The sequence below is a fragment of the Kogia breviceps genome, chromosome 1 (genome assembly GCF_026419965.1).
Source record: "Kogia breviceps isolate mKogBre1 chromosome 1, mKogBre1 haplotype 1, whole genome shotgun sequence".
Taxonomy (NCBI): Eukaryota; Metazoa; Chordata; class Mammalia; order Artiodactyla; family Physeteridae; genus Kogia; species Kogia breviceps.
This window is the reverse complement of record NC_081310.1, coordinates 188,315,606-188,457,351: the sequence shown is the minus strand read 5'-3', so window position 1 is coordinate 188,457,351 and position 141,746 is coordinate 188,315,606. Positions and strand designations below refer to the sequence as shown.

Sequence of the window (141,746 nt, the reverse complement as noted above, 5' to 3'; positions counted from 1 at the left end):
TCCCAATCTGGGCTATACTCACCTGGAAATCTGGGCCCTGCAGTGAATAAACATTTGAATGAACACTCAGGAAACTATTATTTTCCACAAAGCGTTGAATCCCAGCCACCTTTAACATACACCCCAACTCTCTGGGGTCGTCAGAGGAGGGAGTCCAAATGCTCTTCCAAACCCCAGAATTTCTCCAGGCCTCCACGATGGGGCAGCCAGTGGCTCTTGGACTCAGCCAAGGCCTCACCTTGTGACCTTGAGCAAGTCTTATCACCCCTCTGGGCCTCAGTTTCCACATTTGTGAAATGGGAGCCGGTTCCCCCTTTCCCTGCAGCCTTAGCCAAAAGAGTCTTAGCTCCGGAAACATCTCCATGCCCCCCGCCCAAGGACAGGTCACTGTGCATCCGGGGCCCTGGCTTTGGTCCCTGTGACGGCCTCACGTCCCCTCCTCCCAGGTCAGATGGAGGAGGGTTGAAGGCGGGAGGAGAGCCCCTGCCACCTGCCACCAGGAGATGCTGCTTCTGCCTCACTTCCGGTGAGCAGGTAGGCTCTGATGGACACGGCTGTGTGTGTCACGTGTCCCCAGCCCCCAGCGTAGGGCCCAGAGCGACGAAATTCCCGCTAACACTCATTAAACGCTGTCCATGCACCAAACCCCACGTAAAGCGTTCTCTGTGCATTGCCTGGTCTAATCCCCACAATCGTCTCACACCCCCGGGTGCGTCCATCACCGGATGGTTAGAGAGTTACTTGTGCGGGGCTTGTCTGCCTCCCCCACCGGGTCCCACGGGGCCTGCGGCCGCCAACCATCCTGTCTGCCCGGCTCACTGCCGTCTTCCCGGTGGGGGAACAGGCCTGGCTCAGAGCAGGTGCTCAGGACCTGGGTGGGGAGGGAACCTAGTCCCCGTTATTGCCCCCTTCTACGGGTGAGGAAACAGAGGCTTAGAGAGATAAAGTCAGTTGCCCAAGGTCCCATAGGGAGGATATTTTGAACCCCAGCAGCCCAACTCCAGAGCCCATTCGATTAAACTCCACCCCATACAGTGGGAGCACGAAGTATAATTGATGAATACATGCACTTATAAATGAATGAATGCATGCATGATTGCAGCACCCTCCTTTCTCCCCCAGTCCCCTTAGGGGCCTGTGTTGCTCCATCAGTGTGGAGCAAAGCAACCCCTTCCAATCTGGAAGCAAGCACGAGACCTAAGACCCTGACCTTGGAACATCAGCTCACGGGTCCCACTCAGAGATGGGCAGCAAAGGTCCTGCAGGCCCACGGCTCGGTGATTGGAGGCCAGACATCCCATCCTGCAGGCCCAGGCCCTGGATCCCAGCCCTGCCCCACAGCTCTGAGACCACCCTGTGCTTGGTGACAGAGCAGCGGCTGGGGGTTAAATTCCAGCCTTGCTCTTCGCTGTGTGACCTTAAGTGCATCATTGCCCTCTCTGAACCTCTCCCACTGTAAAATGGGAATACTGCTCCTGACCCCCCAGGGGCTGTTCTGAAAATTAGGAAGTGAAACCACGGACAACCAGCTCAGTCAGAGAACAGACCTCTGCTCAGCAAACCCCACCAGTCCCACCCAGCCTCTGGCCTCTGCCCCACAAGCGCTGACTGGGGCCCACCAAACCCCAGAGCCAACCTGACAACTCCGTGAAGTCTGAATCAGAGGAAAATAATTGAGGTTAATTCCTCAGCGTCTCACACATACCACCCACCTCTCCTCCCAGCAGGCCGGGGAGGATTTATGAGTTAACAGCGGCATTGTCTTGTAAAGGGCTTTGAGATCCTTGGAGAGAGAGCCCTGGGGACATGGAAAGTATGAAATAGGAGGCATAATGGTATTAGCACCCAATTACTCGAGGATCATCACTCCAGCTCCCCCGAGCTAAAACTGAAGAGCCGTCCTCTCCTTGTGACCTCCTCCATCACCCCTGCCAGGACCAGGCTGGGGCAGGTAGGTGCCATCTGCCTGCTGTGTGGCCTTAGGAAGTTCCCACACCCTCTCTGGGTGTCTAGCCTCATTAGCTGTCCTGAGGGCCCCTGCAAATCAACAGGCCAGTAACGCACCGCTCCTGCCCCTCTGCCCCTGCGTGGCCCACGGCGCTACACCAGGGCTACATCAATCATGCTTGGGTGTCCACCCAGAACGGAAGACAGGGAGCTGGCTCCCAGCCCAAGCTCCTTCCCCACCCCCACCCCCATCTTAGACATCCCCTGTGCACACATGGTCAAGTGCGTATCAGAATCTGTGACAGAATGGCTCCCACTTAACGCACTGCAGCTGAGTACCTTCCGTAGCAAGGCATTTAATCCTTACCACAGCTCTGTAACGTACCTACCAGTATCATCCCCAATCTATGGATGAGGAAACTGAGGCCAGAGGCCACGTCCTCGTCCAAGGTCCCACAGCGAGGACGCAGGCGACCCAGGATTCAGATCGAGGAAGTCTAGCTCCTTCCCCCATGTTCTCATACTCAGAACTTCCCAATGTGGGCATCTGCCAGCTTTGCATTTGCCCTTGCTTATTAAAAGTGAACAAAGCTTTATTGAGCATTTACTACACACCAGGCTCTGTGCCGGGTGCTGGTCCTTTATACCTAGCTCACCTCCCGGAAAACGGAGTGTTTCGTCCCCAGTTTACAGGTGAAGAATTTGAGGTGTGGGGAGCAGTCCTTTGCCCCGGGTCTCATGGCTGCAAGGTGGCCGCTCCACCACCTACGGCCCCACCAGATTTCATATCCTTTACAGGGCTTTCCTCTCGGTTTATCTTTCCGCGTGTTTGTGTGCAAGAAGGTGTTTATTTTGGCTGGCCCCGATTTTGCATCCTCATCCGGCCCCGCCGGTCCTATTCTTGGCTGGGTCCCCAGTGCCTGGAACCGTGACAGGTACACAGTAGGTGCTCAACAAATATTTATGAATAAAGGTTGCAAGGAAGCATTTTGTAGGCCTAGGAGCCCTCCGCACAGGGGTGGGAATCTTCGACTTAGCCTGAACGAGGGAAGGAGGCTGGGGTGGAAGCTGCTCAGAGAAGGAGAGTCAGTAAAAGCATCAGGGCAACGATCCCTCCCACCCAAAGCTGCACGACTTCTGGGACAGACGGGCGGCACGATTGGCACCCAGAGGAGGAACTCAGATCCCCTCCCCTCAGGCAGCTGGGGGTCCCGGGGTCCCAGAGCCCTTGCCATCGGCCATTCGGCTGCCCTTTCCCCGGGGGGGCACGGCCGGCCCACTGTCTTTCCTATGGACGCAACGCGTCCCTTCCGGATAAATCCAAGTCCCCCCCCCCTTCCTTCCTCGGATGCTGCCGGTGTTCCCGGTGCCTTTGCCCAGCTCCCCATCTTCCTCCTCCTGCTCCCCCACCCCCTCCCTGCCCGCCCAACCCCACACCACCTCTCCCACCCATCAGAAGTTAATTCCTCGGGAAACTTTCCTTGGGAGCAATTTCCACTTCTTATAATGCCCGCTGCGCCGGCCCAGCTCGGTGCTATCTGGCTCCCTACAGCAGGGAAGACGTCTGCCACTTGCCTGGAATAGCAGAGGTGACGGGGGGGGGGGGGGGGGGGGGGGGGGCGGCCGCCCACTGGGATTACGATAAGGGCTGGCAGCCCGTTTGGTATGCCAGCCCAGGCCACACGCTCTCTCTTCCATATTGGGGTGATAAAGATGATTTTCCATGCTGGTCCCTATCTCCTATCAAGACCAAACATTCAAATGCAGCCCTACGTTTTAAACCCTCCTTCCCCCTGTAAGATACCACCTCCTCCAAAGGAAATTGAACCTTATGACTTGAAAGGGGAAAAAAAATTAATTGAAGTAGCCAGGTCATTCCCTGCCTATGACTCTCGGATTTAATGAAAAAATGGAGATGGTTTTGAAGCTAGGTGTGCTTGTGGGGTGTTGAGGGAGAGAGAAGAGGGCTGGGAGGTAGTTACTGGGTCAGCTCTGAGGAGACTCCCCTCCATCAGGAGGGTTGGGGACAAGGGCACCGCGTCCCAACCCACTTGCCGGTGCTCTGACCTCAAAGTTGTAAAATCAGACATCAGTTCTCAGCCCAGGAGGAAGATCTTGACCCAGAAGAGAGATGCCGGGTGGAGGGGTGGGCAGGGAGGGGGTGTGACTTCACTTCCCATCTTCATAAAATTTTCCCAGAAGAGAAAGGCTTCAGGAAGGTTTGGGTTCTTTTTCTTTATTATTACTTTTTTTTTTAGAGCTTCAGAATTGTTTCCTGGGTTTGGAGTCTGTCAGCAGAATATTTATTGTACTTTATGGAACATTAGTAACGAGATTGTCTTCCCTTTCCACAGCTGACTTCAAACCCCGGTGTATCTGGAAGGAGAGTGTATTAAGTAGGCGGATTCCTTTTTTGCCAAAGTCAGCAGCTACGGCAGAGACACCCCAGCTCCCGGAACTCCGGCTGCGGTGGCATCACCCGTGGGACCTTGGAGAGCAGGGGAGGCGGCCCTGGCTGGACCTGGCAGCCACTGCTGTCCTCATTCCTCTGGGCCACCGTCCAACCCCCAGCATCGCCATCCCAAATTCTTCAGAGGGCGGCAAGGAGCCCCTGCCCCTCGGGGTCTCCCCACGCCCCCAGCAGAGCCCCACACCCCAGAATGGCCTCAGCACCAGTCACAAATTACAGCCCAGACAAGCGTGGATTACTGGCCAACAGGAAAGGGCTGGGGGGGGGGGGCGGGCGGAGGCAGGATGGGGAGGTGGCCCGTCCTCCCCTTTCCACAGGAGCAGAGGGACAAAAGGGGCCAGAACAGAGAGGCTGGCCGCCCAGCCAGCTGCCCTGCCCACAGCAGCTTCCCATACAGGTTTTACAGGTCTGCCGCAGGGAGAAACATGGCCACAAGCCATTAATTACAAATTGGTTCAGGGAAGGCAAGGCTGGAGACACTATTTACACATCCCCGCTCCAACTTCAGGTGGAAATTCCTGCTCTGGACAGGATGGGCCCCAGAGCGAGCCCTGAGCTGGGAGCAAGAGCCAGCATAACCATTTGTTCGCTGGGTGAGGTCGAGTGGGTCCAGGCCCTCTCTGGGCCTCGCTTTTCCCCATCTGGCAACCAAGCGGTTGGATTAGATCAACTCTAGAGACATTCCTGATTCTGATCATAACAATCATTAAATAGTAATAATAGCCACAGCCATAAGAACTACCACATGGTGAGAGCTGAAGGGTGGCTGGCGCCGTGCTGTCATATATATTATCTCATTGAATTCTCCCAAGAATACCGTGGGCTGGGTATTATTATCCTCACTGTGCAGATGAGGGAGCAGAAATAGCAGGTGCAGCGGCCCCAGGAGGCGGAACAAGCCTTGTCATCGGGCCGGCAGTGACAGTACCCAGACCTCTGTCCTGCCTGACTCCAAGTCCTCCTCTCATGCCTCTCCGTGTAACCACCTTGGATGGTTCTGCGGGTCTAGGATTATCCATTTATCTTCCAACTTTCCCTCATCAATTAAAAACAGAGAAAGAAATGTGTCTAGACTCTTAAGACTTCCGAGAATTTTCTGTGTTGGTAGTACTCTCCCGCGCCTATGCAAACGTCAGCTGAAAGATGGGGAAATCCAGGTCTGGATCTTGATTCTAGGAGGTGGGGAGGGTGTGGAGAAGGCCACCAAATGCAGTTGGTGGAGGCCCCACCTGCCCACGGACCCTATTATAATGCTCCCCATCTTCTCTCCAGGACCCCCCCACCCCACCCCCAGTCCCACCAGGCTCACCTCTCTCCTCCCACTGCACCAGCATCCGAGGCAGGGCTTCTCAGCTTAAGCACCGCTGACCTGTTGGGCAGGTAATGCTATGTTGTGGGAGCCTGTCCTGTGCACTGTAGGACACTGAGTAGCATCTCTGGCCTCTACCCACTAAATGCCAGTAGCTTCCCCCTCCTACCCCCAGAACTGTGACAACCACACTTGTTTTCAGGTATTGCTGAAGGTCCTTTGGGGGACAAAATTATCCCCCCCCCATTGCTCTAGTAGCTAAGAGTACAGGGACCAGGTTACCCTGGTTCAAAAGTCCGTCTGCCACTTAGAGGATAGCATTTGGTGAGCCACTCTACCTCTCTAAAGCTCAGTCTCCACATCTGTAAAATGGGGATGGAAATAATATGCAAAGACATGGTCTAAAGGGTCCATGAGATAAAGCCTGTGAGTGGCACACGAGGTGCTCAGCCCAGCACCTGGCAAACATGCTTAACCAAGGAAACGGTCCTGGGATGAGAGGAACAGGTAGTGTCACCCAGAGAAGATTAACATCAATGACAGAAGTCACCGGAGCTGGGTCTGATGTCTTCGTGGGCTGGGAACAGCACAGGCTGAAAAATGTGTGGACTTTGAGATCTAATCCTGAAGACCTTGCTGGTCCCATTGTCCAGTCCTTTATCAGAAGACCCCACATCGAGGATGGTTTCCTTTCACTAGATCATCAGTTCTCAACCAGGGCAGTTTTCAGCCTCAGAGGACATTTGGCATTGTCTGGAGACATTGTTAATCATGACAACTGAGCAGGGAAGGAGCTGGGAGATGCTTCTGGCATCTAGTGGACAGAAGCTAGGGTTGCTGCTAAACATGCCACAGGACACAGGACAGCCCTCCACAACGAAGAGTCATCCAGCCCAATATATCACTGGTAACTAGGTTGAGAGACCCTGCATCAGATTGATTAAACCACTTGCTTTCCCTTTTTGCCTTGTCCACTAGGAAGCTCAGAGCAAAGTTCTCAATTGCCATAGCTTCTCTCAGCCTAGGTTTCTGATTCAATTCCTTCCTCTCCTCCCACCTTCAATCTCCTTTTATCCTTCCTTCAATAGGCCTACAAGATTTTTGTCTCATTTAATTGTGCTTTATTGTTCTAGGGCAAAGAGGGTGTATAAACCAAGCCAAAACTAAACTCTATTAGTTTTTTAAGTGATTTTTAAAGTTGTTTATGGTTTGCAGTTTCATTTATAACATTTCATTCCCTCAACAGCTGTGTAAAGCAAGCAGGTGAGGAAACAGGCTCAGCCAGGTGACTTTATGAGTAAATGATGAAGCTGGGACTTAGACCTGCATTAAGTGAGTTGTTGGAGACTAAATCGTATTGATTTTCTTAGACAGGGAATAGTAATAACTCTTAAGGCATTATCTGACTTAACCAATTAATTTTCACAGCAACCCTTTTAAAAAAAATGACATTATTACATTATTTCCTTTTTTAAGAGGAGGAAACCCAACATACCTAAGGGCCCCGGATGATTAGTACATCTGATGCTGTCGGCCCATGTTTCAGCCAGCCCTGTCTTCACGGTGCTCCCTGCCCTCCCATCCGAGCCGCCAGGCTGCCTGATGAGAACACCAGCCTCAAAACCGCAGATATAGGTATATGCGTACAATAGAATATTATTCAGCCATAAAACGGAATGAGGAGCTGATTCCTGCTACAACACAGACAAAGCAGGAAAGAGTTATGCTGAGCAAGGGAGGCCAGACATTAAAGGACACGTATTTTATGGTTCCATTGATAGGAAATATTCACAGTAGGGAAATCTACAGAGACAGAAAGTAAATGAGTGATTGCTAAGGGCTGGGGTCAGGTGAGGAATGGGGAGTGACTACTAATGGGTATGTGGTTTCCTTTTGGAGGGGTGAGAATGTTCCAGAACTACATAGTGGTAATGGTTACACAGCACTGTGAAGGTACTAAATGCCACCATATAGTACAGTTTAAAATGGTTAAAACATGGTGTGTTTTATATATGTGTGTGTGTGTGTTTTCCCACAATTGTTTTAAATGTAAATAAAGAATAAGAGACAGAGAAGGAAAAAAAGAAAGAAAGAAAGAAAAGAAAGGAAGGAAGGAAGGAAAGAAAAAGAAAGAAAGAAAGAAAGAAAGAAAGAAAGAAAGAAAGAAAGAAAGAAAGAAAGAAAGAAAGAAAGGAAGGAAGGAAGGAAGGAAGGAAGGAAGGAAGGAAGGAAGGAAGGAAGGAAGGAAGGAAGGAGGGAAGGAGGGAAGGAAGGAAGGAGGAAAAAAGAAAGGAAGAAAAAAGGAAGGAAGGAAGGAAGGAAGAGGAAGGGAGGAAGGGAGGGAGGGAGGAAGGAAGGAGAAGAAAAAAAAGGAAACAAGGAAAAAGGAAGGGAGGAAGGAAGGAAGAGAGAGAAAGGAAGAAAAGAAGGGAGAGAGGGAGGGAGAGAAAAACCAGTTTGACTCCTCTGGGTCAGGAGTGTATGTGAATATCTTTTTCTTTCTTTTTCTTCGATCTCTCCATTTTGGAATATTGTTTGCACAACAAACCAATCAAAAAAGGAGTGGGGGCGGGGGGAGAAGGAGAAAGACGAAAAAAACAACAGCCCAAACCACTGGAACAGCTGAAGTCTCGCTGACGTTGTGGGGAATCAACAGGTCAAAAAGGTGATGCGATCGGTCTGTCAAAGGGTTATTTTGTCTACACAACACGGCACAGCTGGTTCGAAGTTTGGGGTTTTGTTTTCTTTTCCCTCGCTTTGACTGGCTGCTCTAACGTGGTGAATAAGCAATTTGAGAATGACTAAGGAAAAATAATATTTTTACTGAAGCCCAGGTTTCCAAATTGCCCAATTAATAGAAGAGGGAAAGTCCTTTCTTTGAAGGATTTGGCCTCAGGCATTTGAAGCCAGAGTGAGTTTTGGTCACACTCCAAGCGATGGGAAAATGATGCAAGGAGAGCCCATGGGGCTTCATTGTTCCCTGGGGCCAAGAGAGGAGGGTTTTATATAACAGGTGTGCCAGGGGGCTCATCACAGCATTATTTATCCTGGGGGAAGGGGAAAGCAACCACAGAAGTCTCAACTGGGATAGCTAATGACACTGCACTATATCCATACGATGGAACATGATGCAGCTATTAAATATGCTGTCTGGATTAAAACAAAGAATAAAACAACTGAGAACATGAAGATATATTTTCCTATAGATTTGAGTAAAATAGCACTTGAACCCATAGTAGGATTGCAGATGTAGGTACAGGGAAAGTATTAGAAGCAAATACATGAAAACAAGAAAAGGCAGAGAATGATTTTGTGGTAGGCAGTCTATTTCATTCTACGTACTTTGCAAAGAGCAAGTGTTGCTTTTATAATCCAAAAACATTGTTTTCAAATCTTTTCAGGGGCTATCAAGGACCAGCCTTCCCTTTGCAATGGCTTCCAGCTTGCAAATGGACTAAACTCTTTGCTCTATGCCTGTCATGGCAGCCACAGTGGGGGAAATCCAGATCACAGGCAGAGAAACCATTTAGCTGCAGGCTGCTCCTGGCCACCTCCCAAAGATGCTGCCTCAGCAGAGAACAGCAGACAAACCCAGTCCTAGAGGGCAATGGAGTTTTGGGGGGGACACATAGCCTCCCTCTGGGAGAACATGGTCCTCTCCATTCTCTGGTTCCACCCATGATGGAATTCTTTCTCAGAGAGAATCAAGACCATCCTTTTCAACCTGAGTGTAGGTGGTTCTCCACCCCCACCCCATGCCGCTTTCCATCTACTGTTTTCCACTCTTGCTTCAGCTACTCAACTGGTCGGGTGTCCTTGGGCAAGTCATTGGAATCACCACTGTTAAAAAGAAATACAGTCTGCCCTCTGTCGTCACGGATGCCGAACCCACAGATATGGACCCGCAGATACAGAGGGTGGGCTGTACTCTGTGTGCTGTGCCATTTTATATAAGGGGCTCAAGCCTCCGTGATTTTTGTACCCATAAGGGTTCCTGGAACCAATCCCCCGTGGATGCTGAAGAGGGGCAAACGTAGTTGTTCCAGTAAAGATTCAAATGAGCAAGTCCTCAGAACTCCAGTCTTGCCTGTGACTTTAACCCTGCATTCAGGCCACTCTGGTCTACTTAGTCACCTATCCGGACAACACTCTGAGGCAGGTGCACCTCTACCGACGAGAAACAGCTGCCCAAAGCCACACAGCTGGAAGATGGCAGAGCGAGATTTGAACCCAGATCCCTGGACCCAGGGCCAAAGCCCCTTTGAATTGTTTCTCAGTTTTGTGTCTACATTGTCCCTCTGGCTATGCTGTGGCTTGGCGATAAATGTCACATCTGTTTCCGTAAACATTTGTGACAAATCTTTAATAATAATAAACATTGATTAGGCAACTACTGAGTGTCAGCCACTGTGCTAAGTGCTTTTCACATATCACTTCATTTAACCTTTCATCAGTGGGCATTACCATCCCCATTTTACAGATGAAGAGATGAAGGCACAGACAGTCACCCAGTATCACACAGCTGGAGAGTCAGGGGATCTGAACCCAAGAGGGTCGGATGTGTAGAAGATTAAGATTATTAGCTCTATGGCTTGGGACTTACAGCTGGGATCTATACAGGACTGGGGGTAATGGGTTCTCAACCGACTGCCCTGGGTTGGTTCAGCCAATCAGGCCACCGGAAATCTTGATCCAAGGCTCTGGCTTACAGGTGGGCAGCAGTGCCCTGGGCCTAAAGCCGTTGGTACCCTGGGTCTCCCATCACTCAGCAGAGGTTGTAGGGGCAGGGACCACTAGCCAGGCATGGACTGGTGGACACCGTGACCCCGCTGTAGGTCAGAAGACATCACCTACCTGAAGAAGACAAGGTACGACGCTCTTTACCTTGCAGCCCGAGCACATGGCCCACCGACAAAGTGTAGGTGTTCGCTTCCCAACTTTTCACACACCGTGGCACGTACAGAAACTGATAATACTTGGGATAAATCAGACGTGCAGCTGGAGGCAACTGGCTCAGCCCCCAACTCGCACCCCAAGTTTGGGGGATCAGATCTTGGCACACCAAGTGGGAGGCTTGGTTCAGGAGCATGCCTCCACTGCCCTCTCCTACCCCTACCCTCTAGGACTTACTTTTCAGTTGAAGGAAAAATAAAGAATTTGCCTCTGGAGGGTTTTTAAAGGACTCCCAGGTCATTCCAAGGACGCTCTGCTTTCATGCAGATTCCTAGCTTTAGTGTAAAAGCTTCGGTGTCCATGAGCACTTGAAGAAATGTTTGACTTTCCAATGAACACATCTGAATAGCCCATAATTCACATCAAGCATCTTTTCCAACCACAATGCTATGAGATATAGAAATCAACTACAAGATAAAAACTGAAAAACACAAATACGTGGAGGCTGAATGGTCCATATTTCGCAACTCACAGCAACCAACCCAGGATCAGTCAACACTTTTTGGTTAACATATCTTTCAGGGAATAAAGACAACTGAAGTCCACTTCTTTTATCTGTATCCGTCTGCATCTTCTATGGATTTCAGCCCACATCAGTCTTTAGGGCACAGACATGCACAAGTGTGTACCCACACACATTCTCTCTTTACAATTCCGTGAGTCTCTTCCCTAAAATTAATCAATATATGAAACACAGCTCTGGGAACCTTCTCAATCAAACCGAGCTCCGGAAATTCAGAACAGAAGGAAATGTTCAGGTTCCAAATTACAGATGCAGGCTTAGGGACCCTCAGACCCTATAATTAAACAGAGGCGCACACTGAGGCCCAGAGGGGAACTGACTTGCCCAAGGTCATCTAGTGAATCTGTGCTGGAGCCCAAGTGGGTCCCAGGTCCCCTGGCTCCCAGTCCAGCACTGCCCAGAGAGGTACAAGAATCAAGGTCATTGTCTAAACTGCAAGGAGATGAATACACTTCTCCATCCCCGAGGAAAGCCAGTGGAGGGAATCTTCGCAGGCACAGTTGCCACAAAAAGTTTTCAAAGATTTTCCTAACCTAATATATGTAAAGAAATCTTTGGAGAGCATTCCCCAGTAATCAGCTGTCAGCAGCGTTCTAAGGGAGGGGAGGGGAGGGGAGCCTAACGCATTTCCCAGAGCCTGTCTTCCGGATTTCAAAAACGAGTTTAGCAGAGCCAGTCACTTTGGGGGCATCTGAAAAAAAATGAGAAATGCCTCTCACGCCGTCAAATACTCTAACCCAGCACCATGATCCCTCTGATTTAGTGACCCTCACCCTTTACATAAATCAGAATCATCTGGAAGGCTTGTTAAAACACAGATCACTGCCCCCCACCCACCCACCCAGAGTTTCTGATTGAGAAGGTCTGGAGTGGGTCCTGAGGAGTTGCATTTCTAACAAGGTCCCCGATGAGCTGATGCCGCCTGTCCAGGGAACCACACTTTGAGAATCAGTGTTCTCTGCCATTGAAGCCATTGGAATGGTCCAGACAAAAGAGTGAAAAAAACGACTTTATTCATCTGGGAGGTGAATAACACAGTGGTCAGGCATAAGACTCCAAGTCAAGCAGAGGTATTGGTGCCCGAGCTCGGCCATAAACTGTAGGAGTGCCAGCCCTGGGGCTGGCATATCATGGGTGTAGGGTAAAGGTGTGTTTCTGGATGCTGTCTTGGTTGTTGGGTGGAGGTAAATCACGCGTAAACTATGCCAGCGCTTCTCCACTCCCTAAGTGGAAAGGAAGGGACAAGAGTCTAGGAGAAGAACATCAAGAATGACCCCATGAATCTCATTTCTTTGCCTTGATACTGGCTTGGGGGGTAATTAGGTGCTGAGGCACCAACATGGGCCCCAAGTCTGTTTCTTTTCATTTGTAATAACTTTCATGCGGATGTCCTTATTCTTTAAAGTTATTACCCTCATTATAGAACATTTAGAAAATCCCTGGAGGCCAAAAAAAGAAAAATATCACCCGTAATCTCACCCCTTAGTTGTACTTACTCATCACTTTGGTCAACATTATTAACATTATTCTGGGGTTATTTTTCTTTATTAAAATTTATTTATTTTATTTTATTTATTTTTGGCTGTGCTGGGTCTTCATTGCCGTGCGCCGGCTTTCCCTAGCTGCGGCGGGCAGGGGCTACTCTTCGTTGCGGTGTGCAGGCTTCTCGGTGCGGTGGCTTCTCTTGTTGCGGAGCACGGGCTCTAGGTGCGCGGGCTTCAGTAGTTGTGGCACCCTGGCTCAGTAGTTGTGGCTCGAGGGCTGTAGAGCCCAGGCTCAGTAGTTGTGGCGCACAGGCTTAATTGCTCTGCGGCATGTAGGATCTTCCCAGACCAGGGCTCAGACCCATATCCCCTGCATTGGCAGGCGCATTCTTAACCACTGCGCCACCAGGGAAGTCCTGGGGTTATTTTTCTACACATAAGTTTTTTGGGTTTTTTGTTTGTTTGTTTTTTAAAGTAGGATCATGCTGTTTTGGACGCTGCTTTTTTTTCACTCAGTGTTTCATGAACATTTTGCCAAGTCATTAAAAATTCTGAGAAGTAGTATAGTTCAGTTAAGAAAACAGACCTTGGGGGAATTCCCTGGCAGTCCAGTGGTTAGGACTCAGCATTTTCACTGTTGGGGCCCGGGTTTGATCTCTGGTCCGGCAGGGAACTAAGATCCCAGCAAGCCACGCAGTGCGGCTGAAAAAAAAAAAAAAGACAGACCTTGGATCTAGACAACCTGAGTTCACACGGAGGTCTGTCATTGACTAGGTAAGAGACCAAGGAAAAGTTAACCTCTCAGTGCCTCCTATTCTTCCCCAATTGGGATGATAATGTTAGATTTTATCTCAAACAGTTGTAAGAATGAAATGAGCTAAGCATTTAGAATGGTTGCTAGCATGGAGCGAAAGAAACATTACCCAAATGTTACTTCTTTTACTACATGTCTTTGTCATGGTTCCAGAGTACTCCACTATGTGGAAGTTTCATAACATACTGGCAATATCCTCTTATTAAAGATTTTTTCCTGTTTTCCCTACAGTAAAAAAAAAAAATGTGATGAACATGCTTAGATCTTTGCCCCTATGCATGATAAATTCCTAGAAGTACAAAGTGATGGCCCGAGGATGGTTCTAAACATTTCCAGAGCTTCTGAAACATACTTTCCAAGTTGTCCTTCAGAAAGCTGATACCAATGTACTCTGCCACAAACAGTATACGAGAGTCCCAGCTTCCAGAACCCTCAGCAACCCTGGATAGTATCATTTTCCCCCTCACAACTGCCACTGTGATAGATGAGCATGGTAACTCATTAATTTCTTTTCTTAGGTACCTGGTAAGACAGACAATTCTTTATATGCTTCCAGCCCTCACATATGTCTTCAATAAATTGCCTGTCCATGTCCATTGACCAGGTGTTGTTCATCATCCTTAGTGATTTGCAAGAGCTCTTTATATAGGAAAGACATTAACCCTTTGCAGCAGAGATGTTGAAAGTATTTTCTCCAGTTTGTCATTTGCTTCTCAATTCCATTTTGGGTGGGTTTTTCCACCTTGTGTGTTACTTCATTCTGCTCAGGTCCATTTGGTAACCAATCAGGGTAGCCATAGCTTCCTCCCCCATCAGCATCTTTCCTTCCCAGTTCCATCAGCCTAGGGCCCTTTTAACTTTGTAGCCTGGGGCTGTTCCTTGGACTTACTGCCCCCTACATAATGAAAAACCCCAGATTGGAAAGTGGTCTCTCAGATCTCTCCAGAAGTCTGAGATGACCCCAAATCTGCTGGGCTCCTACCCCTGCTGCTGCACAGGTCACAGGTCATCACGCCCCAATGACCCCCAAAAAGGATAACTCAGGCCCCCTGGTGATAGCAGTTGATGCCAGCCAACTGGTTTGGCAGCTTGCATTTCTAAATTTCCCTGATAACTTTTGGTGGAATGTAGGTTATAGCCCAGGACCGCAAGAGGAAAAATACTATCCAGTTGAGGAGAGCAATGAGAGCTGCCTTTACTGACCCCCACTGAGTGTCATTCGCTGTATGTGCCTTCTCTCTCCATCAATCCCTACAAGCTAAGTGTTTCTGTGCTCATTTTTCAAACGAGAAAATGGAAGTTCAGAGAAGTTAAGTCACTTGCCCCAGGAAACCCAGCTCCTGAGGACTAAGACCAAGATTAAAATAGAGCTCCTCAGGATTTAAAGCCTGTGTCCTCTTGCAGAGCCCCACTCACTGGACCTACCTGGATTTACCCCCAGTTTGCCACCTGATTGCTCTATGACACCAGGAAAGTTGCTTCACCCCCTCATCTTCAGCTTTCCTTTATCTGGGGAGCATAATAGCCTGCCTCTGTACCACACCATACTGAGGTGAGAATCAAGTTTTTAAAACATGGACATGAAAACTCAAAAAACTGTGAAAGTGTTCAACAAAGGTGTAAATGCTAGACGAATTCCACAGAATCACTCATTCACTCACAACCTTATAATTTATATCAACTTGTATCAACTTGACTCCATCATATATAGCCGGATACTTATATTTACAGGACAGATCACCAACCCCCTTCTCACCCTCATAATCACACTCAATCATTCATTCAACAAATAATCACTGTTTTCCAGGTCCTTGGGGGAGAGGCAAACTGGGTCTGTAACTTTAGGGAACAGAACTAACGCACGCACATGCACACGTACTCATGCATACACCATACACACACGCACACGTGCACACACATTCTCATCTCCATTTGAGTTTTCCTTTTGAGTGTCTTTCTCTTCATGGCTGGGAACCTTGACTCTTCTGAGGTCTCACAGACATGGAATCCCTGAGTTCACTTGAAACCAGGTCCCCACATCCTCCCCCTCCTCCAATGAGCCCAGCCTTCCCGGCACATGGCAAATCCGTGTTCATCTGAGTCCCCATACCTGGGGGTACAGGGAGGGCAAGTGTGGCCCTGCCCTTCGAGACGTGGCGGCCAGAGGCAACTCAGCTTCTACCCAGCAGAGCATCCCACAGAGGCAAAAATGAGGCCCTTCAAGATCCAACTGTGCCTGCCCTGCAGATTAGATTCTTCTCTGCCTTTAAACCGACACGACTTGTGTCAATAAGGATAAATCTCAGAAACATTATGTGGGGCAAGAAAAGCAATTTTCAGGGTGAAACTCACAGTATACCATTACATAAAGTGTAAAACCCACATATGTCAATGTAAAAAGATAGTAAAATTATAAAAGCATGTATATTACTTTCCTGTGACTGCAGTAACAAATTACTACAAACTTGGTGGCTTAAAACAATAGGGGGTCTTCCCTGGTGGCGCAGTGGTTGACAGTCCACCTGCCGAGGCAGGGGACACGGGTTCGTGCCCCAGTCCGGGAAGATCCCACATGCCGTGGAGCGGCTGGGCCCGTGAGCCACGGCCCCTGAGCCTGCGCATCCAGAACCTGTGCTCCGCAACGGGAGAGGCCACGACAGTGAGAGGCCCGCGTACCGCAAAAGAAAAAAAAAAAAAAAAAAGGAACTTATTCTCTCACAGTTCTGGGGCTCAAACTATCACTGGGCTAAAACCAAGGAGTCACAAAGCCAAATCTATCCCTTACTTCCTTCAGTTTCTGGTGGCTGCCAGCATTCCTTGGCTTACGGCCACTTCACTCTTATCTCTGCCTCCACAGTCATAGCGCTGTGTCCTCTGTCTGTGTCAAATCTCTTTTTTCTCCTCTCTTATAAGGGTACTTGGGATAATATTTAGGACCCTCCCAGATAATCCAGGATAACTTCCCCATCTCAAGATTCTTAACTTAGTCCCATCTGCAAAAATCCTTTTTGACTTTAAGGTAACGTTGACAGGTTCCAGGGATTAGGACCTGATCCCTCTGGGGGCTGTTATTAGCCTCCTTCAGCATGTATAGAAATGATACACATCAAATTCGTGACTGTAGTTTCTTCTAGGGGAAAAGAAAGAGAATGAGGGAGCGGAGGAGAGCATGAAGACACCAACCATGTCTGTCGCTGCCAATTCTGTTTAATGTCTGTGTGAAATACTTAATCATTTTAAAAGAAGTTTTAAACCCTGCCACCTCCTAGCAGTGTGGCCCTGGGCAACTCATTTCACATTTCTGGACTTTCATCTCCTCCTCTGTAATATGAGGATACTGAAACCTACTTCGTGAGTGTGCAGGAGCATTCAATAGTATAATGTTTATAAAGTGCCTGGCAGGTGTCTGGCTCATCAGAAGTCATCATTATTATTATTGTTGTTGTTGCCTTTCTGAAATGGAGGAGAATCTTCTACAGCACACCTATGCACGCGTGTGGGCACGTGTGTGCGTGCACACGCACACGCACACGCACACACACATACTTCCTGAGTGAGAGAAATAAGTTTTTCTGCTCCAAGCTCTGGTTTCTGAAACTCAGCATTGGTAGGGAGGTGGACAGGCGAGCTGAAAACGACAATGGCGGAAGCGGGGGGTGGGGGGTGGGGGGGCTTTGCAAAGGCACTTTTTGATCTGCTCTAACTGCCGCTATAGAGAATTAGATGGAATTCATTTTTATGATGAAGGAATTAATGGTTATGGAGAGAATCGGGTTCAGGTGGAAGACTTGAATCCAAAGAAGGGAATAAAGCCTTGAAATTCAAATGAAAAATTATTATATAAGCATAAAGGAAACCTATTTTACACCTGTAAGACTAAATGTATAAATATGAACCAACTGCTCCCTCTGGGAAATGGGGATTGTGCTTTTAATTCACCTAGACAAATATGAAGTGCTCTCTCCCTTCCATCTATACATTCCAATGAAGACCTGGCACCTGCCGGGGGCTCCAGAGTACCCCACAGACTGGCCACCTCCTCCCTCAGGCTAGGCACCTTCTGACTTCCCCAGAGCCCCCAGGAGGGGGCTGGGCTCCTGAACCTGCATCCCAGGACAAGGTCACCTCAAAAGCTCCCTCCCAGCTCTGGCATGCTCTCGTCCTGCTGTCCCTGTCGCCCAACCCAACCCACCCGCATGGACTCCCATACAAGATATAATATCCTCTGGTCGTTAGGATGTTTCAGCTTCATTCATTCATTCAACAGCACCTTCTGAGCACCTGCCATGTACCGGTCTCTATGTTCAGTGCTTGTGATTACCCAGTTTACAAAAAGGGGAAACAGAGACAGCCAGAGATGAAACAGGAGCAGGAAATAAGGCAGGCTTTAGAGTCAAGGAGGCCTAAGTTAAAATCCCTTCTCTACCACCTGACAGCTCTTTGACCTTGGACCGGTCTCATTTTGACCTTGGACGTCCCTGAATCTCAGTTTCCCACTCTGTAAAACAAAGATGCTGATATCCACCCCCCCAGTGGCTTTAAGATTAAACGGGCTTGCCTGAAGGCCAGGTGCAGGGTTGCCATTCAAAAACAGTAGCTATTAACATTGGTGCCCAAGGTCAAAGAGTAATGTGACCATTCAACTTAGCCCTTTCTCGAGCACGCCTGTGTTCTAGCTCAGCCCCAGAACTACAGAGATAAATACAAAAGGAACCCAGTGGCCAACTATATAGAGGAAGCAGGAAGCAAGGGAGCCAGCACGCACTGAGTGCCAACTGCAGACCAAACCTCAGCCTAGGTGTTTGCACCCAGCTCGCCACTGCTACTCAAGATGGTACAGACTGGCATGTTTTGAGTTCCATTTGAGCATCTTTCTCTACGCATACACGGCTTTCACCCTCCTCATGCTCCAAGAGATTGCGAAAGTCTTCGCACACAGAAGGCACACCAAATGTTCAATATCCCTACAAGTCACTGGCCTCATAAGATTCAAGCCTAGGTCTCCCAGCCTCTTCCCAAGTCCAGATATCCTGCTTGAGCTAGACTCATTCATTCTTTCATTCATTCATGCATTCATCCAATGGATATTTATTGAGCATCTACTAGGGAAATTAGGTGACAGCCGTGAATACACAGAACAAGTGCTCCTGCGTCCAGGAGAAGAAAGACCCCTCCTCACTGAGTAGGCCATGACGGAGGAGGGGGCTTCCCAAGGAGAGGAGGACAGAGGAGCCCTAGGGACCAAAGGAACCCAATTCCATCAGCTTCCCCTTAGCAGAAAGCCCGTCTGAGGTGGGAACCCGGCAGTGTTTGATCTTTTCATCCTCATTCCAGTCCGACTCTACCCCCCAAAAGCCTGGAGGCCTGGAGGGAAAGTTCGCCTGGGCTTGTGGGCTTCCCTGGAATGTGTGCACAGCCACGAGCTCCGGGCCAGCCGGAGCTGGGAGCCGCCAACCCTTTTTGATTTGTTTAATGAAAATGCTTTGCCGGTTCCATAGATGCTCAGCTGTGATAAGGTAATTGTCTGAGGGCGCAGTCTACAACCCATTAACACTGGACTCAGCGCAATTGAACTTGGAGAAATGATCTAAAGGGGCCGGAGAAGGCAGCCCAGTGTGATCTAACACTTGGGCTTTTGTTCAGGCAGCTGGGAGCTTAGGAGATTTCCCTCCCCAGGCTCCTCGATGGATCCAGCAAACAGAGATTTCTGTTGCACACACACATCCTTCTCCTCAGATCTGCGTGTGCGCCTCACACACATAACACGCACACATGCCCATGTACACAGTCATTTGCTCTCATACACTCTTATATGGGTACCCACATGCTCTCAGCCTCACATGTGCCCACATACACACTCCGATACACAGTCACCTCCAACCCATTCCATTCCCCTTAGGCCACTGGGGGCCAGATTGGAAGGGCATGCTCCTGTTGCTGGGGAGGCCCTTTGTCCAAGCCAGAAATGGAAAGGAAAGAGGGGTTGATGGGCAGAGGAAAGGTGTTTGCAGATATTGGGGAACACACTGTAAAGATGGCCTTGACTACATTTCTGAAAGCCAGTGGAAAAGCAGTTAGCAAGAGAGGGGAGTCCAGAGGCGCTGAGGAGAAGGTGGGGGAAGGCTGGGGATGGGGGGAGGCCATAGCAGTCGGTCACATCAAGGTCAGTGACAGAGGCATCTTGGCACCTCTAGGCTTCAGCCTGTCTTACCTCCCAGAATTTCAGGAGGTAAGAGGTTCCCAGGACCGGCCTGAGAAGGAGGAGAAAGAAGAAGTGGCGGGAGGGGAAGGAGGAAGAGAGGGAGGAAAAGGAATAGGTGGCGAGGGAGGAGAAGGAAAGGGAGGTGGAAAAGGAGGATGGAGGGCCAGGAAGAAGAAGGGGAGGAGGAGGCGGCTGCCTGAGATCCTGATGAACTGTGGGCCCCGGGAGAAGCCTGATTATGATTCTTGTTTTTATTTACTTCGGGAACTGGAATCCAATGCATACGATTCTATTCTTCTGGGGAAAATTAAAATGTCAAGCAGGGACACATCCCAGTTTTCCATTTCTTCCTATTGGGGTTTGGGCAAATATTTCAAGGTCACTCTGAGAATAGTGCTACTTCTTAAGAGGAAGAAATAATCAAAGATGCTGGGGAGTGGGGAGAGGAAGGTGTTCTTTCTCAAGGGTGCCTCTTCCAATGCGGCCCTGAGGAATTCTGGCTTCCGGAACCTGGAGCGCCTGGAGGGAGCCTCCAGAGGGGCCTTTGTTCACGGATATCCCATTTCTCTCCCCACCCCCACCTCTCTCATTATCAAACATTTGAAGACTGAATAATTCCATTTGTCGATGTCTTTGGCCACAGCCTCTGAAAATGCAAAAGGCCCCGCCGAAATCAAAACCGCTGGTTTTCAAGGTGGATTTATCACTCTTTAAAGGAAGATTTATTGGGTAATCGCTTTCAAAAAGTGCTCACAGCACAGGGATCTGAAAGAAGGAGTGTTCTCTCCCTTGGGCGGGGGAAGGGACCACTGGCCACTGGGAGGCTGGAAAAGGAGCCCCAGTGGTGGCCCTTACTGGTCTCATGTTCCCATCACTTTACAGCCAGAGGAAGGCCAACTTCCCCAAGCTGAAGTCAACCTGGGGTCTTGCCCCGACCCTTGGGCCTATGTCTTTCTCTCCCATTTTAATTGGGGTTGGAGGGTTCCATTTGGGAACTTGGGGAAAGAATTCCTATTTTTAGCATTGTCGTGACCCTTACAAAAGAGGTGGGGGGAGATCTCAGACCAGACAGGGACAGGTGGAGGTAGGGGCCGTGGTCCAAGCCTTTAGAGCACTAGGGCGGACTGATTTCTGCAAGAAGTGGGTGGTGGTGGGGTGTGGGGTGTGTGTGCGTGCTGGAATCAGACCGGGCTGGGCCTGGACAATCTCCTCTCAAGAGCTTGAGGTAGATGCCAAACACAGCAGGGTCCCTTCCCAAAGGTCTTTGTCCAGCCCCATCTGACCAAAGGGCTCCCCAGGGATTCAGGTCTGAGTTACAGCACGGAGAGCAAGGGAGGCCCATACGTACCTCAGGAAACGATGCAGTTGGGGGATACGGCGGACAAAATGGGCAGTGGAGGAGAGGAAACCTCCGGGGAGACGTCAGAAAGGCAAGGAGGAAATGAGACAGTGGGTGACAAAATGATGGAGGAGCCCATGAAACTGACTGTAGGGGGACAGAGAGGGACAGAAAAGTGTGCGTGAGAGGCAGACAGACAGATGGAGAAAGGGAGAGAGAAGGAGAGGGAGGGGGAAAGAAACAGGGAGAGAGAGAGATTGGGGTGAGGGGATGAAGGGAAAACTTTCCCAGCCATGTCCACCCCAACACACACCCATCGCGCTTACAGCAACGATCGGAGGTCTTAGGAGTTGATTAACGTCCTGTGGGGAGTGAGATGGGGCAAGGAGGTTAGCGAAGGGAACTGAGAGGAGGGGAAAAGATCCCCCCTCCCGCTGCAGCCGCCCCAGCTCCCAGGTGAACCCCCCTTTCCCCTGCTGGATGTGAAATCGCCATTTCACTCCGACACACTTCTTAATTGTTGCAAAAATCATTTGTGAAATTGGTCTCCAACAGGCGAGAACGGCCAAGCGCATTCCGACAGACACCCCCCTTTCCCTCCCCCTCTGCCTGCCCAGCGGGAGGCCACGGAATCCCCCAGCAGCGGAAACGCAGGCTTGGTGCTGCCAGCGCGGGGTTTAGGGGAGCCTGCTGGGTGGGGGGGGGGAGTCTCCCTCACAACCGCCGCTCTGAGTCTTCTTCAGCAGCGGAGGGCGGGGACCAGGTCAAAGGTTAGGTGGCCCCCGCGCGGGTCGCCTGCGGTTCCAGTGTCCCCGGCAGCAGCCGATCGGTGGTGGCCCTGAACCGAGGGGTCCGGCTTTGCGCTAGCCCCACTGGGCTCGGCAGATGAGCCCGCGCCAGCGGCCAAGTCCTCCAGGAGGGACTGAGTCTTCAGCGGCCGCTTCCGGCACGCCCCAGAGGGCTTCTCTCAGCCCGGAGAACGGACCAAGTCACAGCTCACACCTTCCGATGGGCGCATAGAGCTTTGCTAAGGCAACAAGGAAGAGACTCCAAAATCTAAATGCAGACACAGACCGTCACTTAGAAGCACACACTTCCTCGGACTGGCACACAAGCCAACAGCAGACCTACACACACAACCCACCTTCACCTGGATACAGACAGACGTGGGCATAAACCTGTATTCACACACAAACACACTGGCCCATTCCACCCACAGATACAGAGAAGAGGTGCCTTAAATTCTTACTCGCCAAAACAGAAATTACTGATGGATGAATGAATAAATGAACAATATACATGTGTGTGTGTATATTAGACACTTAGGTTTGTGTGTGTGTATCTGTGTGTATATATATAGCCACCTCTGGAGGTCAAGACAGGCCAGACCCTCCAGCAAGATGAGATGTAAAAGGGACTCAAGGCTGACTCATCTTCCGCAGACATACACATTAGAGCTTAAATATCATCTTCCAATCTCCCTTGGGGCCAGTGGATGCAGTGGGGTAGCACCTCCCAAAAGGAAAGTGTCCCAGAAAACCTTGTAGAGTCCCTATAACTCAGGTAGCCTGGCACCCAGGTTTGGGAAAGGCACTCGGATGTCCTCCTTTCCAATTCTAAAGCGACTTGGCCTCCCCCACCTCAATTCTGGGGCCACTGGGGGCGTGAGTTTAACAGCTCTTCAGCAGGCCCCCATTTCCAGAAGGCCTCCCCCACGCCTCCATCCCCACCCCCAGCCGGAGGAGCCCCTGGTACTGGGATAGAGGGGAGAGGAGGGAGTTTGTCACATTCTGAGAGGGGCAAAGGTCACAGGTGAGGAAAATGGGAGGGGAGAGGGGCACGCAGGGGCCAGCCTGAGGAGCGCTCCCAGGCCAAGAAGAGGCTGACCCCAGCACCGGGAGAGGGCGGGCAGGGGGCAGGCTGCGGGGTTGGGGGCGAGTTTGAGGGCTGGGTCTATTTTATTGTATTTTGCCTCCAGCGCTGGGCCGGAGACACTCTTTCCCGGGGGAGACAAAAGACCTGCAGTCATGGCGTCCTGCCCCGCTGGGAGGGCGTTTCGCCCCCAGGACTCGGTATCCCCAGGCAGGGACGTCTGGTCACTCTGGCACGGGGAGAGCGAGGGGGAGAGCGGAGAACTGCAGGACGTCCCATCACCCCACTTCCACACCCCACCGATTAACTGGGGCACCCTCCCCCTCAGTCCAACAGCGGAGGAGCTCCGAATTGAGGAGCTCAGGGTGGTACCAAGTCCTGACCGCCCCGTCCCCCCAACTTCCCACCCCTCTGGACCCCCAGATCCTGGGCACCCACTTGCTGTTCCGCCTCAGGGCACCGGGCTACCTGCTGGAGAGGGGCTCTGGATGCGGGCTGGGGTCCTGAAGAGGAGCACGGGTTTAATCCCGGCTGGGGATGGGTGAGGGGAGGGGAGGAAATAAAGAAATGGGTCCCTAACACTCCGCGGACCTCTTTCTAAGCACTAGGCCCGGCCATCATTCTGGGCTTCTCAGACTGCAGGGGGCCAGGCAAGAATGGGACACCGGGGCTCAGAGGCTATTTCCCAGAGAAAGTCATAAACCTCTGCCATGAAGCCACTTAGGCCAATTCCCGGTGGGCCCCACCGGCGGAAATTTCAGAGTATGTGAGTGAGATGAGGGTGAAGACTTGAAACACAGCGGACTCTGATTCTGGGAGGCTAGAGAAGACGCGAGAATCCAAGGGAGCCACCAACGGGAGGCGGGCATTCCCATGCAGCCGGACTGCAGAGCGGAGCCGTGGGCGACCGGGGGCTGGGGACTCCGCGGACCCGGCCCATTCGTCAAAGGAAGACACTGGGACTGAGTTGGCTGGCCCCCTCCCTCCCTCCCCGCTCCCCCCTCCCCCAGCCCCCACGCCCCGCCGTTGCTCCCTCTGTTTCAACCGGCAGTTCAAATTCTCCCCCAAAAGCGAGGTGAGCCGGGGATCCGAAAAGAGGAAAAAAATATTCGTTGAAGATTTCTTTTCGTTATTGGTCCTCGGCTGCCTTCCGCCCTGGCCCCCTTCCCTCCTCATGAATAAAAGAAAAGTCCGAACCTATCAGATCTCATTCGCTGCCTCCTCCTCCTCCTCCTCCTCCTCCTCCTCCTCCTCCTCCTCCTCCTCCTCCTCCTCCTCGTACTCCAGTGAGCACTTCTGCACAACTTACCCGGCGGATCGCTCGCCCCCTCGCTTTCCCTCTTCTCCTCCCAACCTCGTCACCCGTTATCGCCTGCCCTCAAGCCCAGAAACCCGAGAGGCACCTTCTTCCCTCCCCAAGTCTTCTGTGGGGCGGGGGTGTGAAAGCTGGTGTTTAAGGGAGTAGCGAGTGTGGTCTGAGAAAGAAGGCGTGGAGAGGAGTGGGAGAGGGCAGGGAGGGAGGGGAGCGAGAGCGAGGGAATAAATATATAAATAAATACGAAAAAGAAATCCACTCCGCAGCCTCTCGGCTCAGAAACTTTGGCCCGGAGCGCGAGAGCGCGTTGCTCGACAGTGCGAGGCTGGGGGCTCTGACTCCGGCCGCGTCCCCCCCAGCCCCGCTCCGCGGCGCGGCCTCGTCTCCCGCTCCAACCCGGCGCATCCGCCTGCACAACTTCTGGCCCAGCGGAGCGGGCAGAGGAGGCCTTGGGGTTGGTGTGTTTGTTTGTTTGAACTTCGTTGTCGCCACCTTCCCTCCCCCCACACACACCCCCCCAACCTCCGCCCCTACCTCGCTCCCCTCCCCAGCTTCTGGACGCGAGCGACCGCAGCCGGGGGTGGGGGGATGGGGGTAGGGAGTGTTCGCGGAGGGGAGGGGGAAGAGGTTTAAAAAAAAAAAAAAAAAAAGAAGGAAAGAAAGAGATCGCAGCAGGGGTAAAGGGAGCGGACGGGAAGCGATTTTCGCCGACTCTGGATTCGTCCCCGGCGTGCGCAAGAATGGCGGCCCTTCCCGGCACTGTACCGAGGATGATGCGGCCGGCTCCCGGGCAGAACTATCCCCGCACGGGATTTCCTCTGGAAGGTAAGAGCGTCTGGACTTGCCTCGCTTCCTTCCTCCGCCAGGACCTCGAGGTCCTTGGAGAGGTGGCGATCTTCACGGGGTGGTGGCGGCGCCAGCGGCAGCAGGGGAGTCCCCTTCCCTTCTGGATCCAAGTCCGGGCGCAGGACCCAGGAAGTTTCTGGGACAGACACTTGTCCGTTTACGCGTGCGTTTCACCCACCGGCGGCCTTAGCTTCACAGGTCCAGGATTCTGGCCTTTACCCGCGGGGCTGAACTCCGAGTAGATTTCGGCTCCTAGTCAATTTCAAGTCCTAGTGAGTTTCAACTCTGTCCACTATTTTTAGATACTTTCCACCTAATACTTTCTCGGCTCTCTGCGTTCGCCAGCTACGTGCTTTCTACTCTTGTTTTGAATTGTTCTTTTCACCTCTGGGATGGTCTTCCATCCCCTTCTATTTCGAAATACCAACAATGTGTGATATTTCATGCCTAAACTAGGACTCTGCTTTTGGATCTGGAAACAAACTAATTTGAAACAATAAATAGTAACGATTTTCCCCCAAAAGTTTCCACTCGGGCTTGCGAACTCTGGAAATCTCTCGGGGGAGACCTCAAGACAGCGAGAGGGCAGGGAAATGTCCAGACAAGGGAAAAGTGTTAGTTTTGTAATGTGTACTCCCTAAACATCCAGCATCCGGGGTGAACCGGCTCCGGGCTCCAGCAAGGGCTGGGAGCGCACCTTTCCTGCGTTTTTGTTTTGTTTTCTTTTTAAACTAATAGAAGGCCTTCAACCTGTCAACTGAGGGATCACTTGGCTTCTGGGGGTAGGTAGCCCAGGATGTCAGAAATGGTTAGAGAGAGGTGCGACTTTTATTTTTAAATTACTCTTCTTATAATTATATGAGCCCCTTGTGCGTGAAGGAGAGAGAAGGCAAGGAGGGGACGGATGGACAGGCAGCCTGAGATCTGGGGAGGGGGGTGTCCCTCCAGCAGCTAGACGGCGCGGGTCCCTGAATTAGACAGAGGCGAGGAGAGTGGTTCCGTGATCAAGTGCGCTCGAGCAACCACGCAGGCGGGAGAGCGCACAAGCCCGGGGATTTGCCGTAGCACTCTCCTGTAGCGAATGCAAGTAAAACAGGCGGCCGAGGACGCGCAGCGGATTAGGACAATATTTGCCCAACATGACGGAGAATACTGAGGAGAGCCGAGTGCCGGTCGCTAAAGAGGCTCTTGAATATAAAGTTGTGCGCTGGAGAGCTCTCCAGCGCTAATGGCATATCCCGCCACGGAGACCGAGTGACTCTGACTTGGCGACGCACGATTTCTGATTAAATCCGAGGGTGGCTTCAGACACCTACTTTTACGAAGAGGAGTGTGGGGACCGGCAGAGCCAGGGAGGAGGCGGTAGGAACAGCTCAGCAACGGAGCCTCTTCTCGCCTCCTCCCTTCCAATTATACTGTCAGCTCCCTCCACTCGGGCGGCTGTGAAATCGTTCTAATCTGCCAGATCTCCGCAGCCGCCGAGTCCCCAAACTGGGGGGATCGAGGCCGGATTAGTGCACCGGGTGTCCTCCAACCTTCTGGGAGGAAATTGTGTGGACTTTGCATTAAAGCTTCCCAGGCATTCTCCCCTCCCTAGCCCACATCAGGCGGGTCTGTCGTCCTGGTTCCCAAAGTCACCCACACCCAGGGACTCTGATCCATCTGTGCACCAGCCTCTCTGAACCTGCAGGGACAGTTCATGGGTTTTTGAGGCCAAATGAGTATTTGATTAGAAGCTTGCCGACGATGGGGCATGTCCCCAAATCATCCCCAAACGAAATTCGAACTCTGAGAGGGGTTGGAAGGAAGGAGAGTCCCTCAAGGGACAGCCAGGTGTCCCCAGAAGAAGCAGCCAACGGCATTCTGTTGCTGGTCCCTCTGCTGTGCCTTGTCTGTTCAGTTATGGGTAGGACAATTCTGCTGCCCAAGCCAGGGCTGTAACTCCTAGTAATCAACCAACCCCTTCTGGGCCCCAGTAAAATGGATCAGACTTGACCACTTAGAGCACGGAACTGACCAGATGGGCCACATCTCACCCATTATCGGCCTCTATAAAAGGCAAGTGGACCTGCCGCCCAAGCTGTGGGTCCAGAGAACCATTGGTCCCAGAGTCCCCACGCTCCGCCAGTCTCTAGCTCTGCCCTCTCACCTCTGTCCCTCTCCCTCTCCTTCTCAGAGGCATTCGGATCCCCCAGGTGTGTCCGCATTCCCCGTAGTGTGGCAGGACTGGGGACACACAGCATCTGTGGAGACTCTAGCAGCCAACCCTGACCCCTCTCTCCATCTCTGCCAGACCTTCCCTTGGCTTCATGACAGGTTTTATTCCTGACCTCCGAACTGCCACAGCTTCAAATGTGGGGAACTGAGATCTGCTTTCAGGGGTCTTGGGGCTCAAACAAAACTGGAGTCAAAAGGGCTGTACTCAGTGTCTCCTCCCCATCCTCACCCTGTGCCTCTCTTTTTCCTCATCTTCCCCTTCCTTCTCCAGTGTCCACCCCACTTGGCCAAGGCCGGGTCAATCAGCTTGGTGGGGTCTTCATCAACGGGCGGCCCCTTCCTAACCACATCCGCCACAAGATAGTAGAGATGGCCCACCATGGCATCCGGCCCTGTGTCATCTCCCGCCAGCTGCGTGTCTCCCATGGCTGCGTCTCCAAGATTCTCTGCCGCTACCAGGAGACCGGGTCCATCCGGCCTGGGGCCATTGGTGGCAGCAAACCCAGAGTGAGTGTCTTTGCTACATAGCTGGCAGCCAGCCTTCCCGTGGTTGGGGTATCCTGGCTGTAGCCCCTCTCTCTACCCTGTGTCATCCAGTAGAACCGGGGAGGGGGTCTATATGCTTCCTATGGGAAGGACAGTGGAAGAGGGTCCCCACCCCCAGACATCCTCCATTATTTGAATTTCTCAGGGATGGGGATAACTGATGTCCAGATTGCCTGAGAGGCCAATGAGTCATTCCTGTGCTGTCCCTACATCTTCCCAGACCCCCTATCACCATCCCAGACCAGGGGAAATCTTTCTCCAGTCCTGCCTGGAACCGTGAAGGGGGACCCCAGTCCTAATTAGGTTTCTATTGTATTACCTATCACTACCCTATTCCACATCCCCCAGTCCTGGCCGCCTTCCTGGGAGCCAGTAACAGGTTTCTTGAAAGGATAAAGCCACTCTCAGAATGGAGGCATGGTGACCAGAGCCACCAGCCTGGCCTGGGGCTCTTGGGAGGTTGATATTAAAAGTATCTCCCTCCCCCTACCCCATCTTTCCACTCCTACTCTCCCACCTCCACCCCTGAAGCAGGTGGCGACTCCGGATGTGGAGAAAAAGATAGAGGAGTACAAGAGGGAAAACCCAGGCATGTTCAGCTGGGAGATCCGAGACCGGCTGCTGAAGGACGGCCACTGTGACCGCAGCACCGTGCCCTCAGGTGAGAAGGCAGCTGAGCCAGCAGAACTTGCCCGGAGTCGGGCCAGGGCTCAGGTCGTGTGGGGCCGGAAGCGGGAGAGGAGGGGAGATGATGGATCATGGGGAACTCAGAGAAAAGTGAGAAGGAAAAGAACCAGAGCGCAAAGAGGGTGAGGGCACAGGAGGGAATCAGCACTGAAAGGAAGATGGAAAGAGGGAAGAAGGAAAGAAAAGGAGTTAGGAAAGAAGGAGAGAGGAGGAGAAGGAAGGAAGGAAGGGAGAAGGAAGGGAGGGAGGGAGGAGGAAGGGAAGAAGGGAGGGAGGGAGAAAGGGAGAGAGGAGGAAGGAAGGATGGAAGGAAGGATGGAAGGAAGGAAGGAAGGAAGGGAGGGAGGGAGGGAGGGAAGGGGGAGGGAAATGGGGAAAAAGTTATCCTATAAAGTTGGGTGGTAAGGGAAGCTCCCTTGGCGCCTTCTCAGAGAAGTGGCCTAGAGAGATGAGTCCATCCTAGGAGGGTAGATTGTGATCTCCCCGGATCTCTTTTTCCAAGTCACCATTTCTATTCTGTTGCTGCCCCCAGCCACCAGTGGGTCCCAGATATGGAGGCCCTGAATCTTGCTGCCTGTGTGGGAGAAAGTGGCCCCAGGTGTCTGTGTGTGTACCTGAACATTCACGTGTGCAGGGCTGGGATGCACACCTGAGTGTGAGGACTAGAGCGTCGGGGGCTGGAGGGCCTCCGGGGAGGTCCTGGGGAGGTGGGTGTGGGTGTGAGTGCATCTAGGGTACGTGACAGTGGAAAGCAGAAGTGTGGGCAAGGATGTGATAGGAATGTTCTAGGTGGGTTCCTCTGCCACCGCCTTGCCGCCCTGTGAGTGCCCCAGGTGTGAGTCTACGTGAGTGACTGTACTTGTGCCTCCCAGTAGGTGTAAATGTTCAACGGCGGCGGGGGGGGGGGGGTGGGTGGGTCGGGAATGGGTGTGAATCCTCCTGAGTGTATCTAGGGGGGAAATGGGCTCCGCTACTTCTCCCAGGGCCCCAGGCGGCCCCGCTCCGCGGCCCCAACGACTTATACTCGCTCTTTTGCCTTTGAATTTCTGAGGTTTAGTGAGTTCGATTAGCCGCGTGCTCAGAATCAAGTTCGGGAAGAAGGAGGAGGAAGACGAAGCGGACAAGAAGGAGGACGACGGCGAGAAGAAAGCCAAGCACAGCATCGACGGCATCTTGGGCGACAAAGGTAGGGAGCCGTCCCTGGGCCGGCGACGCCCGGGGCCGGCGACGCCCGAGCCCGCGTCTCCCCGCTCACCAGGGTGCGGGCCAGTGGTGGCGCCTCCGCCACCCGGACTGGCGGACAGATGTTTAGCGGGAGGACTCGCGGCCCCCGGAGCAGCCGGGAGCCCGTCGGTGTGTGCGGAGAGCACCCCCTCCGTGCGCCCCCAGGCCGGGTTGGGTGCGGAGCCCGCGACTCAGGTGCGCGGCGGAGCGGGGCCCTGACGGCCTCTGCGTCCCCGGGGAGCCCGGCGGCGGGTTAGGGCTCCGGGGACTGCGCACCCCGTTGAAGACTCCGGGCCGTGTGTCCTTCGGGGCTGGCGTTTTGGCTGCTAGTCCCGGTGTCGGTGTCGATCTATTATTTATAGGAAACTTGGGCAAGGGGGCGGGGGGCGAGGAAAGAGGAGCCGGCCCCGCGGCTCCCTAAATGAATTTGTTAAGCAGACCCGCACACGCTCTCTAAACGGTCCCTTGAAACCCCGCCTGACAGTTGACTGACCGCTGCAATCAATAAAAATTAGCGAGGGCCGCGTGGGCCGCCGCCTAATTCTCCGTCCTGTGACGCCAGGGCTGAACCGAGACATCGCGGAGGTAGCGGGGGAGGGGGCCGAAGGGTGCACCTTTTAGGTGCTTTCCTCTTGGGCACGCGCAGGCGGGGCCCGGAGTTGAGGCCGAGTTCTCAGACGCCCAGGGTCAGGTCGGAGGATCCCAGCGCGGGAGAGAGATTCAGGCTCCCCACGCCCTCTCCCCGCTGTTAGCGTCGTTGCCGAACGGGTCTGGAGTCTGAGCCGCGCTTTTTCTGGAGATGAACTAGGGAAGGCGTTTATGTTTCAAGCGCCTGCGCGCCCAGGAAAGGGGATTGTGCTTTTGTTTATTGACAGACAGGGTAAGTTTCAAGAGAAGGGAAAGCCCTTCCTCGTTACCACTTCCCTCGCAGGTCTCTTTGAGACTTGGTAAGTGGTGCTTCAGGGGGGGACGCGGGTAAAGAAAGTAAAACGGAAGACCCAAAGTCACATAGACTGACGGGAAAAGAAGCTAAGCCTCCAAACACACACGCAGGGAGGCAGCAGGCAGACAGGAAAGGCAGTGGCCACTCTAACGTGCAAAAAACGGTGGTGGATTTGGCAAAAGTGGGGGAGAGTTCTGAACCCTGAAACTTGTGAAAGAGCACAGTTTCATTTGAGTTTCCTTCCAGGGGGTTCTCCTCTCCTCACCTCCCTGGAACTTCTAGCCTAGGTCTCCCTCCAGCTTTCAGTGGTCTCTCCCAACCTTGAAGATGAACTTCACAGACAAAGCCCGCTTCCAAAGACAACTCCCAGCGAGGCCCAGCCCTCACAGGCCTGGTCTGAGGGGGAAGGCTGGGGGGGGGGGTACGGGCAGCCCATTGTGGGAGCAGTCTGGAGCTGCGGAAGAAGCGGGCTATTGACATTCAGGGCCCCAAGTGGAGTCCAGTCCCACCGGGGACAAAAGGGCAGGGAAGAAAGTGAGCAAGCTGTCCCTGGCACCCTGCTGTTCGGGCCTGCCGAGGGCCTCGGGGCTGCAGTGGGAGGCGGCCTGGGGCTTCCAAGTAAGCCCTGGCTCGGCAGAGGCAGCCTAGAGCCCGGGGATCCCTGGCGGGGGTTGGGGGGAGACCCCCTCCTTATTTCAGTTCAGATTGGAAAGGGACTTAGTTGAACTTTTTTTTCTTGGAGGCGGGGAGAGAACTTGAATAATCTTTCCCTGCGAAATACAGCGCAGCAGACGCAGCTTCTGAGAGGTACCCCAGGAGAAGCGAAGGAAGTTTGGTTTCATTTGGAGAGGCTGTGTGTGCGTGTGTGTGCGCGCGCGTGTGGCAGAGGTATGTCCAATTCAGTCTGTAAGGAAGCACAATAGATACATTTCTTCTGAGGAAGAAGGAAAGGGAAGGGAAGGGATGGGAAGGGAAGGAAAGGAAAGGAAAAGGGTAGCAAGTTCGGTTTGGAAATCCCTTTGGCTCAAAGGAGTCCAGCGTTTTCCGGTGCTGATCTGGGCTTATACAACCAGCAGAAAGGCAACTTCGCTGGATAGAGGTTTTCCCTGCAGTAGAACCAGGAACTTCCAAGTCTCCAAGGGTTTAAGGAGGAGGCTGGAGGTTCCAGATGGGAAGGCTGAAAGTACTGGCGCTGAGTCTGGACAGGAGTTGCAGAAATGAAATGAAAGCGGTGGGCCTGATGTCCAGAAAGCCCCGTGGTTTTTGAGTGACAGAGGGCATGTTGGGCCCTGGGATTGGGAGCTGGATGGCGGTGTGAGCGCATGTCTCTCGGTGTGGCGGTCTGCCCACGGGCCTTTGGATCGGAGCCGTGGATTCTGTGGGGATATGCAGTATGATTGTAGATGGGTGTGATGGGTAGTATGACGGGGGCATGAGAGAGGGTTATCTTTTCATCTGTGGACAAATGGTATCAGCTCCGGATTTGAGTACCTTGGCCAGTGGCTGGCATCCCGGTGAACCACCCAGTTGGAAACTCTCATCTCTCTCCCAGGCCCTGGATGTCAGTTTCATGGCCAAGTTAAAGGTGAAAAGACCTCCCAGCCTCCACCCGAGTGGGCCAGATGGGGAGAGGCAGAGATACCCCTGGGCAGAGCAGGGGGAGGGGTGCACACCCACAAACTTTGTTTTGGCTTCTTGCTCTTGACAAATGCCTTCTCCGGGGGTTGCCTCTCTCAAGGCGGGGAGCCGCCGAAGAAGGGGTTTAAGAGCTCTCCTCTTTAAGCGCTAAAGAGAGATCCCTCCCTGAGTCCGTTTTTTCCTATCGTCCGCTTGGCATTTAATAATGTTAAGACTTATTAGAGCTGGTAATGAAAACTGGGACTGCTGAATAGGAAACTGTGTTGGAGAGGGGTGTAATAGCTTCCAGGCATGGTAAGAAACTATTTATCCGCAATCAGTCCTCACTCTCAGAGTTTGAAGCACAAACGTTAAGTTGAAGGGTTTTAAAGCAGATTAAATTGAGCTTTTATTTCTGTGCACTTTCATCTCTGAACAGCTCACTCCTGCTCCCCTTGGGCTGATATTCATGAGGCTGTTCATATATTTTTTTTTTTTTTTGCTCTTATCCTTGTTAAGACTGAGTTATTAGGATTGTTGGTTGTGAGAATTTTCAGACCGCTTTGGATAGGGGCTCCGGCCATGCTCTGCACACCTGGAAAGGTTCCTTGCCCTCGTCCCCGTGGACTCTCTCTCCTCACCCCTTCTCCGAGGATCAGGGGAGAGACAGGCAGGGACTCGACTGGTAAAGGATTTGAGGAGGGATGGGGAAAGAAAAAGATCTTCCCAACCTGAGTCCAGGGAGACTCTTGTGGGAAATTTGATGGGGTTTGCAAAGAGTCAAACCATTCCTCCGTGGGAGCTGAGGGAGTGAGTGTGAAGAAATAAGCAATAATTTAGAAAAGCAGTAACAACAGTACTAACGAGTAAGAGCGCCAGTGCCTCTTGCATCTGACAAGGCTCAAGTTTAGGCTGAAACTGACCAGATCAGACCACTCTGGTCTCTAGGGTAGAAGCCCAGCCAGGTCACAATTAATATGAAATAAGGTGGAAATTCACAAGATTAAAAAGAAGAGTGTGCATTTTCGGAGGGGTGGAGTGGCGACGTCAAAGTCCATCCGGGAATATGCTGACTTCCCGCTCTGAGAGACCATCCGAGGTGGAGGCCAAGGGGGTGCGTGCGTGAAAGGCAGATTTGTATTTGTTTGCATTTTCCCTTAATTTGTTTTTAAAGCAGCAGACTTACAGGTGTGGAGTGAGAAATGACGGAGAAGGATCGGAAAGGAGGGGAGAGCCCGAAGTGTCGGTTTTAGACACTTGTAAAAGGAGGTGGGAAACAATTTAATTTGGCAGAGCTGCGATAGCTGCTAATGCGGTTTTCGGTCGTTTGCTACACTGGAGGAAGCTGTTTTGATTGTGTGTACAAGGACCTGCCAAATTTAATTAGGCTCCGGGGGAGCGAATGAATAGGGGAAGGGGGGCACAGCTCCCCTCAGCCCACACCGTTTTTTTTTTCGGCTTCACACCTGGAAGGGGCATTGTTTACTGGCTGGGCGAGAACGGGAGAGGGGAGGGGAGGGGCCTCCAGGGAGAGGGGCCTTGGAAGAGGGAACGAGGGAGGGGTCGAAGATAGTCCATTTATCAAGAAACAATCTGCATTGATTTATACCAACAAGTTCCCTGCTCTGTAAATGTGTGTTTACAGAAAGGTAATTGACACTCCACCAAATCAAAGGATTACCCCGGGTTGGCAATCTAATCAAACAGAGTCCAGGCGGGATTTGAGGCTGTTCAGAGTGGGATCAGCTTCGCATAATGGGGGCTCGGAGGAAGATGGGAGGGTGTCAGGCAATTCCCCGGCTTTAGGCAGAGCTCGGCGGTGGATATTCAGTGAGACCAGAGGGGGAGAGGGAGGGGGTGAGGGCTTCGCCGCGCCAGGGTGGTGGGGGGATGGGGTGAGCGGAGAGGAGGGGTGCGGGGGTCGGAGGCAGATATCCCGGGGGAGGGGGCTCCGGGCGAGGGGGCGAACCCACACTGGGCTGACAAGACTCCCCCCTTTCTCTCCTCCATCCCTCCAACCGAAGAAGAGAGAGAGGGTTGCAGGGAGCTGGGACTAACGAAGAACAACAATGAGATAACTATTACAAAGGCGAACACTGGCGCGCGCGCGCTCGCAGCCCCAGAACCCGCGGTAAATAAACAAAGTCGGCAAACTGTTTGCCAGATAAACTCGTGCCTAAATCGAGTGTGACGGGCAAGGAGAGAAGAGACAGAAGGAGATAAGGTTGGAGGGGGAATGAACGAACATAATCTAATAGAAGACATTTAGAAAACAAACTTTAAACAAGGGAGAACAGGCGAGCGGAGGGTAATTATCCGCCCCAGAGAGCGAGGGACGCCTTCGGAGGGCTGCGGGTGGGGTCTCGGAGACCGGAGCCGCGGAAGAGCTGCGCGTTAGGGAGGGGGGATGCCTTTGGGACTCCGCGGGGGACCAGGAGAGGGTGTCCGGGGCGCGCAAAGGAAGGGCTCAGCTCCCAGATTGAGGTGCCCGCGCAGCCCCAGTCTCCCAAACGCATTTCTAAACAGGGTGGGGTCCCCCGCTGCGAGGGCATGCGGGTTTTCTGTTCACCTCCGGGCACGCACTGCCACACACCGGCTGTTTCCAGGCGTCTAAAAGACTCGTGTGCACGGCACAGCCGTTAAAGGAATTAGATATTTACCAGTTTGAAATAAGCCTGGCTAAGAAGAGAGAAGAGAGAGGGACATTGAAAAGATGAGGCTGGGGGAAGACTTCAAACGAATTCATCATTTGGAATGGTGGAGGGGAGATTTACCAGACAGTATTGGGAAGTTATTTAGATATTAATAACACATTTTCCTGAGGCGCGACCACGGCAGCCATCTGCGCTGCTCTCCGAGCTATTTGGCTGGGTGAAATATGGGCGTCTCAAATGTTGGGAAGAGATAACGCAATCAGGCTAACCCTGGTCCTAAGACGGCATCGCAGCGTTAAACCCGGATTAACCTCCCCCCTCCTACCCCCGCGGCCCCCTCCCCTGTCACAGCTTTCCAAATTTTTCAGTGGAATTTACATGGAGGGATTTAAAAGCACATATAACACTAGCCTTAAAGCAGTATGGTGATTATTGGGGCTTTTTTTTTTTTTTAAAGAATGTCTTTCTGAAAATGATAGTTGTCACACACTACATTTTATATAAATAATCTATACAAACATTTTTTTTAATATAGGGAAAGAGGACTGAGCAAATGAGATTTCCTTCTAGGTTGCTTCTTTGGAGTTTCTATTTACCATCATCCGCAAAGTTGATGAGGCTTCATTCGTAATGGGCACCTAAGGATATAAGCATGAAATGTCCAAGACCCCTGGCTCTGTCCTGGAAGCGCATAGTCTAAAGGCAGATAGAACTCACACCACATAATAGACAGTGCCAGGTGAGGGGGAGCCTTCCTGCTACCAAGAAGAACACAGAAGAGACACCCCAAAGGGGAGGTTCTCCAGGGGCTTTGGGGCCTTGAAGGCCATGACTAAGGGGGGGCACATTCCAGGAATTCCAGAAAAATAGCTCGTCTTCCTCTCCCACTCCAGACTAATGAGGTAATTAGGAAACCCAGTTGGGGATGGGGATGAGAGAGGGACTGGAAGGTTGGGACACCCACCCCCCAATTTTTTGCTGTCGTTGGCCTTTCTTCTCCTTTCCCCCTTCCCCCAACTCTGGCTGAAAGAGGAAAGGTGGAAATGGGGTCAGCGCTTTCTGACCTGCTCTGGAGCGATTGGCCCCGGCTGGGGTCGGGCGGGGGAGGGAGGGACCTTGCCTTCCCAAATCGAATCAAGGCAGAACGGTGACCTAAGGGGGAAACTTCCCCATTAGTAGATAGATCTCTCCAGAACTTCAAACAAAGTGGGGGGAAGGGAGAGGCGAGGCAGGGAGGGAGTCTGGAGAGAGCGCAGGGGGGACCTAGGAGCGAGCAAAGGGGAGGGGCCTGAAGAAGGAAGAGAAGGGGTCGAGGGCAAAGGGGAGGTGAGGGCCAAAGGAAGGGGTATAGGGAAGGGGATGCCAAAGAGGGGTGGGCTGCACTTGGAACTTCAGCCCCGGGGGAGAGGAAAAGCGTCGCGAGCCGCAGCAGCCTCTAGAGGGATGAGGGGAAGTTGTGTGCCCCCCAAGTCTCGCTCCAAAGAGGCCCCGAGGGCAGGCCAGGGCGCCTTGGGCCCTCGTGCCCAGCCCTCTATTCGGCAGCTGAGTGAGCGTGGGTTGCCTGGGCCGGGGAGCCCTGCGAGCCTGCTGAGGATGAACTGGTTCGACTTTCTGAGACCGCGGGTCAGCTCGTGAACCCTTCCAAGATTCGGTTGCCCGGGCTCTGGAGGTGTGCTGGGCCCGAGCCCGGGTCGAGGGCAAGGCAGGGATGGGCAGAGGCCTGGGAGACCCAGAGCCACGGAGGAGGGACGAGAGAGAGAGTCAGAAAGGAGGAGGAGAGCTTCAGGAGAGAGAGCGCGCGCGTGCACGAGAAAATTCAGAGAAAGACCCCGTGCGGGACGCGAGAGCCTTGCCTAGAGCGTTTGAGGACGCTGAGAAACGCGCCGGGGCCGAGGGAGGCGCAGAGCAGCAGGAAAGACAAAGAGACGCAGAGGCACCGAAAGGCTGGCCTGGGACGGGGAGGTCAGGAGAGACCTCGGGACCTCGAGACGGCCCGCGGGAGAGCGCGAGCGGAGAGGGCGAGCGCGCAGAGCCGGGTGGCGGCGGGAGGCGGGCGAGCCGCTGTCGTGCTTTTGATCCTCCGCTGCTTTTCCCCTTATCAGAAGCGCTTTCGGTGACACCGTCACAAAGGCAGTTCATCATATTACAGCGCGGCCGGGCGGCTCGCTGCGATCCCGCCGCTTAATTAGAGGAGAGCCAGTCGGGCCGGCGGGACGGGCGGGAGGCCGAGCCCGAGGCGGAGACCCGGGGTCCGCGCTCCGACCGGGGTGCTGGAAAGGGGCCGGCCTGTGAGCCTGGCCCCGTCGGGACTAGCGGCGAGAGGGGCGGAGAACCCTTACTCAGAGCGCCGCTAAATAAATATCCCAGTCCGGGTTTCACTGCCGGGAGAGTGAGGCTCACCGCCCTCCGGTTTGTAGCAGCCGCCCCTTCTAAGTTCCCAGTTTGGAGAAGGGGTGGCGCGCAGGCCACCATCCCCACTCCCCAGCTTCGGGACGCTGCAGACTGGAGGGCAAGGAGGTTACAACACTGGAGGAGCTGACGCTTCATGCTGCTCTGGATCCAGTTCCTGGCTGAGTGTTCGATCCCTGCCTCTGATGGCCTGCTCTCCCAATCTCCAGCTGAGCCCAACAGGACGAATCCGGGAGGGGCAAAGTGCACTGCGCTGGGCCCCCGGAAGGAAGTATACCATCCGTCCTGCCCCCAACTCACTAACAATGCAATCTTGAACAACTCTCTTAGCCCCTCTGGGTCTCAGTTTCCTTCCACGAAAAACCAGAGAATTGCACTAAGACAAAGATTCTTATCCTTTGGGGGGAACCTGGACCCCTTTGAGAATGGGATAAAACCTAAGAAATTGGCTATTCACAGAGGTTCATACAGGAGGAATTTTACAGACCGTACAAAGGGGTGTGTGGGCTTCTAGAGGCCACACCCCATTAAGAACTTCACATACACATGTTTTCTGGTTACTCTGGTATCCTTGAGGGAGCATCTGAGTCCAGGAGCAGGAATCCGAGCCCAGGAGGCGGAGATAGATGGTGGATGGGGTGGGGTGGGGTGGGGTGGGAGAAGAGGTGAGGCCGAGAGCCTGACCTCTGTCTGGCCCTTGCTGCTTCCTTCTCTTTCCAAAACAGAGGCAGTGAATCCCACCCTCCCATCCCCATTTGGTTGTTGGAGGGGTCCCTTATGAGGTTGTTATATGCAGAGATAAGCACAAATGCTATGCTCCCCTTTTGTATGTCCGAAAGAAAGAGATGGAGAGAGAAAAGAAAAGGGAAAAGAAGAAGAAAAAAAGACATTTTCTCAGGGGGTCAATTCCTTCATTCATTCTGTAGAAATATCGTTGAGCACCTACTATGTACACGGGCATTGGGTTAAGTGCCCAGGAACACCTGAGACATCAAGAAGGTCCCTGCCTTCGTGGCGCTCTGAGCCAGGTGGTGGAGACAGAAAATAAACAGACTGTGCTTCAGTGCATGTGTTTGTGTGTGTTAACCCATTATGTGCCCCTGTGCGCCTGCCTCCTTGCCAGACTACCTGTGTGTGTCTGGGTGTTTGTGAATGTTGGGGAAGGGGAAAATGAAGTGTCCGAGTGTGTGTGTTTGGGTAAATCTCCGAGTGAGCACAACAGCAGGATGTGTTTGGGAGCCCTTGCTGAGTTTGGCAGGCAGCCTCCAACCTGATCTCGGGAATCTCAGGCGTCAACCAGGGCCTCGAAGCGCCGCGGGTTCCAGCGGGAGGAGGAGGGAGGGGCAGCCGGGCCGCGGGGCTCCGGAGCCTCTGGCCTTCACTGCGCTCTTTGTCTGACCAAAGATCAAAGAGGCCCCGGGATCGGACAGAAAAGGGGGTGGGGCGTCCGCACGAGAAGTAGCTTGGAAAACCATCCCCTGAACTTTTCTGGGGTCCTTTCCGTGGGACCCAGACCCGACAGAGCCCCGGACGAGTGGGCGGCCACCTTTCCTCGGGCCCCTCTCCACGGTCGCGCGGGGTGACAGGTGAAGAGGGTGTTATGGCTTCGGGTTCGAATTCAGACCGCGGGTCTCTAGGTGACTGAGGAAGGTGAAGAGAGGGCAACATTAGGCCGAGGTTTTGTGGGGTGGGCATGTGTTTGCCCGGTGTGTTGTTTATACTTTTGCGTGGAGATGGAATCAAACCCTCCTGTTGCCTGGAAACTCGTCCAGGAAGTCCGCAGCGAATTTATCTGGGCTGTGTAGACAAGAGCGTCTGATTGAAGCTCGAGTTTCTCTGCAGAGCGACGACTTTGGGGTTGGGAGGGGTCAGGGGGTGTCTTAAGGAACCTTCTGGAACTGTCTCGTTCCCAGTGAAAGGCTGCAGAAGAGCCTCTATCTCCCGGAGCTCTCTTGTAACCCGGAGTTGTAACCACGGATACAACCGACAAAGCTGGTCCAGCCGCAGGACCAGAATCTGACCCCCGAATTTGCACTAAGTCCCACCCCTGCCCCGCCCCGCCCCGCCCCGCCCTGCCCTGCCCTTGCGATCCTCTTCTTCACAGTTTACCTCCACGTCTGGACTCTTTGAGCTCGGATCCACCCTTCGGAGGGTTAAAAAGTACGACAGAAAAAAAGAAATTCCAATGTACGCGTACGGGAGAAGGGGCGCAGCTAGGAGAGACCCTCTTCTGGTGCTGCTTGTTGCACCGCACCCACCCCCCCCCCCCGTACCCCTTCCTCTCCAGCTGCCTGCAAATGCCGAAATTCAAAATCTCTTCTCTCTCCCTCCCATCTTTGGCGGTGGGAGAAGATTCTGAATTATTGCGCCGGCATTTCTGGGATTTACTGGAGGTGTTGAGAGTGAACCCTAAGAAAAGGGGCTCTGGGACTTTCTTTAATAAGTGGGGCTAAACTTCCCTCCCTCGGGGCGTCGAATCGTGTTCGGGTTGGACGTTCCTCTCGATGGTCTGTACAGGCAGGCGACAACAAGAGGTTTAGCTGGTGCGCTCAGAGCTGTGCACCGTGGGCGATTAACGCGATCAATGCCCCTTGGCGTCTCCCCCTAAGAAAACCCCAAAAACAAAACCCAAAGCCCCTTCCCCCTTCTGGCTGCGCGGTGGGTTTGCATCCCGGGAGCCCATCTTCTAGTGTGGAGCCTGGCATCAGTGCCGGAGCCTCAGTTTCCCGATCTGATTAGTGGGGATAAGAGCCTCTCCCCACCTCCCAGGGCGGGAGGAAATCAGGGCCTGGAGAGGCTCTTTGGAAACCGGTCAGCGGGTCCGAGGAGGGGGAGAGGGAGGCTCCGAGAGTTTCTCCTCCGCTGGGGCCGCCCCCTCCTCTCGACGCCCTCCCGGCACTGTCCCCGCTCGCGCCTCAATGGCCACTTTAGAAATACAAACAACTTTAGAAATAAAGTAACCAAACCCCCGAAAGGGGCTTTGAAGGGGCGAATGCCTGGTGGCGCTTTCCTATGGTGTGGGCCGAGGCCCCGGCCTAATCCCGCTTTCATTTTCACCGACGGCCGCGGGGGAAGCGCTCCCGGCCTCCCGGCCCCTCAGGAGGCCGATTAGGCCACAAAGAGCCCCCATTATCCCGAGAAGAAAACCGGGGGGCGGCGCGGGGCGGGGGAGCGGGGGGAGCGGCCCGCCCGCGCCCGGGCTATTGACTTAGTGGATGAAGTCAAGAGCGGGCACGCTGGGAGCCCGGGAGGGGGACGGGGAGGGGACAGGGACGGGGAGGGGACGGGGTGGGGACTGGCCCCGCGCGGGAAGGGGCGGGGAGACCGAACAAAACAGGATGCACAAAACCCCACAACAAAACCGAGCCCCGGGCCGGGGGGAAGCCAGAGCCCGGTGGGCTGCGGAGCCTCTGCTGGGTCAGCTGTCCCCCGGCGGGCCCCCCGGAGACGGGAGTGTCGCAAAACAGCCTGGAGTCGCTGGCTCTCTTGGGAGTGGGTGGTGCAGGGAGCGAGAAAGGTGTCCGTCGCAAAGTGCTGCGTGGCCAGGGCACGCGCCTCTGGCTCTCAGGCCTTGCTTTCCTCCTCCTGAACCCGCGGAGTCGGGTCCAGAGGCCTCCAAAAGTCACCCCCAGCTGCGTCCACCTGCGGGCCTGTGATCAGTGAGGTCTGATGGGCAGAGGCCACCCCTGTGGCCTGTGAGATGCTCTAGAGGAGGTACCTGAGTGGGAGGTGGGGAGGGGGAAGAATGAAGGAGAAGGGGAAGTCCTGGAGCCTGAAAGATCTGGGTATCTTTGAGTGACAGTCCCCTGAGAGCCTCCGTGCTCCCATCTGCAAAACTGTCCCATGCATGACAACTTCACAGTGCATTGGGAAGGGCCGACAGTAGAACTCCATAAAACACGGGACCGATCGGGAGACTGAATAAATATTCCTCCGCAATCCCTTCCACCTCCTCTTCTCCAAGGCCTCTTTCGATCTAGAACCCACCCCCCTATGGCTTCAGAAACAATAGGGGATGGAAATCTGTAAGTGACCACCATATCTGGACCGGGGTGGGGCAGTGGGGGAGGGGGGTGAGGGCAGGTGCTCAGCCGGTGGCGATAAATAGTGTTCTTCCTTAACGAGAAGAAATCAGTGGGCCCTGTGGGCAGCTCCTCATTCAACAGAGGCCAAGGGAAGAAGGCAGAAACAGAGCCCAACAGATGTGTTAGGTGCATGGAGGAACTTTCCTCACCTAATGAGTTCTGCCCCACCCTCACTCCCAGATAAAGGCTGGGCAGCTTTGGCGGGCAGGTTGGGAAGGTGGGCACCGTGTGCTGATTGAGGGCACGGTGGAAGCATCCTCCAGGTGTAAAGGAGGCAGGTGCGGGTATGTGACACAGGCCCCCAATCACATCCCGTCTCCCATCATAGCTGCCTCTTTCCCAAATAGGCTAGGTCCAGGCCCTGACCCAAATGACTTGGAAACGCCTCGAAGGCTGTTCATCCGTTCATCTCAGAAGTATTGATGAAACCCGTCTTTCTGTGAGCTGTTCTGGGGATGATACCACCAGAGCCTCAGCTGTGGACTTCTCAAGGCTGAGTGAAGGAGTTAGGACTTATTCCAAGGGTAGTGGGAAGCCAAGGCAGGGAAGCGATGGACTGAGGAGAGAATGTACTGGAAGGTGTGGAGAGACCATCTAGAAGGTTAATGAGAGAGAGAGAGAGATACAGAGGGGATGGAGAGCAGAGGATGAGTGGAGAGACTTTAGAAGAGGGCGGGCGGCCCCAGCCTGAGATGGAGAGGAAAGGAGAGAAGCAGTTGTTTCCAGATTTTTCCACCTGATGCCCAGGTGTACTGAGCCCATGGCTGGCTAGGTCAGTTAAAGGGACCTTGGGATTCCTCTCTACGCTGAGATCCCAAAGAGGAAGACAGAGTTGTATAGGCCTTAGAGGTCATCGGGGCATTTTACAGATTGAAAAGCTGAGGTCCAGAGAGTGTGGCCTGAGTGAGCCCAAAGGAGGGAGAAGTAACCCCTGTCTGCTGGCAGTTGCACTGGTAAAGGAGAAAAATAAGCTGGTGGACGTCTTGTTTCTAGGAATTTGAAGGCTTGGGGTGAGGGCGAATGCAACCCTTTCCCATCTCTACAGTACGTCATTCTTTGTGTATAATATGATACACGCTTTCAAGTTCTATTTCAGAGGGCAAAACTGAGGCACAGAGAAATTAGCCCAAGGAAGGAGGGAGAGGGGCGTTCTTCCCTAACAGGGTCTTCAGGACCCTGATGCCTTTACCCTAAGAAGCCTGAAGGGCACAGATCCAGCTGTGCTTCTTGCCCCACCTGAACAATGCAGCCCCCAGCACCCTCGCCGTCCTTCAGGAACCCTAGATCCTCAGGCCCCAGGGAGACTATAGCTTAAGTCAGTACTCCCCACTGCCACCCATGAGCGCCTACTGGGATCTGGAGACTTGGCAGATGCTGAAGATTTGGTCCTCTGAGGGTCTATTCATCTTCCTGAGAAGAGTCCTTTTAGCAGCAAGAGAAAACAAAGCCCCCAAGGAAAAGTAACCACAGTATCTTGACTAGGGTTAGAATTCAGATCCTCCCATGAAGAGGCCCTGGCTTCAACACTTAACTGCTGTGTAACTCTGGACACCATTTCTCTGGTCTTTGCTCTGTTGTCTGAACAACGGCAAGACGCAATCAGCCTAGTGGTTTTCAGACTGTGTTCCATGGAGCCTTGGGGTTCCAAACAAGAGCTTCAGGCATGACGCGGCCCGTGAGGATCCTTCAGGCTCTGATGCTCTGGGCATGATTGCGTTGGAGGGGAAGAAGTCAAAACCAGCGTTGCTTCCCATTGATAGAGGAAACTCTGGTGAGACGGGGCTTTGTCCTAGGGAGGAGCTGAGACTGCTATCCTCAGCTACTCTGGCGGGGAGGAGGGACAAGCTCTGTTTATGCCTGGAATCGGAGCCCGGGGGCTGTGGTTATTGGTCTTCAGAGATAAGCTGATATTGCTTATCTGGTGACAAATGGTTCCCCTCCTCTTCCATCCCCCCGATTAGAGAACTTTCTCTCCTGGCTGGGAGGTCTCTCTGGGAGAACAGGCAGAGCTGGACCGGTCTCCAGACAGTGGGGTTTACCTCTTGAGTCCCTGACCAACTTGCCGCTGGGTCAGGGGGAGGCAGTTACCCTCTCTGTGCTTGATGGGCAGTTACCCTCTCTGTACTGGTGGTGTGGCTGGGTTGCAGTGTCATCTTGGCTTGGTCCTGGCAGGATTCAATGCAGGGTGGGAGAGATGGAAAGACCCGTGAGCCGGGAGGGCAGAAGGGTGTGCCCCAGAGTCTCCCAGGTGTTTTTGCCAAGCCTATGCACCTGGGCGCTTTCTCGATTTGGGACATCTGAGGGAAGTGGCTTTTGGGTAAGCTGCCCAGGTCACTCTGTTGGCCACCCCACCTGAGAGCCACTGGTCTAGTGCAACGCCCTGTATACAGATGGAGAAATTGAGGCCCAGAGAAGGGAAGAGACTTGTTCCTTGTTGCACAGCAAATCGAGAACACAGTCAGAACAGGGACCCAGTCTCCACACTGTTAGACCAGGCACCATGAGTGGAGCATCTTCCAAAGTCTCTGGGTCCCTCACCTTTTATTAGGGTCACCTGCCCCGATTGAGGGTATAATCTGCCAGGGCACCATGCTAGGAACCGTGGGGCTGACAGGGAAAGCCCCCTGCCTGTCCTGCTCTCCCCAACTCCTGCCCACACCATAGGGATGGCCTTCAGACACGCACTTTCATCTCAGCTCTGGGCCCTCAGCCCTTACATCCAAAGACAGACGCTGCTGGGCCACAAAAAGAACACTGGACATGGAATCAGTGAGACTCAGGTGCTGCCTCCCTGCTGTGTCCCCTGAGCAATTTACTTCACATCTTTGAACCTTAGTTTTCCCATCCGTCCAATGGACATTAAAAATTACAGAAGGAGTGAAGGAGTTAAAACACAGAAAAGATGGCTGGCACATAGGGAGAATGTGATTAAAATGAGATAAAAGACCTGAAAGTAATTTGTGTGCAATAGGGGATCCATAAAGTTTGCTGAGAGTTTCCCAAGCCAAACACACATTGTTTTATCAGAGGCTCTAAAATAGATATGCATATATTTTTTCATGTGAATTTGAAAGATATATTATAAACGTAATATATACTTGTAAAATTTCAAATCAGAAAAAAAAGTATATAAAATAAAAACTGAGAATCCTCTCCTTCCCCAGAGATAATCTTGTTGAGATAGGGGGTATAGCTGTCTCATATATATATATATCTAGATTATATCAGTATCCATCTCTCCATCCATCTAGATACAGATATATATTTAAAGGAAAGTGGCGTTGTGTCAACTTAACCCAGGCATTATAGAGGCTTCAGGGGTGACCATGAAGCCCCAGAATTGAATTCTCAGTCGTGGGTATGTGTATGTATGTATGTATGTATGTATGCATTTCCCTAGGGAGGAATCCTTAGTTTTCCTGGGTCTCCTAGGGCTCAGGGTCCTCAAAAGGTTAAGCATCCCGAGTTAGGAGATTTGCAGGTGTCTGTCCTCTCTGAGATGGGGCAGGCAGAAGTCCCCCCTCCCCCCAGGCCCCTCAGTGCCTCCCCCTCCCCTTCATGCACCTGCCTGGGCTTCCGGCCTTCTCTGCTTCAAAGCGGCAGGCTGGGCTTTACCTGACTCACCTCGGAGAAAAGCAGCCTGGCTTGAAAGGGGGACGTGGCATTTCAGGCACTTAATTAGACCCAGGACAAGAATGGAGGCTGGCTCTCGGGTCAGGCCAGGGGGGATTGTTGGGGGATTAACACCCAGGTAAACCCATCAAGGCGCACCGGCCCCTTGGCAGCAGGCAGCAGAAAGGCTGGGCCAGCAGCCTGGAATCACATTCCCCGGGGGGGGGGGAGGAGAAGGAGGGCCCCTCCACCTGCAACCTCCACCATCCTTCTTCCCCTCCCCCACCACCAGTGCCCCAGGAGAGTGGAGCTGGAACTACCACTTTATTCTCACAGTGATGTACTGAGCACCCACTATGTGCCAGACATTGTTCCATGGTCTGGGAGAACAGCCTGGAACACACAAGGCCCTGGTTTCCCGGGGCTGGCACCTGGGGGAAGGGAGGCAATGAGCATGTCCTCAAGTAAGGAAATACTTTCAGAAGGTGGACAAGGGTTTGAAGAAGATAAAGCAGAGTGCTAATAGAAAGTGGCTGACCAGGGAAGTGATGGTAGGTGGGTTATCAGGGAGGCCTGCCTGGAGGAGGTGATATTTGACCTGAGACCTGGGTGGCAGGAAAGAGGCAGCCATTTATTGAGTATCTACTTAGGAGAATAGCCCACAGAGAGCTAACTGTGGGTCAGGTATTGGGTTAAGCTCTTTACAGGAATGAATGCATGAAACCCTCCCAAGAGCACCTTGAAGGAGGGATTATTAAGATGCTCATTTATAGATACAGAAATTGAGGCACAAGGAGGTGCTCAGCTCTTTGGGCACAAACAGGCAGGGATGTCTCATTGGAAGATTGGATGCCTGTGCTCTCAGCCCGTCCACGTCTTGACACTGTGTCAGGTGTCTCATCTCACCTAACCCCCAGCCCTGCCCCGTAGGTGTTTGTTATCCCAATTTTGCAGTTGAAAGAAGAGCTCAGAGAGGTTTGCTCAATTCCCTAGAGTCACACAGCCAGCAAATGGCAGAGACAGAAATAGAATCCGGGCACCACAAACTCTTCCTGCCATGATGCACCGACTTTTGGCAGGCATCTGACGTTGGAATGCCTTCCACTGACTCACGGGATCCTGTGTCCCTGGGGAGTGGCTTCCCCTGTCTCTAGAGCAAAGAGCTTGTCATTAACAGAAGATTCACCAGGAGGGCTTGATGATTTTTTTTTCATGGGCTACCGTGCCCACATGTCTGATTTGCATTTGGGATTATGAACTGAGAAATCCCCAGTGGCCTTGGGAGTGTGTTGGAAGGTAGATGCTGGGATTGCTGTTAAGGGAGTGTTTTTTCTTGTGTGTATTTTGTACTGTGTACACTGTGTACAGTGTACTGTGTTTACATGGTTGCTGATGGATCGTATTTTGGGAGTCAGGGCAGAGGTAGAGTGGGTCCTGGTTAGATTGGGTGGGGGGCTTTGTCTTGGGTTATTGGTATGTGTGGGTATGTCCTTGTGATATGAAGTGTAAGGACCAAGTGCGAACGTGTTCAGGGCTGTGTGGTTGTGGAGATACGGGTGTGCGTCTGTTGGCACTGGGTGTTTATGTGGGGCCACACCATTTCCACCGTGCGCGGGCGCAGGTCAGTGCGTTTCTCTGTGGTCCGAATGCACTTGCCCCCATTTTACAGACAGCAACCGAGGCTAAGGGAGCCCAAGTCATCTGCCTGAAATCACCTAGCTAGTAAGTGGCTGAGCCAGGAAGGAAAACCAGGGCCGCCTTGAGTTCCAGCCTCTTTCCTCTGCTCCCCAGGAAGGGTTTAAGTGACAACATAAAGGTTCACATGCCAGCGAGCATAGATGCTGCCTTCTGTCCCGGGGCCTGGCGGATGGACGTGTGTGCGGTCACATGCGTGTCCCCCTCTTCACTCTGGCGTCGCGGCCTCTGCCCAGTCCCTGGGCCCCCAGCCCAGCCCTGTTGCACGCAGGGCCTTTCTTTCCTGGGACTGCAAATACGCCAGAGCTTAACGCCCGCAGCTGGCTGTAGCACTGAACAATGGCAAGACCTAGGAAGTGAAGAAATCGCCAGAGAGGCACCACAGCCGCTGTCCAGAGAGGCGGTTCACAGCGTCTGCCCACTTGACGTGGAGTGACCCATCCCCCCTCCCCTCCCTCCTCTCCCCGCTCCCCTCCTTCCACCCCCCAACCCAGCCCAGCGCCATGCTCCCAGCTGGAAAGGGAAAACAGTCTGTAAAGAAATTCTCACTGGAAAGAACACTTCTCACAAGTTCACAGCCTTAGACCAGAGATTAGGGGACAGTTAAAGAAGGGGAGGGGCATCCCCTTCCCAGAGGGAAATATCCAATAAATAATCACATGTTGGGGAGAGAGAGAGAGCGAGCTGGATGAGGGCGGGGCGGGGTGGGTCTGGAATCCCAGCTGGACGCTGTGACCCAGCCTGGGATGTACATGTCAGCTCCAACTCTGTTCTCCTCAACGGACGACAAAACACAGTATAATAAAGCAAAACCAACACACAGGGATGCAAAGCCTTTCTCCTTCCTGAATCTCCGCTCACCCACTTCTTCTTGGAGAGCAATGAGGGTGACAGATGCCCCCTGAGAATTTCAGGGGCTACTGGGGCTAGTGGAGGGTGGGGGGAGAAAAAAAACATTGGATAGGCTGGAAGTGAGCCTGTGCTAATTTGCAAGGCTGTGATCATTCGAGATGAACAGATCATGGTCATTTCTAGCTGGGATGCAGCTCTGGAAAGCAAACTTGGGATGGTGGAGGACCTACTGTGTGCTGGGGGCAATAGCCCCCTTTAAGCCCACAACGCTGAGAACATCACAGGCTTTATTAAACCCATTTTACGGATGAGGAAACTGAGAGTCAGAGAGGTAAAGTCACTTGCCCAAGATCAGATCTAGAGAAAGATGCAGAAGGAGTTTGGATCCTGGTCTCTGTGGCTTTGGGTCCAGGACTCAGGTCAGCGCCCCCCGTGGCTCAGGAGGGGCTAGCGAAAGGGAGAACTGATCTTGCTTTGCACGTGACTGTCATGACACAGTGACATCAGAAGCACATATGTATTCCTTTCTTTGTGGCATAATTATGATTTCATTTTAACTCTGCTCTTTCATCTGCAGCTGGTCAGGTTTGTGCAAGCTCCTTCCCAATTCATCTCCACACCACAACAAATGAAACAATACTATTTTAAAGGACAACGAAAGTCCCTTCTAGCAGCCAGAAGCCGGTCTCCCTGGATTCCGGTTTGCGCGCGGTCAGACACAAGGGCTGCGCCCTGTCCCGGCCCATGACTGGGAAGCTTAGAAATGCAGGTGGCGCACCCCCTCCTCAGATGAAGCCATTTAATTACCACGCAATCAATATGCAAACAAGTGCCAAACTGGGTTTGAATCACATTTCTCGTTGGGGACGCAGTGCGGGAGGAGAGTCCAGCAGAAAGGTGGCCCACCGGGGTGGGCTGGCAGGGAGGGGGGCTGCGGGATGAAGACGTGGGCTTTGACTGGGACCCAGGCACCCGTGGACCGCTCCGAGGCCCCCGGAGCCCACAGTGTCTCTGGCATGGGGCCCTGCTCCCATTGAGGGGGCCGGGGTCCGTGGCTCAAGGCTGCAGTTGGCAGGAGGGTTTCCAGGCCTGTCAGCTGAAGTCTGGCGGCCTCCACTAATTCATTTGACTCGGAAATCTCAGTTTGACCAGGTCCCCCCTCCCCTCTTTAAAACAAACTCATTAAACTTGTCAACACTCATTAGGCCTGTAAAACATTGAACTAGAGCCACTGGGGAGACTTGGAGGGTTTGTGTGTATGTGTGTGTGTGTGTGTGTGTGTGTGTGTGTGTGTGTGTGTGTGTGTGTGTGTGTGTCTGGGAGCCTGCACTGCAAAGCTGAACCAGGACCTGGGAGACCCACTTCCAGGCTTGTTGGGGTAGAAGTCAGATTTGTTTGTTCATCTGTTTCCCTCCTGCTGCGTTTGCCTTTCATGGAAAGCAGAGCAGAGTAGGGACCGAGGCAGAGCCCCAGAGTCAGAACAGACTTGAGTTCGAATCTGCCTTTGCCCATCTGGCTGTCTGACAGTTCCTTCTCCTCCGTGCCTCAGTCGCCCCATCTGTATTATGGGTGTTATCATAATAGGACCCATATCACTGGGCTCTTGGGAAAACAGTGTCCATAAAGTCTTATGACAATGTCCGGCACATTTTAAAAGCACGACTTTGGTGGCTATTACGACTATTAATAATACCTTAAAATGTGAGAGGCAGCTTAGTTTAGAACTTGAAAACATGGATTTGATAAGACTTGAGTTTGGACCTCAGCTTCCTGTTATGGGACTCGGGATCAGGGATCATTTCTCTGAGCCTTGGTTTCCCCAAGTAAAATGAGAAAATGTGAGGAAAAAAATGTGTGTTAGAAAATAGGATAGTGGTGAGAAGTGAGTTAACACATATAGAGTCAAAACTAGTACAGTGTCTGGCACGGTAGGAATATGAGGAATATTCTTTCCTTCTTGCCCACCCCCAATTCAACCCACTCCCCCCGACCTCACCATGCAGCGTGGAATGGGGGGGTGGATTTCTAGGTACTAGAAATCTAGGGTACTTCCTACAACCTAAAGCAGAGCTTTTCAGGGGGCGGGGGCTGGGGCTGGGGATTGAAACCGCAGGAGGAAAAACTGCTTAGAGGAGAAAAAGCTGCCCACCCACCTTGCCCCGCCACCCCCTTGACTGAAAAAACATCACCTCCAGCTTTTAAAAACTGCCTGATGGGAAGGAAACCAGGTGACCCCAGATCTAACCCAGAAACTGGACGGAAGGCTCCTGCCTGCTGTCCCTTCTAAGCCACACTTCCCTTATAAGAAATTTCTTCTCTCACCCCGACGCCCTACCAGCGACGAACTCAGCCTTTCTTGCCTCCACCAAGGGGACCCAGGGCCAGCGGCCCGGAGACGCTCAGAGGAGGCAGACCTGGGGCCCCATGAATAGCGGTTTTGTCTGGGCTCCCGTCTAGGATTTGTGGCTGTAGTTGTGATGTGTTCTTTTTCCCTTTAAAGTGGGGTGTCTGCGGGCTTTCTCCTTTTCTCTCTCTTTCCCATTCCCCTTCTTATTGAGAATGCCTCCTTAAAAAAAAAAAAAAAAAAAAAAAGCCACACCAGCCTTCTGCTATTTTTCTTCTCTCTCTGAAAATGAGAACATCAGCTATTGAAGCGGATTGATGAACTCTTCCCAAAAGTTTATTAAGAGAAGGTTAGACAAAGGCCCCAAGGCCCGCAGGCAACTGAGCAGTCAGTATATATACTGGGCCCTTTTGTCCCCCCAGGGCCGACGCATGAATACCCCTCAATGGCCCTCTTTAGAGTGACAAGATCAAGCCAGACAACGGCTTGTTAAAAGGAACTGTTTCTCTTTCCCCGGCCCAGAGCTCCGTCCCCGCTTCTCCTGCATTAATGTACATCTGCAGCAGGAGAAATAATCGGCTGGAATTCTGTCGTTTTTGTGTGGGTTTTTCTTTTTTCCTAAGTACACCCTTCCTCCTCCTCTTCCCTGCCCCCACCTGCCCCTCCTCCCCCAACCTTCCAGCCCCTCCCCCCGGCCATATGTTGCCCAGCACAGCCTGCTGGAGTCTTCGAGGGACCCCAGGGTGGGTGTTTCTGGAGAAGAGCGAGAGACTGGGGTCTCTTCCCGTCTGTCCCCATCATCCTAACCACTTTTATTGAGCACTTACTATGTCCCGGTGGCTGGAGGGGGGATGGATGTGTGTCATCACTCAGGTGAGCTTTCACGTCGATGACGGTATTATTTCCCCCAAGTTGTGGACGGGAAAGTGAGGCAAGAGAGAAGGAAGAATCCAGCTGGGGGTGCGCTCCAGGCCTGACTGATGCCTGAGGCCTTGCCCTGTTTTTCAGGGGCTGCACTCAGGACAGGGGTTGAGGCCCCAAGCAAATCTTAGTCCCAGTGAGACGGCAGCGGGCTTGCGAACAGGAGGCTATAGCTCAGCTCAGAGAGAATCAGTGTGTTTTGAGAGAGCAGTTGTCTGGAAGAGGCCCGAGCCCCAGGACACAGGGCTGTGGGAGAAGATCTGGCGGGGGTGCTGGGCCGGAAGTGGCCTCGGGAGAATCCTTTCCTGATTATCACTCAGATAAGCCACTGTAAGGGAAAAATTCCAGATTCCCTCTAACTAGGATGGGGAGTGTGTATGCGTGTATGTGTCTGTGTATGGGTCTGGCTGTGTGTGCATGTGTGTATATATGCGGGTACACGTGTGCAGTAGTGTGTGTGCCTTTGTGCGTATGTGTGTGTGCATGTGTATGTGTGTACGTCCCGCAGAGTCGCTGTCCTAGTGGGTTTCGTTCCATGCTTCTGTCTCCTGTGCCAGATTAGAACTTTCTTGGGCGACAAGGACTGGTTAACTGTGTGTTATTCTGTTTTGATACCCTCTGGTCGGTACAATACTGTAGACGGAGTAAGTGCTCCATACATGCTTCCTAAATCTGGAACTTTCCTCAGACACGTGAGCAGTCGGAGGGGAAAGGGGCAACCAGGCCTCTGCTGAGGGTGAGGCCCGCCCCTCCCTCTCCTCCCCCTGCCCTTCTCCTCCTCCCTTTCTCCCCATCCCACACCTGTCCTAATTGGCAGTACTGAGAGGCCTGAAAAGGGAGCATCCCTTACGATCATAGGCTAGAGAACTGGACCTGGATTATTTGCCTTTCCTTTCTGAACAGCTTCCCTTGCAGCAATGCCAGTGACGGTGTTTGCAGTCATCCTCTCTGATGGTTTTTCCCCGGAGAAGGGGATAGACAGGGGAAGGGAAGGGGGCTTAGGCAAGTAGCAGGTGGAAGGAAACTACTGTTGCCTGGGAGCTAGGAGCCTGGCCTCTGCATCGGGCCTTTCCTCCCTGGTGCGGTGACAGCCTGCCCTGGTTTGCCTGGGACTGTCCTGGTCTTAGCACTGAGAGTCCCATATTCCCAGGAAACCCTCAGTCCTAAGCAAATTGGGTTGGTTGCTCGCCCTGCTTCCTGGGGTGCAGGGGACGAGTCGCTTTGGCCTTGAGGCTCAGATATGTCACCATCAAGTAGGTTATCTCAGCCTCATCCCAGCTTTGAGAAAGGGCTGGGCGGGAAGAGACGAGGAACCGCAGAGGGACCCGGAAAAGCATGGAGAGCTGTGCGCTCGTGAGGCTGTATCTCAAGTGTGCTTCTCGGGCATGAGCCCTTGTGCTGGGTGGCTGAGGGGCGTCCTAGGTGCGTGGAAGTGGAGCTTGGGGCTAGAGCCTGGGCGGGGGGAGCCTCTTCCCGGGGAGGGGCCCCCGGGGTGGGCCTGACTCTTATTTGGTGATTTGGCCCTTAGCTTCCGACTGCGTTCCAGTCCGGGCTCTGCCACTTGCCACCTGGATGGTTTCAGCCGAGCCATCACCCAGCCTGTGCAGGGGCGGTGAGAAGCCCTCAAGTCCCAGTTTGCTCAGAACAAAGCAGGCCTCCAATGAATGTTAACCCCTCCCCTTCACTGCTGCTCCGCATGTCCCCCCAGACCCCTTATTTTTTTCTGGCTTAAGGACAGAATTAGAGGGAAGAAAACGGGAAATCCAGATGCCGAATCTATCCAGAGACCAAAGCGGGTGGGGTTGACTGAGGCATGGTGGGGGTGGGGTGGGGAAACTGTTGAAGTATCATCATATTTAAGAAATCTGCCTCTCCTACCCCCCCCCGCCCCAAGATAAGAGTCACTATTCCATGGATGGTTCAAGTCAAACTTCCACCAAGGAAGGGCCATGACCCCCTGACCCCTGTAACCTGTATTTAGCACGTTCAAAAGTCCCTACTAGCCCCAGAGAGCTGACCTGGGCTGGGACCCAGGCAACGGGGCAGGCAGGGCTATAAACAAGCACGGGCTCCTTGGGCTCAGGAATCCTGAGTGAAAAAACAGAAGGGAGCTCAGAGGTGGGGCAGGACCCAGGCTGTGAGCACGTGGTGGCCGAGGGAGCGGGTGTGGGGATGGAGAGGTGAGGGTGGAGGGGTGGGAGGATAATCGGGAGGTGGAGAGAGTTAGGGAAGGAGTAGTGGGCAGCCGACTCCCCAGATGGGAAGGTATTTCTTCTCTCTGACCCTCAGTTTTCTCACCTGTAAAATGGGGCTGAAAATATTGTCCTCATAGGGTTTTTGTAAGGATTCGGTGAAATAACGTGGGTGAAAGGAGCTTGCATGAGCCTGGAGCACAATAGGGACTCAAGAGTGCTAGAAGGGAAAGATGAAAAGAAAAATGTGATAAAGCAGGAGCACAGAATGGGGGTGGGGGATGACTGAGGATTGAAGTAGTTGACACTCGGTTGTCAGTCCATCAATTAGTCTTTGTTGAGCTCTAACTAAATGCCAGGAGCTGGGCTGAAGCAGGGAACAACTTGGGAACATCCGTGCCCTCAGGGGCCCCTTGTTTGGTGTGGGGGACAGGCAGACATACAGATATGCCCCCCCCATTCAGTGTGAGAGGTGCTTGGGGTGGGGCACTGGGGCCGTGAGAGATTCAGGCTTTGAGTTTCATGAGGTGGAAATGAACTTATTGGCAAAGCAGAAATAGAGTCACAGGTGTAGAGAACAAACTTATGGTTACCAAGGGGGGAAGGGGGAGGGACAAATGGGGAGATTGGGATTGACATACGTACAGTACTAGGATAAAATAGATAACTAATGAGAACCTACTGTTCCGCACAGGGACCTCTACTCAATGATCTATGGTGACCTAAATGGGAAGGAAATCTTAAAAAGAGGGGATATATGTATACATATAACTGATTCACTTTGCTGTACTGCAAAAATGAATGCAACGTTGTAAAGCAACTATACTCCAATAAAAGTTAATTTTAAAAAACGGTAGGGCTTCCCTGGTGGCGCAGTGGTTGAGAGTCCGCCTGCCGATGCAGGGGACACGGGTTCGTGGCCCAGTCAAGGAGGGTCCCACATGCCACAGAGCGGCTGGGCCCGTGAGCCATGGCCGCTGAGCCTGCACGTCCGGAGCCTGTGCTCCGCAACAGTGAGAGGCCCGCGTACTGCAAAAAAAAAAAAACAAACAAACAAAAAAAACAAAACGGTAGACTAAGAAAAAAAGAGGTGCAAGTGAATTTGTTTTTCTTTTTTCACATTTCCTGTGCATCTTTCTGAAACTTTCTGAGTCTCAGTCTTCTCATCTGTAAAATAGGGTGAATGACACCCGAAGTACAGTGTTGGAAAAAGCCAAGTGCCTGGTGCCAGGCCTGCACACAGTGGGTCCTCAGGGTGCAGGTGCAGAGGTGGGCCTGGAGCCCAAGCTGCCTACCAGCTGCACACAGGAGCCAGGGCTCCCGCTCCCGTGGCCGGGCCAGCCTTTGAAGCTCAGTGCAGCTCCTTATTACCGCAATTAATTACCCAGGACAATGGCGCTGAGACCTGCCCTCTGCCCCAGCCTTCCAGTGGCAGGGGGTAGGCGGAGGGCTACGCTACGGGAGGGGGTGGTTAAGCGCTGCCTGTTTGTTTATGGGCACAGGAAGCTTTATTGGTTTTACACTCCAGCCTGTTTTGAAATCAAAGGACGTTTCCAGGGAGGGGGTAGAAGCCAGCCTCCCGGAGCCCAGAGAGTGGTGTTATTTATTTTTTGGTCCCCGGTTGAGCACAGCCTGGTCTCGGCCTGCACCGGTGTCCTCAGAGGCTGCTCTGGGGCTGGACAACAGGGGTGGGTGTTTGCCAGGGACAGGGTGGGCACTCAAGGGCCAGGGGGGCAACCTCTCTTCCGTGAGCTGCTGGCAGGCTGGGGAGGACACTGAGTCGGGCGTGGGGGGCAGGAGCCTTGGCTTCCCAGAGCCTGAAGTAAGCATTTCTGAATCGTGTGACCGGGGCCCTGGCCAAGTCATTCATTCTCTCTGAGCTTCAGTGACCTTGTCCTCAAAACTGCCCTAAACGTGATGCCCCTGCCCCAGCACCCTCGCAGGACGGGCTGCGCGCTGCTCAGTGACGGGAAAAAATTAGGTAATCTTTATGAAGTCGTGGAGTTTGTAGTGGCTTCTTTGTTCTTTCTTTAGTTCAATCATTCATTCACTTATTCTCTTGCCCTGTAAGAGAGGCTACAGCTGCAGGTCAGACTTCTGCTTAGAATTAGAAAAAAGAAAGCTGTTTCTAACATCCTATTAGTTCTTTATTATAGAAGAACTAACATACTTCATGTGAATACAAAAGTCAAACACCGGAAAAGAATATAGAAAGTAAAGAAAATTGTCTTCCCTTTCTTTCTTTCCTATAGAGTTAAATACTGTGAATAATTTGGGAGTCAGATCTTCTAGATGTTTCTCTGCAGGGAAATGGGCACACCCATACATATATATATATATTTTTTTTTTTTTTTTTTTTTTTTTTTCGGTATGCAGGCCTCTCACTGTTGTGGCCTCTCCCGTTGCGGAGCACAGGCTCCGGACGCGCAGGCCTAGCGGCCATGGCTCACGGGCTTAGTTGCTCCGCGGCATGTGGGATCTTCCCGGATCGGGGCACGAACCCGTGTCTCCTGCATCGGCAGGCGGATTCTCAACCACTGCGCCACCAGGGAAGCCCACATATATTTATTTTGACGAAGTGGGCAATAGGCACCGTTCTAGGCTTAAACAGTTCGGGTGTCAAGAAAATGTCAAACATCATTTTCTGGAGACTGGTACAAGAAGCTGCTTCCTCTGTGATGCCTCACGAGCCATGGGCTTTGTCAGTTGTTTTGTCACTGTTGATCTGACAAGTGAGAACTGATGTACTTTTGGCCCTGTGCCTGTCATTCTCACCTGTTAACTCCAGGAGCCATTGCTGCCCCTATTTTACAGATGGTCGAGACTGAGGACCAGAGAACTAGAATGTTCCTTCAAGCCCCTTTGCTAGAATGCAGCTGAGCTGGAATTTGAATTTGGGTTTTCTGATTCTAAGTCCTCTGGAATATTCTGGGGTGTGCGGAGGAGTTGGTCCCATCCTAAAACACAACTGCCAAGTTCTGAGGACAGACTCCAGATAAGAACTGCCTGGCCCCATGGCAAAAGATAAGGAGTACTGACATTCACCTGACAGGCCAGGAACTGTTACGAGACTTTAACGTGGCCTTGAAGTTAAGGCCGGCTGGTACCAGCCCATCCAAGATGGCTCACTAATGCCACAGCCTTCCCTTCTCCCTCTTATTAAGAGAGAGCAGGGAGAAAACAAGATGTCAACCCACATCTCATCCATTGGCATTAAGAACGTGGGATCGTGGGGCCACAATTCCCTTTCCCATCTAGGATCGTGAAACTCACAGTCCCCCCAGATCCTTGCACTAAGATTGCGATTTCGAGCTGAAAGAAGCTTCTCCTGTATCAGATCCATCTCATATATCAGCTCTGGGAGCATCTAGTTTCCAGATGCTCCACTTTCACAGATGGAGGGGCAAAGGCCCCAGAAACTTTTAGTGACTTGCCCAAGGTCACACAGCTAATTAGTGACAGCACCGGGACCTATTCCATCTTCCTGGAAAGATGATCTCATTCCTCTGAGGCAGTGGTGACCTCTGTCCTGGCCCCCTCACGGCCTATAGCCACATCTGGGTTTTTCCTTCCCAACTGTTGAGAGTATTCCAGACCCAGAGGAGGGCAGGAGGCATAACAAATGGGGAGCTAGTGACCTGGAAAAGGGAAGACAAAGCCTGTTTGGGGGAGGGTGGGGGAGAGGAGCTGCTCCCAGGGCTGAGGGTGAGGCAGCCATGCTGGGAGTCCATTTACGAAGTTATCACAGCCCTCTCCTTTGGCCATTACTTTACAGTTTACAAAGCTCTTCCAAGGCTGTGATCTTTACAACCCTCTGTGGAGTAGCCTCGTCACCCTGTTTTACCGATGGGGACATTGAGGCCCAAAGGGTGACATCAGTAGCTCAGAACCACACAGTAAGTGATGGAGTGTCAGTCCAGGGCTGGGGGGGCATGGAGCTTTGGGATCATCTAGCTCTCTGCCCCCATTTTACAGATGAGAAAGGTAAGGCCCAGAGGAGGGGAGGCCAGGAGCTCACTATTCTAGGACCTGCTCCCCTCGACTCATACTGTTCCCCTAGACATATGACAGGTGAACCCCAAATCCCGTGGGGAAGCAGGGCAATGCATTACCTTCCCCAGGAACCATGCCAGCTTCCTGATGAGGCCCAGCCTGAGATACCATCCTTTACTTCCAGTGATTCGAAACACAGCAGTGTAAAGTGGTGGCTAAGCTCCCAGGCTCCAGAGTCAGCTAGACCCCGAATTCCAATCCTGACTGTTCTGTGCTGTGTGTCCTTGGGGAAACGACCTCCTCTCTCTGATCCTTACTTCCCTCACTGTGGCGTTTCATTACAGATCACGGCTGAGTGGTTTACACGATGTGATTTATGCACACAGCTCAGCAGAGAGCCTCGACACACCTCTTGATAAACGTGGCCGCTGATTATTTTTACTTCCAGGACAGACTGAGAGGGGTTGAGATTGGCCCAGCTCTTGGCCCCAGTGGCCTTGACAACACACCTGTGTGTGGTACATGCCCTTCCCAGGTCTCCAGCCAACACAGAAGGCCAAGGGACCACGTGTCTTTTGCCTGGAGCTAAACAGATGCGGGCATGCGCAGGCTCGGGGTTGGGGAGGGGAACCCCCGCAGAACTGGTGAAGTTTCCTGCACGTCCTTTATCCAGAGACTGTGCTAATTCGACTCATTCTGTTTCAGAATAATCATTTAATCTGCAGCTCCAAACCTTGGGCCTGTCCCCAGCCGTTCCCCACACAGTGGTCTGGTTTCAGTCCAGGGGGACCCTGAGCACGCTGGCCTGTGGGGACCTCATGCGCCCTCCAGTAAAGATGTTGTCGGGTGTCCAGCCCCAGAAGGGCTAAGGGCACAGGTGGACACCCCGGCAAGTGCCGCATTCCCTCTAATAGCGGCCCAGCAAGATGCTCCAGGGTGCGCCGGGGCTTGCAGCCTGCCTGCCCATCTTGGCTCCCAATCAGAGTCAACTCCACGGCAGCCGGTGACTGTGGGCAAGGCTTTGGGGTGGAGGAAGGGGTTGGTGGGGCCCTGAGATGGCTCCGGGGGGCATCCAGCCAATCTCGGAGCTCGGATACCTCCCCATTCATTCCGTGGCAAAGTCCTCGGAGTTCAACCCTTTGCCCAGGCGGTGCATGGCAGCGTTCCACCTGAAGACAGGCTTTGAAAGTCAATTATTTGAAACCGAGGAAGCCAAGGCCTCACGGGCCTCTCAGAGCAAACAAGCTTTTGGCAAGTTCAGAGAAAAGGAAACAGGATTGAATTTCCCCTCCGACTCACCTGGGGGAAAATTCAGACTGCTTGGTGGTGGGAGTACCTGGGAGCCTGGCTCCAGTGGTAGGCTTAGGGGCCAGGGGTGCTTTGGAGTCATCCAGAAAAGCCCCCGAGACATCCTACAGCTTCCCCCTAACAGCTGGTTCTAGGGCTTGGGACTGCTAAGGTCGGGCAGTTCTTCCTTTGGTCTGACTTTATTCCCTCCTGCTGCAGATCAGAGCTAGAGGCGTGTGCTGTCAGGCAAGCTGCTTTACCTCCCTGTGCCTGTTACACATCCGTAAAATGGAGGAGAAGAATAATACCCACTCTAAGGTTCTTGGTCAAGGGTAAAGTCCTACAGAAAGGGAAGGGCTAGGGAGAAGTTTGTTCTGTGGCCAGGCTTCATCCACATCCTTCAGAGACTTGCAGGGGAAGGAAGGATGCTTGGGACTACACACACCCCTGACTTTGCAGCAGCCCAATAAAGGGAAGTCCTTCTCCCAAGAAGCCTAGATCCTCACACAATAACGGAGTACAAGGAGGACGAATCCCAGGAGATAGATTCTGGAGGATGCGACTGGAGGGACTGAGGTTAGATTTAGGGAAATGCACGCTCATTAGTCTCTACAAGTCATGAGGTTCTGGGGCTGAGCAGGAAGATTAGCTGGGGGACAGGGGTGGGATTTACTCTGAGGATGTGGTAGAGGCAGGGGAATGGTATGAATGACCTCCCCAGCCCAGCCCAGGGGCTCCTGCCCACCTGTCACCTTCAGCTGGGACCCCTGAGCCAGCCCAGCCAGCACCAGGGCTTGGGAAGGGTCCAACCTTTGCTCTTCTCTTCCCCCAGCCAAGGTCACTGGGACACATGGTCCTGATTCTCCCCTTTCCTCTGAAATCTCTTAACCATCCATCTCTCAACCATGCCACCTCAGGAGCTCAATAGGAGATGGGAAATTCTGGAGCAAAGCCCAGGAGCCTTAGCTGCAGAGGAGAGTCAATGGGGGAGCTTTAAAAAAATCTCAGTGCCCAAGTTGCACCCCAGACCATTACATCAGAAGGGGGGCAGCATTTTTAAAAGCTCCCCAGGGGATTCTTATGAGCGGCCCAGGTTGAAAACCCCTGGCCCAGAATCAGAGCTGTGGGCATTCCAGCCACATGGATGCCTGAGCCACACCCTCCCAGGTTCAACCTCCTCACCCGCAAAAACCAGACACCATCAGAACCCTCTTAGGCCGGAAGGCAGCTTAGAAGGGAGAGCGTGTGAGAAAGCACGTGGTACCTAGTAGGTGCTCATTAAATGCTTGTTAAGATAATAACGGCTCCCAATCATGGAGCACACATTCAGTGCCAGGTATTTTGCATGCATTTACATAAGCTTTTCTCTGGACCTGGATGATTCCTGGGTTGGCACGTCTTTTCCCAGGGGGAGGGTTGCCTTTGTCCTGATTTTGGACAGGCGGGTATGTCTGGAGGCCCTGGAGGAGGAGGACCCTGGCTGGTTCTCGTTTGGACACATCTTAGGTAACCTTCGGCAAATAGTGACTCAGCTGTAGCCGAGTCCCTTCCCCAGCCAGACCTGTCTTCCTCACGTTTCTTCCTGCAACATGTCAGGGCCCATGAGGATGTAGCAAGCGCCTGTGTCTGTTTTCCTTGGGGGCCCTTGGGAGGGATGGGGCTGAAGGACAGCGGGTCTCTCCTTTGCCTTCCCATCCTCAGACACTTACTTTACCTGATCACCCACCTCCCTCCTATATGCTGGGGCTCAGAGAGGCTAAGTACCAGCCCGAGCTCACCCAGGATTCAGACTCCCAGTTCTCGGTCTCCAAAGCCGTATCTTGCTGGCAGCCTGTAGTTCCACCTGGGGAACAAAGGATGATGCTCTGATCCCCACCCTGGCTGACACCACTCAGTTCCTGGCACTTGGCCTCACTCTCCTTTTTTTTCCTTCCCTCCTCCCAGTCCTGGAGCACCCTCAGCGGGGGTGGGGGGCAGCCGATGGCATTGCTTCCGGGTTTGCAGGGGAGGGCCAGGAGGAATTCAGGGCATCGTTAGAACACAGAGCCTGCATCCCGAGGCAGTGGCCCCAGGACTTAACTAAAACAATGGCCATACTGGCAGCACCCTCTCCAGAGCCCTGTCCGGGAGGCCTGCTGTCGACCACTCCTCCTCCCGTTGCTGACATACCCTGAGAGTATCTGCCGGTCTCTGGGACTAGAGGGGGGCCTGACACCAGTCCCGGCTCTCCTACTGACTTGCTGTGTGACCTCACGCAAGTCACACAGCGTCTCTGGTCTCAGTTTTTTCAACTGTAAGTTGAATCCCAATGAGTTGGGACTCAATGATCTCTCAGGTTGCTCCTAGCTTGAGCCAACGGACTCTCTTGAAACAAAAAGGAGATTTCAAACATTTAGAGACCAGGTTCATGTGGGGAAGCCTCCCCTTCCCAAACAGGGAGGTCGGTGCCCGCACCAGACCTGAGATCAACTCACATTCTGCCTCTCTGAGCCTTGGTTTCTTCACCTGTAAATGGATTAATGATCATCGCAACACGTTGCCGTAGTTTGGTGAGTTCACTAATCCGCAAAAAGGCTCTGAACAGCGCCTGGCGCATGGAAAGCACTTCCTGGGAGCGGTAATGACCCCTGGAATGGTTTCTCTGCATTCCAGAGCCCTCCTCTGTAAAGTGGGGATAACAGTGCCTACCTGGTGGGGATATTGCCAGGATTAAATGAGATAATAGGTGCCTGGACCTCAGTGCCTGGCACATGGTCCCAGTTATTGTAAAAGGAATTATGTGTACGGGCGCAGCTGAGACTTTCTCCCATTTACAACCCCCATAATGGGGGCAGGGGCGGTAGGAGCTGGGAAAGTGGGGGGACATAGGGGGTGTAGCCCTGCTCAGGGTGCCAGAGACACTCCGTCCCACATGTCCTGAGGGCCCAGGCCCCGGGGACCTGCTGTGCTCCACCGCCCTCTTAGCCACGCCAGCCGCGCCCTCAGCGCAGCCCCAGCCCGGGCCTCTTTCTGCAGCCAGCTCCCCGACTCCGCCCTCTTGCTTCCCCTTGGGCCAGAGCTCTCAAACCCTAATTTATGAAACCTGTCCACTCAGAGCCCAGATCTGCAGCCCCCCGGGGGCGTCCAGCCATCCGTCAGTCTGTCCGTCCGTCACACGTCATCGCTGGTCTGGTTCCAGTGCCTGAAGAGTGGGTGCCCAGCAGCCGGTGTGGGCTGCAGCCCACGCCTGTGTGACACCATCCACCTGGCTCCTGGTCCCAGCAGGCTCCACTTAAAGGGATGTACCCTTAAATGTGGAGGGCGAAGGCAGAGCCGGGGATGCTTTCAGAAATGGAAATGGGACCCATTTGTTTATAATTTACTCTCTGACACTTAACGGGAACCCGATGGGACCAATAAAGGCCCTGCCCTCACCCAACTCCCACCTCAAAAGTGCTGGAGCCGGTCCAGTTCTCTGGAGGCAAAAGTATCTCAAAGTGGAGCGAACGGCTTTGCTCCCCCCGCCCCGCCCCGCCCCGCCCCTCCCCCTGCCTGCCCGCCTGGCTGCTCTCTCAACTTTTGAAAGACTCTTCACTGTTCCCAAGATCACAGGGGCTGCCAGCCTTTCCAAGCTGTGGGGCAGGAAGGCAGGGGGCCTTGCTTTCGAGGTAGAGAAGGGCCAAGGAGGGATTTGGGAATGGACTAGCATATTCTGGGCACAAGATAGGCCAAGAGAGGGGGCCGGTGATGGAGGAGAATCCAGTTTTCAATTTTCCTCAAGAGAAAAACGAGTGCACGAGAGACAGAATAATTTTCCAGTGTGCAGGCCCTAAGTAAAACCTCCTTGAGACATTGTGAGTTATTAAAGAGGAGGAAAGAAAAGAAATTGTAAAATCAGTTTGCCTTCAGCAGAACGGTACAATGCACTCTTATTTCCAGGGGAATCTAATTAGAGGGCAGGCAGCCCAGCCTGTGGGGGGAATGAAAGCTGGAGGCTGGGTCTGCGAGGCCCCATGGGCTGTGTGGGAGGAGGGCTGCGAGGGTAAAAGTTGGGGTTTGGGGGATGCATTTCCCTTCCCAGCATCACGGGAGGCTTGGCTTGCTTGGATTCGAATCTTGCATCTTGGCTCTGACGTATGTCTTTGAGTTAGAGGCTTGATATGATCATCTGTTTCTTCGTTTAAAAATGGGAATGAAAGGACTTCCCTGGTGGTCCAGTGGTTAAAACTCTGTGTTTCCACTGCAGAGGTCACGGGTTCGATCCCTGGTCAGCGAACAGGGATCCCGCATGCTGCGTGGTGTGGTTAAAAAACAAGGGGGATGATAAAATTCATTATTGCTGTAGTTGTCAGGATGAAGTGAGGGAACGTATGATCTGAGCTGGACCCACACTGTGCCCTCTGGGTTTGTGTATTTCTGTCCTTTGTCATCCACCGCCTTACCCGTCTCCACGCCTCCGTCACTGACACCTTCCGAATCTCCAGGCACTTTGATCATTCCCTTGACTTTCAGAATCTCCCTCCACCATCTCCCTCTCTTTCACCACTGACCCTCTGAATCTAGCCTCCAGGTCCCCTAGGCTCCCGGTATCGCGCGTCTAGCTCAGCCTCTGAGGTCGCCAAGCCATCCCCCGCTCCTTCACCTCCTCCCTCGACCTCTTGCAGGATACTTCAGATTCTTTTAGTGTAAGATCAACTTTTCTGTTCAGAAATATATAACGGAAAGTAAAAGTCCCATGAATTGTAAGCACACGTGCACACACCCAGAGGGACCACGGCTAACAGTAGATGTGGGTCCTTCCACGTGTATTTCGCAACGCACAGGATCCAGACCTTCCCATGATGTTCATCCGCTTATCGAGGGCTGCATCCCTTCCTACCAATGCCACCCCCTGCCAGAGAGCACTGGTCTTTTCAGCAACCCTATCAGGGTGATTTGGGGCAAGCACAGTATGGCACTGCAAGAAGAGGGGAAGAAAGCAAAGGAGTGGAGAGAAAGGGGCCTTGGATTGTGAATGTTCTATAGTTTCCAAGGCCTTGTCATTACCCTCACTTAGGGAAAGGCAGATGGAGGGGCAAAGGGGTCTGACCATAGGTTCCGACTCCTGATGGACCTGGGTTCAAGTCCTGATACAGCCACATAGAGCTGTGTGACCTTGGATAAGTCATTGCCCCTCCTCTGAGCCTCATTCTTAGAACCAGTTCAATGTCAGTGCCTGCCAGCTCTGAGTGTTGCGGGATGAGGCCAGTTATGCGTGCCAGGCATAGCACCTGGCACCAGTAAGAGCATCACAAATGCCTATTAGCACTGTTTTATCCCTATGGAGTTTTATCCCCACTTGGTCCCCAGAACTGGGAAGCCCAGTCCCTCACCATCTCGAAGCATGATTTTGCCCTCTGAGAACCACTATGTTTTCAGAGTCCACCCCCTCCCTGCTGGTTTAACATAACTAATCTGTAGCTGGCCACATTTGGGGAAAATAACATTATTTATTCTATCAAGATCCAGCAAACTGGGCCCAGGGCAATAATTGCCCCAGGGTGTGAGTGACAGATTTTATTTTTATTGATCAAAAAAAATTTTTTTTATCAAAAACACATCAAACTAGAAAAGGCGTAAGCAGCAGGATCAAATTGGATTTTAACTCCTTTCAAAACAGGCTCCTCGGGGCTTCCCTGGTGGCGTAGTGGTTGAGAATCCGCCTGCCGATGCAGGGGACGCGGGTTCGTGCCCCGGTCCAGGAGGATCCCACATGCCGCGGAGCGGCTGGGCCCGTGAGCCATGGCCGCTGAGCCTGCGCGTCCGGGGCCTGTGCTCCGCAGCGGGAGAGGCCACAGCAGTGAGAGGCCCGTGTACCGCCAAAAAAAAAACAAAAACAAAAACAAAAAAACCCCGGGCTCCTCCAACAACCCACTTCCAAATATGTCTGATGCTTTGAAGGGAGGTGCTCGCAACCCAGGGTGCCTGAGGGGTTCCACGGCAGCAGAGGCTGTTTTGCGACCATCATTCAGACACCGCATTAGCATTTGGGCCGCCTCTGAGTGGACCAAACATCTGGATGTGGATGAGGGGATTCGGTGGAGTACCTGTGTGTTGGTTTACAGAGCGTCAATCCTCCAGACCTCTTGGAACTGTTCAGCTGGCTAGCTGGGGCTTTCAGCGTGGTGCCAGGTATCTGGCGATGCATAAATACATTTCTAATGAGATCATTGTGCAGGATGATTCTACTTGCCAATAAGCACGTTGGCCTGAAGAGCAAACCTTCGTCAGCATCTGTTGGAACGTTGCAAGTTGTTGCCGAGATCTCAGCATATGGGGGCAGGGGGCGGTGCATTCATTCCATAAATGTGCATTTATTCAGTCATTCATTCATTCAGCAAATCTCTGTTGAGCTCTTCCCATGGGCCAGGCCCTCTTCTGGACGGTGGGAATAAAGCAGTAAACAGAACAGATAAAGGTCCTCCTTCTTCTGGAGCGGAAACATCACCTCTTCAAATAACTCCATCTGGGAGGCTGGAAGATGGGTCAGGGAGGAGGCATGTGTCAGGCGAGGGCCCTGACTTCAGCCTTTTGAAGTCACTGTTTTGATGCTGTGGCAGCTCTTTCCCCTGTTAATACCGGTGCACATCTGATTGCTGATCGTAGAGGGAAAGATGGTAGGAGAAGGAAGAGGGCTTAGGACAGAAGCCAGGGTGGATATGAGTGGAAAGAGGTGGGTCCAGAGACTGGGGCAGGGCAGGGACAGGCTGCGCCCCGGTCAGCGTTGCAGACACCCAGGTGGTCTGTCCTGAGTCTGATGACCCAGCCACCATGGCAAGCTGCAGGAGCAAGGACGGCAGAGAAGAAAGTTCACCTGCCAAACTGGCCCCCCGCTGGGTCCCCCTGGGCGAGTGTCTTCTCCCCCATCATTGTGAAAAAGATCTAGGGTTTTGGTGGGGTGAAGGGCTGTGGGCTTGACACTCTCAGCCCCTCTACCTCCATTCTGATAATAGCAAGAAAAGTTGTATGCTTTTCCCTTTCCCTGGAGCAGCGTGGTTTTTGTTTGTTAGCTGTTGCTACTTTTCTTTGAATTTCTATGGAACAGTGGTTCTCAAAGTGTGGCCCCCAGAAGCAGAGGCGGTATCACTGGGGTACTTGTTGGAAATGCAACTTCTTAGCCTCCACCTACTGAATCAGAAACTCCCCCCCGCGGGGGGTGCCCAGCAATCTGTGTTTCCACAAGCCCTCCCAGGCATCCCGATGCCCTAAGAACCACTCGGTGTAGGAGATGCTGGGGAGGCAGCTTGATTGACTTGAAATGCATTCACTGGCTTTGGCCTGGAACCCACCTCGGCTGAAGGAAGGTTTTGCCACTGAGCATCCGACAGGTCTCCACACCTTTCTGAGCATTGACCAAAGAGCACTGGCCCTAAGAGATGCTTGTGAGGACCTCATGAAAGGACACAATGCGTGTTGAGTTCCTGGCACCTAGCAGACCCTAAATAAACTGTAACCCACCCCTCTTCTATTACTGCATCACGTGACAGAAACAAACAAAAGAAGATGAAAATATTTAACAGGACAAGTGCTGATCACCGTTGAAAAAAACCTCACCAACTCCAACAGCAACAGCATCACAGCATCTTAGAATTTCAGAACCATGCTATGTTAGAGCCAAAAGGGGATAATTTAGTCCTGCCTCTCTTTTCACAGGTGAAGAAACAGAGGTTCACAGAGGCTGTGTACCTAGCCCAGGTGACACAGCACACCAGAGCCATCCCTCTTCTCTCTCCACCCCCTTCCGATCACACAGCCTGCCTCCTTCCCCCTTCTGTCCTGCCTGCTCACGTGTTTTGCAGGAGGAGCCCCCAATGAGGCCCTAGCTGCCTTTTGCGAATACATTTTCAAACTGGACGTCTTGTCCATTTCATCCTCTGCTCTATCACCCATAGCTGGCTCAGAACCTACACCTATGTGTTGAGTGGATGAATTAATATCTGGGGGCAGGAGCCTGGACAGGAGGAGAGGTCATCGGGCCCTGGGAACCCCCTGCCCTTGATGGGTGCAGGCGATGGCCTGCCGTGGACCCGTCAGCATCCCAGCACTGGGACCTGGCTCCGAGCTGGTGTCTGCTTCAAGACCAAGTTTTCCAGGGCTGGGGCGTCCGCCTGACATAATACGTAACAGTAATTAAGAAATAAGCTGCCTTGCCCAGCTTCACAGCGATCATTTGGCTAAGTAACTACCATGGTCCAGTGCCTCAAAAATCACCATTAGAGTACGCTCCTTATGGCCATAAAATTTCTCGTTTTCTGCCTTTCATCAGCCTCCCCCTGCATTCTTCGCCTTGCTTTATTTATACATTCGTCCTCAAACAATGGCAATAAACTCTTTCCCAGAGTGTTGCAAATCAGAAATTTGTCCACATTTTTCCACCACCTTCCACTGTGGACCTGCTCTGCCTGGGAACAGCCCATCCAGGCCAGCTGGAGAGGGTGGGTTGCCGTAGATTGATGGGGGCACGACAGGATGGGGTTGCTGGGGGGCGAGGGTGGGGAGCGGGCAGCAGGAGAATGCACCGTGAAAGGCCGGGCTGCCCAGCGACCAGCCATAGACGCAAGGGGCCCACGACTGGCTGGGGAGAGGTGAGGGGAGGAGGGAGGGGCAGGGAGGGGAGGGGGAGGGGCAGGGAGGGGAAAAGCCTTCCCCCACCGCCTTCCCCTAAGAGAGGAAGAAGGGTTGGGGACTACTGGCCAGCAGGGTTGGCCCTGGGCAGAATACAAGGGTCCTGAAATCCATCCTTCTTCACCAGAATCAGATGATCTTGGGGTGTCTTGTAGCCCACACTGCACTCCTCCCAGCTTAGAATCCCAGTCCCTTCTGGAGCGCCTCACTAGCCCCATCCATCAGCATTCTTTCATCCAACAACAGACATTTATCCAAAGCCCTACGTATGCCAGTGACTATACTGGGTTCTGGAGTGTGAAGTAATGAATAAATCAGATGCAGCCCAGGCCCCCTTCTCAGGGTCATTGTTAGAGACCCAGGAGGACCTCTGGTTTTCAGGGATGGGGAAAAGGGGGCCCAGAGAGGGGTTTCGACTTGCCAAAGTCACACAGCGAATTGGAGACAAAGTCAGGAACAAACTTCAGGGTTCCACTCTGGAATCCCCTAGTCTTTCCAAGCAGCCCACAGGCTCCCTGGAGACCCTCCTCTGGGCAAGGTAATATAGTCTCCTCCTCTGGCCGGGGTGGCAGCTGCCTGTAGCAGGCCCAGGGGTGTCACGGCTGCAGTGACTATCTGTATTTTAATCTGGAGTTCCCGGAGGCAGCAATAGGTGGAGAAGTAACTCAAGTTGAAGGCTTTGGTGATGGTCTACAGAGGGGAAGTCTGTTCTGTTAGGTGGGCTTCCCAGGTAAAGCTTTCTGTTCCTAAGGAGGAAGGCTGGCCTCCATTAAGCGACATGAAAAGTCTGACTTGTTTTTCCAGTGGTCCTGCTTCACTTTCAAACCCACGCTCACAGCACTCTCCACCCGTATGAGTGGTTCTCTTCGAACGCGGTAGGGTTCTGAGAAATCCGCTTGTTTCCGTGGTGGCGGACAGTAACTGCTATGGCTTTTGTCCGTGTGGGTCTGTGGGGCACCCAGTAGGTGCACCTTGATATGCAATGTGATGTTAGGTTTCAGAGTTTTCTGGGAGGCCCATTTAAAGAAAGATGGAGGTGGGGCTGGATGGAAGTTGGATGGTTAGAAATGGCTCCCAAGGGAAAAGGAATCAGCCCAGAGTCCCGAGAGAGAACCTATGACTTTGAGGAAGCTTGAGTCATTTCTCCTTGTTGTGTTTGAGAGGGCAAGGTCCATGGTTTCTTCATTTAACTGACAGCTGCAGTTCCCATGGGAGACTGTTTTTAAGAACATTCTAGAATGATAGGAACTCAGAGCTATGCCCAGTCACCCCACCCTGGGGTAATGCCCAGTTATAACAGAAGAAATACAGTTTCCAACTTTAAGAAGCTGCCAGTCTTATTGTGAAGGTGAAGCTTCTACTCCGGAGTGTCCCCAGCTTGATGGGGGTGACCTAGCTCCCATCCTCGAGAAGTTCAAATGAACCTTTTGTGAACTGGATCATAAGGTAAACAAAGCACAAGCCTTAAAACATTGGGACTTCCCTGGTGGTCCAGTGGTTAAGACTACATGCTTCCAATTCAGGGGGCACGGGTTCGATCCCTGATCGGGAACTAAGATTCCGCATGCCGTGAGGTGTGACGAAAAACTAAAAACAAACAAACAAACAAAAACCCCACAAACTTAATTGTCAGCCCCCAGCAGGAGTCGAGGCCATGTGCTGAGAGGGTGGCACAGGGGGCAAATGCCACAGGGAGTCTAGGAGAGCGCTCAGGGTGTGGCAGTCATGGAGGGCTTCCTGGACTAGGCGGACTTCAAGTCCAGACTTGAAGGATGGGGGAAGTGAGACAGTAGGAAGTAGTGTGCGGGCACCATCCCAGGCCACCGCAGGGTACAAAGGCCTGGCGGTGACCTTCAGGGGAGGCACATTTGGGGCAGGGCAGGGAGGACCCTGAATGCCAGGCTCACAGGGGTCACCTTGATGGTGAAGACAGGGACTCAGGGGCAAGCTGCCCGGGTTTAATTGTCAGTCTGCCACTAAGTTAGTCCTCCTGAGCCTCAGTTTCCTCATCTGTAACATGGGGCCCATAGTAACACCTCTTAGAGTTATCATGGGACTACATGACTTACCATGGGAAAGGCACATAGCTCAAAGCACATCAGCAGCTCTTTTTATGTTTATTCTCCTGTGGCCTTCCTGCCCGGTCACGCTGTAGGAGACTTTGTGTGTTCACAGAGCCCAGTCTTCGGGGTTCAGCGAGCCGCAGGTTTAAGCCCTTCCTCAGAGCCGAGCCTGGAGGCAGGAGGGTTGATGGATGGAGCTGGGGTCCTGAAACCATTTTCCATCCCACCTTCTGTGATGACTTTCCAGTGGCTGCAGCCTTCCAGGCTCCAGCTTTGAGGAGGGGGAGTGGGGGTCGGGAGGTGGAGGACGGAGGGTCTGGGCAGGCTTGACTTCCCAGGCATGTGGTCCTTTCACAGTGGCTTTGTGGGGCTCTGACGGGTGGCCAGGCTGCCTCTTCCTTGCCGCCACGCAGGGTGGCTTCGTCTGGCCACTGGGGCTCCAGCTGCTGCCATTTCTCCTTCACTGATTTGGAGGCCTCACCCCAGGCCCCTCCCAGCCCAGCTTTCTGAGTGCCTGCCAGCATTGGTGCCCCAGCTGGATGGCTTACTTCAGACCCTTGCACCTCTCCTCTCCATGGGCACCACTTGCTCCTGGGACGGCTCCCCCTGGGGATGGGAGGCAGGGTCTGTGGGTGTGGCTGCGTTTGTGCAAAGCCTCCACCATAGGAGAATAAGGAAGGAATGACAAAGGAGGATTCATTCCTTTGTTCATGCATGCGTGCATTGCTTGCTTTCGGGTTTTGTGCCAGGCAAATGCGCTTGCTCCAGAGGTAGGTGAAGTTCTCATTGTATTCGGGCATCAATCGTAATAGCAATAATAATAACAACTGACATATGTCGAGCACTTACTGTATACGTGGCAGTGTTGTAAGCCTTGTCTTGCAGTAGTTCATTTAATTTTCATGGATGACGACTCTGTGAGGTCAGCGCTATGTGATTTTCCTCCTTTTACAGATGAGGAAATCGTGGCCCAGAGGAGCGAAGTTAACTTTCCTGAGTGAGTAGGGCAGCAGGCTGTGATCACTGCATCAGAGGCGCCCCTTGGTGATTTCTCAAGGTTTCCATCTGTGCAGCTACACCAACACCCTGAGGGGCAGGCGGATGGCGGTTCTTACTTCCCTTTGGGTGGATGGGGAAATGGAGATGCCACGAGGACGAGGGACACGTTCAGGGTCACACAGCTGGTCGGGGACTGAGCCCAGAGTGCCGGCTCCCCGCCTGCCAGGATTCTGCCGGCATGAGAAGAGACACGGGGTCAGCTCAGCCAGGGCTGGGGGGGCCCAACACCCCCACTCTTGGAGCTCAGCCTCTGGACATAGTTTTCTCTCTTCCTTTCCTGCTTGACTCCTATCACTGCCCCCAGTTTAGAAAGGACGAGAATGAGGCTTGGAATTCAATCCCACATTCAGCATCTGCAGCGGTCGGGGGCAGATCCAGAATTCAAACTCAGGTGCTTTTGATCCCACAGCTTCTGTTCTGCCCACCTCTTCCCAGTGTCTGCCAGTGACAGGCTCGGCCACGCTCTGTGAGGCGGAGCCCCGTTGGCAAGCCCCCTTTCAGGAGCTGACAGAACGGGCTCTGCTGTCTACCCAGCACTCATCACCACTCTTCAGCTTCAACCTCTTGCCCTAAGCAGTCAAACATTAGTTTTGAACTCTGTCCCCAGGAAGTCTTCCCTGACTGAGTGATGGCTCAGACAGTTCCAGCCCTCTACCAATCCACTCTTCTCTCCCACACGTGACTTGGGCTTGGTTCACAGTCTGGTGCAGACAGAGCTCTGGATCCATCATGAGAAAACATGGCTCTGAATTCTGGACATGCAACCACACAGTACCATTTCAAACAGTACTGCTTCCTTCTTCCTAGATACTCCCCTTCCTGGCAGGAATGTAGAAAGAGTGCCCTCTAGTGCCTGAGGACAGGACCACACTGTGAGCATAGAAGCCCCAATCAGAGAATACCCCATGTGGTGGGCCTCGTATTTTGTAATGCAAATCAGCTACCAAAGGTTCAGAGTTTTTTAAAAAAGGCAGCCTGCTGGGGTTTGATGGGGACTTCCGGGAGAAGGAAAAGTTTTCTCACGTTTAGGTTATGCACAAAGCGAGAGCTCCACCCAGGCGTCCTAAAGACACTCCCCTCCCCTCCCTCTCCTCCTGGAGTTGGCAGAGTGAAGTTGGGTCTCCAGTCAGTCGCTGAGAAATAGCATAGGATTTGGAGTCAGACAGAACCTATTTGGACCCCTAGCTCACCAATGCCTCCCGAGCCCTCGGAGGGCAGGACTGACGGGTGGGCAGTCCTTGGAGGACAGGCCACTTGGAGGGCAGGACTGAAACGAATCCACGGGGACAGTTTGGCTGAGCCCCAGCCGTGAGGGCACAGAGGTGGACACCCCAGACCCAGATGGAGAGGGTGCCGTCCTCCAGAAGGCTTCCTGGAGGAATGGTCCCAAACTGAGTGGGAAAATGACGAGGCTTGATGGCAGCTCACACTTGCTGAGCACTCGCTTGTCCCTGGCACTCTTTCCTGGCCTTAACACACTCACTCATTTACTCATTCCTTCCGTTATTCAACAAATATTTGGGTGTCCACTTTACGCCAAGCGCTGGAGATTCAGCAGTGAACAAAAGAGACAAAAACGCCCAGCTGCTTGGAGCTTGCACTGTCTTGAGGGCCAGGATGATGCGGGGAGGGGGGTAGGGACGGACGGGGCAATAAAATGGAGTATTTAGCATATCTGACTGTGCTATGTGCTGTGGAAAAACTGCAAAGCAAGGAAAGTGGTTCTTGGGGGGAGGGAATTCCCATCATCCGTATTTTACACGTGTGGAGTCTACAGAATCCAGGCAAACTGTGTCGGGAGCCTATGGGCTTCTTTTTTTTTTTTTTTCTGTCGCGCCGCTAGGCTTGCAGGATCTTAGTTCCAGGACCAGGATCAAACCGCACCCGCTGCAGTGGAAGCAGAGTTTAACCACTGGACCACCAGGGAAGTCCCAGCAGTGCTTTTCAATACCCTGCTCCAGCCAGCAGCAAACTGCAGGCCAAGAGGGGAATGGGAAGGGTGTTCCAGGCGGAGGGCACAGCCTGTGCAAAGGCCCACGATTGCTGGGGCCAGAGACAACTGCTGGAGTCCCGGGAGAGATGGACAGGTTCTGGGGCAGGGCCAGCGTGGGGTGGCGGGGTGGGTTCGCAGCTAACCGGGATGCTGAATCGCCTGCTTCTGGTGCTGGGCTGACTGCCTGTGAGGCGTGATGGGGGAGCACAGGGGTCATGAAGGGCCCCTAAGGTCTGTGACCTGGATGCCTGCGTGCTGGTGCTGAGATGGGTACCCAAGAGTTTGGGCAGAGAAGGTGAGTGGGAGGGGCCGCTTCCAGGGAGGTGTAACTAGGGGCCTGATTCCCTCCTCTCCGTCCATCCCCTTCACCCAGGCCTGGTGTGCCGTCTGGTCTGGCTCCTACCGACCCTACCGAGCTGCACGAACCCCACGCTGGTTACAGCTGAGCAGTTCCTGTGGAGGGGCTGGGAGGGCGCCCGCCACGGCCCCTGCTCGCTGGGCCCCCAGCTGAGCTGTAAATGACTTTTCCATTTTCCAAGACCTGCGCCCAGGCCTGTTTGGTATTCAGGGACACCCAGCCCACACTCGCTGGCTCTCGGCTCTGCCCGAATTACTTGATTAAAACGCATATCAACTATTATGTGATTCATTTCTCTGCTGCGGCTCTGAGCCGGCCTATGTTAAACTGTAATAAAGGCTGGGCTGGGAGGCTGTGGGGACGGGGGAGCTCAGGGGCGGGGTGGGAGGGCGTCTCTGAGTTGGGGGGCTGAGATAAGGACCCCAAACCTCAGGGCCACTGCTGGCTTCCACGGATCTTCGATGACAAGGACTTGGTTTGGAGATGGCTCCGCTCCCTCCCGCCTTCTGAGGGAGAGGTGGGTAGGTCCAGAAATTGTGACCGTCTCATTTCCATGCTTTTCTTTGCCAAAAGGGAGAGCAGAGAAAGTTTGGGAGGGTGGGATGGAGAAGAAGCCACCTGGGTTTTCATGACCAGAAATGGAATTCTCCATCACCTGGGAATTATAGCAAAGTTGGCTTTCACTGGGCTGGGAGTCCCAAGTCCTGGGTTTTCTTCCCGGCCTCCCTGGCCTGAGACTTCACCGACCATCCGTAAAACAGGGCTAATCCTGCCTGCTTGACCCTCCATTGGGAGAGATTAGTGTTGGAACTGTGAAAGGGCCTGTAAACTGTAGAGTGCACACACAAGTATAGGGTCGTGATTACTGCAGCGTGTCAGAGTTTGAAAGGAGCTTTCCGAGCACCCTGCCAAGCTCTGTTCGTTTAAGGAGGCTTTATTAGGCCCCTGCTGTGTGCCAGGCAGAGTCTCTGCCGGACTCAAGGATCTCCCTGTCCAGTGGGACCAAGAGACCAGAAGCAGGCCAGTTTGATGTCTCCTGATGAGCTCTGAGAGCTCCGAGGATGAGAAGTGAAACCGGCCTGGCCTGGATGGCCCCAGGACACCCACCAGCTGGGTTCTGCAGGATGAACAGGAGTGCACCGATGAAAGGGTGAGGCATTCCGAGCAGAGGAGGCTGGAGTTCAAAGGCAGGGAGGTGTGAGACAGCCCAGCTGGGTCATTTAGGACTCTGAGAGCTGGACAGGGCGTGGTGGGGTGAGTCTGGACATGTGGGCAGGGCCAATGATCGTGGGCCCTCGCTGGCGTAACTGAGGCCTCCCATGTCAGTGGCTGTGAAATTCAGCACACTTCAAAGGAGGGGCCAGAGGCTGGGGTAAAGAGCAGGAGAGTTGCCCCCCAGCGATTTTCTCTCCACTTCCATCAACCTGACCTGAGCTGGACTCTGACCTGAGCAGACCTGCTCCTGTCCACCCTAAAGCTTTGACAAGCCAGACAGCTCCTGTCACCCTCTCATCCCTTATTCCATCCTCAGGCTGCTCTCAAATCATGGAGCTGTCTTCCTCTTTTATGCCTGTCCTGGCCCCGGTTCATCTGGAAGTAATGTTTCCTCCATCAGACCGGGAAATTCCTATCACAGAGGTGAGGCCTCCTCCATCAGATTGGGAGCTTCCTAAGCCAGAGGCTGTTTTCCCCCCGTATGATTGGGAGGGCCCCAAGGGAGGGCCTGTTTCTTCCATGCTCTGTATTGGACTCCTCACATCCCTAAGCAAGACAGGATCTGGGAACCCAGAGAGAGGGTCCCTCATCATATTCCTCTCCTGGGACTATCCAGACCAGCGCCAGGCTCTGTCCCACCCCCACAGGGACCTTTCTATCCAGAGCTGCTTCGGAGCAGGAAGGCAGGGGCTGCAGATGGCCAGGAGGCTGCTCCCCTGCTGGTCACCCCAAATCCAGCCTCTGTTTAATGGATGTGAGCCCATGTCCCCCTCCCTAGGTGTCCCCCACCCTGTGCCAGCTGCCGAGGCCTCCCCAAGAGGCAACCAGCTTTCAATGCATGGAGGACTCAGTCCCAGACAGCAGGGCCTCTCTGTGGCCAAGTCCACCTAATCCTATTAATTTAACTCGGAGGCTAAAGGGTTCCCAGGGGTGGGGAGGGGGAGAGGCGGCACAGGGGAAACCAAAGTGAAGGTGATGTGGTGGCATCAGGGCTCTTTGTGTCCCTTCTCCCAGTCCAGTGGGACCAAGAGACTCATAAACAGGCAAGTTTGATGTCTCCTGATGAGCTTTGAGAGCTCCAGGAATGAGCAGTGAAACCAGCCTGGCCTGTATGGGCCCAGGAGGGCTTCCTGGAGGAGGACACCCACCATCTGGGTTCTGCTGGATGAGCAGGAGTGCGTTGATGCTTTTTTCTGTTATTATCATCATTATCCTCATCAATAATAATAATAATAATCCTTCATGTGCCCTTTACAAGTTCCAAATTACTCCATAGTCTTCATTTCATGCTGTTCTCAGAGCAATCCAGTAAGGCATGCAGGGATGTATCATTATCCTCATTTTTACCTCTGAGACAGTGGAGGTCCAGAGAGAGGATGCAACTTGTCCAAGGCTGCACAGCAAGGGTGGAGACAGAGCTCAGAATCCAGGTGTCAGGCCTCCCAGAAAAGGCCTCTTGACTAGATCAGAGCTGCCCCAGAGGCCCCTGAAACTCCCTCTCAGTCTGTCCTTCCTCCCCATCCCTCTCCAGGAGTGAGCGTGGGCTTACTGGCTATGTGGCCTCTCTCAAGTTACTGAACCTTTCTGAGCTTTGTTTCCCTATTTGTAAAAGAACCAATAGTGCCAGCTTCATAGACCTGCCATGAGGATGGCACACCAAAGAATGGCTCCAACCTAGCATGGGGGGGTCTCTTCCCCTGGGATGGGCCAGGATGGAGGCGGGAGATCTTTTCCAGGGGCCTGAAGTCACAGACTGTAGTCCAGCTCTCTTGAGATCTCTCTGGATCTCCCAGCTACTGGGACACGGCCCTGCTCTCCCCACTCAGCAGCCAGAAGGTTGTTATGGCAACCACCATCATCCTCGTGGATCATTCCAGATCTTTTCAATCAACAGGGACTTGTGGGCCCTGCTCTGCCTTTTCTAGTCTGGGTTTCCATCTGGGTGTCTCTCTGGGCTTGAGGAGATCCCAGATCTGTGCTCAATAAGGGGCAGGAGGGACAGGGAGATGAGGAAGAAATAAACACAGAATTCCATGAGGCACCTAGAAAGCCAGAAGTACTTGGGATGGCGAGAGCATCCGATGCACGTGGGGCCTGAGTGGGCACTGAGGCTGGGCAAGGTCTGGTAACAGAAGCACCTTGAACTTATCTCCAGTCAGTCATTTGCTAACTGTGCTCATGATTTTGGTTACAGTCCTACAGCCTATTCTATTATTTCCCTAATATTTTACTTGGTACAAAAGTATCTTTAAAAACTGAATTCGAGGGCTTCCCTGGTGGCGCAGTGGTTGAGAATCCGCCTGCCGATGCAGGGGACACGGGTTTGTGCCCCGGTCCGGGAAGATCCCACATGCGGCGGAGCGGCTGGGTCCGTGAGCCATGGCCGCTGAGCCTGCGCGTCCGGAGCCTGTGCTCCGCAACGGGAGGGGCCACAACAGTGAGAGGCCCGCGTATCACAAAAATAAAAAAAAAATAAAAAATAAAAAAAAATAAAAAATAAAACAACTGAATTCGAGGAAACGAATTCTCTTGTAAATGAAATACGCCTGTCATGTCCTATAAACAGATGGGAACCATAAAAACAAATATCCTAAAAACAAACAGTGTCATTAAATTCTACCTGGAGACTAATGCATGCAGAAAGATCTTGAGGCCTGTCCTCCCCTTGCTAAAAAGAGAGACCAGCGGTGCTAAAGACACGCTGTCCTGTGGGGTAGCCACCAGCCCCGTGCAGCTAAGTAAATTCGAAGGAAAATGAAATAAAATGAAAAACTCGGATCTTCAGCTGCACTAGACACATTTCAAGGGCTTGGTACTACACGTGGCTGATACTACCATATTGAACTGCACAGACCTCGAACATTTCCATCATCACAGAAAGTTCTATTGGACGGCACTGCTCTAAACTGAACTGAGACTTAATCAGGCTGGGGTTTCTCCCAGGACAGGGCTGTGCCTTCTCCATCAGGCTGGGGCTCTCCATCTCCTCCCCAATCTGACCTCACAGCTCTGAGTACGATCTCTACCCATAGGTTTTGCCCCCAACAGCCCTGCTCCCCACCTCAGCTCCTGTCCGAGCCCAAGGGTCCCCACTGGAGGACAGAGCCCGGTGTCCCATTCCCCATCTACAGGCTGGCCTCCCTTCCTGCCTGCCAATCTCAGCTTTCTCCTTCTGAGGCCCCAAGGGCTCTCTCCTTGTCAACGTCAGAAAATCTAAGTTATGCAGTGCGTTTCAGGAAGTGAATCCTTGGGATTAGATGTATTTGGCTCTGAGCCCCAGACTTGCTGGGGAAAGCACCCCAGCATGCCAGCTGTGACCGTTCTGGCTTCCTCTTAGTGACAGGGAGCTGGGCAGCTGGGAAGGGGCAGGGGGGTGCCTGGATCCGACCCCGGGTCTCTGCCTTTAGGGGTGAGGCAGGCAGCGATGAAGGCGCGTCTCCTTGCTATTGGTTCCCTTGTTGTGTGGCGTCACAATCAGCGGCCAATGAAAAGCAGGGACGACCTCCCAATGGCCGTGTTAGCAGGATGGGGGAAGGGGACCCGGGGCAGAGGAGCATTGCCTCTGGGGGATGCAGCCCCATGATCGCCTCACGCATCATGCCCTTTGACACGCCAGGCCTTTGCACATGCTCTTCCCCCCGCCGGAATGCCTTTCCCTTCACCTCCACTTGACATCTAAGAGGTTGCACTAGGTGTTTTGTGTTTTTCAGGGGTGGGGGACAGTTGTCCCTTGTGGGAGGAGCCTAGACCTATCTGTATAACCAACATTTGAAGCCACTGGGTAAGAACAAGATGGTGGACAGGAGAGCAGGGTCTGAGTGTGGGTGTGGACACTTGCTGAAGGACTTTGGGTGTGTGATGTTACTTCTCTGTGACTCAGGTTCTCCCATCTGTAGTGTGAGCACATGATCTCTGAGGCTCGTCCAGCTTGACTCAGGTGAGCTTCCAGAACACAGCTTACGTGGTCTGTGCCTGACACATAGCAGGTGCTCTGTCAATGCTCTGGGGAATGAATGAATGACAAAACATAGATGTACTTCCAGAAGGTACCAAAGATGGAGATGGAAAGGGAGGGGAGAGAGAAATGAAACAAGAAAGGGGAGAAGGCAGGAGTGGGGAGGAGGAAGATCATCTCTGCCCGCTTTCTCTTTTCCCTTCCTTGGTTTCCTCTTCTCACCAGCCCCCTCCTCTATGCTCCCTACAACTCCCCAGGGCTCCTGAGGGTGCAGCTTCAGAGCCCTGGCTAGGGAGCTCCTTGCTAGCGTTCCTTCTGCCAGATCAGGGATGGGCAAGAGGCCCAAGCTTGATGGGGGTGGAGAGTCAGCTCTGCCCCCAGGGTGTCTTCAGCTCTGACTGCTGAAGAGCTTGATCAAGCCCTTCCTGCAGCCTCCATCACCTGGACCTGGGACAGAAGTAAATTCCTGTCCTGACAGCCCATCTAGGGCCAGACTCCTGGACTCTCTCTGCACAGGAAACAAAGGCCTTCACCTACGCCTAGGCTCCAGGGTGGAAATTAATGGGGATGATGTGGTGGGAGTCATGGCTATGGCCAAGGTCATCAGATGAGGTCTCCTCCAGCCCGTAAGATCACTTAGTGATCCTGGAACATCCCAGGAAGGACCTGGGTGTGGAAGTCACATAGTCCAAAAGCTTCATACTGTTAATGGGGAAACTGAGACCCAAGGAGGGAAGGTAGCCTTCCTAGGGTCACAGTTCGGGGCATTTGGGAGAGAACCAAGCCTGGAATCTCAGCTTCCTGACTGCCAGCCCTGGGCACAAGCATTTGCTCCCTTCCTCCGTCCTTTCCTTTCTTCCTACTTCTTCCTTTCGTTAGTTTTTGCAATATTTTCCAAAAATGCAAAAGTGTCATTGTTTAAATGATCATCATTTAAGAAATACTAAACTATAAATAAGTTTTAAAAAGAAAACGAAAATTCTGTCACCCCGAAGGTTAACATTTGTTAGTCTTTTGAGTGTAGCGTTCCATAATGTATTATGCATGCTTTTTCCAATAGTGGGATCGATCTCCGCACGCTGGTTTGTACCTTGCCTTCTTCTTAAAGTCAGGTTTATTGAGGTTTCAGTGAATATTCGGTAAAATTCTCCCCCTTTTGGAGAATATAGTTCTAGGAATTTTGACAAGTGTGTTTCATCATGAAACCATCCCCTGAGTGCTCTGTGATGGACATCCTTCCGTGTCAGTAGAAATAACCTAAATGCCCAACCACAGGGGTTCCTTTTTTAAAGGAATGGCTGGGCCATAAGGTATCTAACCAATCCTCTAAGGCTGGGCGGAGAGGTTGCTTCCCAGCTTTCACGCTGATAAATAGTGCCGGAGGAACATCCTTCCTGTGCTCAGGAGGGAGCTGAGCCTCGGGGCCGTGGTGGCCTGAAGGTGTGCACAAAGCACCCCTCCATCTCACTGCCCCCCCCTTCCTCCCTCTCACCTGGCTGTAGGCAACCGTCTGGATGAGGGCTCGGACGTGGAGTCAGAACCCGACCTTCCTCTGAAACGTAAGCAGCGCCGCAGTCGGACCACGTTCACAGCCGAGCAGCTGGAGGAGCTGGAGAAGGCCTTCGAGAGGACTCACTACCCGGACATCTACACCCGGGAGGAGCTGGCGCAGAGGACCAAGCTGACGGAGGCACGAGTGCAGGTGAGGGGGCGCCTGGGCGCTTGTGCCGTGGGTATCATCCGGAGACCAGGATTGGGAAGGTGGGAGTGGCCAGGGTCAGAGGGTTGAGTGGGCACCCCCCAGGGTGGGGATGGAGGTTCTGCAGCAAGTGATCCAGGAACCGTGTAGACAAGTATTGCCCTGGCACTTGGTACAGAGTAAATGGGCAGCAAATGTTGACTGATTAACTAATCCCTAGACAGTCCAGGGAAGCCCGGAGCGGCAGTGAGGGCTTGGATGGCCTTCATACTCCTGCCGACAAGAACTTCCGGGGGGGGGGTGGGGGTGGGAATGGGGGGAAGGAGGGATGGAGGGAGAGACAGAAAGGGAGAGGAGAAAAGGGGGACGGAGGGAGGAAGGAAGGACATGGGTTCAGCCACAAGAGAGGGAACTCGGGGAGTAGAAAAATCTCCAAATCTCTGAGGAGGGGAGGAAGTAATCAGGACAAAAATTCCAGAACAGACGTAGCTTCCTAAGATGGGTAATGAGCTTCCTGTTATGGGAAGCATGCAAGCCGACTGGGAGCATGTTCCTGGTGAGTTAGAAGCACGCGGGGGAGGGTGGGCAGACCTAGAACACGCCCGCCATCAGTGGGCCTGGGGGAAGGGAGGGCATGGAAAGAGCAGAGTTTGTCTGGGGTTCAAGGCCTGCAGTGGGGTGGGGGGACTTGACTCCGCTCCCCAAGGTGAGCTCTCGGATTCCACGAGGTCTACAGTTCTCTAAGTCAGAGTCTCTAGGGGCCCGGCTGGGACGGGCTCAGGCTGGGTGGGTCGGGGAGGGTGCAGAGGAGGAAGAGGGGTGTCTGATGAACAGCTCCTGTGGGAGCCCATTCTTGGCCTGGTTTCTCCGTGAATGGGGGGGGGGAGGCGGGTCTACAGAGCTCCCGCCCCCAACTGCTCACTGGGGACGCTTCTATCTTATCCAAGGGGGACCAGCCTTGGTTGGGCAGCTACCTTCTGCCAGCTGCAGTGCTGGGGGCTACTCCCACGTGACCTGGTGGAAGCGCAGACCGCCTTCTCAGGTCGGGATGGCCACTCCCCAAGCCGCAGGCACAGAAACTGAGGCTCAGAGAAGCGACATGGGGGGGATACAGAGCTCAGCAGAGGCTGAGCTGGGCCTGGAGCTCAAGCCTGATGGATGCCAGGCCCAGGTTCTAGCCATCCAGAAGGAAGAAATGGACTCAGAGCCTGGGATTTGAAAGCAATAAAGTTCTAGAAGCAAACTGGCATTTAAGCGATCCGGGGACCAGCGTACTTTCCTCTGCCTTCCCCACCCCCATCCCGGAGTGGGGGGACCCTTGGCTGCCACTGCGGGCGATCCTGAGGGGAAGGGGGCAGGCGGCAGCAGCCAGCTCATCTCAGTCCTTCCCCTCCTCTCCGGGGTGATACCCGAGCCTGCGCCCCAGCCCTCAGCCTCCCTCCCCCGCCTCTGATCCTCCTGCAGCTGTTTTCCTGGGCACATTCCTGGGTGCTTTCTCATTCCCACGTCTGGTGGCCACGGCTGCTTCCCACCACCTGGAAGCCTGACCGCTCCTTGTAAAATTTCCTGGCTGTCAGGGCAGTGCTTTTATTGGCCCAGGGGACTCAGAAACAGGTGTCACTCAAGGTCCAAGGATGGAGGGCAGCCTGGGAACAGGGGGTGCAGCCAGAGCCCAGGCAAACTCACGGTGAGGGGACCAAGGCCACCGTCCTCCATGTGCTGACTATTCTATCAGACTCTGAGTTCCCCCAGGGCAGGACGGGGTCTCCCCCCTCAGGCTCTGAGCTCCCCCAGGGTGGGACGGGGTCTCCCCACAACCCTTAGCCTGAGAACTGGGCCTGATCCCAGCAGAGGAGGGATCAATACATGTTGAGTTTTTAAAAAATGAACAAAGGCAGGGCTTCCCTGGTGGCGCAGTGGTTGTGAGTCCACCCACCGATGCAGGGGACACAGGTTCGTGCCCCGGTCCGGGAAGATCCCACATGCCGCGGAGCGGCTGGGCCCGTGAGCCGTGGCCGCTGCGCCTGCGCGTCCGGAGCCTGTGCTCCGCAACGGCAGAGGCCACAACAGTGAGAGGCCCGCGTACCGCAAAAAAAAAAAAAAAAAAAAAAAAAAAAAAAAAAAGAACAAAGGCAGACCCCAAAATCAAGACAGGAATAACAGAATATTTGTCCTAGAGAAGGCTTGGAGGACACGGCCGCTCTGAGAGGCCCCTCGGAGTTGGGGGGAGACCAGGGCCGATAGGACAATGTCCTCAATCCCATATAAAGGTCTGCAGGGATAAAAACACAAGATTGGGAGCCACAGGCCGGGTTCCCATTGGTTTCTGCCTCTGATCAGCTGTGTCACCTTCATCAGGTCAGCTTCCTTTCCTGAGACTTAGTCTCCCATCTATAAATAAAGGGATCAAACTAAATGAGCGCTAAGCCTTCTTAAAGTTCTAGGATCCTAACTTATTGACAATCAAAGCTGTCATGTGAGGTGATGAGATCCCCGTAAGCGGAAGTGTTCAAGGAAGAGTGCAATGTCCAGTGGATCGGAGACCCTGGTGAGAGGGTTCCTGCTGTGGACAAGGGGGCAGGGACTTTGAAGCCCTCTGAGCACTGCTTTGATTTTAGGGCTGTATACTTTTAAGGTCTTGGCCTCTGATTCTAGGAGTCTATGATTCGGGGATTTTGCAGTCCTATGCCATCACATTTCAATGGTGCCGGGGGATGGGACACTGGAGTGGTTCAGAGTGGTCTCGGAGCCAGAGGCCCATGTGTGAATTCCAGCTCCATCACTTACTCCCTCGGCCCTCAGTTCCCTCATCTGCAAAATGGAGATGACAAAAATAGGGTCCACTTTGTTCTGAGGATTAAATGATTGCATGTAAACACACAGACACAGAGTCAGGAAGTGCTTGGCACACAGAAGTGCCCCGAGTAAGGGCCATTATTATTAACACCCCCTATTCTTAGTGGTTCCAATTCTGGCCACCCTTGAAACTCCAGGTTCATTCATCTGGCAGTCATATCGGGTACCTACTATGTGCCAGACACTGTTCTAAGCACAGGGGATTCAGCAGACAAGAAATCCCGGCTCTCATGGGGCTGATGTCCAAATAAGCAAGGAAGCAGGTGAATATAGGTCAGACGGGGTTCTATCAGTCAAGTGTGTCACCCCCTCTGCCTCCCTTCCAGCCCTGCTCCCCAGCAGAGGGTCGGGAGCCTCCTTGTGAAGCCTGCAGGGCATTATATGGTGTTATATGGTGTTATATGGTACCCCCGATGGCTGGGGGAGACGCTCCATCTCAGCCCGCAGAAAGCCCAACCACCATGAAGGGTAGGAAAGGGGCGTGAAGCAGGAGGACGCATGCCTAGGGACCAGTGACTCCTTTCCCTGGAAGAATCCTCATTTCTAAACAACTGGGGTCCCGAAACCAACCTTGCATACATCTTCCTTGCAGCGTAAACAAATCTGTTTCGTCCTGAGCTCCAAGATCCCTGAGCCTGTGTGTTTCTTCTAGAAACAGAGGCTGCAGTTCTGATAGGTCCCGAGGCCAGCCCAGGTGTCTCCCACACCCGCCTATGAAAACGTCTCATCCTTCAGATGACCAGCACCAAGAGACCAGGGCTGTGTGCAACTCTTTACATAGGGCCCCAATTCAGAACCCTGCTATCCTCTCCATTTCGTAGGTGAGAAACCTGAGATTTCACTAAGAGAAGCGACTTCCTAAAGACACACGTAATAAGTGACTGTCCTGGGACCCGAGCCCAAGTCTGTCTGTCGTGTTCTTTTCCTCGGTGCTACATTGAAAGAAGGGCCAGGTGAAATGTTCAACTCGGTAAACTGATGCTTCCTACGGTGTCCTGCTGCCAGGGCTAGGTGTTGAGGGAAGGACCAAAAGTAAATAATAAAATGCAGCCTCTACTTTTAAAGAACTCAACCCTGAGCAGGGATTCTGGGTGGGACACTGGGGCCCCCATTGTCCCTCCTGGAGCCTCCATTTCCCCATACGTAAACAGGAAGCTGGCAGTACATAGTGGCTAAGAGCCTTTCCAGCTCAGCCATCGGAGGCTTTCCAGCAGAAGAAGAGTTGTAGATGCTGTTCTAAGTAAACACTTTGCCTGTGTTAACTCCTTTGAGGTCCAGAACCACCAAGAAGGTAGGTGGTTATTAGCAACAAAGAAAGTGAGGCCCAGAGGAATAACGGAATTTGCCCATCTTAGCTAGGAGTGAGAAGCAGGATTCAAAGCCAGGCAGTTGGGCTCCAGAGTCCCTGCTCTTAACCATCATGTCACACTTTGTGAGGACGAAGGTGCCTGCTGTGGTGGAGGCAGCCCTGAGGAGACAGGACAGTGAGGAAGAAGCGAGGAGAGGAAAAAAAAAGCAAAAGACATGTCCTCTCCTCCAGGAAGTCCTCCTGGATGCTGAGAGGAGTTGGAAACCCCTCCTCAGACCTCCTTATAGCACCTTGCATGCCACCTCATCTGAGCTGACTGCACCAGAGAGCAGCTGTCCTTTGACTTATCTGTTGTGTGCCCAGGCCAAGGGCAGCTTGAGGGCTGGGACTGTGTCCCGCTCACCTTCTATCCTTACTGTCCTGCTTGACACAGAGTGGAGTCCTAGGAACAGTTTGAGATGGGAAGGAGGGAAGTAAGGAGGGCGGGAAGGAGGAGGGAAGGGAAAGGGGGAGAACGCTTCCAACTGGTTGAGTCCTCTTTGTTTGAGGAACAGATGACCCATATGCCAAAGAAACAGCTGCATGCAGCAAAACTAGAGCACGGTGTCCCAAACTTAAGTCTTTCTCTGACCATCTTCAGGATTTTGGCCACATTTGCATATTATCTGTATTGTCATTTACTTTTAAAAATAAAATCAGTGTATTTTTTTTTTAATTTTTATTTATTTATTGGCTGCATTGGGTCTTCGTTGCTGCATGCAGGCTTTCTCTAGTTGTGGCAAACAGGGGCTACTCTTTGTTGCGGTGCACGGGCTTCTCATTGTGGTGGCTGCTCTTGTTGCGGAGCACAGGCTCTAGGCACACAGGCTTCAGTAGTTGTGGCACTCAGGCTCGGCAGTTGTGGCTTGTGGGCTCTAGAGCTCAGGCTCAGGAGCTGTGGCGCATGGGCTTATTTGCTCCACAGCATGTGGGATCTTCCCAGACCAGGGCTCGAACCCTTGTCTCCTGCATTGGCAGGCAGATTCCTAACCACTGCACCACCAGAGAAGTCCCAATCAGTGTATTTTAAAATAAACATGCATAACACTCTCTTAAAAAGGAAGGCAACTGGAAACACTCACACAAGGGAAAACAAGACAACATGGGAAAGTCCTGCCGGAAAACATCACCTGCCAGGGCGTCCTCTCTGTGCTTCAAACAGGGAGATTGCCAAGTGTTAGGAAGGCACGAAGGTCGCTGAGCGCCAAGCTGAGACTTTCTCTTCCACACACCCCAGGACCAGAAAACATGGGAGTGGTTCAGGGTTATTTAATATCTGTGTCACTCGCCTTTGGGGCTGTCTCTCCACCTCGGAGTGCAGGAGCCCCACCCTTTGGGAAATGCCGATTTAAAACAAAGCTGTTCCCCACACCCTCCCTCTGAAGCAGGGAGCAGGTAACACTGCCCATGCCTCGCCAGTTCAGAGGCAGCCTCAGTCGGACTGGCAGGCCTCCATCCCACCCAGGACGCCCCTGGGGAAGCCCTCGCTGCCTTGGGGAGGTGGGGAAAAGCCAGGCCCTTCCTTTTATTTGGGAGCCAGTTTCTGATCTTGATTTGGCTGCCGTACCTCCCTTTTCCGTGACTCCTTAACTGGTAAGAGCCAGCTGCTCCGTTCATCCAGCTTGGTAAGCTGGACACCGGTTCTCCCCTCGGAGAAAGGACAACCGATAGTAGGGGCCATGAACACCCCTCTATCCCTGCTGAGACTGCTCTCAGGTCAGCAGACATCGTCCAGAGGTTTGGGTGTCTTAAGTGATCCATGCCAGGGGATCCATGTCTTCACCCACCACGGGGGGACTCCCCACTGAGCCTTGTGACCAAGCGCCAGCAAAGGCACACCAGAGCCATCTCCACCTTCCACTGTTCATTTGTTTGTTCGTTTATTCATTCATTCAACAAGTATTCCTATAGAGCTGTGAGCCGTGGGCCTCTGCCTGTGAGGCTTAGGGCCTGAAGGGGAAACAAAGAAACAGGTAAAGACAATAATTGTTTGTATGAGGCAGCTCACAGCTGGAGGCCTCCTGATAGAAGGGGGTGGGGACCTGCCTGGACTTACTTTTGAGGCAGGGGTTCCTCATTGGAGCAAGGGGGAGGCATTTCTGCTGAGCCCCGCAGGCCAAAGAGCCAGCCCTGGAAGAGTGTTTGGGTTGGAGGGAACATCATTTGCAAAGTCCAGAGGTGGAGAAGCATTCTCTCACAGCAGCCCCGTTTTGCACACTCATTCTTGTATTAATATTTCTCTGGCTTGTCCCGGGGAATTTGCTGCAGATCCAGACAAGAAGGTTCCAGGAAGTCAGACTGATTGAAGTTTGAACCTCACATCTATTACAGACTAGCAGTGTGGCCTTGGGCAAGTGATTTGACCTCTTTGAGCCTCAGTTTCCCCTTCTGTAAATGGGACTAGGAGGGCGGGCCTCATGGGTCTATGTATGGACAGACGTACGAAGAGCTAGCACAGGTCTCGGAGGAAAGGGAGACTCAAAGATGTTAAGTTACCTTCCCACTGGTGCTTAATCAATCCCTGTGTCTGTGGAAGGTGGGCTTTCCTAATCAAGGGGGCCCATGCAGCAAAAGCCAAGCAGGGCCTCAACCTCCAGACAAAGAACTAGCTTTCACATCTGAGTGTGGCAGGTGGGTCTCAATTCAGGTGGGTTCCGGATATGTGGCCTCCTCCCTGGGGGCTCCCTGGAGGAGGTGAGGAGTGAGCACGTGTATGAACAAGGATGGTCATACATCTTTAGGGGCGGGAGCAGCTGCAGGGAAAGAGCACTGGACTGAGAGTCACTCAGACCTGGCTGTGCCACTCCGACCCACCCTGTCACGTGGACAAGTCCCCCACTCTCTCTGGGTCTCAGTTTGCTCATCTGTAAAACGGGGATCATGCTAAAGATCTCCTCACTGGGCGGTCGGGGGGACAGAATGGGATTGTACCTGTGAAATCACTTTGCACACCGTTCCGAGTTGCAGGGAGGTGGGGACCTCCTCCCACGGAAGAGGATGCTGGCTGGATGGAGGGTATAGCCGTGCCTCGGCTCCCTGCCAGGAGCCAAGCTGAGGGCTCTCCATGCTCCGCTCTCCGTCCCCCAGGTCTGGTTCAGTAACCGCCGTGCCCGCTGGCGAAAACAGGCAGGAGCCAACCAGCTGGCAGCATTCAACCACCTTCTGCCAGGCGGCTTCCCGCCCACCGGCATGCCCACGCTGCCCCCCTACCAGCTGCCAGACTCCACCTACCCCACCACCACCATCTCCCAAGGTGAGTGTCCAGCCCCATCCTGGCATCTCAGCCACACCTTTTCATTCCCCCCCACCCCCACCCACTCCTTCCTTCCTTAACAAAGAAAGAATAGGAGGGTATTTGGTTTCTTTTTAATGGCTGTTTGTCTGCTTTCATGTGGACAGATTATTAAGACAAAAGAGATGGGGTCCTGCCCTTGAACTACTTGGTTCTGCATCCAGGTGAAGATAAGCAAGGTCGCCTCCATGCGCACGTGTAGAACAGACCTTCTCAAACTGTAAAGTCACATGCATCTCCTGGGTCTTATTAAAATGCAGAAGAGATGGTGGTGGGCAGAGAAGAGTAACTCCCCTCCCTCCCTGGCTCCTGGCCCCCAGTCTGCCCTCCCCTCCCTCTGCCTCCCCTCCGCCCCCAGCACACATTAAGAATCCTGCTACTTGACTTCTGCCTCATGGAGCCCCGTGGCCTCCTCTGAAAGGACTGGCAGGCTAGAGTTCTAGAAGCTGAGGAGAGGCCTCCTTGTGATTTTTTATGAGAAATGGAACCGTTGCCAACGGCGACGGTCCCATCTGCTGGAAGGCTACGTGGAGGGGCCGTGACAGAGAGGAAGAGCAGGCCAGCAGCTAGGAACTGAACGGCAGTTCGAACTCTGACCCCCCACTCACTAGCCTTGTCACCGTGCACAAGGGCCCTGAGCCCACTGAGCCTTAGTTTCTGCATCTGTAAAATGGGAATCACTATTGCTTCATACCCTTAGACACTATTTGTGAAAGCACCCGGTGAGTGATCGGCGCTCACAAAGTGCTATCGGGACAGGCCTGGGCAGAGTGACACAGTCCTCAAGGAGATCTGACTTTCAGTCCAGATGATGTTTATTGAGCACCTACTATGTGCCAATCACTGAGAACAAGGCCAGCACGTAGTAGGTGCCTAGAGGTGGTCTGGAATGTTGACTGGCAGTCAGTCAAGACTTGCCAGTCTGTAGTGTCCTGCCCAGAAGCCAGTCGTCCCATCCCAGGTAGCAAGAGAAGGTGGTGCCCTCCCCGCTCCGTCCGATGGACGGAGTCTGGGAGAAGGAGGAGGCTCAGGTCTTGCCTTCCAAACAGGAAGTACTTGCCCTCCCTCGCCCTCTGGGGTGAGGCCACTTGCTCAAGCCCTCTCCTGGGTCTCTCCACAGATGGGGGCAGCACGGTGCACCGGCCCCAGCCCCTCCCACCGTCCACCATGCACCAGGGGGGCCTGGCTGCGGCCGCTGCAGCCGCGGACACCAGCTCTGCTTACGGAGCTCGCCACAGCTTCACCAGCTACTCCGAGAGCTTCATGAACCCGGCAGCGCCCTCCAACCACATGAACCCTGTCAGCAATGGCCTGTCTCCTCAGGTAGGTGTCCCCGCCCCCCGCCCAGGGTCCCATCACCAGATGATCGCCAGCCCAGCCAGCGAGGGCTCTGGGGGACACAGGCTGACTCTCCCTTGGGGAAGAGTGGCTGTTGGACACGATGAGAGAGTTTAAGTGGGAGGCGGGGATGCTCCTTCCACCTTCACTTGTCACTGTTCTGTGACCCTTCACCCTGGGTTTATCTTCTTCAAGCCACAGACCTGGGTGACCCAGCGGGCAGATGCAGAGAAAAGGTTTCCATCACAGGTTTCCATATTTCTCACCACCCAGAGCTTATTAAACTGGCCCATCACCCCCCTCATGGCTGTTCAGTCCATAAAAGTCAGGCATCTTCAGAGCCTTGATGGAAGCCTTGCACCATTTCCTATGGGATGCTGACTGGTTGGGGCTTTGTTCTAGAATCGGGAGTCTTTCCTGGATTCCATCCTGGGCTCCATCTCCCACCTTGGTCACTAGGAGTGACCAATGAGTGAAAGGAAGGACCGCGTACTACTGGTGGAGAGAACTGTGGCAATGGGTGGGGAGGGGAGGGATGGTTCTAGCCCGGGAACTCTACTCTCATTGGGTCTTGGAACTCTGTTTACTCACATGTGATTGGTTGCTGGTTAAGTCACTCATTGCCTGATGGTGCCATTAGAAGTGGTGGGACCGTCTTTAGATGAAGCCAGAAAGACAAGGCTGAGGCTGATGTGGTTGTTGGTGGGTTTGGGGGACTCAGTGATGCTTGAAATCCTAGTAAATTGGAAGAACTGCTGAGCGTATTTTTGTCGCTATAACAGGCTCTCAAATATCCGTGGGGGAAAGAATTGAATCCAAGTCTCGTTTTACCTTGCCTCCCATTTTCTGAGACACCTCTGTCGTGTCTGTGGTGAGAACACATGGGATGCAAACTTATCTGAACAGCTGTAACGTGGTAGAAAAGGTGAGGCTTGGAGGGGGTTTGAATCCCAGCTCCACCGCTCAGGGTGTTAGGCTAGTGAGCATCTTTGAGCCTTAGTTTATCCCCCATTAAACAAAAGAGTAATTAAACAGAGAGCTGCTAACCTCCTAAGAGGGGTGTTCTCTGCATTCAACGTGCTAGCAGGTCAAAACACTTAGCACAGAGCCTGGCACAGAATGGGGGCCAAATAAACATTAGCTCTCTCCCCCACCCCTGCCCCACCCCCGCCATTGCCAGGACAATATAGTTAGTATGAGAAACGTGTTACCTAAAGAAAAGGACCAAAGAGAAGGTCAGCTACATCCCCCCAGACCACTTCCACCCAGCTACCTGTTTTTGTAAGTAAAGTTTTATTGGAACACAGCCATGTCCGTTCATTTACGTATTTATTTATTTATGGCTGCCTTTGTGCTACAACAGCAGAGTTGAGTAGTTTCAAAAGAGATCACATGGCCTGTAAAGCCTGAAACATTTACTATCTGGCCCTTATAGAAAAAACTGGCCAGCGGTGGTCTAAAATATTCCCCCAAATGTTAATTTTCTGCATGTTTGGGGGTCATTCCTATTTGCCTCAATTAATGTGTGTCGTTGAGGACTAATTGCATTTCAGTTCCATCATTTACTTATGGGTAAGATCCCTTTCCCTCTCTACACCTCAGTTTTCTCATCCGTGAAATGGGACGATGTTAGCCCCTACCTCATAGGGGTGCTGAGGATTGAATGAGAGGACCTAGGTAAAGCACTCAGGCCAGGTCCAGTGCAGAGTTGAATGCCCAGCGAATGGAAGCAGCTGAAGGCAGAGCTCCCAGTGGTAAAGCAGCAAGTCCTCGTGGGCCTCACACTGTGAGGGTGATGCAGCCCGTAGACCAGAATGATTTCCGGTAGAACCTAACTGGCCTCTTTGAGGTTCAAGGTCACCACCTCCATCTCATTAGTGCCGAGGACTAACTGGCCAAGCTAACCTTCCAGAGCCAGGTTTCGACGTGACAGGATCCAGAGCCGGCTGGGTAAGGATGGCTGCAGAGACCCACAGTGTCCACACTCGAGAATGTGGTCCAGGCCTGGCCTTATGGTACAAAACAAATTGGAGGAAATCTGAAGAGGGGTGTTGAGATCAAGTGGGCCCTCCAGCTCACTTTACAGATGGAGGGCTAGGACATGTTGGCTGGGCCAGGCCTGAGAGTCCAGGGCACCTGGCTCCCTGACCACTGCTCTTTCATGTCCACCCATCTCCATGTGGGCTGAGGTTTATCCCCAGAGCAGCACTTCTGTCACAAGACAGAGGAGGAACTAGCAAATGAAGGGGCCCCTGGCTTCTGGAGCATGGTTCAGCAATGGTGTTAAAGAGAGGTTGTTCCACGCACTGTCTGAGCCCAGAATTGAACCTCAGAGAGGGAAGGAGAAGAGGAAAGAGAGCCTGAGCCACTACCGTGAGCAGCCAGACCAAACCCGACCTTCTCCCCACTTGAGTTGGACCCTCACCCCTCCTCTGAGAGACCCTCAAGGCTTCCATGCCATTCCTCAGGGCAGAGAGGCTGTGCGGGGCGTGACGGATTGAGTGAACTTCGGAGACTCGTCGGGAGGTTCCCACCAAAGGTGTGAAGACAGATGGAGGGTCTGACAGGGGCCGAGGGGACCAGGAGGTGCACAGCTGCTGGAGGGCAGGGAGAGGGCTGCGTGCAGGGCGGACGCGAGGGCAGGGTCAGTCTGTGTGTGTGAACCTCCGGGTTAGGCTACAGACACTTCCAGAAGGAAGGGGGCGGCGAGGGGGTGTTTAGGGTCTTATACGGAAGTCCCTGGCATTTCTGAGCTCTGATTCCCTGTACTCCCTCCCCCACCTGCCAGGCCAGCTACACATGGTCAGCAGTCTCTGTGGTCCTGGGGGTCGTGCGAGTTCTCCACCAAGAGAGGTTCATTACCATGTCTGTCTTCCCAGCAGGAGGGGTTTCTCCATAGCTCACCTGGGCAACAGGGGGAGGATGGGCCCCACTTGGGCTGCGGGGCCAGAATACCCCTCCCTCATCCAGGATCGCAGGTCCACGGTCACCCAGATTAGCCTCGGCCCTTGTTCTTTTTTTTTTTTTTTTTTTTTTGTGGTACGCGGGCCTCTCACTCTTGTGGCCTCTCCTGTTGCGGAGCACAGGCTCCGGACGCGCAGGTCAGCGGCCATGGCTCACGGGCCCAGCCGCTCCGCGGCACGTGGGATCTTCCCAGACCGGGGCGCGAACCCGTGTGCCCTGCATCGGCAGGCGGACTCTCAACCACGGCGCCACCAGGGAAGCCCGGCCCTTGTTCTTAGAGAAGCCCAAGGGGATGCAGTCGGGGACCCAGCTGGGGCTCTCCTGAGCACCTGCTTGTCACACCGACCGGCTTGCCGCCGCCTGGAGAGGACCTGCCTCCTCCCCGCGGGTTGACCCGGGTCCTGGCCTCAGACCCAGCCTGGGAAGTGGGTGCTTCCAAGCCTCAGAGCCTCCACGGAGAGTCTGCCCGGCAGAATCTCACAGAAAAGCCATTTACTCATCTCAGCTCTGGGCCTGTCCTCTGGCTCTGATATAACACATAGTTACGGAGTGCCGGCTCTCGGCACTTGGGATAAATCAGCGGACATAGGGACGAAGGTCCCTGCTCTAGTGGAGCTGGCAGTGTTAACAGGACAGACAGACAATAAACATAATAAAACAGCAAGGCATGCAACACGTTTAATAACAATGTGGGTGAGGACAGCTAAACTTTCTGAGCCTCTGTGACGTTCTGACCCCGTTCTCAGTGTTTCCTATATACTAATCTACTTGAGCGTCGAAGCCTGGGTTCACCCTTCGTTTCCAGAACCTGAGATTTTACCCACTCACACTGCCCTCCTGCCTCTCAGAAACGCCCACACATGCCCTCTTTTTGAGAGACTGGCTGGCGGCGAGGAGAAATCATCTCGGGAGCCAGTCCCTCCTGCTCAATGGAAGGGAAAGCTCCGTCAGCCCGTGTCATGGGTGAGAACACTGAGGCCTAACTCAGGTTAGGGGCCAACAGGCAGGGCTGAGTCATATGAGAGGCCTAGATGACCTTGAGGCTTGGTTACCTCGGGGCCCAGGCCCTCACCCACCCCAAGAACCCAGCCTGGTAGGATTAGGGACTCAGCACGTGGACGGCCCTGGCTTTGCTTGGAAACAACTCTTAGAAACCAGCTCAGGACAGCTTAGGACAAAAGGACCCTTTTGTGACGTCACTTCGAGTGATCTGATTCCTGCAGGTGGATCAGTTCGTACCAGCCCACGTGTAAGAATCACGAGCAGGGCACAGTTTTAAGGGCGGTGGGCAGAGGTAGAAAGGGGACACTCAGGTCCTTAGAGATTCCCCGGTGTGATGGGGGAGACACAGCCCCCAACCTGAGGAGCTCTCAGTCTGGGAGGAGGGACACACCTCTGTCCTCAGGAACCCATAGTCTGATGGGAGAGAAACCCCTTGTCCTTAGACGCCCCAGTCTGACGGTGGAAGCACAGCCCTGGCTTGGAGAGTTCCCAATGTGATGGGGGAGACAGGCCACGGAGGCCATGCATAGCTGCAGCACTGACCAGTCAAAGCTCCCAAGCAAAGCATCAGGAGCAAGGTTCTGCTGTTTCCAGGGTCATTTGAGCTGAAGGCCACAGGCAGGCTGCCCCGTGCTGGGGTCTTCTACGGGGCCCTGTGCAGATGTGTTCCCAGGGGCGGCCCGAGGCTGGAAGTGCCTTCTCCCCCAGGCTTTCTTAGATGCGGACTATCAGAGTTGCCAGTGGAAACTGAGGCCCAGAGAGGGGGAGAACCCAGATCACACTGTCAGGTTGGCAGCTGAGCTGGGACCCGCACGCAGGGCTCCAGACACCTCCCCCACAGCTCCCGCCGCTGCCTCACGGGAAGGGGGCGTTCCTCTCCTGCCACCACCCCTCCTCTTGCTTCTTCATGATGTCCCTCACGCATTGTCCCCTTTGCTCCTCCCTGGAGCTTAACGTGGAGGAACCTGTAAAGGGATTTACATATTTACAACTTCCCCCGTGTGGAATTAATGAAAGATCTTCTCTTAAGTGTGAAGTTAATCACACGGCCGTGATCACAGTTCACCAAGCCTCGTTGTCCCTTCCCTCCTGTAATAGTTACAGCGACGGCTTACGTAGAATGAACGCTTACCGTTGGCCGGCCGTGAGTGGGCTGGCTGTTACACCAGCTTGCGCTCGGCCACTCTTGGCGCTCACCTTGTCACCTTGGTTTACAGATGAGGAAATGGATTTGTCCAGGGCCATCCATCCATCCGCCCATCTAACAAATATTAATTAAGCCCTACCGCATGCCAGGCCCCGTGGTAGGTTCTGGAAAGTGACAAAGCTAGGATTCAGATGGTCTGGCTCCAGAGCCCACTACGCTGTTGTTCTCTTGTATCTGCCCCGTAAGATTGGCCCCGTGGTCCATATGCGGACACTGAGCTCTGAGGCCACAGGGGCAGTTAATGGCACGGTCAGGTTCACGGTCTACACCTTTAAAGGTCAAGCTTCCCCTTGCTCCCTAGATCAGTAGGAATCAAGCTGAGGGCTTTTCAGTTGTTTATGAACGGGGTCTCCAGAATGCCTCGCCATGGTAGAGTCCCACCACTGCCCTCCTGGCATCCTTTGAGGCCTCCAGGGGAGCCAGTCCAGCAAGGAAGGACACTCCATCAGCTGATCCCCTAGGGGATGCCCCGTGCCCTGTCAGCCCTTTGCTTCTGTGAAGTTACTCTGGCCCCGCAGAACTTGGGAAGAGAGGCTCAGAGTGGTTAAGCAACTTGCTGAAGGCCACAGATCGGGTGAGTGGTGGCGATGCAATTCCAAGGCAGGTGCGCCTGACCCACGCACCTCACCTTCTCGTCACCCTCAGCGGGATAAGATGGAGAAACCTCTCGCGCTGGGGAACTGAACCAGGGCCCTTCACACGGCGGCCACTGCAAACTCCCTTTGCCTTTTTCTCCCCTCACTTTCTCTGTGTGTTTTTTTCCCCTTTATTGGCGACACTGCGTTTATAATAAGCATTTAAAATGAGTCTTGCTGGACCAGGGACAGGGAAGGAGGAGGGCATAAGAGATTTGTCGGCAAGCAGACGGGGAGGGGCATCGTGGGGTGTTAAATAGCCCAGAATTTTTAAAAAACTGATGCAAATCACTGGTAGGAGAGAAAATTATGTGCAATTACGTCCTGATATTGGAAGGTTTTGCCTAGCCCAGGCAACAAGATCTCATTAACAAGCAGAAAATAAGATTGAAATGGTGTGTAAAAGAGCTGAAAAATGAATTTGAATGCTGCGTTTGTCCACAATTACCCCCTCCTTCACACATATTTTATTGCAATTTTTTTTATTATTCTTAATCTCTCCATTCCTCAAAGCAGATTGGGGACATCCTGGCATTACTGGGGCGTCGGGAGGAGGTGTGGAGGATTTCCTGCTCCCCTGAAAGGAGACCCTTCTCTCGCACATTTTCCAAGGTTGGGTTTTGGAAGGATCAGAATTCATTTCTCCGGCTTAGCGGGTTGTAGGAACATGAGGCTTTAACCCCAGCCGAATGAGCGTGCCTCTGGGCCCCGCCCAGCCCTTCCTTTTCCTCCCTTCCCAGCGGCCCCTTTGCCTCCAGCTTCCTTCCCTTCACCTTCTCAGGGTCTCTTCCAGGCTCGACCTTTCCCCGGTAGTCTCTCCTGGGAGGCCTGGGGCAAGAGAAGCTGCCTGGCCTCTGCCAACAAGCAGCCCTGAGTTGGAGTTCTGGTTCTGCCACCATCTAAGTTGCTGTGTGGCCCTGGGGCAGCTTGCCTAACCTCTCTGGGCTTCCTTTCCCTCATCTGTAAAAGGGAGTGATAATCCCTACCTCTCAGGGGGTGCTGTGAGGACTAAGGGAGATTTGAGTACAGTGCCTGGCACATAGTAGGTGCTTACTAAATTCTCCACCCACCTCCCCCGTCTGTACCCTGGCCTCCCAACTCTGTTTTACTGCCACCTCATTTCTTCTATCTCTTTCCCCCTATCCTTCCCACCTGGAAAATGCCTGAGTTGGTTTCCAGTCTTGGGAAGAGAGGATGACACGGTGCAGGTAGCACCCCTCTCTGCAGAAAGCACAGGAAAGGCCATCTTCCTCCCTCGGCCCTCAGGTCCCGGGGAAAGATGAGCTGGGATGGAAGGAGTGACTGGCTCCAGTTGGAATAACAGGCTCTGACGCTGGTTTTTCCCAGGATTAGGGGAAACACCCACCTACCCATTGCTCATGGTGACCATTGGTGATGGTGTGGGGTCAGGGGTCAGCTTGTGGAAAGGACCAAGAACCTGTGGCCAGATTTTCCTGGACTTGAAGCCAAATGCCCTTTGGCAGTATCTGCCCTCCCTGACTGGCTTTCACTGCACCAGTAACAGCCCAGCTCCCACACCTCCCCCACGTCAACCAGCCACATCTGCCAGCCTGAGTCACAGCCCTGATCAGGGTACCAATTGGAGGTCGTGAGGAGCGTCCACTTACCTCATCAGGCCTCCGCACACCCCCAGTGCCCCTCCCCCATAACTCCCCGCCAGGCCCACCCCAGGACGAGGATGAGCTATAGGCTCAGAGAATCAGCCATGGGGTCCCAGGCACCCTCAGTCCTTCCAGCCCCTGGGCGGACAGACCTGCCAAGAGCCTGCTCTCATATCCAGCTCTGCCTTTGTCCATGGTTAACCTGCCTCAGTGGGAGAAGCTGAGTTATTTCCCTGCTGGCGGCTGGCCAAACAAAGTCACCTGCTCACATCAATCAGAGGCCCAGCTCCAGCCCACAGGGAGAGGCCTGGGCAGAGCCTCGTCTCCTGCGAAAACAGACTCGTGTTTATGTCTCTGCCTTTCTCACTCCTTTTTCCTGGGTGGAGGGGACTGAGGGGGTGGTGGACAGAAAGATGAGACCGGGATCAGGAACTTTCCAGAATACTGGTGATGGAGGCGGGTCATGCCTATGGGCAGGACCTGCTAGGAATTGGGGGGCCTGGCTTATTGCCTGCCTTCTGGGTGACTTTAGGGTCTTTTTTTTTTTTTTTAAGATTTTTTTGATGTGGACCATTTTTAAAGTCCTTATTGAATTTATTTCAGTATTGCTTCTGCTTTTTATGTTTTGGTTTTTTGGCTCCAAGGCATGTGGGGTCTTAGCTCCCCAACCAGGGATCGAACCTGCACCCCCTGCATTGGAAGGAGAAGTCTTAACTGCTGGACGGCCAGAGAAGTCCCCAACTTTGGGGTCATTTTACCACTGAGGGTAACCCTGGCTTTTTCTCCTTAGAGGACTGAGTGGGATTCTGGGAAGATGGCATTTTGAGCCCATCTCCCTGTGTCTGGACAAGGGCTGTGGATTGAGGGCTGCCCTCAAGGGATGCTCTGGGCCTCTTTTTTGTCCACTACTGATACATCTATAACAATCAAGACCCTATACCTTGAGAAGATGTGGGCAGGAGCTGACCTCTGCCCCTCCGCATGAGCAGAGTAAGGCCTGGCATAAACAAGTGGGAAAGAGGAGACCTAGATGTTTCCACGCACCATTTGATGTCAGGGACCAAGGTCTTCAGTAGGACCACAGGCGAGGCAGTGGTACTCTGTGCATGGTGATTCATTCTAGTGACACCCAGAACTCAGTGTCTGGCCCATAGTAGGCCTCCAGCAAGTGTTGGTGAACCCCCAGAAGTATAGCAGGCTTGACTACACACAGCTGTGGTCCGTACCCAAGAGATTTTTTTTTGTGTGTGTGTGGTACGCGGGCCTCTCACTGTTGTGGCTTCTCCCGTTGCGGAGCACAGGCTCCGGACGCGCAGGCTCAGCGGCCATGGCTCACGGGCCCAGCCGCTCCATGGCATGTGGGATCTTCCCGGACCGGGGCATGAACCCGTGTCCCTTGCATCGGCAGGCGGATTCTCAACCACTGCGCCACCAGGGAAGCCCCCAAGAGATTTTTGAGGCAGCTGATCAGTTAGTTTGAATGTTGGTATGTTCAATTGCCTTCAGATTCATTTGTCTAGCTCCTGTTATGAACACAATGTATAGGGAGGTGCAAAAAAAGAAATAACACATGGCTGTCTCTGCTCTTACCAAGTATGTTTTAGGGGAGACAGTACTACCCCCGCTCACCACCAAAGAGCAATGAGAGAATCAGTTATTGACAGTTTAGAGGGATTTCTGGTCAGACAGGATAGGAAGAGCAGAGGAGTTTGGAAAAGGGAGGGCATTGTCAAAGAAGGCTTCCTGGAGGAGGAGTCTCAAAGAGCAAGGTAGCATTTGCTCAGTGGAAAATAAGGGAAGGGGTAAGAGGTTGGTGCAGACTGGACAGGAGCAAATAATATGGCAAATGCTAAAACAGTGTCTAATTCAGATACATCATGGGCTGAGTGAAATGATCATACAGACCAGGTTTTGGATCCCAGGTCTTCTATACTTACTTGCTATGTGACCACAGGCAAGTTACATGAGCTCTCTGAGCCTCAGTTTCCTCATCTGGAAGATGGGGCCAATACTGGTCACCTTGTAGGATTTTGAGAAATAAATGAGACTATTCATGTGAAATACCTAAAACTATGTCTGGCATAGAGGAAGAGCTTAATAAGTGACAGTTTTTCCCTCTTTGCTTATCCCTGCCCTAATTAGAAATTGGGGGTGAGGGGAGAGAGGAGAGATGGATCGGGAGTTTGGGATTAGCAGATACAAACTATTATATATAGGATGGATAAACAACACGGTCCTACTGTGGAGCACAGGGAACTACATTCTATCCTGTAATAAACCATAATGGAAAAAGGGAAAAATTGAATTAGCCATTCTTTTCTGGGACTGGAGGTCCGGCCAGCCCAGGCCAGGCCTGGTCACTGGCTGGAAAGTCAGGCGATCTGAGTTCCCTCCAGACTTTGCTTCTAACGCACTGTGCGACCTTGGTAGATGCCTCTCCACTCTGGGCCTCAGTTTCCCTATCGGTGCAATGAACGTGAGAGACCAACTTCTAGTCAGGAACCTTCCTGCTTAGAGTCCATGCTTCCCGTGGGTCCTTTGTATGAGCACATGAGTCACAGCCTCTAGGTCTCTGGGTGAGGGCCAGCCTTCCTCTCCACCCTCCTGGGGCCCCAGCCTAGGCCTGGTGAGCTTCCCAACAGGCTGGGGGTTTAGCCAACCAGACTGCCTGGCTTGGTGGGAAAGAATGCAAATAGCGGATTTGTCCTTCTTTCTGATTAGCACGGGGCTGGGGTCTCTGAACGAGACAGTCCGGCAGATAGAGGGGAAGAAAACGAGAGAGATTAGCATTTAATACAGCAGGCTGACTCAGAACTGCTCAGGCCCATCCCTGGGGTCCCCAGCAGGAGGGAGGCCTCTGGGATGGCAGGGCAGCCGGACCTGGGAGGCCAGGCATGTACCCAGATAGGAGAGGCAGGGGTGACTTTGAGGGTCCCCAGAGGGCCATACTGTCCCCTGCCTCCAAGCCTGTGTACCTGCTGCTCTCTCTGCCTGCGTCTCCTCCACCATCCTGGCATCATCTCAGACTCACTCTTACTTACTTTTAAAGACTTGGTCCCTTCCAGGAAGCCTTCCTGCACCCCCTTATGCTGGGTTAGTTGTGCTTTCCCTGTGCATTTATCACATTTTCTCAGTATATTAAAAGTACCTGTATTGCTAGACAAATATTAACTACTAATAATAATGGTTCAATTTTTTGAGCCCTTATACCACAGGCCAGCTGCTGTGCTAAGCCCGTTATATGGATTGTTCCATTCAATCTTCATAACATCTCCTTTGCAAGGGGAGGGCCTGGAATTATTTCTGTCTTACGTGGACAGTGGCAGCATGCAGTGTAAACAATTTGTCCAAGGTCAGGAACCAACAAGTGTCAGGGCCTGGACTTGAACTCAGACTGCCTGACCCCAGTGATCATGCTCTTAGCCAGTACATGTCACAAAAATGGTCTGTTTCCCACTCGCTGGTGAGATCTTTGAGGGCCCCGGACTCTTTGATCTCGGCTCTTCCCAGTTCCCTAAGAGGCAGGAGAGGAGAGGCGTCAGGATGCCAGCTCTGGAACCCCTGGGCCTGTGCCCAATCCCCAGGACCATCACTTCCTAGCTGGGTGCTTCCAAACAGGTTCTTCTCTGCCTCAGTTTCCCCCTCTGTAAAGTGGGGCTAATAAATAGTTCCCATCTCATAGAACCAGCCTGAGGAGTAAGCGTGCCCATAGATGCAGAGCGGGTTGGCATCTGGCGCAATGCCGGGTAGTTGTTTGCAGATGGGGGCCCCCAAGGCCACACAGTGAGCTGGTGCAGGGCCAGGCCCCCAACTAATTCTTCTCAGCACCTTCGATTTCCCCTGCTCCTTCCTGCCTCCCTGTCTACCTTCCTGCCCTGCCCCAGCCTCAGCCCCAGGGCTCCCCGCTCTCTCCAGACCCTCCCACCAGTCCCTTCTCTCTGCTGGCCCTCGCCCCAGCTGGGAACATTTCTCCAACACCTTCAAGGGCTTGGGACAGGTATTTCTCGAGCTGCCCCTGGGAGTTCTGCTGTGGGGGTGGGGCTGATGGGGAGGAAACAGGCAGAGGAGGCTCCTCTCCGGGGGCTTCTGGGAGTATCCGAGACCTGAGCTAGTGTCCCCCAGGCACCGCGAGCGACCTTTGGAGGGTTAGGCCTGAGTGCCAGCCCAGCTCCTGTGGGGTGATTCGGCCGGTCACCACCACTCTCCGCTTCCCTTTCCTTCTCGGTGACGAGGGCCAGCACTTTCTTTGGAGGGAGGACAGTCTCCACCCCAAGCCCTGCGCAGCCAGACTGCCCTCCCCCGACCTCCTCCAGCCAGTCTCCTCTCCATGTGCCCTCCCTCAGCCCAGAACTTTCTCTTGGGCCCAGCTGATGGGAAATTAACCGCTGCTTTCTTTTCTGCACTGATTTTCTTCTGCTTCCTTGTTCTCTCCTTTTCCCGTTTCCTCCCCCCAGTCCCCAGCTCTCCTGCTCCTTTTCCCCTTTTAGCCCCCGTCTGCATGCGACCCTCTTTTGCTCCATCCTTCCTTCTCTCAAATCCAGTCCCCCTCCCCCACTCTCTTCCCCCTAATCTCTCTCATTCTTCTCCCGGCTTCTCCCGAAAACACCTCTTCTTTCTCCCTCTCCAGCCCCTCCCCGCCCCCTCACCCTCTGCCCCTCCCGCCAGCCCCTCCCGTTCTGTCTTCCCTCTCCTCCCCTTCTCTCCTCCCCAGCCCGCTGATGATGGGCTCCAGGCCGGGACTGGGCGCGGACCCCGACCCGGGTCGGGGCGGGGGCGTCGAGGTGGGGGGATCGGGCCGGATCCGCGCGGCCGCCCCTCCCCGCGCTCCGTCGCCTCCACCGCCGCCGCCGCGCGCCTTTGATCCATGGCCCGAGGCCGCCTGACAGTGGAAAATGCGGGGAGACAAAACCACTCAGTCAGAGTGATTCCCAACAACTGTCTCCCCGAGATAAGGACGCGCTCGGGCTCGGCGGCCTGCTTAATTCCTGCGGCCCGGGCCTGAGATCGGCAAGCAGCAGCGAGCCTGGCCGCCGCCCGGGACGCCGGGGCCGGCGCGGGGCCTGCGGTTGCGGGTTCTGCCTCCGCCGGCCCGGCCGACGCGCGCACGGTGCCTGGTGGCTGGTGGCCAGTGGCCGAGGGCCAGGGGAGCGAGTGCGCTCCGCAGACAGGCACCTCCTTGCTTGGTAGCGCCTCCAGCGAGGGCTTCCTCCCTCATTCCCATCCTCCGTTCAGTGGCTCCTCTTAGCCAATGATGCACTTGCTGCGATGTTCTCACCCTCCCTTCTCATCGCTTAGGCAAGCCCTCCTCACTTCCTCTCAGAAGCTTCCCGTCCTCCAGTCTGGGTGACCCACTCCTTCCCAGGGTAGCAGTTTCGCCTCTGAATTCTAACTTTCTGGATACTGCTCTCTCCCCTTAAAGCAAGGGGAAATTAACCGCGTTTGTTGGGGGCCAGCAGAGAGCATAGAGGCTCTGGGGGCGCGTGGCCCCAGCACAAAGCCTGGCTCATAGCAGGGGTCTGGTAAACAGCGGTGGGCCTGCATTGGACACAGCATCCTTCGTATGCCCGGTCCCACGGTCCCTGCCTTCAAAGACCTTCCAGTTAGTTTGGCTAAAGAAAGCAAGGAAACCAGGAGCCAGAAGCCTCCAGAGAGGAGGGGATGCCCCAGACAAGAGGGTGTGGGGAGGTAGGGAAGTATCTGTGGCCTCCGTACCCCCCTGACAAGAGAAATATGTTTCTCGGGGATGCCAGGCTAGGCTGGACTGGGCTGACCGCCTGGAGGTCCACCTTTGCTTTCCCACCACCTTCCTTGGCAAGCTAGAGTCTACCTTGGAGGTTCAGGAGGTGACAAGAGGTCAGATTATGTAAAGGGAGAGCAAAAGGGAACCTTCACAATCCCAGCCTAAAGCCCCAGGGCGCTGTCTGTTTGGGACAGAGAGAGCCAGCATGATCCGGGTGATGGCAGGGGCCAGAGGTCATGGGGAGGCAGAATCCCCATCTCTGGGGGTGCAGGCAGGATCTGGTTTTGTCAAGACTATTGGAGAGTGGGTTCTTAGAACGGTAGGGGATTCAATTAGAGTCAGTGGTTCCCAAAGCTGTGCATCAAAATGATCTGGAATGCCTGTTAAAAATCAAAATTCCCAGGCTCCACCCTGATAGGTCAATACAGTAGTAGCTCTGCTGTGGGAGAGGGGGAATCTGTATTTTAAAGAAGGCACCATCCGAGGCAGCTGGTCTGGCACATCCAAAGCACCGGATTAGCGAGCCTTAGCGACCCTTCACCTTGTCAATGTCGCATCAGCACCTTGACCCTCCACCCCCTTTCTTTAGGAAGTGACTCAGGGGCAGGGCTGTTTGAACTGAACTGAGACTCCTCTCCAGCAATCTCCGGGCTGGAAGGCTGCCTCCTTTTATAATAGAGACACCTGCGGTAGCCCTCCACACTTCTCACTGCCTAGAAAGACTCAGGGATTAGGCGGGCTTTTCCGCGGGCACGGTGGGTGTGGCGATGGCCGGATCCTTCCAGAGGGTCCGTGGACAGCATTTACAGTCATCTCTGCCTCTGCTCCAAGTGGCACGGGCAATCCCTGCTTTGACACAAAGCCCTGGGCAACCTTTCCAAGGATCAAGCACCAGGAAAGGAGAGGGAGACCCATCCCTGCCTGGCTTCTGTCCCTCCACCCTGCTCGTTTGTTGGGGGCCAGCAGAGAGCATAGAGGCTCAGCATGCGGGCGACCCTCTTGCCAGACCGGGGTGTGACCTGCGGCATCGGAGGATTAAGGTCCCATGAGAGCCCTGGCAAGTGCCTTGCACAAAGGGGATGGTCCAGGCTGAAATTGAGACATGATGCCTGGGGGCAGATGTTCCTGAGCCTCCTCCAGGGGCTGCCTTCCCTTCCCTATCACAGATAACGCCCCCCCACCACTCCTAACTGCCCAGGCATCCTTCCCTGAGCCCCCTGGATGCTGACTCCCACCCCAGCCAACTCCAATCTCCCTCTCTAGGCGTCTGGAGGAAGCGGCTGTCCCAACTGGGGTCCCACCCTGCTCTGGCTCCCAAAGAAATGGGGCTACTTCTCTCGCACCTTCACTGTTCATAATAATTACAACAAATGCCCGATTTGTTCAGAACCAGAGGAGTCAACGGGGTGCTTTTGCCCCCATTAGCTATTTGGTCCTCGCTGAGCCCTGAGGGCCTGGAATTGTCAGAGGGGCAAAGTTCAAGGTCAGCAGCAAGGGACAATGTTGGAATCCCAAACCCAGGTCTGCCCAAGGCCAGAGATTAAATTCCGTCCTCTGTGCCAGGCTGCCAGAACAGAACCCTTACCTCTCCAGGTCTGGTCTGCACTTGAACAAGCTCCCAGGAGATTCCCATGTTGAAGAAAGCTTGAGCAGCACTGGCTGAAATGACCTCGTTATGCCCTCCCAGCTCTCAGATGCCCCATAAGCTCCTTGAGTGACTCAGAATGGGCCACCCTGGGCAGCAGAGGAAGGGGAGAGGAAGGGGCCTTGGAGAGAAGCCGCCAAAATCCCTCAGAGGAAGAAACAGGGGAGCAGAGGAGGTCGGCTGAGGGCTCCTCCAGCCTGCAGTCCAGTGCTAGGCTGACAGCCAGCTGGACCAGGGTGCTGGCCTGGCCTCCCGGCCTAGTGGCCTCAGTTCTGGCACACTAGGCTCCAGGGCTGATTTGGGAGGCGCCCCCTGTTGGAGGTACGTAGGAGTGGAGGGCAGAGAGGCATGAAAGTGCACAGACAGACCCCCAGACCCATAAAGAGAATCAGGGTGTGAGATGCTGGTGGAGAGAAGGGAGGTCAGTCCAGACAGATATGCAGAATGGCGGAGGCAGAGCAAGAGAGGCAGGACGAGGGGAGAGACAGAGAGAAACAGAGAGACACCCAGAGACCAAGAGACAGAAATGGGAAGAAAGACAGAGAGAAAGGAAAGGAGACAGAGCAACCCAGAGAGAGTGTGCAGACAAGGACTGGGACAAGAAGCAAAAGGCAGAAACGGGGAGAGGCCGGGCTGACGGTGGTGATGGAGAGTCAGAGGCACAGTTGGAGGGAGGTGAACTCACAGAAATGGGGCGGGGACAGGGACCCGAGACAGGAGGGAGAACCCCAGAGCTGGAGGAGGGAAGGTGCAGAGGGCTTGAGGGAGACACATACCCAGCTCTGCAGTCAGACTCAAGTTTGAACGCCAGCCCCACCTCCTCCTAGCTGTGTGGCCTTGGGGAGGGAAGGATCTTTCCCTTGGGTTCCTGCCAAGGACCAGTGGGACATGGGAACCTGCCAGAGCCCAGCTACTCTCCATGCTCCTTCTCTCCCCTATGGTCCAGGTGTCCATGGCAGGGACCTTTTCTCAAGCCCAGGCCTGAACCCCAGATGCCCTCCTCCCAGCCCTGGACTCCTGGTGTGGCAGTGCTTGGTCTCCAAGCCCCCAGAGCCCAGGGTGAAAAGTCTTGGCCTTTCGATGAGTGTTTCCCTTTAGTTCCAGATGCCACCCTGACAGGGGCTCCCCTGTGATTAATGTCCCCACCCCCAAGGCCTGGGACCTGCCCCTCTTCCCCAAGCCAGAGCTGGTGGGTGTGTGGGCAGCATAGGGACCGAACCTTCCAGAATCCCCTCCTGCTTTTCCCTCTTCCTTGACCCTTCCTCAAAGCCACCCTCAGAGGAGCCAGTTAAACTCAGATGAGCTGAGTTTTCATGCAAGTCCCCGTTTTCTCATCTGTGTGATATTCATAATCCTGCAGCCATGGTTAGGAGGTTGTGTCAGCAAAGGGCCTGGAACCCCTTGGGGCAAAGCAGAGAGACCTCTGGGAGCCTGCTGGGAGGGCCCTACAGCCCTGATAGCAGAAGCACTAAAGGTGGACATAGGGCATAGAAGAACAACTTTGGCTCTGACAGCGACCCCGGGAGGTGAATTAGACAGTCATCAAACCATGGAGGGGGCATACAGGCTTCAGCCATTTGAAGACTCTTATACATAGTGGCAGGGGAGGGGACCGTGGATCATTGGCAGTACTGCCAGGTGGTCTTGGGGACTTCTGTCGGAGTTGGGGACCACAGCTGGAGATGCAGGTTGAGTTCAAATTGGTCGTGGTCGAATGGGCGAGCTTTAGATAATAACTCTCCAGTTGGGATGGGTGGTTACCAGCTGTGTGATCTTGAGCAAATGACTTGACCTCTCTGGGCCTCAGTGTCTTCATCTATAAAATGTGGATGACAGCAGTGCCTGTTTCACAGGGCTGTTGTGAGGAGAAAACCGGTTAACACGGGAAATGCTTAGGACCCTGCTTGGCATGGAGTAAGCACTGAAGCCTGTTAGCTGGGATTACAGATGGTTACCTTTGGAAGCGCAGTCAGCACAGGGTCACGGAGTTGGATTGTACTGGGAGTTGGGAAACCGGCTGCACTGGGGTGCATGCGCTAGAGGATGGGGTGGGCACTCCATTCTGGCTCCTACCCCACCTTGCCCAACCCCCTTCTCAAATAACCCAGGGCATCGCCTTCCCAGCCGGCAGCGCCAGCAGAAAGCTGCTGTCTCCTCCCGCATCTCTCCCAGCCTGGGGCCTGCAGAGAGACGGCATCTCTCCGTGACCGTCCCCCAGACTCTTGTTGTTTGGTACATCGGAGCCGTGGGCACGTTTCTGCTAATTTTGTGGCGCCTTTATCAAATGGGGATTCACAGGCGCTTTATCCTCGATAAGTGGATTAGTCGGTGAGCTAAACAAGGTGGTGTGGGATGCAGGGGCTGCTCCGGAGAAGATATTTGTTTCGCAAAGAATGGAGCCTGCGTTGCCTTCCCTGTGCAGAGGCCAGGCAGGCCCGGTGGTGAAGTAGCTGGAGGGCCGGCCCTCTGAGCTCCTTCTCCCGGGGAAGAGGAGCCCTGACTCTTGGGAACTCCCTACAGGGCCAACAGGAAGTGGGAGGGAGGCTGGATCCCCGGAGAACAGGGTCCCTCTGGGGAGGAGAGAGTGGAACCCCGAGTTCAATCCAGCTACCTGTCATCCCTGGGGTCATTTGGAGAGTGTCAGCTCCCTGGGCGACAGCTTCCCCCCTATCTCCCACCTTCCGATGCCTTTGTCCTCCCTCCTCCCCTTCCTCCTAGCCCTTTGCTTCCCTTTTGTTTCTTTTCTTTCCTCCCTCAAATACCTCCGAAGGCTTTTTGCTAAGTATTGTGAACCCAGACATGGATGAGACGTGGTCCTTGCTTTTACAGGCAAAAGAACAAAACCGAACCCAGCAGCCTCCACACATGGCGGCAAGAGGCAACTCTGGTTGCACACAGGGCTTCTCAAAGTTCTCTCCAAAGTCCGAAGTGTGTTCCCCCAAGGCCCTGGGGGTGGGGTTGTACCAGATTTTTCTGTAGTAGCTTTAAAATGCAGGCTCATTTTGCATGCTTTGCCACTGTGGAGCTACATTTGTTGACCATCACAATAAAATTAATTGGCATCAGGGCAAGTCGACACTCCAGGAAGCTGTGCCGTGTTCTCTCGTGACTTGGCATGGTACGTGACGCCATGCGACATCATGGATGTTGAAACTGAGGGAGAGGCAAAGATGACTGGACGTGTGGAGTTTGGGTGACCAAGAGGCTGATGTAATCGTGGACAGATACAGGGAGTGCAGGAGGAGGATTGGATCAGGGTAGATGGGTGGAGGTCAAGGCCAGGGGGCTTCCCAGGAGAGAGCTCAGGGCAGAGATGTGGATTTCAGAGGCCTCTCTCTATAGAGACCCGGAGACGAAATAATATGCTCAGGGGGAGAGGAGAGAAAGCAGCTGGGAGGGTGCTTGGTCCAGCTGTTCCTCCAGGCTGGATGAGAACACAGGGGGACCCACATGTTTTCTTTTCCCCCTCCATTTCTACTACGGGTGGCCGGGATCTTGAGGTCCCTGCTCTGTGCTACAGCAAGAATCTGGTTGAGGGTGAGGGGGGAGCAGAGACTCTAAGAAGGAAAGAAAAGGATGGAGCAGAGCATCCCGGGTCCCCAGCTGGTCCTTAACATCGTCTGTCCTCGCCAAGCTGCCTCCAGCTGAGTGTGATTTTGCTATTTATTTACATGTAATTATTGCTATGAGGTGCAGATATTAACGCTGTCAAGAGCAATTTGCTCTGACATTTTTCACTCACTCATTGCCCCCGCCACTCTCGATGGAGCCCAGGGCTCTCCCGGCCCGGGGCCGCTGCTCGCTCGGTGGCCGGGCCGGAACCACCCAGCCGGCAAGGAGTGGCGTCAGCGAGCTCACCCGGCTCCTCTGCAAACTCATTAAACTTCGAAATTGAATTTGGTCCGGGCGAGGGCTGGCTGGGCCCTGCTCCACCCGGCCGAGGCTGGCTCAAGGCCTCCCTGCCCTGCCTTCCTGCAAGAAAACTGGGCAGGGGCTGGGCTGGCTGGGGCAGGGGCTGGCGGCTGAGGCTGGCAGAGGGCAGCTGGTGAAGCCGGTGGAGGGTCATTTTCAGAGAGGTGGGAGAGGACACAGCCACCAAGGCGGCCACGGCATAAGGGTCAGGCATGGCGGCTGGAACCCTCTTGACCCCGTTACCTGCTCACCCTACAAGAAAACCAGGCAGCTCTAGCTTTGGGGGGCGTTATTGCCATTGACTGCTATACCCGCCTAACAAAGAGACTTCCCTGTGGGGCCTGGGCAAGCACCTTAGGTAGCCTGCAGGGGGTGGTATCATGTGTGTAGGAAAGGTGCCGAGCTGGCCCTGCAGTGGGTCCCGGAGATAGATGCTGGAAAGAGAATCGACTTTGGAGTTACACCTTCCGAGTTCAAGTCCCAGTCTACCACTTCCTGATTGTACAGACTTGGGTGAGGTTTTTTTAGCTCCCCTGAGCCTCAGTTTCCTGATCTGTAACATGGAACAGCCAATACCCATATTTCATTGAACCTAAGATGATTTGTTGCTGGGCCTTTCTTGATCTTCTCAGAAGACCTCAACCAAACCTTTGCACACAGCTGGTGTCGTTGCTACCACAGCCGTAGCAAGGTGCTGTGGATGGTGAAATGCATTCCAATTCTAGAAAGATGAAAATCCACATTGTTCTGACAGCTGTGGTAAGGAGTGAATGGCAGTGCTGCCCGCCCATAGTAGGTGCTCGGCACGTAGTAGGTGCTTAATTATGGAAGGCTATGATCAGGTTTCCTTGTGAGCCTCTTGATAACCAGGGGCTGTTTTATACAAGAGGACACTGAGCTTTGTTCCTTTTTTTCGCTCGTTCTTTCCACTGAAGGGACTTTGCTCCTTGGAGAGGACCAGCAGGGCCTGAGCCATCATGGCCGTGGGTCCCTAACGCGTTGTGATACGTGCCAGCTTGTCTGCCCAGGTACTAACGAGGCCTCCCTGCCACCACTCACTCCCTGCCATGGCCAATCTGCATCCTCGTCTCCAGTAATTACCAAGGGGGAGGGCTCCCACCACACCACGGGGCCCGAGAGCCCAGGCCACCCTGTCGCCCTCCTCCTCTCCCAACCTGGGCCCGGCCAAAGTCAAGGAGGCCCCCCCCTCCCTCCCCCTCTCAGCCCTCCGGGCTCCCCCTCCTCCCTTCAGCTCAGCCAATTAGGCCCCTGACACCTGGAGCCGCTGACAAACTGTTTCTGTCACTTGCTCTCTGTCTTTCATTAGGGCCGCAGCGGAGGGGGAGCTGGAGGGGAGGGGGAGGAGATGGGATCTTTCATGCTTAGTAAGGCCAGATACATTAATTACAAAACGGCCATTTGCCGCGTGAAAGTGTGCTAATTAAATTTATGCAATCATTATCTTTAAATAGTCATATCTTTCCCGGCGATCGGCCCCTTCCTTCTCCAACCCCACCGCCGCTCTGAGAGCGGAGTTGCGCTAATCCCCATCCGCCATTTTCACGCCATGAGAAATGGTCTCTGAATCCCACCACACCCCATCAGCTCCAGCACCCGCCAGGGACCAGGAGCCCTTGGACCCATCCTGGCACAGACCCCTTCAGACTTGGGCCAACCCAGGATCTGCCTAGGGAGGGGGAAGCCAAAGTCAGCCCCTGCCCCACCAGTGTTTCTAGATGCTTCTAGATGTTTCCAGATATTTGGAGGTTGACATCTTGTAGACCAAACACTGGAAATGTGTGTGTGTGTGTGTGTGTGTGTGTGTGTGTGAGAGAGAGAGAGAGAGAGAGAGAGAGAGAGTCTTAGCTTCTTGGACAATGAGTGGGAAGTCATTCTGTGTACCCCCCCATTTTCAAAACAGCCTTTAACTAAGCCGGCAAGGACCCCTGGGGTGAGGAGGGGGCTCTGAAAGCCACTGAGTTGAGGGGAGAGGAGGGACCTTCCGTTTATTTTCATCCACCCAACTCTGTGCCAGGCCCTGTGCTGGGGATAAAAGATAAGTAAATTCATTCATTCATGGATTTACTCACTCAAAAACTATCTGTTAGACATCTACTGTGTGAAGAGCACAGCAAATGTGCCTCTAGCAGCTCTTGGTCAAATCCAAGGTCAAGGTCGGTCTGTGCCCAGGGCAGAAAGGGGGACCATGGCAGGGCTGACAGTTTTCTCTCAGTGATGCCCTTTTTTGGCTCCATCTCTCAGAGTGTCTCCCTTCACACACCAGGAGGTTCTTACCACAGTCTTGGCTGAATCCTTCCTCTGTGGAAATTATCCTCCCTGCTTTCCTCTCCAATCAAACAGAGCCTGACTCCTGAGTCTTTTCGGGTCCAGTCTGTGGAACTCTCACGTGGAGGGAGGAGAGAAGCTGGCGGACTCTGGCGGTGGGGAGGGCCCTCCTGGCCAGACATGACAGTCAGTGACCAGCTGTTTCCCGAGTGCCCCCTGAGCTTCTGAGGTCCCCAAGCCCCAGTGTGTGCCCTGGGCGAGATCAGCTAGAGGGGCAGACTGGACATATGCCCAGACATATGTGCTGTACCCATTCGCAACACTCACACATGAGACTCACAAACGATACTCACACACACGCACACACAGTACTCTCACACGAACTCAGGAGCACACATACAGAACTCACACCTGCACACGTACTCTCATGTGTACATGCGTGCACTTATGAGACTCACACATGCACACACCATATTCACACACATGCACACACAGACTCACAAACACATGCAAAATTCAAATATACATACACACAATACTTTCATGTGCACCTGCATGCATACACACCCACACTAGTCTCACACATGCAGTATCCCCCATATGCTCCCATATAATACACACACACACACACACACACACACACACACCGAGTTAAGAATGCCCCAGGGCTTCCCTGGTGGCGCAGTGGTTGAGAATCCGCCTGCCGATGCAGGAGACATGGGTTCGTGCCCTGGTCCGGGAAGATCCCACATGCCGTGGAGCAACTAAGCCCGTGAGCCATGGCCGCTAGGCCTGCGCGTCCGGAGCCTGTGCTCCGCAACGGGAGAGGCCACAACAGTGAGAGGCCCGCATACTGAAAAAAAAAAAAAAAAGAAAAAAAAAAAGAATGCCCCAGAGCCACACATGGTAAGTGAAGACCACAGCCAGTGCAGGGCAAGAGTACTGGACTAAAAGTCAGGGGTCAAGGGTTCTTGCCCCAATGCTGCCACTAATCCCCTAGGTGATTCTGGGTGAGCCCTCCTAAGCCTCAGTTTCTTCATCTGAGAAATGGGGTAACAGCGCTTCGTAGAATGGTTCTGAGGCTTAAAGGGAGATGGCTTCGGAAACTGTAAGGTGCTGTGCTCATGCACGAGAATGGCCTTCATGGGAGACTGGGTGGGGACAAGTGTGAGGGGAACAGGAATCAGGGGGCTGGGGTTGGGGTCGGGCAGGGGAGGGGTGCTTGCTTGGGCACCAGCTCTCCTGGCTGGCGCGGGGCTGCTGTGTGAGATGTGGCTGGTGGAGGGTGTGGCAGGCGAGGGCCACAAGCAGAAAGATGGAAGGCGAAGTCGGGGGCGGCGACAGGGAGACCTGCTGGAAATCTTGTTCGGATGCTCAAAGTCGGCACCCGAAGCCCATTACCGCTGTCCGCAGGAGGCAGGGAGAGGGGAGGGGGCCCAGATCCTCTTAGTAGAGGATTGAGCGCGAGACAGGGGGAGCAGCGGTGGTGGGCGGCTATCCGGGTGGGTGATTTCTCGCTTGCACTAATCCCAGCGTGGAGCTGGGAACAGGCAGCGGGATGGGCGGGTGTGCGTTTGTGTGACGTGTCTCTGTGGTGTGCGGCGTGTGTAGGTCTGTTTGCCCGTGTGCATCTGTGAAGTGTGTGGATGGCGTAGGGGCGGGCAGTTGTTCACATGTCTCATTCTTTGTGTGTCCAGGTTGGCTTGTCTGTATAATGCTGTGCTTATCCCGGTAGGAGTGTCTGTGTGTATTCTGTGTGTGTGCCCGTGATTTCACCCACGTGGGTGCGGAGGTGTGGTCATATTGTGTGTGTAGCAATAATGGTGATGGTCTGAGAGCAGTGGTTCTCATAGTTGGCAGCATACTAGAATCATTGGAGGAATGAGCTTTTAAACATCTCGATTCCCAGACCCTCAGACCAACGAATCAGCAGCTCTAAGGGGTGGGGTCCTGGCATCAACATTTTAAAAGACTCTCCAGGTGATTTCACTTTGCAGCCAACATGGGGAAGCAGTCTCTGAGCAGAGAAACCCCCGGGGAGCCGCCCTGTGCCTTCTCCCCAGCTCTTAGCCTGCACTTACGGGGTTTATCTGCACACAGAGATGGACTTCGGACCCCAGACCCTGAGAGACCAGGGCAAGTCTTGAGCTGGGCTTCCCCAGCTCATCCTCAGCCTGGGACAGCCTGTGGTCCAAAGAGACATAGTTCATGTAACGCAGACGGAAATTGTGTTCCATTCCTGGCAAGCTGTGCCCTTACCTTCTCTCCCTGACAATGGGAACAGGCTGTCCCCCCCACCCCCGCAAACATGCCCCTCTCAGCTCTTTTGGAAGTCAGGGGGATGAGTTAGTAAGCGGGTGGACCAAGCAGAGCTGCAGTCAGACCTGAGGCCTGGAGATCAAGGCACTTGGTGTGCCAAGCCAGCCAGTCATTTGGGGGCCAAACTGGAGCCTGCCGGCAGGAGGGATAACAGTGAACCCCAGGAACGGCTACACTGCTGCTAGTTCGCGGGTACAACTCTGCCCGAGTGCAAACCATTGGCCCTCTTTGAGCCTCCGTTTCGCCACCTCTGAAGATGTGCCAATCTCCGAGGTGCCTCCCAGCTTTCATGTGTGTATTTAGATGTGCTTACATGCAGGTGTGTGCACAAAAGTGCACCGATGAGTCTAAGAAGGGTAGGTGGGCGTACGTGAAGTTTATCATGACAGTTTATTGGAGTTTTGGTGAAAAGCCATGTGGTGATCTGGAGAAGAGGTGTTTTGAGTTGTCTCGCCTTCTGGGATGCAGGTGTGTGTCCCTGTCGGGGCGCGGTGTGGGCTGCTCTGGGCGGTGTGTGTGTTGTGCAGGTGTGTGAATTCTGGGCCTCACTAGTTCTTAGCTGGAGGCTTCATAGATTCGCCACTCTCTACAAATAAGCACGTTCAGGGACCCTTGGGGACCGAGGCTGGCCATGAACTGGGCCTCCCCAGACCATCCCCCAGAGGGGTATGACCTGTCCACCTGACACACACCTTGCTCCCTTGCCAGAGTGCAGGCAGGGTGATGCTCCATTCAGAAAGCACCCACTGTGTGCCAGGCCCCATGGGGGAGAAGGGATAGAAAAGACAGGGTCCCTGACAGGGAGGAGGTCCCTGGGTCTGCCTTGTCTCAAGCCATGTCCCATCTAATCCATGTGGAAGGTGGGGGGAGAGGAAGAGGAGGGGGAGAGCTTACATTTACCGAGAACAAATAACGTGCCCGGCACTGCGTAAGCGTCCTACGTGCATTTACTCATTTAATCCTTCCAATAACCCTATAGGTAGCTCCAATTACTATCATTCCCATTATACAGATGAGAAAACTGAGGTCCAGAAGGTTAAAGAAATTGCCCAGGGTCACAGCTAGTCAGCGGCAGAGCATGGATGCTCATGCAGATATCCTGGCCCCCAATGCTACAAGGAAGCCCCTCAGAGCACTCACTGGCCGAGTGCCTTTGGTGAAACTACTGTCCCTCTGAGGCCTCAGCGTCCCCTTCTGGCATTGCAGAGGCGGGGCTCCCCACCTGCTGCCTGCTCGCTGGGCCCATGGTCCTCGGCCTCATTCTAACCCCAGTCTCATCTCCAGGTCCACCGTCCTGACCTCAGCAGTCTCGGCCCCTGCCCCTCCCTCCCCGCTCTGCATCCCGCCACGGGCCCACTCGCCCACCCTGAACCTGGCCATGGAGCCCCGATGATGGTGATCACCCCTTCTAATTGCAGCCTCGCTCCCAAAGCCACGTTCGGTTATCACAGAGGGTGCAGATCTCACAGCTCAGCCTCCTCTGTCCCAGGCCCTCGGGGCCAGCTCAGGAACGGAGGGAATTAATTACATTTTTCCCATCCCCTTCTTTTAAAGTAGGGGAGCGCCGGCGCGTCCCGGGGGGAGGGGGCGGTGAGCAGAGGATGTGGAAGGGGGGCTGCTGCTTGGTTCTCGCGGCCCCCAACCCCCCAAACCTAGAAGCCTCTCCCCGGCGGCGGCAGAAGGTGGCTGGGTGAGGCCGGCCCCTTATTGATTTAGTCTGGTGGAGGCTGGGACTGATTTAGAGCAGAGGGAGAGGAAGGGGCTTGGGGGGGGCGCATGGCGGGTAGAGGGGGAGAGGAAGGGATGGCTGTCACTCAGCCTGACAGACAGCCCAGAGATTTGCCTTCAGATAAAACCTTACAGATGTGGAGGTCGGTATTGATTTTGAGTTAGTAACGGTAACGTACCAAGAAGTAATACATTAGTGAAAGCAAGGTCACCGGGGAAAAAAGTAAAACCCACCGGGGGAGAGGCCTTAGCATACTTGAGGGGGTGGATTACCGCATCAGACCAGGACTTCCTCAAGTTCAAAAGTTTGCAGGCCCCAGACCTCAGCCGGGCCCCTAACTCTGGGCAAATGCTTCCTGCTTCCTCGGGCAAAGAGGGACTCCCGGGGGCCCATGGGCCAGCCACAGGCCGGCGAGGGCCACATAGGCCTGCGGGGCTCTGTGCGTCGGGGCTGCTGAGGGCCTCTCTCTCTCGTGCTCTCCAACACAGCTTGCTGGGGGGAAGGAACACGGCTAGGGGTCAGGGAGACCCAGCTTCAAATCCTAGATCTGCCACTTACTGGCGGTGTGATCTCAGGCACTCCTTTTCACATTCCTGTGCTTTGATTTCCCCATCTGCAGAATACGGGTAATAGCCCATTTGCTGGAGAAGTCATTCAGTGCTCCCCTCTCCCACCTCTCTTTAGATGGGTCCAAGCCCATCGGCTTGGAAGTGGTCATGCCTTGAGACAGGGGTTGGATGCAAGGGAAGCCCTCATCCCCCAGGCCTCCAGGCACTCGGGAAGAGAGCAGGCAGATGCTGCACGTCCCCCATTCACACCTATCCCAGATGTGGATTTGATTTGCTGTTCCAGGGCAAATCCCATTGAACAAATCCCATCACAGGGAGAGCTCCCTGGGTCTGAGCTGATTCTGAGCTGTCTGTTAATGACCCAGGGTCCAAGCCCCGCAAGCCAGTGGGCACCACATGGGCTCCTTCTGACAAAGCATTCCAGGAAGTCTTGCAGCTCCGAGGATCTTCACTCTTATCGTTGACCTCCTTGCTATGTCTCAAACCTGCTAGGCAAGTTCCAACCTCAGGGCCTTTGCACTTGCTGACTCTTCTGCCTGGAAAACTCTCTGCTCTGTCTTCCCTTGGCTGGTTCTTTTTGGTCTTGCTGAATCTCACCTCTCTGGGGAGGTCTTGCCTGACTACTCCACATCCTCTATTTTTCTTCCATAGTGTTTATCAGTATCATAAATGAGAGTTTTTGTTCATTTATTTGTTGTCAGCCTCCTTCACTCGACTGGCAGCTCCAGGAGGTCATGGAGCTGCTACTGTTTATTACTGTATCTCAGTGCCTGCCTTAGTGTCTGGCACATATTAGGTGCTCAGTAAATATTTGCTAAGTGACTATGCATGAATTCAACAGGATTTTCTGAGCTTATAGTATGTAGCAGGTACAATGTAGGCACTGAGGCTGCAATGACGGATGAAACACAGTTCCGTCCTGCCCTCAAAGAGTTTACAGTCCAGCCCTATCTCTAGCCTGGCACATAGTAGCAGTCTGTGAAACGTTTGATCAACGAATAAGTGAATGAATGAAGGATGTCTTCAGGAAACACTGTATGGTTTGGGATAGCTGGGCCATAAAGTGCAAGGTAGGAATGGGTGGGAGGAGTTGGGACAGGCAGGTAGAGGTCCAGTCACAAGGAGCCTTTGCCCTGTTTATCTGGGAGGTCTGAGGAGCCACGGATAATTCAAGCCATGTCGTCAGATTTGGTGGCAGTTGGCTATAGGGCTCTGCCTTGCAGGATGAGTACTGGGTCTATGCACAGCTCCCAGCCCATCCCCCAAAGCACCCGTCTCCTCTCCCTAACCACTCCTGCTTTGTCCCCTCCATCCCATCCTTTCTGGGGGTGGCATCTGGGTGCTGGGCAGGAGATAAGGATTAAACTGGGGTCTCACCAGAGCTGACAAACCCTCACAAGAGTCTCCCAGCCCCACAATTGTCGTTTCGAAGGAAGAGAAATGGGGGCCTCTGTGTTTTCCCTGGGCCTCTAAGTTTATTCCTGGGGCCCAGGCCTCCTTGAAGGGAAGAGCAGGGTTAGTGTTTATATGGGGTAGGGAATGAAGTGATGGTGATTTTCTTAATTTAGATGGAAGGTGAGGTCTAGATTGGGAAACTGACAGGCAACCTGGAAGAGAATCGGGTCTCCGAACCCCAGGGCAGGGTGCGATTCCTGAGTACCGCGCCCACCCCCCCGGCCAGGCCCACCAAACACACATACCAGCAAATTCCTCAGACCCAGGACCCCATCTCAACAGTCAGAGAGCAACAAACCCAGCTCAGCGGTGTCAGACGTCCTCACACACCACCCCCTTCACCGGGTCCCTCTCACCAGCACCCCAGCACCCCTGGGTGGACCCTGCCATGAAAGAGGCCTCGGAAGTATGTTCAACAAAGAGTGAGTTTGGGAGAACTCAGCTCCCTAAAAACACCCAGACTAGTCCAGGGGTCTCCTTCTCTCAGACCCATCCCCGTGTGTCTTTGTCATCTCACTGGATTGACACCCCATGAAGTCCCACCTAAACCCCACCAGCTGCGGTGGAGACAAAGTCTGGCCCCAGCGGGCCTGGTGCCCTGGACTTTGGCTCTGGGAGAGGGTGGAGAAAGAAAGGACAGAAGAGGGGTGAGCCCCAGGGCTGAGGGGAGCATTCTGGGTACATTGTGGGAAGAGTCAGGGGGAAGCTGTGCTCATGGCATTCCGGAGGAACCAGGCCCCCCAGGGGTGAGGGACCCTCCTGCACACCCCCACCAGCAGCTGCCACGGAACAGACATCTGGAGTGAGAACCCCTACCATGGTTAAAACCCATCTTGGAGAGTCAGACTTGCCATTATCAGGGGAGTGGGGTCAGGCCTGGACTGCTCCCTGGCAGAACGGCTGTGAGATCTGGGGAAGCCGCAGCCCTTCGCTGGCCTCAGTTTCTCCATCCGAGAAATGGGCCTCGTGGCTCCACCCCACACCTCCCTGCAGGGCTCTGCACCGGGAGAGTCACACGAGTTTGTTGCTAAGAGGAGGGAAAGGTAAGGAGAAGGGGAAGAGGAGGATTAGAGGATCTGGGGCTGCTGATACCTGAGCACGTCCCACACACAGAGCCCGTCTCAACCACCCAGTCACACTCTAAGGATGGGGACGGTCACAGGGGTTACAGGTCACCCCTGGCAGCTGCACAGCCAGTAAGTGGAGGAGCTCAGTGTCTGCCCCTGGCCTGAGGATTCCACACCATGTCCTCCACCCCGCCCATGCCTCATGCCTGTGGCAGAGATGGGTCAAAAATGGGAAGGTGAAAATTTTCACAAGGTGTCTAGTTGGCAAAAAGATCATTGCTCCAATGCCCGAAGCCTGCTTTCTCCCCAGGGGGCTGGGTGGGGACATCAGAGAGCACACACCGTGTGCCCAGCATGGATTGCAGCATGGCCCTTCGGCTCCGTGCTGAGCAGATTATCAGCAAGACTGACCACCCGGCCCTAGGTCCTCCCTCCCCATAAAGGGTGGCATTACCAGGAGGTCATCAGGATCCCGGGCCCTGCTAGTCAGGTCCACGAGGGCTGCCTCTCTCTCCGCCGCCCCCTCATCTCTCCTGGATTGACCAGGACACCCCACCTGCACCTCACCCCGCCTGCACCTGCTGCCTGCGCCGCCTTTCCCACTCTCCCTCCAGTAACTGGGCCACCAGGATGCCTGCGTGCCCTCTGGGCTCCCACAGCCTCCTCGGCTGCCTCTACCATGCTCCTCATCACCCCATATCCTGATGATCTGTTGCTAGTTGCCACCCCACTAGACCCAGAGACTCCTCCGGTCAAGGTCAGGGACCATGGCTCTTCATCCTCTGAAGTCCCAGGGCCCGGCCTGAGGCCTAGAGCCATAGTCATCATAATGCACGTTTGTTGAATGAATAAGTGAACACGCCAATGAACCAACACCAGGTTTTTAAGCTGAGTTTCTAGAGACAAGCCGCACCCTGTCAGCTGGGATTGCCAGCCCTGATGGTGAGTTCCTGTTTGCTAAACCAGGCCAAGCAGGAAGGGCGTGATGGTCACAGACATCCGGGAGCTGCCAGAATCAATGCTATTTGAAAGCATTGGCCATGCAGGGGCAACAGCTCAAAGTCAAGAGCATAGTAGGCCTAGCACAGGATGGGGGAGTAAAGCTGGACAGATCCAGAGTCTTTAACCTTTGTGTTGGAAGATGGGGGCAACCCAGTCTGATGGGAGAGACATCGTTAGCTGGTTCATTCATTCAGTTATTCATTCAGTCATTCATTTATGCATGTATGCATTCAGCAGACAGAAATAAGGTGCCCCTCAGAGCCAGGCCCAGGAATAGAGAGGGGAGCTATGCCTGCCCTGTCCCCAAAAGCTCTCAGTGGAGGGAGGCTCCGTGGGCCAGGACTTGACCGGAGGAACCTCTAACCGTCTTACCCACAAAGGCAAGCCAGCCAGGTAAATGGCGGATGTCGAGGCTGCAGGGACCTCACACTCGCGCCCGCCAGGTCCTTCCTCTGAGCCCCCCCGTGGCTGCCGTGGCGCCGGCCCTGACGGTGTCTCCCCGCAGGTGATGAGCATCCTGAGCAACCCCAGCGCGGTGCCGCCGCAGCCCCAGGCCGACTTCTCCATCTCTCCGCTGCACGGCGGCCTGGACTCCGCCGCCTCCATCTCGGCCAGCTGCAGCCAGCGGGCTGACTCCATCAAGCCGGGAGACAGCCTGCCCACCTCCCAGTCCTACTGCCCGCCCACCTACAGCACCACCGGCTACAGCGTGGACCCCGTGGCTGGCTACCAGTACGGCCAGTATGGCCAGAGTGAGTGCCTGGCGCCCTGGGCGTCCCCCTCCCTCTCCCTGCCCTGCCTGCCTCCAAGGACCTCCCGCTTATTTGTAGAGAACAGCAAGGTGGTGCTGGGGTGCTGGTGCCCGTTTCATAGGTGAGGAAGTTGAGCTCCAAGAAGGCGGAACGGCTGTCCTAAGATGATGCTGAGACACTACTACTGTCTTAGAGCCGCGCTGCCCCATAGGAACCTAATACGAGCCCCCAATGTCATTAAAATTCCCTAGTAGCCACGTCTTACAAGTGGAATGATTTCTACTAACATTTTTTACGTAACCCAGTATATCCAAGAGGTCATCATTTCGATGCGTAATCCGTACAAAATTAGTAATAAGGGTTTTTTTTACATTCTTTTTTTTCATACACTGTCTTTGAGATCCAGCCTATTTTCATTCAGATGCTGTTTTCACTGGAAATACTTGATCTGCATTTAAGTTGCATCAAATTTACAACTGAGGAAGTAGATTTACACACCCAAGTTGTTCCAGATATACTGAAAAGTTTCCCAACCACTAAATTAAAGCAAATTTCAGTTTTTAAATTTAAGTTGGATTAAATGAAATCAAAAGGTAACATTCAGTTCCCCGGTTGCCCCAGGCACATTCCCAGTGCTCCGAGAGAGCCAGGTGTGCAGGTGGCGGCCGTGTCAGACGACGCCACCCGTGTGAGAGATCCTGCCCCTTTCTCCCCGCCCCTCCCCCGCTATAGGGCAAAGCAGTGTCGTGAGTTCTCTCCCCTGCCCCCATCCTCAGCCTTGGTTTCCCCAAACCGTGAGCTGGTCTCAGGTACCCATCCCAGCTGCCACACCCTTGGCACCTGGCCTGGGGGCAGAGACGGCAGACGCTCAGACCAAAGGCTGCAAAAGGTAGGCTGCGTCACAGCCTCCAGCTGGACAGGGATGGACGGACGGACGGATGGGGCAGCAGCAGGGCCGGTCAAGACAGCCCGGGGAGCCGAGATCACAGGCTGCTCCTCCTGCCCCGCCCCCCAGCAAAGGCATCACCTGCTGGTGTCAAACCAATCAGAAGGGCATGTGACAAGAGGGTGTGACCTTCCAGCCCCAGGGCTTCTCTGGGCTTCTCTGCCCTCACGGTAGCCCTGACCCGCCCCGCTGACCTCCGCTTCCTAAGCCCACACCCACCCGCCCCTCCTCACGCAGCCTTGGCCTCCATGGCTAAATGAGGGCCAGCTGTGCCGGCCTCCGCCTCCCAGCCCCTTCCCTGTATATGTGCGTGTTCACATACGTGTATCTGGGCGAGTGCGAATACATGCATCATGGATACCTTACAGCGTGTGTGGGGGGTGGGGTGGGGAGGTGTTTCGGCACGCACGTGTAAGCGCACACATCTTGCGTATAGGTGAGTACGTTTACATGTATATATGTGACTGTGTGAGTGGCACATGTGGGTGTATGTGTATATGACACACGTGTGAGTGTAAATGAGCATATCACGTGCCACGTGGTTGCATGTGGGTTTGTATGTGAACACTCCTGCACACATTTGGTCATGTGAGTATATGTGGCTACAACACATATGTATGTGTGTTGGAGTGTGTACATGTGGCTCAGCGTCTATGTAGGTGCCTGTGTTTGACCTATGTCGCTATGTGGAATGTATAACAAATATGTGTGCATGTGTGTAGGGGTGTGTGTAAGTGTACAAATATGTGGGGCAGTATGTACATGTGTGTTCAGCAGGTACATACGCTGGCGTGTGTAAGCGTGTGTATTGGGGAGCATGTGCAGAGTATTCATACGGGTGTGGGTCTGCTTGAGCGTGTGCAGAGGTGTGGCTGTGTGTACTGGTGTCCAGTTGTGCATCTGGGTGTGAACCCATGATTCTGTCTGTGTGTATAACTGTGTCTGTGTGAATGTGTGTGCATGGGGTCACAGAACACACATGTGCTTGTATATCTGAGAGCGGGGTGCCTACATGTGCACGGGAGTGTTTCCAGAGGGGCCAGGGTGACCCCCTGCCCCAGCCCGTGTTCCCGGGCACGGAGCGGGACACACATGCTCTTGATAAAGAGTTTAGAGCAGCTCCAGTGGCGGCGGCGGCGGCAGCCCTGGCCTGGGGCAGGCGTTAGTCACACCCGGAGCCCTGTGCCCCACTCCAGGGGCGCCTGCCCAACTCGGAAATAAAATTAACCCCAAAGTCAGCACGGGGGCCGCGAAGGAGGGGGGATCAAAAGGAAAAGGGCCCAGGAGGCGAGAAAGGAGTTCTGTTCCCCTTTGCTGGGGAAAAGCTGGCCAGTGATTTCCTCCCCTGTCCCCTCTCACCCTCCCACTCACTCCCCCATCCCCCCTCCGGCCCCCCTCCTCCCACTCACTCCCCCTCTAGCTCCACCCTTGCTCCCCTGGCTCCTCCAGGCTCGCTCAGAGCGCCTCCTGGGACACCTTCTCCTGCCCTCCCAACTCAGACCCCATGCCCCTCCACCCACCCCACAGAGGCTCCAGGGGCAGGCTGGGAGGGGTCTGAGGGAGAGTCTTCCCCTCCACCACCACGGCATGGGCAAGTCACCTGCCTCTCTGAGCCTCAGTTTTGCCATCTGTGAAATGGGGGCCCAGGGCTTAGACCCCATCGTCTTGATGTTTCCCCCCTGGTACCATCCCCCTCACCTCTGACATCCTGGGACAGCCCAGGGACACACGGTGTTCCCACAGACCACTGCCCCATGTTCACGGGTGGCCGAACCCACCAATGACTGGGCTCCCACAGCCCACGTGCGAGAGCCTCATGTTCCAAGCCGTGCTGTGTATGCCCAGGGCCACCTGTCATCTTCTCACATCTGTCCCATGCATGAGGCTAGCCCACTGGGCGAAATGCATGTTCCTCATTTCGTGTAATCCTCAAATAGCCCAGGTTATTTGCCCTCAGGTTACAGATGCAAAAGCTATGGCTCAGAGCGACTAGGAACTTTCCCCAAGGCCACACAGAAAGTGAACGATGGACTCCAGGTCATCGAACTTCAAACCTAGTTCTCTTTGGGCCAAACCACAAACCTGTATAAGATCCTGAGTAATAATGCACACCTTGACCCACCTGGCTGTGGATTCATGTGCACAACTTCCCATGCACCTATGCATGGACAGAGATTTATTCCTCTGTGGGTATTCACTAATGTATGTCTATACATAGCTTCAAGGTAGAACTGTACAAGATGTACGTGTATAAAGAAAGGAGAAATGATGGTTTCTTGAGCACCTACTATGGGTCTGGCATTCCATCCTGACGGCCACCCTGTGCAGGGTGTAGGATTATGCCCATTGGGCAGATGAGGAAATGGGATCCCAGAGAGATGGGCTGCTGAGATCACCCGGTGGTATGTATCGACGTGCACACGGCCACACCTTTAGCCGCGGAAAGCCTCACTTTCGGGTGTGCCTGGAGTCACGTGGGCCAAGCTCTTAAGCAGCGGAGTCCACCTCCTCTTCCCGGGCCTCTCATCTTCCCAGGGACACCTTCACACCTTCCTTTCCTGCTCCCTGCCATCGTCCATCCATCCGTCTCTCCCCGTCCCTAAAGGGGGTGGGGGCAGGGGGGCAGAGACGGGGCACATGGCAGATTAATACAGCCCTGGTGTTCCCAGAGGCCAGGGCTGATAGAACGCAGAAGTGTGAAAAGAATTTTAATAGATCTGACAAGTCTAATAAGAATTTGTGTCTAGAAGGGTCCTCCTCTGGGGCCGCGGGCTGACGAGACGCTGACGGCTGAGATTTGTTTACTGGTTGTGGCATCGCTGCCACCTCTCCTGCCAACTCCCGATTAATCTAATTTGAGCCATTTAGAGCCCAGGCTCAGGCGCAAGGCAAAGGAGGGGAGAAGCGGAGAGACAGAAGGACAGGAAGGGCCACTGACAGAGGCCATAATGAGAAATGTCACAGCCCTGCCCCTCGCCGGACCCCGGCTTGACCCCACGGAGAGGCAGACTCTGCGCGATGGCGGGTGCCCTTGAAGGAGGCTGGGTCGTAGGTAAATTTTGGCTTGGTGTTTCCTTGCTCATCTTGACAACGAGCACCTACTGTGCGCAGGGCCGTGGCTGGTGACAGGGAGAGGCTAAAGAGGAAGAGACAGAGAGGCCAGAGGCACAAGCAGGACAAATTCAGGCTCCTCCAGCTCACGTGCCGTGCGCGTGCCTCTGGGCCAGCCATCTTTCTGAGCCTTGGTTTCCATGTTTGTAAAATTGGGAACGACCGTATCTAAAGCGTGGGACTGTTGAAAGAATCAGATGAGATTCTGTCCGCCTAGTACCTAGTGGTTCCCATCCATCATTGTTATTCAAAGCCAGACCTTTCTGCTCCACCTGCACGAAGAGCTGTGCCCTTAGACAAGTCACTTAACATTTCCTGAAGTAGAAAATGGGGCCATTGCAGGCTTTGGGGTATAGAGTGTTCCATACCCTCTGAAGTCCTGTACACGAACAAGGGTGATGCTATAGGAGGCTGCTGGGAGGGGTCGGTTGTGGGGGGTGATTAGCAGCTGGCATCAGACTGCCTGCGTTTGAATTATGATTCCATAATTTAGGAGCCCTGGGATCTTTCAAGTTATGCAGTCTCTCAGGGCAGGGCCTCAGTTTTGTCATATGCAAAATGGGGATGATCCTCACAGAGTTGTTGTGAGAATTTTAAATGAGACGACGCACATAAAGTGCTTAAAACAGGACTGGCAGAGAGCCAGCTCTGGGGAAATGTTAGCTTCCCCTCCTCCCCTTCCTATTATCACCCTGACAGTGAGGCCTCCTCGTGGGCAGGACCTGGAGCCCAGACGAAACTGGCTCCAAGTAGCTGAGATGGTGTGGCCACAGCTGCCGGGTCCCCCTGAGGCCAGAGATGGGAGATTTTCCCACCCTCACCCAGAGTAAGGGCCAGATCCAAGGCAGGGCAAGGCAGGCCACCACCACTCTGTCCTACCTGCCGGGAGCCTGGAGGCTGGATGACCTCAGAGGCAGCACCCAGGGGGCCCGATTCAGGCCCTAGAGCCTGCGAAGCTGAGGGGCACAGGGTCCAGACACTCCAGAAAGACCCCAGGGCTCTTGCATATCCTTTAGGAATCTAGGGGGCCCTGCCCTGAGCCCTCTGTGCCTGGCATCTTAAAGACCATTATCTCATTTGATTCTCATAACAGCCCTTGAGGAGGCTGGAATTTGTTCTCCCCATTTTACAGACAAGGAAACAGGACTGGAGAGGCAAAGTGATTTGCCCAAAGCCACATGAGCAGGAGGTAACTGGGCCTCTGAATTGCCCCATTCATTGTTCCTTTCCTTCTTGCCACCATTAAAGGGCATGTCTGCTTACTAAGCCCCAATCCCAGGAGCCCACATCTATCCATCTCACTATGTGCCAGGCACAGTACTAGCTAACCACTTTATATACATTTTCTCATTTAATCCCAATGACCCTTCAGCCGAGGTGCTATTATTATCTTTCAAGGAAACTGAGGCTTGGAAAGGTGAGATGGTATGTCCCAAATCACACACTGAGAGTTGACAGGAGCAGAGTTTGCATCTAGGTCATTTGAGCCCCTAGGCAATACAGCCTCCCGGAGCTCCATTATTTTTTAGAATTTTTTTTTTTTTTTTGTCCATGCCGGGTGGCATGCGGGGTCTTAGTTCCCCAGCCAGGAAGTGAACCTGAGCCCCCTGCAGTGGAAGCGTGGAGTCTTAACCACTGGACCGCCAGGGAAGTCCCACTGGAGCTCAATTATTGCTACAGCCCATCTCACCTCCCCTGTTGCCCTGCAGCCATGCCCGTCACCTCCTGGCTCTACCCACCCATCCTAGGCAGGAGCCCCCAACTTTGGGGAGACATGTGGAGTGTCACAGGGCCCCTCAGTGGGCAAGTGACAGAGAGGGTGTCGGGCCAGGCCTCGTGATTCCTACTGTAGTCCCCCCTCCATCTTCCTCTCGCCTCTGGATCCGAGGGGTCCAGGGGGTTGGATTGACCACAGCCACAGATTCTGGTTTGGGAGGTGGCATCTCTGTGCCTTTCAAGAGGCCTTGGTCACATGCCAGTCAAGTCATTTGGTCAGGGATGATTTCTGCTGCAGCCCCAGGCAGGCACAATTAGGACAGTCAAGACAGAACACATGTAGACATACCTGCACACACACACACACACGCACTCACCCGGACACATGGACCTGGCTTAGGTAGAACTCACCTGTGCAGTTACCTGTACACGCACAGGTGTTCTCACTGTTTTTCTACACACGCAGGTGCACACCATTCACCCACATCGGGGCACACGTACGTGTGCAAGTATTGTTCGTGCCCATTGCTACATCCCAGAGATTCTTGTTTCCACGGTTCACCACACGCAAGTACACACCCTCAGACTCTCATCCCTGTCCTCTGGGTGACCAGAAATGACAAGGCTGAAGGTCTCAACTCCCTGCGTTACAGGCTCCTCGCTCCTCCTCCTGCGTGGACCCCTCAGCTCCCCAGCAAAATCTCCTTTGATTTTTGAGTACGAGGTCTTGCTTTGCCTCATCCATGAGCTGGGCTTAGGGTCCAACAGGCAGAAGGACCTTGCTCTCATGACTACCTGGATGCCAGGGGACTCCCTGGATGTCCCCCAGAGCAGGGATAGGTGGAGACCTGTTGGAAAGAGGAACTAATTCTGCACTAAACAATGTGATACCCTCTGTACTTCCCTACAGAATCCACGAAAGAGCTGGGTAAATAATGTGTTAAGCAAATATGTGCTGAATGATTGGAGAGGAAGTGAGAGAAAGAGCTTGATGAAGAAATGGATGGATGGATGGATGGATGGATGGATGTTGGGGCAGATTGAATAATAGGCAAAAAGAACCTCAATTTCTAGGAGTTTATCTGTTGTTTTTTTTTTTTTTTTTTCCAGCTGCTGTTGATTACCTGGCCAAAAACGTGAGCCTCTCCACACAGCGTCGCATGAAGCTCGGGGAGCACTCGGCTGTGCTGGGACTCCTGCCTGTGGAAACTGGCCAGGCCTACTAGGGCCCCTGGGGCGACTTGCCCCAGCCCAAGTCCCAGCCTAACTCTTACTGATCCCTGAGCCTCCCAGACTCAGTCCCTCCATCGCCCTGGGGTCCCAGGAGGCCAGGAAAGGAGCCCATTCCCTTCTCACGGCCAGTGCTCTGGAGACACACAGCCCATCCACCATTTGCCTGTGATTAGGGACCTGGAGTGACCCCCTTGGAGTCCACTCCCTCACTGTCCCCCCAGGAGGGTCTCTAGTCAGCCTGCAGTCTTCCCCCAGCCACATCCTGTCGTGGCCTCACCCTGAATAGAGTACCTTGAGCACCCAAAGGAGGTTGATGTCTGGGATGGCGTCCCGGAGCCCTTTGGACCCAACTCCAGTTGGTCCCCTGGCCAGAGGAGGAGGTGGAGCTCACAGGGCCGCTCTTGGCTGGGAGTGCTGGGACCCGGCCCTCCCGGGTGGGTCTCCAGCTCAGGGCCAGAACCGCAGTCATTCCTCCTCTGAACACTGGGACTTTAGCAGAAGGGGGGATCCTAGCCCTGGGGCATTCCCAGGGAATCACCCAGGAATTCTGAGGACTTCAGGACCCTCTCCACACACCTCTGCTGGGTGGAGGGGGGAATCTAGCCCAGGCAGGGGGACTGGGACCACCAGGAACGGGCTTAGCCAGGGGGCGGAGCCATGTGGGTGGGGCTTGTCGGCAGTGGGCCAGCCAGGGTACCAGGACCCAAGCCAGGCATCTGGAAGCAGCTTTGGGCTCTTAGACTGAAGCCCCAGTTTCAATTTTGCCCACCCCACTTAGGTCCTGGGGAGCCTACAGAACCTCCAGTTTTCTCATTCACTGAATCAGATGGCAGGGAGAGGGGATCAAGTCTTGAGGACACATAGGTGAAGAGGCAGGCTCAGAAGGGGTTTCTGTAACTGGGGCCCCTCTGCTTGTGGGCGGCAAACCTTTGTTGCCAAAGGCTTCGGCTCTACGCCTCCAAGTCCACAGCCCATGGAGCTTCGATTTCTCACAGAGCCTCCCTCAGAGACCAGAGCCTCCCTCAGAGACCCAGGCCTATCCCCTGCATGCCCTACCCTCTAGGAATGGGGCCTCCATCTGTCCGGGAGTCCCTTTAAGCTGCTGGGGGTGCAGACAGCTTCCCTTGGAGCTCTGGAGGAGGGTTCTTGGATCATCAGGGACTGCCTGCCCCACAGACGAGATCAGATTCTCCTTGGCATTTGGGAGGGGGGGCATGTCCCTCTCCCACCCAGAAGTGTGCATCTTTCAGTGTTGACACATTCTCAGCCAAGATGCCTCTGTCTTCTGATCCAGCACAGCTGGGTGCAGAGATGTGGTCAATCTTTGAGCCACCACCCCTGGGCAGAGGGGGACACCAAAGGTTCTGGAGAAGAGGGCAAAGTTGCCTTCCTTGGCCACTCCAGTTGCTCTCCCAAGCTCCCCTCTCTTTACAAGTTGAGACCTTTGGGGAATGGTTCCAGCCCCTGACTGCGGCCTCCCTTGAACTTTTCACCACCTTCACCTGTTGAGCAAAATTATATTCATCTTCTCCATCGCCATCATTTTAGTCTACACTTAGATCACCTGTATCAAGTGTTGCTGGGTCAAAGGCACTTGAGATGGGAGACACAGCACTGAATCCACGAAGACCGGACCAAATTGCTTGGCCCTACCTGGGCACCCGAGGCCACCTCTTTGCTCAACCCATGCCTCTTGCCCTCAGCCAACAAGACACTCCCAGAGGGAAGGGCTGCTGCTTTGAGAATCAACCTGAGTTCCTCCCTACTGGGGAGCTGGGTTGGCAAGATACTAGGACACTTTCCTGCATGGACCTCACCTCTGTGACAAATGCTCACCTGCTTCTCATCTTCAGACTCAGTAATATCAAGCCTGTCCTGGACCATGACCAAGGTGGCTTGTATCTCTGGTTTTGAGGAACCTATTATTAATTGGGGACGAACAGACTCTTTGGTAGCCGTGGACACCCAGACATGTATGGCCCATCAAGTTCAGCCAAGGTTTCAGTGGGAGCATCCATGGCAGGAGACTTTGGGTTCTTCACGCTCTGGACAAAAAGGAAGGGCGTATTGTGTTTTGGTGACCCGGTCCATGCTTTTGTAGTTGTCACAGCCAGGAAGCAGTTCTTCCTTAAGATCAACCACAATCTTCATCCACATTCCTTAAATGGTCAATCTTTCCCCCTGGAGACCTGTCTCAGAAATCCTTTGAGCCTCCTTAGGTTACCCAGGAGCAGGGACCTCAGGCAGGTGACATCAAAACCACCCAGCCCTACCCCCCAGGAAGTGACATTCCAATGCTAGGACCAATGACAAGTATCTGCCCCCCATGGCGAAATGGGAATAAACCAAATGATTTCTCATTACGTCCACTGTCTCTGGAGTTCTCCCAAGCCACCATCTTGGTAGAAAATGGGTCTTATTCCCCCAGGGGCTCCACCCTCCTCAGAAAGAGACCCTGACCCTGACAGGTTTTCCTAAAACCCAGTGTATTAATGTGTCTAGCGAACTCAGTCTATAAAATTCAGTCTTGTGTTGGCAGCTTGCAACATCACCAGAAAGAAGATATTGGATGAGAGTTACAAGGTCTCAAACTCTTGAGGGTTGACCACAGGCTGAGGAAGAAGGCCTGAATCCCAGTGGCTAGGCCAGTCCGGAAACAATCCCCATCCATCCCTGTAAATAGATTCCATAGCAAAATAAAAGATATTTCCCCCAACTTATCACAAGTAGCTGTTGGTTGGTCCTATCTATGGGGGCCCCTCTTCTGAACTCATTGTACATTAGTTGGAAATGTGGTGATGTGCTGTTCGTTTATAGGAAGTTGACTTTATATATATATATATATACATATATATATATATATATATATATATATATATATATATATATATATACACTAAAAAGGAACGAAACCCCCCACAGTGCGTGTCGTGTTAGTGCCAGGGACCATCTGTAGGGATATATCTGCATATCGTGTGTTTCAAATTATACATTCCGGGCTCTCTTGGGTTCTTTCATTTTTATTGCTTTGTTTTTCATTTGGTATTTCTCTCTTGCTATTGGAAAAAAAAAAAAAAAAAGAAGTGATATGTAAGAACCAAGCTATGCTTTTATACTCTTACGTTTTCCTTGATTTACATTTGCCGTTCTTTTGCCAGAGGAACATGAAGGAGAAGAGAGTTAGAGGAATGAGAGAGAAGGAGAGAAGAATCGAGAGAGGTTTGCCCAGAAGAAAAACGAGAAGGTCAGATTTCCAATCTGACAATGGCTTGAGAACACCGTGGGTCCCAGACACCGATCACTCCACCGAAATTCTATGCTGTTTGAGATGGAACGGGTGAAGAATTCTGAGATTTGGATCCTGGGACTTGGGAAACTCCATGATGGCCCCCAAAAGACATGCTCTGGGGCCTCTCTCAGGCTGATATTCTCCTCAAGCTCCCAAATGTGCCCTTCACTATTGGATGCTTTTTGAGGTCGACACGTCTTCTCCCCTCCTGCAGAGACACCAAACCAAGGCCAAATGGGGTCCTTCAGCTGCCATCTTGAAACGCTCAGAGACATCTGTGTATCGAATGCTTTCTCTGCCAGCTCTAACAAGGCCAATCCCCTACCTGGGAACTATCTGCATAGCACTCTAGATCATTCCTGCTTCCTAGTAACTGGTTGCTTCCGTGTTTGACTCACAGCCATTTTCCTCCATGTGGGAGTGAGTGTGTGTGCATGAGAGTGTGAGTGGTGTGTCCGCGTGGGCGTGTGTGGGCGCGAAGGTGTGTGTTTAAATATAATCACACCATAATTTATTCAGCTATATGAAGTAGTAGACTAGAAAGAGAAACTGGCATTCGCTTTAACTACCTGCTTGTAAGCGCTTCCTCTGTAACTCAGGCGTAACTGTTACATATACATTAAAAAGAAATTAAAAGCATCTCCAAGATTCCGTGTACTCAATTGATTGTCATGGTGCAGCTGCCCTTAAAAGAGGCTGGGGGCGGTCAAGAGCTTTGACCTAGTTTAGAGGGTGTGGAGCAGTCAGAACTGCATTTCTCTTGCACCCCACCAGGTCCCCCAGTGCTAAGCAGATGCTGGACACATAGCGAAAGCGTCATCAGTATTTGATTAATGGATGCCATTCTCAAGTATCTCTCTGGGGAAGCCTCAGTTCTCTTCACCGGGACAAATTTTCCTGCCACTAAACTTAGAACCCTCTGTGGTCACGTCCCAGTATGTAAAATTTGGAAGGTGGGAGAGAGCTCAGAAGCTTACCTGTTGCCTTAGAAACAGGGCCTGATGTGGAGATTCTGGGCAGGTGAATTATTGAGGGAAAGCCCTCAAGAAGAATCCATAAGGGAGTAAAGGAAGCAAGATAGGGCAGGGGAAGGAGCTGGCAAAGAAGAGGTCTTGCTTGGCATCTGGCCCCGACCTGATGCTGCGGGGAGCGCTGGAGTGTGAATCATAGCATGGAGTTGGTCTCACCTTAAGACCGGGGGACTCTTGTTGTGCAGTTCAGTCATTCATTGGCTGCTGGCTGCCCCCGGGGATGTGGAAGGTGGCTAAGGGGCTTATGTGGCTAAGCACCTCTGGTTAAAGTGGCTCCTATGGGCTGAAGGCAGTTCTCCAGAGAAAAGTGTGGAAGTGAGCCCTTAGCAACAACATTCACATCAATTAGGGGACAGGTGCGCTGGCCCAGTAAAAGGGCCTCTGGGCAGGACCAGCACCATCTACTCCACGTGTGTCCCCCTGGCTCTACACCAGGGCACCTGTGTCATCCCAGTGGGTAATCTGAACTGGGCAGCAGCGAGGTGGAGGAGTTCTGGGGAGAAAGTGTACGTGAAACATTGGTAAGGTGGATGGGAAGGAAGGACCTGAGTCCATCCAATCCAGCCAAGTTCTCTTCCCAAGTTCAGACCGATTGGAAGGCTTGCCAAGCATCCTTTCCACATAGAATCCCTGCAGAATGAGCTCTGTACCAGCCCCCTATGGAATCCAGGCTGTTTATGTCAGAACCAGGGCTCCCAACTACCTTTCACCCCAGGTCTGTCTCCCTACCTACCACCCCAACCAAGCAATTGTCATTCAGGAAATCAGGAAGATATGGGGGAGAGTTAAGAACTAGTCAAGTTCTATCCTGACCTCTGCATATGACTCTCTGTGGGTCCTGAGACCATTTTCTTCCCTTCTCAGGCCTTATTTCAGTACACTTTTTTAAAAGCAGGCTAGATGATATCTAAGGACCTTCCAGGTTACCAAGACAATAAACTGAGCCAAAGGCTGGTCTTGAAGCAGCCCAGAGTGCCCAGGTGGCTGGAGCTGTCCATCACTGGTGCTAGGGAAGCAACACAATGTGCCGAGTGCTGAGTGTAGGATGCCAAGTTGCTCCAGACACAGACCTGCCCCTGGGGACCCCCAGAGAGTTCTCTGACCCCCTCTTACGGAGCTTTCCTATGGATCCCACTCAACAAGCTTTGTTTATAACTCCAAGGAAAGCTGAGAAACATAGTCCCCTGCCCAGGCACGCTACTATCCAGAATAAAGTCAGTTTTCTGTACCTAAGAGAAAAGAGAAGAATGGGTATTAATCAGATAAGTGTATCAGTCAGCTACTGCCGCAGCAATGCTACATAACATAGCCATCTCTGTTCCTGGTCTCATCTGTCAGGCACACCTTATGGTGGGTGAGTTTCACTGCCTTTCCTTGAGAAAGTTTACTAGTGAAGGAAAGAGTCTCCTTAGACAGGAGATAAATGGAGCCATTGAGATGGGGAGGGAAACAGAGAACAGAGACTGGGGCTTCTGAGTATAATCCTGTCTGTTACAAAGTTAAGTCTAGAATGTCTAGTCCTGCCAAGAATACAGCTTCCGGAACTCTGCTCTGTCCACGCCCCAGGCTGTCACTGACTTACACGGAGCAGAGAGTCACTCCTGCCCCTGATCACGTCAACAGCTACGGCAGGGAGCAGAGAGTCACTTCCCGGAGGCATCGGGGACAGTGCATCCAAGCCTCCAGTCACCTCCACTCTCTCCCCCGGAATGAGTCAAATGTGCTTTCTCAGGTAAAGCCCTGCCCTTGGTCCCAGGTGCCCTCTGGGTGACTGTGGGCAAACCACTTCCCATCATCCTTTGAACAGAGCTAAAGTCTGTCCCACTATATCAGGTTGGAAGGCAGTAACCAACGACCCCAAGTCTCGGTGGCTTAAAATACCCAAGGTTTACTTTTTTTCTTGTTCACATGCACATTCAAGACTCTGATGAGTCAGCCTGATAGAGAATGGGCATTATCTTGAGTGTTACCTGTCGCTGGTACCAGAAGGAAAGAGAGAGGTATTGAACCATGCTCTGCCTCCTAAAGCTTCCACCCAAGTGACACAGGACACTTCTTCTCACCCTCCATTGATGAAGCAAGTCCTCTGGCCACATGAACTTGAAAGGGAGCAGGGAAGCATAGTCCACCCTGTGCCTGGGAGGTGGGAAGCAGAACTATTGGAAGCAACCCTCAGGACCACCACCTCTACCTGCCACGGAGGGTTTACACTAGGATCAAATGGAGCTAAAGATGAGACAGTGAAAGCAAGCATTTCCTTAAGCACCTGCTCTGTGCTCTTCTCCTGGAAGTAGGGAGGGGCAGGGAGTAGCACGAAAAGGACAGACATCGACAGTCTCTGCTCTGCGGGAATGGGTACACGGTCTACGAAGCTTCTGTGGTGCGCCCAGGCACACAATTTTTGTCATATCATCAGCATAAAAACATTGTGAGGTGGGGATCTCACCCTTAATGTTTGGGGAAGAAACCAAGTGTCAGGAAGTTAAGATCATCTGCCCAAGCTCACACCGTTCGTTAGTGGAAGAAACCGAGCTCTCCAAAAGAGGGCTTCCATGTCACATTTCAACATAATTTAAAAGTAAAGTGCAGGAGAGAAAGAGCTGGGGTCTTGTCTGAGGGTGGATGCCCAGGGTCTCTATGAGATAATAAATGAGTTGCCTTAAGCCATTAAGTCTGTAGTAAGTTTTTATGCAACAATAGAAAAATAATACAGATGGGCAGCTGGGCTTCAGGCTCTAAGTCTGACAATAACTGTTCTGGGAGGACCATGAAGAAGGCAGATACTGAGCCATGATTACAGATCACCAGAGTTCTAAGGGCATTGTGGGTGGGAGGGGTCCCATTTCAAGCCCCACTTCAAGCTTCTTTCTTATCAGATCTACTAACAACCCATTGGCCATGGCAAGTTTCATGGGCAAGCCCAAAGTCAAGGGCTGGGGCGGTCCATTCCACACATCTTGAAGCACAGAAAGGGTATGGATGCTGAATTCTATCACAGGGGAGTTAAGAACTGGGACCCATCATACAAGAAACTTAGCACACACAAAAATTGTCTGCTTGGTTCTACCTCCTCTACTTCCATGGCTACACAGGTGACCAATAAGCAGTTACCTCCATGTATTTGAAGTCCGTAAAGCCCCCTTCCCCAGCCCTGCAAATTTATCTCTTGAAGAAAACCACAAAGAGAGGAAAGTAGGATCTAGGAGAACTTAGGGTGAGGATTAGGGGATCAGTATGAGGTTTGTGGGTCATCAGGGGCAGCTTTGGATAAGACTGGTGTTGGCACAAGCACCCCCAAGCAGAAGGACTTAGGTAAGTGGTGGGGTAGGGATGGCTGGATTCCTTGATTCTCTGGGCTGGGTGACACCTGTCTGACCCTATAGAACTTCCTCCTTTTGTGAAGCCAGGCTTGAGGCCAGCCCTTGAGCTACCCATGCCATAAGGATAAGCATTTCCTACGTGCCAGGGACTTTATATACATAATTTTTCTACATTTTTAAGAGGGCAGACTCTGAAGTCAGACATCCTATGTTCCCATCATAATGTCACAACCAGCTAATCTTGGGAAAGTAGTCTAAACTTCTCTGAAGACTCAGTTTTCTTGTCATTTATAAAACTGGCATAATGATGATATCAACTCCCAAGGTAGTTACGAAGACTAAATGACACAGAATAAAGAAATGTATTTAATTTCTTTAGCCCTGTGTTTCACAGACTTATGTGACCACAGAATCTTTTATTGTAGGAGTGCTTATTAACATTATGGGGAGGGGCTTCCCTGGTGGCGCAGTGGTTGAGAATCCGCCTGCCTATGCAGGGGACACGGGTTCGTGCCCTGGTCCGGGAAGATCCCACATGCCGCGGAACAGCTGGGCCCGTGAGCCATGGCCGCTGAGCCTGCGCGTCCGGAGCCTGTGCTCCGCAATGGGAGAGGCCACAACAGTGAGAGGCCCGCGTACCACACACACACAAAAAAAAAACCATTATGGGGAGGTTCCTGTAGCTTCCTAACAGCCAATGGAACCTGGGAAACCTGGTAAGTTACCCAAGTACCAATGTCAATGAGAACTAAGAGACTTGCTAAAGGAAGGTTCTCCCTGGTATCTTCCTAAATAGGACAGTGTGATATAATAAATAACAACTCAAGAATAAACTCCTGAAATGCATTTAATGTAATGATTGATGTCGTTGCATTTAGGTCTGCTATTTCATTATTTTTCTGCTTGTAACCTCATTTTTAATTTATCTATTCCTTTCTTCCTGCCTTATTTTGGATTTTTTTTTTTTTTTTTTTTTTTTTTGTGTGTGTGTGTGTGTGTGGGGTACGCGGGCCTCTCACTGTTGTGGTCTCTCCCGTCGCGGAACACAGGCTCCGGACACACAGGCTCAACGGCCATGGCCCATGGACCCAGGAGCTCCGTGGCATGTGGGACCCTCCCAGACCGGGGCATGAACCCGTATCCCCCGCATCAGCAGGCGGACTCTCATCCACTGCACCACCAGGGAAGCCCTTGGATTTTTAAAATATATTTTAGTGTTTCATTTTCGTTTATCTCTTGGCTTTTTGGCTCTCTCTCTTTTTTTTAATGGTCTTTCCCCACACAGCGAACTGTTTATTCAAAAGGTTCATTTTATTTTATTATTTTTAAAAAATATTTTGGCTGTGCTGTGCAGCATGTGAGATCTTAGTTCCCAGACCAGAGAGCGAACCCTTGCCCCAGCATTGGAAGCACAGAGTCCCAACCACAGGACCACCAGGGAAGTCCCTCTACCTCTTTATATTAGTTCTTAGTGAATGGTCTAGGGATTATAATATACATACCTAACTTCTTCACAGTCTATTTAGCATTAATATTTCACAACTTCTTATAAAACATAGATAGCTACAACCCATGATATTATAGTTGTATGTGTTACATGTACATACATTGAACCTTCCCAAATAATGTAATACTTTTTTTAAACAAGCATATATATTAAAGAACTTAAGAGGAAAAAAAATGGTCTGTTATATTTACCCAGATATCTACCATGTCTGCTGCTCTTCTTTTATTCCTGAAGTTCCAAATTTCCCTTTTATATCAGTTTCCTTCAGCCAGGACTTCCTTTAGTCTTTCTTTTAGCACTGCCCTGTCTGCTGGTTAAGAATTCTCTTAGTTTTCCTTCATCTAATATCTTTAATTCATCTTCATATCTGAAGGATATTTTTGCTGGATATAGAATTCTGGGTTGATGGTTATTTTCTTTCTGTAAAGATGTTGTCTCAATGTCTTCTGGTCTCTGTGGTTTCTGATGGAACATTCACACTGCTGTTCTCGTTTACATAACATGTAGTTTTTCTATGACTGCTCTAATGACTTTTCTTTATCTTTTATTTGCAGAAGTTTGATTAGGTTGTATTTGGGCATGGTTTTCTTTGGGCTTATCCTCTTTGTGACTCACTAACCTCTTGAACCTGTAAATGTACGTTTTTCACCTAAGTTTGGGAAATTTTCAGCCATTATATTTTATTTCATATTTTTCCTATTATCTCTTACTCCTCACATTCAGGGATTCCACTGATAGATATTAGATCTTTTCTTATAGTCCCACAGGCCTTTGTGGCTCTGTTCATTTTTTAAAATTTTTTTCTCTGCTCTTTGGATTAGATAATTTCTATTGATCTGTCCTCAACTTCAATGACTGTTTTCCCTGTTATTTTTATTCTGCTATTAAACGCACCCAGTGAGTTTTAAAATATTTTCTGATATTGTATTTTATAAAATTTCCATTTGGTTGTTTTTTGTAGTTTCTATTTCTCTGCTTAGAATTTCTATTGTACCTTTCCCTTTATTTCAAGAATGCTTACTTTACCTCATGAGGTATGATAATAAATATAAAGTCTTCAATAATTCCAATATTTGGGTCATCTAGAAGTTAGCATCTGTTGTCTTTTCCCTTGAGAACTGGTTTAGAGTTTTCTGGTTCTTGATATGTCAAGTAATTTTGAACTTTTTGAATATTACATTCTGAGTCTCTGGATCCTGTTAAAAATCCTCTGGAGAATAGGGTTTCTTGGTTTGTTTGTTTGTTTTGCTGTTTTAATTTAGCAGACAATCAACCCATTTAAATTCAGATCTCAATGTCTGTCTTGTCTTCTGTGAATGGTGGTTTCAACCTCACTCCAGTGTTCAAAGCCTTTGCTATGTAGTTTGGGTCTGCCCTATTCACGTGCCATTCACAGGTTGGTCTGGGGCTTGAATAGTGGTTTATATCATCCTCAGTCTTCAAAGTCTTTGCTATATTTTGTTTTGTTTTACAGTCAGAACTATGCTTTTTATTATTAAACAAATGCTAATAAAAGCACTAAGAAAAGACTTACTATAAAGATGAGAAAATTGAACATAGAGCTGTATTTTGGTTGCTGACAGAAAAATCTAAAGTCAAAGAGTCTCATAAAAAATCAGCTGGACTGGGCTTCCCTGGTGGCGCAGTGGTTGAGAGTCCGCCTGCCGATGCAGGGGACACGGGTTCGTGCCCCGGTCTGGGAAGATCCCACATGTCGCGGAGCGGCTGGGCCCGTGAGCCATGGCCACTGAGCCTGCGCGTCCGGAGCCTGTGTTCCGCAACGGGAGAGGCCACAACAGAGAGGCCCACGTACCGCAAAACAAAACAAAAAAAATCAACTAGACAAAAAAATGTGTTAATGTGGCTACATAAGATAACTATACAACAGACAATAGATTTTCTTTATTCTAAGCAGTGATTGCCTAAAAGCAGAAGTAGCAACACATATTCCATTCTCAGTAATGAAAAAATTATTAAATTATTTAGGAATAAATTTTAAAGAAAGCCACAGAAGTTACGTGAAGAAAACCGAAGTCTTACTGGAAGACAGAATAAGATTTGAACAGATCGAAAAGTATACCTTTTTGTAGGTTTTTTAACCATTTTTTAAATTGAAGTATTGTTAATTTACAAGTTGTGTTAGTTTCAGGTGTACAGAAAAGTGATTCAGATATAAGTATCTATCAATCTAGATATAGATATATTCTTTTTCAGATTCTTTTCCATTATAAGTTATTACAAGATATTGAATAGAGTTGCATGTGCTATACAGTAGGTCCTTGTTGTTTTGTGTTTTCATGTTGTTTTGTGTTTTCATCTGTGTTCCATGCACACGCAGCCTGAACAGGTGCTCGTGTCAGTTCACACACAGAATTAGGTTTTCCCCGTCCCCATTTCTCTCCTCTTGGAGATTTCCACCATATCTTCTGACTCCCAGGGGCCCCCTTTTCTGGTCCTTCCGACCAGAAAAACAGGGTTCTCTCAGTGTTTTCGCCTCCCATGATGTCACATAGTTGCATGTGACTTCACCCACCTTCAGGGAGACAGAACAAAAGATTTTCAAATAATAAAACCCTGGGATTTTTCCATGCTCTTCACAACATGAGGTCCCTTTGCCTGGTTTCTCTGTCCAGAGGGGTAGATTTTCTGTACTCTTAGGCATCCACTTGCCACCACTGCCCTCGTGGTGGTGCAGCTCCTCTGCAAGGCTTGGCCTCAGGGCACAGTTTTTTAAAACAATAAGAAAAAAATAGAGATTTCTCTCATACGCTCTGGCTCACAGGAACATTTTTTCCTGGTCCTATGGCCAGAAAGACAAGGCTTTAGAGCTTTTCACCTGCAGGTGAATGGGATCCCTGTGGCCACTGGTCCATAAACCTTCTGCCCATGGACCCCAGGCTTCTGTGCCTTCTTGGACCCCAAGTTCTGCAGGCAGTTTTCATGCTTGGAAGTGCCTAACATCACCAAAAGAAGCTGCTAAAAATAGTGGTTTTTTAATCATGCTTTTTGGGGGTAGGGGACTCATATAGCTTTTTAAAAATTGAAGTATAGTTGATTTAAGCTATTGTATTAGTTTCAGGTGTACAACATCGTGACTCAATATTTTTATGGATTGTGCTAATGACAAATTTATATGTGCTAGATACTGCACTAAACATTCTGCATATACTATCGCTCTTCATTCTCGAGGCACCCCGTTTTATGACGAGAGCTTGGAATGCTGCTCTGGCTCTCACCCCTAGGGAGTGGTGGTGATGCCAGAGATCACCAAATGATCCAAATGATCCCAGAGAGCCTGTCCTGAACCACTGGGTTTACCACTTCAAACCCATGGCCTCCCAATGAAGCAGTGGACTGACAAGGCAGTGGATCCTAGCTGTTTAAAACTTTTAAAACAAAAGAGAAGACATTTCTTTCTCTGTAAGAAAGAGGACCAGGATCCAAGTGGGAATTAGAAGCTGAATCTGGGGTGGCTGAAAAAAATTTTGACTGCAGTGCCAGGCTGAACTGAATAAGGACATATGGGTCCCATCTGTTTGAACAGCTTAAAAACAGTTCATCTCAAAGAAACATTTTCCTGAGAGGCTGGTCTATGGCAGGTCCTGTTCAAGGTGGTTCAGAAACAGTTGGGAAGCTGGGAAGAGACACATAGAAAACTTCACTGGCGATGAGTGGGGCTCTGACTGAGGGAAGCCCGGGGATGAGCGGTTCCCATCCCTGGATGCAACCTGGAGGCCATTTAAAGGGCCAATACCAGACCCCACCCCAGCCAATTACATCAACATCGCGGTGGGGTGGGGTGGGTAATTTTTGAAGTGTCCCAAGAGATTCTGAGTTGCAATCAGGACTGAGACCCCCTGACTCTCTGGGAGGAGGCCTGAGGTCTACCCAACAGTGTATCTAGGCTCATGGGGTGCTGCAGGCAGGTGGGAAACCAGGGAAACATAAGACATAGGAACTTCAGTGAAATCCATGCTGGCTGCCATGCGTGCTTGAAATGAAAGTCAAGAAGGGGGGGCAGTGCAATGCAAAGACCCCCAAAGAGGCCAAGACAAATAAGCCACACATTTGCAAGAGTAATTTTATAAACTATGGTTTATTGTTCTATAATCTCCAATCAGATGTTCATTTTCATTGTCTTCTTTTATCATTTTCTTCATCCATTAGCATCCCCCATGTTGAATGTACATCCTTAGACAGATTTTTGAAAAATAGCTTTGTGTGCGTTATGAATTTACATAAATATCTTTGTGCTGTGGATTGTCTTCTGTTTCTTCCGTCCTCAGGTGACACTGAACTTCATTCACGTGCTCGTGCCGGAGCATCAGCTCTGTGTGCTATGTAGCATTCCATCCGACGTGACCTCTCCAACCCCTGAGGGGTGCACGCCCGGGTGGCCTCCAGCTCCACACACCCCACAACTCCACGGACAGTGCTAAATGAACATCGCAGTACCAGTCCCCTTGCAGACCTGGCCTGGCACCCAGCAGTGGGACTGTGAAGCCATCAAGCACTGCTGGATAGCCCAAGGCTGCCCAAGGGGGGATCTCATTGCCATTTTCCACATTGGTGATTGTGTCCCAGGAGGACAGAATGGCCCATGAATCCCATCTCCGGAGCGCACAAAGTCCATTCACACAGTGTCACATTCAACTATAGTTCCTCCATGACAGAAGAACAAACACTGTGAAGTTAGGGGTACAGTCCACAAGATCACCCTTGCTTTTGACTCACTCCTTTCAGACTTTGGGGGTCAAGACCATGCTTAGGCTCAATAATTTGCTGGAAGGACTCACAGAACTCATTGAAAGTGGTTCCACCCACGATTATGGTTTAGGACAGTTCAAGGACGCAGATTAAAAACAGCCTAGGAAAGAGATGCTCGGACAGAATCCAGGAGGGCTCCAAACACAGAGCTTCTTGCCCTGTGGAGTCACAGATCATGTTAACTCCTTCCGGAAAATAGGTAGGACAATACCTGTGCACACAGGCTATTGCCAACCAGGAAAGCTCACCTGAGCCTTGCTGTGCAGAGTTTTTTTGGGGAAGCTGAGGCTGACTGCCCACGTGGCTTACCTGCAGTCTCCAGACACTGGAGGTGGGGCTGATCCTTTAGACAGCCCCTGTTATATTTGCCAGGAGAGACATGGCTCTGTGCAGAGGCAGACAATCCCCAAAGGTTGGTGGCCCTACACAATAAAGGTTTGCTTTCTCCTTCGTGTTCCTACACCATTTGGAAAGCACGGGCCCCCAGGTCACTGTAGTTGAGAAGGGAAGTGGGGCTGGGGCACACTGGCTCTTAATGTCCTCAGCCCAGAAGCTACCCATCGTCTCCTCTCCTGGAATTGGCCACGTGGCTCCAACTTACTGCTGTAAGGCAGTCTGGGAGATGCAGGGCCACACGTGGGATATTTGTTGGGTGGAGGCCCTTCCCCAAGCAGCAGCCTTCTGAGCCTGAGGTGATCCGCATCCTTTCCCATCAACCCAGGGGAAGTAGATGGGCACTGATTGGGAAACAGTTCTCATGGAGTCAGTCCATCCATGCCCTGTAACCGGCCAGAATTCCTGGAGAGCTCCCAACACCCCTTGCCAACTCCTGAGAGACTGAGAACATCGAAATAATTCAACCAGCGCAGACAGCTCAAGATGAAGGAACGGGGCTGTCCCCCCAGGAGAACAGAGGGAGTGAGGGGAGAGGGCTGAGTGGGCAGGAGTGGCCTTTCAACTGTGGCTTCTGCAAGGATCTTGCTGGCAGTTTGGCCATTAGGAATTCCAGATGAGGCTTTGTCACAGCTGAGGCCAAGAGGGGACTTGCATGGACTCAGAGTCCTTCGTGGAGATTAGGAGTTTTGTCCTCACCTAGCTCTGTGGGCAACCTGGGGTTAGAGTCCCTCCAGGGCCATCATAGGGCGTAGAGCTTCACTGGTGACCAGGGCTGGAGGTGGACCAAGGATACTGCTAGGAGGAGTTCTGTGATGAAGCTGGGTCTCCCTATCCCCTTGCAGACACTGAGGTCCTTGCAGTGAAGAAAGACAAGCTTCTATGACCCCAGAGGAGCCCTGCTCTCAGCCAGGTCCTTACTCTGTTCAGGAACTATCACATATACTCGGTATTATTTCATTCAATCCTCACAACAACCCTACAAGCTACAAATTATTATCCCTTCACTTTGCAGATGAGGAAACTGAGGTCTAGAGAGGCAGAGAAAATTACCCAAGATCATACCAAAGGTAGTGAAGCTAGGATTTGAACCCAGACAAGGAATCAGTATCCACACTTCTAAACGCATTGTATGATGGGAAATTCTACAAGAGTAAAGATGTAGCCATCACCTGGCTTCAATAATTATCAACTCACCACCAAACTCATTTTATTTGTACCCTCGCCCACTTCCCCTCCACATCCACACTTTGGAGCAAAGCCCAGATCCCACCTCATCTTATCCTTAGATATTTCAGCAAGTGTCTCTAATAGACGAGGAAGAGCCCACATTCTTAACCACAGGGCCTGGCACGGAATGGGCATCAATAAATATTTGTTGAGTAAGTGAATTATATCTAAGGGCCCATCAAGCTGAAAATATATCTACAAGTCTCTAAAAGGCAGCTGGGAGAGGTGGGAAGATAATGGGCTTTACCATAAAGTTTGGGTTTAGACCCAGCTCTGTCCATTGCAATGGCTACGGGACACTGGGTGAGCTCATGGAAACCACATGAACCTCAGTTTCCTCCTCGGAATCTGAGCATCATGACAAAGTGACTTGCAAAGTTGCAAGGCATGAACGAGAACATGAATGTGGGCACATGCCCAGCAGACAGCCTAGCTGAAGCAGGTGGTCTGCAGGAACAGAGGTCAAGTGACTCACCTAATTTCTCTGTGCCTGTCTCGTCATCTGTGAAATGGGATAATAACAATACCCATTCCAAAGGGCTGCGGTGAGGATTGAGTTTGTGTATGCCTAGCACTTAGTAGCTGCTCAACATGAGCTATCAAGCATTGGAAGCCTGATGCATGGAAAATAACCATTTAGGATAATGGTCATCATCCTGTAAGATAGAACAGATAGGGATCAGGCTATGCTTAGGATTAGTGATTCTCAACCAGGGGCAGTTTGTGTCCTCCCAGGAGGCGTTTAGCAGCCTGGAGATCATTTTTGTTGCCACAATTGGGTGAGTGGCCTGCTACTGGCATCTAGTGAGCGGAGACCAGGGAGGCTGCTAAACCTCCTACTATGCACAGAACAGCCCCTACAGCAAAGAATTATGTGACCCAAATGTCAATAGTGCCAAAGTTGAGAAATCCAGGATTAGAGGAGGATCAGGAGGGGGTTAGCTCCATCACACAGAAGCTGGGAGCCTGAGACTTCAGTCATCCCACACTGTGTCCAGACTCACTAAATTAACGGAATTTTTCCATCTTTACCAGATAGAGTAGCAGTTGATCTGGTTCTTCCCGGAAGGCAGATGGACGGGGCTACGTGTCCATTTTCAGTCGGGTATGCTGTGGCTTATAAAGT

The 141,746-nt window shown here is 52.9% G+C and overlaps 1 protein-coding gene across 2 annotated transcripts; it reads left to right on the top strand.

Moving 5' to 3' along the window:
- Positions 1-24,918: 24,918 nt before the first annotated feature.
- On the top strand, positions 24,919-125,076 carry PAX7 (paired box 7). 2 transcript variants are annotated; one of them, XM_059054347.2, is made up of 9 exons: positions 24,919-25,053; positions 27,563-27,798; positions 28,369-28,498; positions 29,582-29,710; positions 79,141-79,340; positions 86,629-86,794; positions 87,954-88,156; positions 117,831-118,077; positions 124,961-125,076. In XM_059054347.2, the coding sequence occupies exons 1-9, from the start codon at positions 24,969-24,971 to the stop codon at positions 125,074-125,076; spliced, it is 1,512 nt and encodes a 503-aa protein (XP_058910330.1). In that variant the 5' UTR covers positions 24,919-24,968. The 2 variants fall into 2 exon arrangements, with proteins under 2 accessions (XP_058910330.1, XP_058910319.1); XM_059054336.2 differs by having other exon boundaries at positions 29,576-29,710.
- The last annotated feature ends 16,670 nt before the right edge of the window (positions 125,077-141,746 follow it).

What these genes read in the sequence shown, in the direction of transcription:
- PAX7 (XM_059054336.2), top strand. Translation starts at nt 24,969, where the DNA reads ATGGCGGCCCTTCCCGGCACTGTACCGAGGATGATGCGGCCGGCTCCC. An exon ending in CACCACCACCATCTCCCAAG is followed by an intron (nt 86,795 to 87,953) that starts GTGAGTGTCCAG and finishes GTCTCTCCACAG; the next exon opens with ATGGGGGCAGCACGGTGCAC. An exon ending in GCAATGGCCTGTCTCCTCAG is followed by an intron (nt 88,157 to 117,830) that starts GTAGGTGTCCCC and finishes GTCTCCCCGCAG; the next exon opens with GTGATGAGCATCCTGAGCAA.